This window comes from Mercenaria mercenaria, chromosome 5, assembly GCF_021730395.1.
Source record: "Mercenaria mercenaria strain notata chromosome 5, MADL_Memer_1, whole genome shotgun sequence".
Lineage (NCBI taxonomy): Eukaryota > Metazoa > Mollusca > Bivalvia > Venerida > Veneridae > Mercenaria > Mercenaria mercenaria.
Window position 1 is genome coordinate 89,879,036 of NC_069365.1, and position 144,179 is coordinate 90,023,214.

Genomic DNA, 144,179 nt, shown 5'->3' on the forward strand with positions numbered 1-144,179 from the left:
TAATGCTTGAAAGAAACAGTGGATGAATGTTTACAAGAAGGTGTTACGTTAACACATTCAACAGACTTTTCTTGCTCAATATTAAGTATCTGAATTTGATCATTATCAGATTCATCAGAGGAGCTTTTCTGGTCAGATGAGTTATGTTCTGTAACATTATGATCTATGTCATTTTTGTCAACATCGGTTACAGATTGTCTTGATTCAGTGTGTTTGGTACGGTTAGTCACATTGTCATCAGACTGATCGGAGTAGGGAATCCTAGATATTGCATCTGCATTTGCATTTTGCTTACCGGGCCTATGTATAATTTCATAATTATAACCTTCAAGAAACATACACCATCTTCCAAGTCTACCCCTTGGATCTTTCAGGCCATGTAAATAGGACAATGCTTTATGGTCACTAAACACTGTAAATTTCCTATGAGACAAATAATGCCGGTAAGCCTTAATGCCTTCAATTACACCTAAACATTCTTGATCAAAGACAGACCATTTTCTTTCCTCTTTCGATAGAGCCCTACCACCATATGCGACAACATGCTCTTTACCTTGTCCATCTTTTTGCCCTAAGATATAAGAAATGGCAGTGCCAGATGCATCCGTGGACAGAAAGAAGTCTTTGTTCATGTCCGGAAAGCAAAGAATTGGAGCTGAAGTTAACGCATCTTTCAGCTTTCGGAAAGCTGTTTGGCATTCATCAGTCCAATCACCCTTTTTGAATTTCCCCTTTTTGTTCCCTTTTAATAAATTATTTAGCGGAGTTGCAATTTTGGCAAAGCCATTAACAAAGCGCCTATAAAAATTGCACAAACCGAGAAAACTTTTCAATTCAGTCTGTGATTTGGGAACTGGGAATTTTCTTACTTTATCAGTTTTTGCAGGATCTACAGAAATCCCATCTTTTGACAAAATATGCCCCAAAAACATCACTTTATCAACTCCAAAACAACATTTGTCTGGTTTCAGTGTCAAATTTGCTTCTCTTAGTTTTGCAAAAACTTGCTCTAAGTGTTTAAGATGTTCATCAAAATTTTTGCTAAATATCAACAAGTCATCAATGTAACAAAGTACAAATTTCCAGTGCAGACCCCTGAGAACTTGAGACATAAGCATTTGGAACGACATAGGCGCGTTTTTTAATCCGAAAGGCATCCGATTAAAAACGTACACACCCTCATGCGTGATAAAGGCTGATTTATGCTTTGTTTCAGGGTCTAGTTCCATCTGGAAGTATGCAAAATTTAGATCTAGTGTCGAAAAAATTGTAGCTGAAGATTCTCCTAGACAGTCAAAAACATCCTCTAACCGAGGGAGAGGGTGTGAAATTGATTTAGTAATTTTATTTAAATTTCTATAATCAATAGCGAACCTGTATGTGTTATTTTTCTTTTTGACAAGCACAACTGGACTGTTCCAAACAGAATCAAATGGACTGACTATACCCTGATCAAGCATATCCTTTACCTGTCTCTCAATTTCGGCTTTTTGAGTCGGACCTTGTCTATAGTAGTTCATGTGAACAGGTTTAGCACCTGGTTCAGTCTCAATTCTATGAGTAAAAACATTTGTCCTACCAATAGTTTTTAATGAATTTGAGAAAACATCAGAATTTAGCTTCAAAAATTGTGCAAGTTTTGAACACTGCTCAGATGTCAAATTGGAGTTGGAGATATTGAATTCTATATCATTAGTTTCTTCAGTTTTAGCACTGTCAGATTCAGAAATAAGTTCTATATTAGCACTTTTGTCATTTTCAGAGTTGTCTGTATTAACATTTGTTTTAGCATCATCTGGCTTAGCACCACTTTCATCAAAAGTAAACACTTGGTCCTTCTCAATTCTACTAACTGAAGCAACCGTAAAATTTATAGGCAGATATATATCATCGTCAGTTGGATTTATAACTCTTACAACAGCACTTAAGTTCTTTGATTTAGAGTGTTTTGATCGCCTAGCTTTTACCAAACATCTTGCAGCTCTGATACCTTTATCAGTGGGAACCGGTTCTAACGGAACTATTTCATTTTTGAATGGCCTTGAAATTGACACAGTGAGTTGAGCTTCTCCCCGCGCAGGGATGCAAAAAGGATGAGTAGTTTTAGCACAACCAGACTGGACTGTCATTCTAGCACAAGTCAAACCTTCTTGAAGGAACAGTCTTCCATGACCTAAGTCAACAAAGCACTTATTGTCAAAGAGAAAATCAATACCTATGATAAGTTTATGTTTGAAACCATCTAATACATGAAATTTGTATGGAAAACATGCACCACCTACTACTAAGGGTATTTCAATTTGACCTAGCACAGAAACCTTATTGCCACTAATACCTTCAACATTTGTCAACACACAAGACTCAACAGCACTAATATTTAAACCACATTTTTCAAGTAATTCTTTTGAAATGCAAGATATTTTAGCACCAGTATCAATCAAAGCATTTGTTTTTTCATTTAAAATTTTGGCTTGCACAGTGTTTTTGTTAAGAGGGGCAATTACAAGAACATCTGCAGTCTTTCCATCATTAAGTGAGGTATTTTCATCATTATTGCACTTATGAAAATTTGAAGCTTGTTCAGCTTTTGATTTAAAACCTTTGGGAGATGATTTTTCATTGTTTTGCGAAGTATTTTGATTAGAATGCTTCCCTTTGTGCCCATTCACAGACGGCTGCCTATGAATAGGCGCGATTTCCTATTTATTTTCAGAATTTGGAACCCCAGAAGGAAACAGCTGATACAAATTTTCCCATTTCTTACAAGAATTAGTTTCATGGTCACTTGTTCTGCATAGTTTACAATAAGTATTTTGTTCCCCACTAGAAGGTTGAAAATTATTCCTACCTTGCCCTCGATTGAAATTGTTGCGGCGATTGTTCTGTCTCCTGTGCCACGGCTGCTGATGCCGAGGCTGGAGGTGTTGCTGCTGTGGTAGTTGCTGTTGGACGGATTGTTGTGGTAGGGATTGGTAGTGTTGCTGTGGCACTGGCTGTTGTGGTAGCGGTTGGTACTGTTGCTGCTGCTGTTGCTGCTGATAATTTTGTGTGTTTTTATCTGGTAGCAAATGAGTCATCATGTCATACAATTGATTAAGTTTAGAGTCCACTACAGAATCAGTTACGGCTGCAACCTCAACTGTATCGACAGATTGTTCAGCGCAAATAGCTGCTTTTCTTGAGGCGTCGAGTGATGAAAGTTCTTGTGGTTTTACGATTCTTCTTAAAACATTAGTTAGTCCATCAATGAATGTTGCTATAAGCCACTGCTCTGGCATGCCACGGTTGTTTGTTATTTCTAGAAACCTTGTGTAATAGTCACTAACACTTTCATTGGCACGCTGCCTAATAGAACCTAACCCAAAACCGGCATCACTTCCATCAAATCTTGCAAGGAATTGAGTTAGCACTGTGTCTTTATCACTGCGTACATCTCTAGGCAAAGAGTTCAACCAAGTCAATGCCTGGCCAGTTAAATAGAATGTGAATGTAGATTTCACCTTTTCCTCTGTGTAATTATATAAGTTTGTAAAAATGTCTGTATACCTTTGAAACCATGCATCAGCTTTTTCTCCAGGCTGCCCCGAAAATGATTGAATCTTGACCTGTGGTCCAGAGGTTGCCATGATAAGGTTGACAGCTGGATCTTCAGAGGCTGACGCGGGTGGATGCTCCTCAGTGGTTGTGGGTGCTGGAACTGGTGCAGTAACAGGAGGCACAAATTCTTCGACGGATGAGTTTAAGTCAGAAGATGCTGCTGCTGGAGCAGTGCTGTCTTCCTGTTCCTCGATGTTTAACTCAAGCAGAGGAGTTGTAGATATTTGTGTTATCAAGCCGCTTGCTCTTGTTCTTGGACGGCCCAGGCCCCTTGAAGTCAGACGCTTCAGTGATGCGAGAGGGGTTTTTCGTCCAGATTTACCACCTTGGCCTCTCAGGAATGTCCCGATAGCTGCGTTCTGCGGTGTTGACATGTAGGTTCGAGATCTTCTACTCCACCAGACTTTTATAGAGCGTTTGTCGCACACCTTCGAACAGACGGCGTTCGGAACTCGGCGTCTCCTATATCTCGAGACCGAGTGGGGTTTTTAGATTATTTAGAGAAATCTGTAAAAAAGCAGGCTTGTTGGTTTAACACTTATTTATTACATGTAATTCCAGTGTCCAAAATATGAATGATGATATAACAAGTATATACTAAGTAATGATTCTGTTTAACAATTATTAAAGTTGTACATATCAAATTAAACAATATTGGGGAATATCGCTTGGCATGAGAGGTACATAAATTTAAAAGTACAACCTAAAAATTATTCTACTAGAAAATAGTTGCCTTTAAGCAACTGTTACATTTAACTGGAATTAGCCGGACAACAGTATTTATTCAAAACAAAACTAACTAAAATCTGCATTAGGAACCTGAGCTTTTAAGTATTTAAAAATGAAAATATTTAATTTCTAACATTGAAGCATTGCTAAAATATGTACTCACTTAAAATCTTATAAATCACAAATTTAGAAATAACTAGAAATGAGCAGGAGCTATGACAGTCTTATTTGAACAAATTCTTAATTAATATTTTACAAGCAATTCTCAAAATTAAAATAGAATAAAATTAACTTTAATTTTATGCAACTTAGCAAATACAGTAACAGTCAAAATTATTTATTATTTAAGAACTTTAGATATTACACATACAAGATATAAAGGCATTATGCTAAGTTTCCAAAACTTTAATAAAGAAAATAAGTAAAATCACATACCTGTAAAAAGCAGGCTTGTTGGTTTAACACTTATTTATTACATGTAATTCCAGTGTCCAAAATATGAATGATGTCTGGACACTGGACCCTTTGCATTATATAAGGCATTACCAAACAAGCTGGAAGAGCTTAACTAAGGTGTCAAATTGATTTCATTTTACACATACATTTTTACATGCTGATGTTAAAACAGGTTTTTAAGACTTGCAAAGGATGTTGAACAATAAGTGCTAAAAACAAGCCATAAGGCATTTACTTAAGTCAGCTTGGGTTGATTTAGAATTTTGAGAAATTCCTGCTGTTGAAAAATATTACAAAAATTATTACAGAATCCCTGAATATTGAAAATAAATTAAAGATGTCCATTTAAAAACATTATATTCAAAATCTTCATTTTAAGACAAGAATTTTGATACCAAATATGTGTATGTTATTGAAAAAAAAAATAAAAAAGGAAGATTTTTAAGACTAATGATCCTTATATAACATTACATGATATTATGCAAAAATGCATAAGAAAAAGAAGGATCATAATATGTGCATTAAACGTAACGCTTATTACACTGTTTTTATCTTAAGAGATATCGAATGCTCAAAAACCAGTTTTCATTCTATATCATTTCATTAACGTTTCGGCCTCATGGCCTTTATCAAAATAATAAAATGTAAGGTAATACTTTCATGGCGTTACGCTTATCGTTATTGAATACGAGGAAGAAGTCATACACATGCGGAATAATTTATGCGCAGCGTCATAACCGATACGAATAGTTCATGGTTTTGCTATAACTATATTATATTATATCACATTATGAATATGGCTGTTATGAGAAAATGCTTACTGGTACATAATAAACAAGAGTATTCTTTTCCTGAAAGTGATTGTCATTAATGCGTCAGGTATGCAAAGCACTTCGGGTTTTTGGGGGCAATGCTCCCAGATTTAATAAACCGTCTTTCAATTTTCCTGTCGAGCTTATGACCAAACTGACAACACACAGAAAACAAGTTCCAAAGTATTTACCAAACATAACTTCCATATTGCATTTGCAATTATATTTTCGATCCAGATATGATTAAATAAATCTACACATTTTATATCAACAACAGTATGTGAAGAAAACTAAACTGCATTATAAATATAAATTATAATAGATCTTCTTTCAGCGTAAGAATAATAAAGACGCTTGATTTGATCACGTGATCGATTCTGAAACTGATACTTGTTTTGATCATGTGACCTATTCTGAAATCCAATAACTAGTTTCAGTACGCTCAAAAAATGTGTTCATGACATGATTCTGCGTGAAAATAGCAACTACTAAGGAATTGCAATGCCACTGATAAGCCGATAGATTATTGATTTTTTTTATCACCGTGCCTCGACACTGTTGTGGATGTGTATTACGGAGAAACTTTATCAGTTTGCGGCGATCGGTACCGTTTATCAGTAGGCGAATCTATAAATATGCGGCAACATCCTATAGATCCCGATTCTAGTCTGTTTCACTGATCTGTTAATATGTAGTATCTAACGCGTGGAAGAGTCTAATTCCGATTCGCAATCTGTTAAAATATCTTTTCTGTGAAGGTGTTATTTCTAAAATATTATTTCAGAAAATAGAGTGCTGAAATGAACTACTTTTCGCATGTCTAAGAAAATATTTTCAAGAGATATGTTATTTATAAAAATTAATACTATATAAAACATAGTAATGATAAAAAAAAACAATAAAAAGACAGTGGTTTACTTGAAATAGAATAGGTAGAAACAATTCATTACTTATTCGTCAGTTTGTATTTATGACTTATTTGGTTCGTGGGGGAGGGGGTGGGGGGATTATTTTGACAGTTTGATTTTTTGTAATTATTATCAAATCTAATAATCGTCAGTAGATTTTTTCTCTCATTGTTCGAATTTGTAAAATCAACTATGAACAGATTACTTCTGCTTTACACCAACTATTAAGAACATTTTAAAGCTTAAAGGCATATTTATGTACTTGGTCGGACCGTCCTTATTCGTGATTGTTTATTATGTATAATTATATATTTTGATATCGAAATCAGGTGTAAATCTTTAATCAAAATGTCTTGTCCACAGAAGTTGCATAAAAATTAATTAAATGAATTTCAAATAGTTACTAAAATTTAATACACAGTGGCACGGTGCATATCCATATTGGCGGACTCTTTGCGAAACATGCTTTATCGGCGGTTTCTTGCGTCGGCACCGGCAATTCTTTGCTATAAACAGGTTGGCAGTTATAAAAAGTCAGATAAACACACCAAATTAATATTAGTATAATGTTTCCAGATAGTCATTAGCCTAGAGCCTCTCTGTGCGTAATGCAGAGAGCCTGCCTGTGCATAAAACAAAAAAAAACAAAACAAAAAAAAAACTGGTATGCAGAGAGACCGCCGGTGCCACGACAAAACCGAAAGTAAGTGGTTTTGAAAAATTCCATTTACATTTCGGCCTATTTATCTTTATTATTTGGAAGAATATTGATAAATGAATACATATAGTGCGCTTGATATGTATGATATAAAAGCAAAAACTGGTTAAAGACTGTGGAAAAAGTCGGGCTTGTCAGTACACCATCAACAAATTTCATCGAGTTGCGAGCAAAATTGCTGATAATTAAAAAGTAAACACTATAAAATATAGAAAAGACAATCTTATGTTTCGTGCTCTACTTATTTTGAGCAGCATACCTATGATCATGGATGGCAGCTCGATTTTTCGCCTCCCATACCAACCTGGGCACTGTTTATAGCAAAAAATAGCCGGTGCCGACGCAAAGAAACCGCCGATATAGCAGATTTCGCAAAGAGTGCGTCGATATGGATATGTACTGTGAACTGGAGAGAGCATCCTGAATATACATGCCATCTAGGGAAGGTTTGAATCCATGGAGATGTTGTCAAAAGTTATGGCATCAGAATATCGCGGGCATGCAGTAATTTGAATTGGAACCACCACGCCACCGCAAATCAGGAGAGATATTTTTTTTAACTTTTTCCTGAAATCCGACCTCACAATAGGGTCAATAGAAACGCGTTTATTCTGGAAAAGTACAGCATTTCCCAAACTGAACATGTGCCCGATTCTTTAGTCTAAAGATCAGTACATTATGTATATGACGTGTTTAACATAATTATAATATTCGGGAAATCCTTGAAAAAGGACCGAAGAAAATTTTATTTAAAAAAAAAAACGCCATATACGTTGATCAAAATGGTATTTATCTGCAGGAAAATTATCGTTTAACGTTAAAAGTGCGCTAAATACTGTTATAATTGCGCGTACATATACGTATTTCATCATTTTTCAGACCGAGTAATTTTTGCTATGGGAGGTAATCCACCACTCCGCGATGATAACTTGCCACAGGTGCCCGTTATATTTTGGCCTCATTTTCTTGGTAATTATCCCTGCAGATATACATTTATGTTACCAGTTGAATGTATTTCATCTATCTGAGGATGCAAATGGTTTCTGATGGTGATATTCGAAGGCAGAACCACCAGAAATCTTGTTCTTTTTCCACGGGCGTTTCGTATCCTAATTTACTCGAACCTAACTGTATACGCCAGTTCGGTAGGTTCATTGATATGACGAATCACGCGGAATCATAGTGTTTAATGTATTTGGTTTAAACATATTTTATTCTGCAATATTTTGCAACATGATTATAAATATACAATAAAGGATTGGACAGGAAGCTTTATAAGCTTAAAGTTGTCCTCTCCCTTTTACAACAATGTGCATATATAGTTCATGGCAATAGAAACCTTCAAATGCATGGAAAAAATTACAAACGTTTACTAAAGAATATTACACAGGTGTAAAGTAACTATTTATAAAGTTATCCGTAGTAGGAGATACTGGTATAAAAAAGAAAGAAAGAAAAAGGAACAGAAATAGTAAGAAATTGACAACAAAACTAGAGGCAATTACATGATGGAGTCACTATCACTTAACACAGTTAAAAGGGTTTGATATGCTATTTTTCATGTAAGCTATTTCTGATATGTTTACTTCTTGTAGATCAAAATCGTTTGGATTTAACAATGTAACACTGAACAGCAGTAAATATTTCTACGTTGGAATCATCTGATAGGGCAGACTACCTTGTAAGATAACATTTAATGTTGGAGTACAAAACTGGGATATGATATTGAACAATTGTATTCTTAAGTGAGAATACCTCGGGCATATGAAAAAATAGTGATAAGGCGTTTCTACATCCCCGCAGTCACAATTTGGAGACTCAATAATGTTTTTAGCATAGAGCTCAGAAGATAGAGAGCTGCATTGCGTACGTAGCCTTGTATGAAGTATCTGAGATTTTCTTACTCCTGTCAGAAAGTACTTTGGAACAGTAGGAATGTCATTATTTAACATACGCTTAAAGGATGCTAGAGAACAAGCATTACGTATTTCGTCCGGAAGAGCGTTGAAGTCCCGTATGACTGATGGAAGGAAGGAATTGTAATAAAATGCAGTATGTGTGAATATAGTCTGAACATTTTCAGCATTTCTAAGAGGGTATCTGTGGTCTCTTCCTACATTAGATGGAACAAGGTCTGAAAGATAGGACGGTGTGAGGTTATTTTTCATTTTATAAAACAGCACGAACTTATGTTTTTTCCTTCTGTTTGCAAGGGTTTTCCAGCCAACTTCAGATAAAAGTTTGTCAATAGAAACGAGTTTCGTTGTTCCAGTTACTATTCTTGCTGCTTCATGCTGAATTTTTTGAAGTTCCTGTTTTTCATTTTGAGTGCAATTGTCAAAAAGTACGTCACCATATTCAAGAATAGGTCTAATGAATGATTTGTAGATTACCTCAAAAGAATTTCTGTCTAGCTGAAATTTTAACTTTTTCATGACATTTATTCGCAACCAGGCTTTCTTTGTTATGTACTCAATTTGTGTAGTCCACCTAAGATTATTTGATAGAAAAATACCTAAATGTTTATGATTATGGACTTCGTGTATTTGCTGACCCTGCATTAATAGTGGAGGATGATAGACTCTATTTTGGTTGCGGGATATCAATAACGACTCAGTTTTAGAAGGGTTAAAGTTCACTAGCCACCTTGATGCCCAGTTTGAGATTTTATTAAGATCTGAATTTAAGATAGCAGAAGCAGTATTTGGATTTTCAACTACAATTGAAAGGCTCGTATCATCTGCAAATAACCTTATATGAGCTTGAATATCTAGGACTATGTCATTGATGTAGATTAAAAATAAAAGGGGGCCAAGGATTGATCCTTGGGGAACCCCTGCAGTGATTACTTTTTGAGATGATTTACAGCCAGGAAGTATAACACTTTGTTTCCTATTATGCAGATATGAGGAATACCAGGATAATAAGGACCCAGAGATTCCAATAGACTTAAGTTTATAAATGAGACCCTTGTGCCAAACACGGTCGAATGCCTAACTTATGTCACAAAATATAGCCCTTATCTCTTTACCAGAATCAATAGCTTGTGAAAATAAATTGTGGATATATGTAAGTTGGTTTACTGTACAGTCACCCGGAACAAAACCAGACTGCAGGGGAGAGAGGATGTTATGTTCATGAAGAAAATTGAAAGTATGTTTGAACACGATTTTTTCAAACACTTTATTGACAGTACTTATGAGAGAAATAGGACGGTAGTTATTTACAAGAGAGGGGTCTCCAGACTTAAATATAGGTGTAACATTAGCGTTTTTCCAACTGTTTGGAACTGTAGAAATACGCAATGAGTAATTAATAAGGTCACACAAGGGGCCGGATAGTTCTAGAGAAAGCTCACGAAGGATACGATTATTTATACTATCAGGGCCTGCAGCTTTACCTAGTTGAAGAGATTGTAAAACAGATATTACTTCATCTGGGGAAATAGTAATACTAACAAGGAGGTCGTGATCAACAGCTTGTGGGTGTGGCAGCGGGGGTGCTGAGTTCTCATCTATACGTGTTTGACGTTAATGTATTTCTTATATCATGATATTGATAGTTTGAAATACAGGTGCATGTACATTAAATAACCTAAAATTGAAAAAGACAATGTTATTTTGAACAAACATAACAAACAATATGAATAATAATATCATCATATATCATGTATGTTGTTAAGAAAACAGTTACTGAATTTTAGCAATAGTTGGAATGGAAAAAATGTAGATCTATAAAAATATTTTTTACAGGTGTTTGTGTGTTAACTAATGACGACTCCTTATTAAAATGATGCATATTTGTAACAAAAAACATTCCTGACTTTTTTTAATTGATAAGTATTGTACACATTAGAAAAAATAGCCTAGATGTTTTCAGTGTCAGTTCAAGGAAATCATGTTCCTTTAAACTTTCACATACTGGAATATTTTGACTTTCTTTCCAAACTTTCATAAAGTGTTACAAAGTTTGCCTGTTTCTGTTAGACTGTCAAGAACACATGATGTCAGGACATAGAGTGCAAACAGAAGTATTGAAGACATTGAAATACATTGTATAGCTTTATCTTTTTCATTTTATCAAACCTGGCAATGAAAGGTTTTTGTTTGTCGATGAAAACTGCTATTGAACAAGACTAGATTTTTTATCTTTACCTTTTGAACAAAATATAGAAGTGTATTGAGCACAAAGTTAATAAATTTTATTGTTGTGCACTCTTAAAAGTGTGACCACTCCATTTCTTGCCACACACAAGTGCATTACATAATGCCTGCATGTACTTCCCTGACATGAATGGGTTACATCAAGTCTTGAAACTGCAAAGCATTGCCCCTATCAGTCCTCTCAGTACTTTGATTTAATGATATATTTACTGAATTTTGCAATGGAAGTATAAACAGGTAATTGATATCACAATAGGAACAAACTGAGCTCCACTTATTGCAAATTTATTTTTATACTTTTATGAACACAATTTCAAGCTTAGTTTGTCAACTCAGACCCTGTCTGACATTGTTGAAGCTTTCAATGAAACTTCAAAGAAGCTTGATGCTATTTTAGATATTATAATATTATTTTAGAAATTATATCGTTGAGCATCTGAAGAAAGATAATACTTCGGATAAAATGACCATCATTTTTGGACTTACATTTAAAAAATATCAAGGTTCATTTAAAGGTACATTACTAAGGGAAAGTGAGTTGGCAATTTTTTTCATAGCCAGTGCATAGACTTCTGCAAGACACTAAATAATGAAGATTGGCAGGTCAAAATTTACAGAAGGTCTTTGGAACTCAAAGAAATGTATGTGTATTATGTTGAAATTTCAATGAATCGACAGAATGACCCCCCAGGTCTTTTTAACTTTCTTCATACTTCATAGAAAAATAATTGTACATATACTGCGATTTATTTCGAATTTCTACATACCAACTTTCATTTTCCAATAAAATGAAATAGTTTCTGTGCTTTTTAAAAGAAATTAAAATGTTCACTTTCCTTAGTATTGGACCTTTAAAATTAAAAATATGTACATATATGGAATGTAAATTTTTTTCATATATTAATTCGAAATGTTTTTTATCTGACAAGCAAATTTTTCATAAGTGGAAATCTTGTAACTTTATTATTGGTAACATACCGACTCTGTCAGTTCATTCCTTTCATTTTCACAGACCTAACATCACACCTATTTTTTACTTAATGGTTCGTGTTTGATATGTTGTTCACTTAAAGTGTATTTTATTTAGTCTTAAAAGCTGCCCGTTTGTTGGTTATGTTACTAGCGGTTCCGCACGCACTGTTTTTCTTTATATATTTGTATTAGTTGTATTGTTTTTGTTGTCCATTTGTTTTACTTTATCTTGGTTTTAAGTGTGTATGTCTTTCATTTACGCATTCACCTAATAAGAAATGGTACTATGTAAGAAAATCTACATCTAGATATTAAGAATAACATATGTCATTTCAAGAATAGCATTCAAACAGAGCCAAACAATGTCGTTAAAACATTGTTTTTGTTATTTCGAAATCCTACTTTATTGAATAAATACACAGGTAAGATATTTATTTCTACAGAAGAACATCATTGTTTGACAAACAAAAACTGTGGAAGCCCATAGTATAGTTTATATAAAAAATATTTCGTTATTTATGGTACAAATTTTGAATTGTAGACTAGACAAGGATATGGAAAAGATTCGAAATTTCTGGAAACCAAGTATTATCATCTTAGTCTCCGCCAAATGAACATAAATTGTAATCATTAATTCAAAGGACGCCAAAAAATTTCTGATGTTTCCTTAATATGTAATTATCCTTTGTTTAGTTTGCCGTTCAGTCATTTAATTTTCAGTTAGCGTAAACAGAAATTCCATTTAAAATAGAACCTGCCAATTACCTAAGCTAAATGAAGTTTAACTACATTTTCTAAGAAAGCGTACTTAAAGTATTTATTGAGGCGTTTTTACAGATAAAACAAAGATAATCAGTACTGCTGTAATAGAAATAAAACCACAGTAGAGCTGATGTCTCCATCAGTTAACAGATCAGTCATTTTCTTGTGTGTGCAAATTGCAAGAATATTTCTCTGCTGATGCAGTAACATACATCGTTAATTATGTTATGTTACTGTTAAAGCCAGTAAATCCGTGACTGGGGGCTTTTGGTAAAAGTTGGACGTTATTCTGAAGGTTAATATGAAAAGTAATAGAAAACTTTTGAGTTTTAAAACATAACTATAATAACGCCAATAAATGGCCAAATACATTTTTCTTCCCCTGAAATTTTACGACATGAAACTGAAATTGAAATTGATTCAAGGCTTATTTCTATACAATGACATATTCCTTGCTTTCACCGGTAACCAAAGTAAGTCATACAATGCTTGTTTGGAACTGTCAGTTTCCCTCCTGTTAAGGACATCTTTTGCGCTTTTGTTTTGAATATGTTGCATCGTATACACCTCATCGTTAGATACACCATACAGTATGACATTGCAGTAATCCAGATGTGAAATAACTATAGACAAAACTGAAATGTCAGTGGCTGCTTTTGTTAAATATTTTCGGATGTTCTTAATTCGTAGGTAATTCAACATGGCTGTACGACATTTCCGATTTTCGATCTTTAAATTCAAGGTTTCGTCAATAAATGCACCAAGATATCTAATTGTGCTTTCATGTTTGATATCATCACAAGCAATGTTAATCGAATTTGTAAAACATCTGTTCAATTGAGATCCGCAAGTTCAGGTTTTGAAGTGTTCATTTTCAGTTTGTTTCTATTCATCTATTCATTATAACTGCGCACCGTTCGAGGTCTCCGATCACTTGTGATTCTACGTAAACAGATGATGGACGAAAGCTTCATTTGCTATATGATCATCAGGAAAACCGTAGACTGATATGGACTTAGGAATTACATCAAAAAGAGTTCTAGCATAGGTGAGGTATATTGATCATGAAGGCAGCCATTTTAGGGTTTTATGACGTCATTAAAACACTGCGGAATTCTTTATTTAGCAAATAACCTTTTGAACAGATTCATCTCAATATGTTTATTGAGTGTAAAATATAAAACATTGTAATCCCTTTCATTATAGCTGGAAAAGGTAGAGAAATTATTTTACAGACATTTATTGAAATACTGTTCAAATATGTATCTAGAAATTTAATAAATCTACCATTTTGTTTCTTGTTGCCATGGAAACAAATGACCATCATTTTGATCAAATATTCAAATGCTCATAGCTTTCTCATTTTTATACCGATTTCGAAAATTTGTTTCACTTCTTTAAATAGTTTAAGAGCCCCTAGCAGAAAAACAACATTGCCTTTTCCATTAAATATGAATGCTTTGAAGAAATATTAGTGAGATTATGTTTCGTAATACATGTTTCGTCTCTAAATATTCATATAAACATTCATATAAACAAATTGAGGAGTGGTTCCTGTTTCTTATGCTGTTGTAAACGACGTTGTCAGTTTTTTTTACCAGAAATATCAATATTCTCATGTCTGGATATGTGCCGCCATTCCTATAGAAAAAATGACTAACGTCTAAATTCACACGCAGTAATTCATTCATGTTTTAGTGTTTGACTTCTCTCTGAAGTATAAATGTATGTAAAATAAAGTCTGCGTTGCAAACAAAATACATAAGGACGTCAGAAAATGTTAGAGAATAACTAATTCACAATCAACTTTCAACTGAAAAACGTATGATACTAGGAAACATTAGTTGTTTGCGAACAGTAAAATGGAACCTCTCTAGATACTTTGACATTTTTTATTCCAGATGTTTACAGAATGCTGGCACACTACTTCTAAATAAATTTGAACTGGCTTGATATTTGACCATATATCAGTATAATGTAAATATATTTACATACTTGCATCCCTATAAATGTTGCTCGTTGAATGAAACAAAATATACCTTTATTTTGTGACTGATTTAGCTTGCATTTCCACCACCGTCCATGAACAGGCTCAATCTAAGCGAGCCTGCAACATTTTCACTTTTGTTGTGGAAATTCCAATTTTTTATTTTGAAATAGTAAAAGACCTTAAATACTATTTCTGCACATTTGAATTTTGTAATGTTCCTAACGACTCTGATTATCATCATTAATATCGAAGAAATTAATACATTATAAAGAGTATAAACTTTTTAATAATTAAACTTTACATTTTAAGCTGGGTGTCTCCGTTATTGTAGACAAGCCTTTTTGAGTATGCTTATAGAAGAATTTTGATCTTAGTTTTGGTTTGGTCTAGAGTCACACCTACACAGTTTAGGTAATTTGGCGTTTTTTCAAGCCTTTGACCATAATCACTCGGCCACGGAGCTCCTATGGAAGAATTAAATTAGTACAAATCATTATGGGGATAAAAGGCAACCTAGCTAGATCTACATTTGTATTTTAGAATGCGAGCATGTCGAAATACTACATCAAAATCAGTTGACATTTATTTAATTGTTTTAAATGGTCACTAAAACTACTGTCCTGACTATAACTTCCGATAATCAATAATGCTTAATTATAATATTTCACTGAGTATTGTTTATATTTAAAAGAGAAAAACTGCATTCCTAGTTTGAAACGCAGCAGACCCAGTCAAGTTTTCTGTGAATTTTGCTGAATACATGACAAGAAAAAAGTCTGTCTACTCAGCAAATTAAACCATTACAAAACGTACAATACGTGAATGTGTAAATGAATGTTAGAGTTGATGATTACACACATCCATGATAGACTATTTATTTTTACTAATTTACAAGATGAGTAGAACCATTTGTGTAGAAATACAAAGTCCCAGTGAATAGATTTTGTTACTGAAAAGCATGATATGTAATAGTTACGGTCATTTTCCTGTTATATTTTTTACGAATGGCTAGGGCTTACGTATCTACAATCCTGTTAATGCTCAATTTGATCGATTCAAGTTTTCTACTTCAGTTGCAAATTTATACAGCACTGCAGTGTACGATATTTTCCCCAATATCTTTACTCAATTGATAAAATATCTAAGCTTTGATCAAAGCTGCTTTGTCCTTTTATCAAGTCCATATCCAGCAACTCGGCTTTAGTTCCCAATGGATCTTCGTATTGTTGTCTGTTTTTATCATCGTGTCTAGATCATTGCTCTCTTTGGTGCTAATTCCCTCTCGAAAAAGGAACGTTGACCTGTGGTTAAAGAAAACATAAACATAGATGTGAGTCTTTATTACAAAAAAGGTGAGAATAAAATATTACCTGTCAACATCATAATATATTTCATAGTTAAGCGCATATCTGTGCGTGTGTATGCGTGTGTTGGACTTGTGCGAGTACATGTTGCTGTAGATTCGGCCCGACGTCATGTAACGTCGCTTTTGCGCGAAATACTCGTTAAGATTGTTAACGTAATGTCACATCCTATGTTTGTTTATTGATCAGTAGAAACAAAGAAAACAAACCGTACACAACGTATTGTTCATTCACGATTACCTCCTCACACATACTTATTCTGCTGTTTTTTTGCCGTCGAGAAAAACTGACGTTTTGGAATGTGATTTTCCATGTTGAATATTTATCCTTGCTTTTTCTGCTTCAACCAACACACCACTCATTTCTAAACCCATTATATGTCTTGCATATTTTTGAAGCAAAACTTGTGCTATATCTTTTCCATTACACTTTCTTTTTGCGGCGGGCCTACTTTGAGTTGTATGTCTGTGATTGTATTTGCTGTGATATATGCTTCGCAGGAAACTTACCCTCATATTTCAATTACTTTGATAAAATGCTATGTATACTAGCAGTGTCACTAAAAGTTTCTATCATTCAAAGTTTCTATAATTTTAGATGCGTGCATACAACTTTACTCATGTTATTTATATTAATTCAAAAGATTCAACGAAATGTGCATTTTCAATAAACGGTACAAAAATTACTTGGTCCAGTGTCGATTATGTTTTGATTAGAATGATGTAACCAAAAATATACCGGAGTAAAAATCTCTGAAAGATACAAGTAGTATAGAAGGCAATGTTTGTATTACTATGCAAATTCCGAAATCACTGTGTAAGGACAGGACAATAGGTCCAGATAAACAATACACAACTAAAATAGTGCTGTGATTTTTTAACTTTATAATTCTGAGTGCATTCATTAAGAAATATTGTAATGAACTTCTTGGAAACCGAGTTTACTCGTGTCGCAAAAGAAATTAAGCTTATATAATATAGAGTCCGGATCAATCTTCTGCCAGTTTGCTTTATCTACTATAAAGATCTTTTTATAGATTTTATCAATTATTGATCAGCAACTTCAAGTGTAGTGTAGTGGACTAAAATGTCACAAGTACCTGGATCATTATATTTTCTACTCATTTGGTATCTGAAATCCATTTAATAAGCATGATAGAACTTTGCTTAAAATCTTAGGATGTTTCACATTTCTTTACTTTTCATGAACAGACTCTTTCAAACCGAGTCTTCCGTTTGTTTGCTTGATTTTAATGGACATTTCAAAGTCTACAATTTAGACATTGGCTTCAGAACGCTTAACTCAATGTTTCGCAAGTTTGCTATCAAACTGTAATATTCAGACTGCAGAAAGTTTTCTGACGTAACTGAAGAACGAGCAGAAGATAATTACTTTGTACTTACCCGAAGTCTAGACGTTAGGTAAATACTGACCCATAGTTTGCAATTGACGTTAGACTTGTTTGAACGTCAATGCAAATATCAGTCAATGAAACGTTAAAACGTTTTTATAAAAAATGCCACGAATATTTATACATAACAAATTGCAAAGTAACAACTGACATGTCTTTTGCTGCTACATATTACATTCGTAAGAGAAGTTAATCAATCCGAACATAAAAGTAATAAATCGGGTATAATTGAAAACACGAAAAATGACAGTCTAACTACTTTTTCATTTACTCACGAGAAAGAAATAAATCAATAGCAATATCTAAAATCTTTAGAAGGTCCTAGCTGATTGAAGGAAATGAACAACAGGAACATTAATAATATTAGAAGGAAAGGAATACGAGCGTTATCATAAACTAAATTCGGGAAAGTATGAGTAGTTTACAGAAAGTACAACAGCTATACGAAACATTGTTTTAAATAGCAATGGAAGAAGAATGAGTAGAAGTTTGTTTAAACTTTGCAGTATTTCAACACTTTCTAATACAAATAACTTGACTGATTTTATAAAAGACGGGTATTTGGAATATATAATCGGTCTGTCATTGCAGATCATTTTACTATTTTGATTAGCCTGATTTGAGCAGAAACTTTTAGTTTAATAATAATGATAATAATAGTAAAAATAATAATAACGACTTTATTTATAGTTGATAACATATTTGGCTGAGCGAATTTACAATATTGTCCAAATATACATGGCTATATACAGAGACAATAAACATGAATTAAATTATGACAAAATAAAGCACATGTTATCAGAAATAAGTTGGAGAATAAAAGATTATATACAATAAAGGACACTTTATTTAATAATTGGATTATTTACAATGAAAACTGGAGAGAGATGGTAGAATATTTCCTGACATTTAATTGCAATTATGACTTACTGCACTGTCAGAGTATTGCCACTGAAGGTACGATCTTTTAAAATTTTCCAGGGTATCTGATAAACGTTTAGGTATGTGTTTAGGTATGTTATTCCAGATAACTGTTCCGGAAATGTGCAAAGATTTAAATTCCTTTTTTTGGCATATGTACTTCTAGTTCATCTTTTTTCTCTAGATCTAAGTTCACAATGAGATGTTGGCTTTTGAGAAAATTTTTTTATTATTTAATTCAGTCAGAAAAAGTGATCCATTTCAATTTTGTAACTTATTCAGCAGATGCGACATCGAGTTTTTTGTCAATAATGATTCTTGTAGCATGTTTTTGGAATTTCAAAACAGTTTCTAGAAGTTTGTTTCCTTACGCGGAAGTAACTAATAAAAATCTAAAAAAAAAAAAAAAAAATGCAAATAACTGAAGCTGAATATCTAATCATTCTGTTAGATTACGCCTCTTTCCGGGAATTTATTATAATAACAAAGTCAAATTGCATCAGAAAAAATAAATTGATAATGTTAGAAGATGATAACCCACTCTGGTAACAGAAATAAATGTGTGTGGGAGTAAGGAAATCAAATTGTTTAAGACTGCAGAGCAATCAGAAAGTCCATGTAAATCCTACAGAAAAGATTTGACTCGGATAAACTTTGTATTTTGTGTTGTTTTAGGTGACTTTGTAAATCTTTATAAATGGTAACAGAAATGTAGTTATGATATAAATATATCTCTTAATGCGTACTACATTTATTTGCATATTAATTAAATCTAAACAAGAACGTTTTAGTTGTCTACAAACTATTTGTTAGAATATGTGTAGTGAATATTTGTTTGTTTTTTGTAAAATCATTTACTTTCATAAGCATTACATTTCGTGGTTTTGTCCGACGACAATTTCGTAGGGACATGTATTCATGGATTTAAAATTTATATATGTCTATTTGTCGGGTTTAAGCTTGCTGATCGACGTAGTTCCCAATTCAAAGAACATAAGTCGCATGAATGTTAATGACATCAGAGTAATTGTCAATTTATCACAACATGTTTGGTCAATATAAGAAAAACAATCGCGATTAAAAGTAAACACTTTTAATACACAATATATCCCATTGAAACTTATCGAAGAAGCACGTGTCTAACACTGAATAATTGAGGTTTGACGACGCATCACGAAAACATAATGTCGTAAAACACTTTCAAAACTCTTCTTTCGACCTAAAGTCATTGATAGTGTTAAATCCTTAAGCAAGACACAGACAGAGAAACTGAGCAGAAACAAATAATAACTATTAGATAATCGCATTTTTAGATTTATAAATTTCATTTCGTCAGTAAAATAATAAAAAGCAAAAACAGAGGTATTCATTTTATAACTTGATACAAAATTGAAATTGAGACATTTTCTTATATTTAATTGTTCAATTTTACTAAGTATTTAAATCAAATTTCTTGGTATATTTTAAAAGTGTTACATCGACCTAATTTTACTTTATCATGCATTGATAATTACTGAATTAAATAAAACAGTAACTTTTCGTCTAAAATCTTTGAGAAAACTTTTAATCAGTTAATCTTATTTGTTCTAACAGAATATCTGTGCGAAACCTGTAAAGACAGTTTTAATTTTCTTTCATCAATTTAGTGAGAAGCGGCAAATTAGCTGCCAGATCACGAAAGCACCACGTAGAATGTCAATGTTTGGTTGATATCAATGGTTTTTAATCAGTGTTATCTTTTTTTTTGCTGCAAAACAATTCCGTCACAGTTATGAAATTCGAATCTTTGTTAGGAAAAACTTTTTTTACCTCCCTTGTGACAGAGGAATAGGAACATAATACCAAATTATAACATAAGGCAAAGCAATATGAAAAATAGACACATTAAGCAAATCAAATATGCCCAAAAGCCACATCCGTTGTTGGAGCTATTAACTTGCATGGTTGCATCCTATTCTTCCAAAGGATCTTTTTACAGATTTCATTAATGAACACGCCGTTCAAAAATGGACATAATTGTAGCTGTTGTAATGATTATAACATATGTCTTAACGAATTTTTGTACATGTACTGAACAACTAGATATAGCTGGACGTAATTAAAGTGTTCCTGTTATTTGAAAAGTAACAATGGCAAAGATGTAAACTCATTTCTGTCTGTACTGCATTTTATATTATAAAATCATTTAAGTATTTGAAATGTACTTAACCTATTTATACCATATATGATTAACAAAAATATTGTGCAGGGATTACAAGGGAAATGAAAGAAAATTTGACATTTTCTTTCATCAAATACCAGAATCTCAAGACGTAGCGACCCTGACAATTGGCTTATTTATCATTATTTGAAAATCTTGTTACTTTGTTATTGGTGATATGCCGGCCTGTACAGTTCATTCCTGTCATTTTCAGAGACGTTATGATCAGATGTTACCATCATACCTATCTTTATTTAATGGTTCGTAACTAATCTGTTGTTCGCAGAATTTCTCCTTATTGATTGAACCGTACGTATAAACACGCTCAAATGCTTTAGACGTTTATATAAGACACCGTCAACAAAGATCGAGTGCCCGTTTTATATTAAGCTATCGAATAAGAACAATGTGATACTATATAATTGTGTGCAATTATTTTCGCGGATTAAAAATAACATCGGGGTAACATTGCCAACATTATATAAATTCCGCTTTACAAATTCAATTGAGCACTGTGCTCATACAGAGACAAATTGTACCAGTGTGCGCATTTTTCATTGTGGTATCGTTTTTAGGTCTTAAAATAAAACATATAAATATTGGAAGTACTTGAATCAAATTCGTTAAGGATTGTCATTTTTGTTGACATTAGCAGGCGCCGAGAGGAAATATCAGTTTTCTATTTTCCCAGTGAATAATTTGACTGTTCGGTGTGGAGGATATGTATGGAATCATTTGCCATTGATTGCAGATCAGACAACGTCTGAGTCACCAAAATGAGGTTATTACTTATATTCAACTTTTTGAGGTACGAGATTTTCGTTTGTTTGTCTTTGTAATAATAGTACTTTAGTAGTGGATGTATCAAAGATAAATAAAGGGCATGCAATTTTTTATGGTTCTTTGGTGAAATTGAAACTAGAAATCTCTTTCTTGCGCACCGGACGTTTCCAGTGATTTTACCTCTGCCAGAAAAAAAAAAAAAAACATATTGCAACACATACTCTCGTGCTGCAGATGATTACTATCGATTCAAAATTTGATTACATATATTGTTTATGTAAACTTTTCTAGATTCAAAATAGGTTATTTTATGACAAAATATATGAAAACGTAACTTTACCCTGTATATGATACAACAAGCCCAAACTTTTACTACCCTGGCAGTAAATTTTGTAGGAGGAGTCTATCAAATAACAATGCTACTCTAGGCTGTCTGTCAGCTAAAAATAGCTTCCTTTCCATGATTCACAATGTAAGCATTGGGCAGTTGAAGATGAAATATGAACTTACATATTTTGATGGTTACAAGTTAATATTATCCATATTTTGTACATACATATTAGAATCAATCATGTAAAAAAATCAAAGCTGAGACTAACATTTCTGATATTTAAACTTCTTAATGTAAACTGACCAGTGAGACTTGAAAATCAAACATTCATTTAGCTTTTCTTGTAATTGCTGACACTGGCCCATTAATTGAGATAATCTAGCAATAAATGTAGAAATAATAATTTATTCAAGTTTGGGATGTAGAATAATACACTCAAATCAGCAAGTGCTGTGATAACGTCTTGAAAATGATAAGCTATTTGAAATAATTTATCACTGTATGTCTGTAGATTAGTTCTCTCTTCATCTTGATTTAAAACTTGATTTTTTTTAGATAACATGAAATATAACTGCAGAAATGAATATGAAATTCTATTCAGTTTAAAAATTCAAAATTACATTTCTGGCAAAGCATAACAATATGCTCTAGGTGTTAATTCCAATGATACATGAAGCCTTCTTCTTATCAGGCAGCCGTATGGGAATTGTTTAGCAGTTAGTTTAATTTTTTTTAAACTCTACCTCACTTTTTTGTTTTAAAAAATAATTACACCAATTGATAAAGAATGTTTCAATGTGTGGTTATGTATTTTTTTTTATAAATTTTTACTCAGTAGTATATTTAAATTTTTGAAAAAGGGCTCTCTGATGTGAAACATGTATAATCTACTTGGGGGTTAAATTGGGGGTTAAACCGGAACTTTGTTACTATGTATCTTTAAAATGTCATGATGTCAGTTCTTTGTACGGACATTATTTTTCATGCCTTGATCAAATACGCTGCTTTAGGAAAGTGCGCTAAAATGAAGGTATTTTGTCTCGCGTTATTGTAAATACGGTATGCACGAAAAATAATCTACCACTGGTTGTAGTTGCGGAAGGAAACATTCGGCTCTAGGTTAAAAATTTTGGCGGTGACTAGATTGCCAAAATAGAACCGGAGGTCGCTTTCTCCTGTGATGGATTTTACACATCTGTCTCGTATTGTTACATACCAAATTCTTTTTAATGGATCGGAATAACTATATGTTGATGTTTGTGACTGAAATGACTACTTTTCTCAGAAATATTTCTTCGCTACAGGACGACTCACAGCGTAGTCTGTTCAAGGTTGGTCGGAACAGAAATTTGACCTTTCTTTATTTATGCCATTTAGTGACAAAGTAACGTTCGGTATTTTGTGTTTTATTTCATTTGTTTTGGTTCGTTTGTTCCACCAGTTTTACGTATGTTTTTGTTTTGGTCTTGTAATCTTCTTACTGCCAATTGCTTACCATGCTCAGATGTAATCAAAAAGGTAATGTGCTACAACTCTTTCAAAGGATTGTTTGCAAATTCTTATCAACAGCCATTCTTTTATTACTTCTTCTTTGTTTATAAATGTGTCACCTTGTCTGTACACGTATATATTGAAATAAAAAATGTACCTCTAAAATATCATTGGTTACAAATTCTAGTGTTTCATTACATGTTTATCTGTTTATCAGAACTATTAAAATCAGTATATTTTTATCAATATCATTTTATTCCTTTTCGCATCACATTACACAACTGAGATGATTCATGAAAGATTTCAAGACATTGCAACAAAACCACATGTATTTAAGCGCTGAAACAGATAATTCTGTAGCAATTGTTTTGCGTTATCTGTGAAACATAGAAAAATGTTGGCTGTTACGGATGCAACAGCTTTTAACATCATTTAACAATTGTTCTTGGCAGGCAGGTCTACATTTATTTATTGCAGAATTAACTGTGTTAATATCATATCGCTATTGACCTAAATGCCTTTAAGAAAAAATGTAGTATTTTGGTAAATGTACGTTAATCTTGAATCACGGTTGTATATTAACGTCTTGGGCTAAAATGGAGACTTTAGAATGCTAACAAACCATATATTATTTTATATATGTGATACTTTTTATTCCAACAAAATAAGACATCAACCTATAGCAATATTAAAGCACAAATTTTAAACGAAAGATAAAAAGCGTTTTGAAATAGAACACATTGTTATTAGCATACAGTTCAACATTCCTGGCGGTATAATTAATCAACTAATTTAAAAATGACGAGTGTAACGAGCCGCTAGTGAAATAAAGGATCATTTGGAAGCATAGAAAACAACCCAATACAGTAATAGCAGAATCGGTTTGACTGAGTCTGAGTATGTTCATGAGATAGAATGAAAGGGGCAAACCTCTAGAGCCCCCTAGCATCGGCTTAAAGGAAACTATTTCATGGCGACAGAAGTTTGCGACAGTAGAAAGTCTTGTAATTATTTCTGATTCTCTTGGATCATGGAATCCAGTAAATGTTCTGTTAAATTTGGTTCCCTGTGTAAATATATTCTCTAGTATGACAGAACCATTTAAATGTTTATAAATGACAAACAGACGTATCGGCATTTATCCTACCATCTAGACGCAATAGATGAATATGTCCAAACTGAATGTAATTTTCTAAAACTGCAATGGAGCATTGGAACTTGTTATAATATATACATAAAACTGCATATACCCTTTTTCTCTATTCTTATAAAGTCAAAAATGTGTGTCACTTAAAATCATGTTTAACACTATCAGTATTTACATCTACATTTGAATAATAATAGTGTGTATATACAAATAGACACACTTTCAATGACTCGAAAACAGGTTTGAAATATTGAGCTAATGTGTCTAGATGGTAATAAAAAGATAAATGGTCACGTGTACCTTTGTGTTTTGTAAATATTCGAATAGTTCTGCTATACTTATACAACTTCATACGTGATACTAGGATGTTCACAAACAATTAACAAATAAATGCAAAGCACGTGATTCTTATTACATGTAAGTACATATACCAAAAACTAGATAAACAGAGGATATTTGTTTGTTTTAGTGTAAGATCGAAATAACTTTCACCGAGTGAACACCATAATGCAATATTTTCACGAGTGGCGCAGCCACGAGTGAAAATGTAAATTATGGTGTTCACGAGTGAAATATATTTCTATCTTACACTGAAACAAACAAATTTTCTATTTATTTTATGCATTTTTAATGGTTTTAACAAAATTATATTCAGTTTGCCCGCGCAACGTCGCATCATAACGTGATAATGTCGTTACGTCAGGATGTCTTTGCAGAAAAAACTATGAATAGTTCTATTACGTTTTCTGATTTCTTTGACATTTTATTATGATAAAATGTAAATATTTATGATCCTTTTATTATTTTTATACATCTTTACCTTAACTGAAGAATATTTTGCAAGGAATTTCGTATAATTTATAATTCATATCATTTCGCATTCAAATGTAGTGCTGTACCAGTGAAAAATAGAAATGATATTTTCACTGTTTGAAACAGTGAAAATATCAATTTTATTTCACTGATAAATTTCAGTATTTCACAGAAGAATATAAAATAAAAGTGTTTACAATTTAAGGTCATAGATATAGTGGCAGCGGCAGATTGATATGGTTCCAATACATTCAATACAATTAACTTTTCACTGCTGGTTTGTAGTATTAACATCAACAGGTTAATATAACTATACTATAGACTAAACGTTTTAATTTCAAATACATGTGGTTACATTTTTCAGCAAAGAGGAACAACAAAGGCTACTTTGTCTGGTCTGTAAAGGTTAATAACGTTCTTGAAGCTTCTTGCTAGGCTAACTGAGTTGAATCACAAATTGACTTGAGATTTTATTATCGCACTTTGCAGAAAGATTCTAAGTAACTTGATTGTGTTTGCATTAAACAATGTTCATACGTTTTGAAATCTACTATACTAGCATACAAGTATTCAACAGCATTGATAATTTTCAAAAGAAAAGAAGATAACTGATCTATTTGCTCTAGAGTTAAGAATGACAACTTTTATTTGACAGAGATAAAAAAACCTCAGCAAATTTCAATTTTCGAAAGTGTTTTAAAATTTATTTACGTTTTCCAGAAGCAGCCGTTTTAAACCTTTATTGATTTGAGTTTGATATCTAATATTTAACCAGATATCATTCGCGTAACGAAAAACTGCTTAGACATAAATATGTGAGAATGTGAAGAAATGTATTCAGTAACCACATCTGCTAGATATATAAATATATAGATATTTATATTTGCTGTATATGTATGTTTTTGCTGCAATATGTCCATATATATTCAACAAGTAAAATTGCATTAAAGCTTTACATACTTATTTATATGCAGTGATAGGCTTAACAAATAATAAAAAAATTAGCTTTCATGTAAAAAGGACACATAGATTGCCGGCAGTTTTACAAAACACGTTATACTAAGCTTGGTGCGGGTATGGGAACATTACCACAAACCAAAAAATTGCATAACACGTCATTTTTATTTCAATTGTCAGCCCGACTAAATAGATATTACAGCCTTATATTGATATTTATGTAGCAGAAGTCGACTATTTGACACAAATTCTAGTAACGATATATTGTTACACCTGTATGTATTTTGATATTCCCCTTTGGTTCTTGACAGACGAATACATTGTTATATTATAACTGGACGGTGGCAAAACAAATTAAAAGATCCTTCAGAAACTTGTATGCATCTTTATGAATTGAGGTTTTAAAAACCAGTTTATCAGATGTTTTTTCAAAGTTTACCAATGCAGCCTCTGTTTAAATTTATATTTACCTGTGAATCACACCCGACCTCTTTCGCGCAAACGAGACACTTTTGAGAACTGGATGTCGAAAGGAGAAGAATTGTAATCATTTACTGCGTCCAATTTATTTCCCCTAAAATTGAATCATTAGGGTAGTTGTAAAAAAAGACTTAATATTCTTTCTCCAGTTCAGTGACAGTCTTAATGAGAAGAGCTGAATAGCTGCCAAATCAAGAACAAATCACGTAGAATGTCAGTCGTTATGTAATATCAATTATTGTACTCAGTCTCTTTTATTTGCCTGAATACAATTCTGTCGAAGTTATAACATTATGTACTTCTTAAGGTGGCATTTTATACTTTTTTATTTTCTGGCAAGTTATAAAGGAATCATACAGAAGAAAATATTAGGGTTCAGCACACAAGCATCAATTCAGATTTAAAAGATGAAAAGTAGAGAATCAATGGAGATATATCTTATTAAACATAAAAACATTGTAAATGTTAAAAGTTAAAACAAGCCGGAATGTGGGTTTAAGAAATATTATTACGCATATACTTGTACAAAATAACAAAAGTTTCATATAAAAAGGTTACATACAAAAATAAGTTGAAAATACAGATTTTACAAATGTCATTATATGGGAATAGTAAATTGCATGTCCAATAAACTTCCTTTTGTTACCTTATTTGTGTGCCCTTGGATAATTAGGCCAGGGATACTTGGAAGTACTCTTATACCAATATCAGCGAAAAGACAGCTAAAAGAAATCTTCAATCACTTTTATTTGTACTGGTTTTTACATTTTTGTTAAATAATGTACTTGAAATATGCTTAAAGTCTTCTGAATAGAATGAATTTTTGTTTGTACTTGACAGTCTAGCATTAGCGGAAAATCTAATTTTATTAATCGTAATATGCCGACGCTGCGAGTGCATTCCTTTCATTTTCAGAAATATCTGTTACTTAATGGTGTGTATTTAATATGTTGTTCGCTGAAAGTGTCTTTTACTGAGTCTTAAATGTTTAAGCTGCGGTACCTCACTGTATTTCTTACTATGTTTGCTTGTCCTATTTGATTTCCTAGTTTAACATTATATCTTTCGTTTAGGGAAACTTGCACCATAAACCGGTTTAAGCTCCCCAGTGGTGTTTTTGCCACTGACCGTTCCAAGGCGGTGCCCCACTGTGTTCCTTTGTTTGTTCGTTTTGTCCTCTTGTGTGGGCTTTGTGTGTGTGCGCGCGTGTGTGTGTGTTCCTTTGTTTGTTCGTTTTGTCCTCGTGTGTTGGCTTTGTGTGTGTGCGCGCGTGTGTGTATGTGTGTGTGTGTGTTGTGTGGTGTGCGCGTCTGCGTGCTGTAGGTTTCGTTTTGGGGAGGCTGCGATTTTGGTACGTGGCATTCCCTGTTTGATATTTGTCTTTGTTTTTTTTTTGCAGTTGCTGCTTTTGGGTTTGGTTTTTAGGAGGCTGCGTTCGGGAACGTGGCTATTCTTACTCTATAAACTTGCTCAACTGATCCAGACATTTCACACATATGAGTACCACTGTATCAAGCGCTGTATTTATATAGCAACCGAATAAGTTATGCAACAATCTGCATGAATCACAATCACCAAGATGTAAGCATTTTGCTCGGACAGAGGCAAAACAGAAAACGTATACATTTTAGTTTCATTTTGCCATTGCGGACACGGCTTGAAAATAAACGTCAGATATACTTAAGCTAAAGCTAAGATTATCATTTTCTTTTCTGTTACGTAAGTAGGTGTCGGGTTTTCTAGTTCCTAATTAACTTTTTTGATTGCTTTTCATTTGATCGAGGTATGTGGCAATTTGTGTACAAAATTAACAGTGTTAAGTGGAATCAATATCCAAGAATTCCAGATCAGACAGCATCGGAGTTTTATTACTTATACTCAATAAATAGAGAAAAGTGGAAACTTCACTGGTCGCTCAACACGACAAAAACGAAAATGTTGCAGGCTCGGTTTGATTGAGCCTGTTCATGGACGGTAGTGTAAATGCAAGTCTTTTTTCATATGGGACTTTTTGTTAAACTAGCGAGAAACAAAATGTATGTGGTCAAAATTCAAAGTTTTTATTAATTAAAAAATAACGATTACGAAACCGAGTCATGGGCCTAAGAAACGCAAAATGATACTAGGTAAGACAAACTATATCTAGATATTAGGAATAGCATATGTAAATGCCAGAATAACATTCAAGGAGAGTCTAACATATGATGTGATTGATTAACTAACAAATAAATATATAAAACTTTTTTGTACAATCATGGTACACAGGTTTTTTTTTATTATAGACTAGGCAAGGATATGAAAATGAAGTATTATCATCTAGGTGTCCGTCAAGTGAACATGAATTGTAATCATTATTTAAAGTTATATATCCCATAGGACGCCGACGATTTTCTGTTGTTTCCTAATATGTCATTATGCTTTGTTTATTTTGTCTTTCAGTTATTTAATTTTCAGTAATAGTTAACAGAAATTCCATTTGAAATAGAACCTACCAATTACCTAAATTAAATGAAGTTTAGCTGTTTTTCCGAAACAGCTTACTTCAAGAATTTAATGATGAGTTTTAAAAGATAAAATAAAGATAATCAATAATGTTCTAGCAGAAATAAAATTACTTTGCAGTAACAGGGACAGCTTTTATATGTTACTTTTAAAGCCGTGACTGGGATTTGGTAAATAATGGCTTTTAGTAGAAGTTGAACCTTATTGTGAAGGTTACTATGAGTGCTAGTAGAAATCTTTCGAGTTTTAAAACGTACCTACAAAAATCTCATGCAAATGGCCAAAATGTATTTTTCTTCCAATGAAATTGTACGAAAAAAAAATAGCCTGCTGAGGTTGGGGTGGGTACGCAACTTAGACATATGCTTAAGTTGCTTGTGGCGATTTAGTATTACCCACCTATGTGTGGAGCTCTTATTGGTTTATCGGTTTTGTAACAGTATTAAACTTTTACTTTTGATGCTACCGCTATATAAAAAGATATGGTTGTTTTTTCGTCATTTAAAATAAAACGACATTTTCACAAAAGAAATGGTTCATGATTTTTATGTTATTGGTAGCTCACACATATTAACTGCAGCACCTAAGAAGTGTACAGTTCCTTAATTAGCCACTGCCTAAACTATTACCACATCAAACTCACATTGCCAGGTTTTACCTGTAGCTAACTGTTGTATTTGTGGAAAAGTGTGATGGAAGGAAGGATTCAAATTTTATTTAGCGAAGATAAATAATTTTGAATCTGCCCCTAAAACTATGTAATTAATACATTTGAGTAGTTCCTGATCAGTTCGATCGATTAGGTGACGTAGAATCTGCAACTGGTCACGTGGTTGAATTTTAGCGTGCCCAGAAAGAGCAGCCATTTTTATGTAAAAAAGGAAACGTTTTCTTCCCTCCATCCACCCCAACATACCTTCTATTTTTTATATGTAATTTGTGTTATGTTTCTTTATTCATATATCTTTTCGTTCATGTCTTGGCGATTTAGTATTACCCACCTATGTGTGGAGCTCTTATTGGTTTATCGGTTTTGTAACAGTATTAAACTTTTGCTTTTGATGCTACCGCTATATAAAAAGATATAGTTGTTTTTTCGTCATTTAAAATAAAATGACATTTTCACAAAAGAAATGGTTCATGATTTTTATGTTATTGGTAGCTCACACATATTGACTTCACCTCAGAAGTGTACAGTTCCTTAATTAGCCACTGCCTAAATTATTACCACATCAAATTCACATTGCCAGGTTATACCTGTAGCTAACTGTTGTATTTGTGGAAAAGTGTGATGGAAGGAAGGATTCAGATAATTTAATTTAATATTGCAACCTTTGAATATTACTTTGATGCCAACTACGATATCCTGAACAAATTTTAACAAAGAATATGTGAAGTCCCGAAATCAGGTGAAACATTGTCAGATCCATAATCCAATAATCTGAACATGAAACTCTTATAATCTTACCTTACCCATAGTAAAAGCAACTACAATAAAAAGTAAAGCGAAATATGACAATTTATAGCAATTCTTATGTGCTTTCCTAGCATGGCATATGTAGGCCAGGTAAACTAAATAATGAAAATTGCCCACATATGTTGTCGAAGTAAGAAATAATCGATCTATCTTAATCACGTAAGCATGTCAGTAAACTAATTAAGGAGAGGTTTCTGTTTATTTTGCACTACTATTTACTACGTTGTCATTTTTTTCTCGGAAATATTGATATTCTTATGTCTAGATACGTGCCGCCATTTGCATTCATAATGCAAGTGCAGTTGCTAGTAAACCTATAGAACAAATATCTAATCACGCGCAGTAATATATTCTTTATTTAGTGTGTGTCTTCTCTCTGAAGTGTAAATGTGTTATACTAAGAAATATAAAGAGCGTTATTTCTTCTATCATACAATATAGAGCAAGCAAGAATTCCATTGAAAAACATATGACACAACATCTTTGTTATAGATATTGTTATAGACAGTTTCTAAATTCGGTATTCATAGGCAAACCGTCACCAAATCATTTTAGAAGACATTTGTTGTTTGCGAATATGGAAATGAAACTTCTACGAACACTTACATTTTATTGTATTCTAGATGTTTGCAAAATGCTGTCCTTCTACTTCTAAATTAATTTGAACTGGCTTAATATTTGATCATATATCAGTATAAAGTCAATATTCACACATTTGCATCTCTGTGAATGTTACACGTTGAATAAAACAAAAACGTAACATTTTACGTTTGTTAGCTCCCATGAACAGACTCAATCAAACCGAATCTGCTTTTAGTTTGCTTAATTGCATTCTGTGCTTCCAAAGGATCTTCTTATAGATTTCATTTTCTTTATTTTTGTTACTGTTTTAAAGATAGTGAGAGGTCGTAAAATGAAAGAAATGGTGTGTCTGCACACTTGATATTGCGTTATGATAAATTGCATAAAACTAAAATAGTGCATGTTTTAGTACATGTTTCGCTGCAGTAAATTTGAACCGTGTTCTGAGTTCTATAACTTTGTGTGAGTGTGTGTGTGTTGGTCGTGGGCGCGTCGGCGTGCTGGTTTTAAGTTTGGGGGCTGCAATTCAGAACGTGGCTTTCCCTGTTGGATATTCATCTTTGTTTCAGACCGCTTAACACTCAATGTTTCACAAGTTTGTTTACAAATTGTAATATTTAGACTGAGGAAAATGTGCTGATTTAACTAAAGAATGAACAGAGAATAAATGTTTTGCACTTTGTCTTAGTCCAGAATTTATGTTTAGAATGTTGAGGAATACTGATCCATATCTTTGCAATTGACATTAGACTGCTGTGTTTGAATTTCAATGCAAATATCAGTATCGAAGAATGAGTCAATGAAACGTTAAAACGTTTTTTGTAAAGATTGCCACGAATATTTATTCATACAAATTGCAAAGCAACAACTGGCATGTCTTTTGCTGCTACATATTACATTCTAAGACAGTTAATCAATCCAAACATAAAAGTAATAAATCAGGTATAATTGAAAACACGAAAAGTGACAGTCTAACTACTTTTTCATTTACTCACGAGAAAGAAATAGATCAATAACAATATCTTAAATCTTTAGAAGGTCCTAGGTGATCGAAGGAGATGTACCACAAGAACATAAATAATATTAGGAAACGAATAAGACCGTTTTCATTAACTAAATTCAGAAAAGTACGAGTAGTTTACAGAAAGTACAACAGCTATATGAAACATTGTTTTTCAATTGCAATAAAAGAAGAATAGATAGAACTTTGTTTAAACTTTGCATTTTTTTCGACAATTTGAAGTTGAAAATAACTTAATTTATAAAATTGGACATATTAAATGCTTTGGAGAGAGAGAGAGAGAGAGAGAGAGGATATATATATATCGGCCTGTCATAAAACATTGCAGAACATTTTATTATTGTTGATTGATAACGTTTACTGAATTACGCTGTTTAGGACAAACGATTAGCCTGATTCCTATGAACAAAAACGGTTAGTTTGTTTCCAACTATGAAAATGAAAAGCTATTTAGATTACGTCTACTTCTGGCAATTTATTATAATTGCAATGCCAAACTGTATCTGAAAAATGTATTGATAATGTTAGAAGATAATGTTATAAGATGATATTCCACCTTGGTAACAGAAATAAATTTATGTTGGAGTAAGGGCATTAAATTGTTTAAAACTGCACAGTGATCTGAAAGTCCATGTAAATCCCACAGAAAGGATTTGATTTGAACAAACATTTGTGCTCCTTTAAATGACTTTGTAAGTCTCTACAAATGGAAGCAGAAATGTAGTTATTATGTCATTCTTAAAACTGCATTTAATTGCATAGATGAGCTTTATATTATTAAACAAACAACTGACGCGTAAACAAATTTTGGTTGTCTACAAACAATATTAGTCTGTCCATCTGGGAATTTGTTATCGATTCCTTGTCATAAATTACTGGCATTAATAATATATACGATGCAGTTATGGTGAGATTTGCAGACACTTTTTGGCGGATCAGACACAAAAATATCAACAAATCACTTTAAAACAACCTACTGGTGTTTTATGTTTGTATATTTGTTAGAATAGTATAGAGGGTATTTCTTTTTTTGTGTAAAATGTAATTCTTTTTCATCACGTGAGCTTCGAAAATAGTATTCTATAATGAGTAAACTACTTTCAAAGCTCACAAGTTGAAAAATATAACTGAGTTACGAAATTTTCTGTAAAATCATTTACTTTCGGTAACATCGAATTTACTGCGTGTCAAAGACGACTATTTTACACGTGGACATCAATTCGTGGATTTCAAATGTTAAAGATAAAATTAAGGGAAATTTGTCTATTTATCGGTATTTAATTTGCTGATTCAACGAACAATACTCCCATGAATATAATTTATTTCACAGAAATTGTTAATTTATCACAACATTTTTGGATACATTGTCTTGTATTATATAAAACACACAATATATTTTGAAATTAAGAACATTTCAAGGCTTTTAAGTGAAGTCTATGTCCATAGTAGAAATAAAATCGCTATTGACGGTAAGCATTTTTAATACGCAAAATATCTCAGTGAAATTAATTGAAGTAGAATTTGTCTGAAACAGAATATTTGAGATTTCACGGCGAATTACGTAAACACTTTAAAACTCTTATTTCGAGCTAAAAGCATTATCAGTGTTGAATACGTAAGCAAACATCAGGCAGAGAAAAAGAGTAGTAACAAAGAAATGACTATCAGATAATTTTACTATGTAAATTTCCTTGCATGTTTTAAAAGTGTTAAATCGACCTAACTCCACTTTGTCATGTATTGATAATTATTTAAAGAAATCAAACTGTAACGTTTCGTCGAAAAACTATGAGAAAACATGTAATCAGTAACTACATTCTGGTTTATTTGTTCTAAAGTACACCTGTGCGAAAACTGTAAAGACAGTTAATATTAACTGCCAGATCACGAAAACATCACGTAGAATGTCAAGCATTTGGTTAATATGAATGGTTTTAAATCAGTGTTTTTATTTGCTGAAAAACTATTATCCTTTTGTCTAATAGGGGAACAGGAACAGAGTACCTATTAATTACATAAAGATTGCCTGAAATTTCAAAACAATATGAAATAAAGATCCAATGAACTTATTAAACATGACAATGAACCATATACTGTAACTGGAGGTATTAATTTTCCTGGTTGCATTCTATACTTCCAAGGGATCTTTTTATAGATTTCTTTACTCAATACGGCATTCGAATACGAATATAATTGTAGCTGATGTAATAATTGTTACATAGGCATATACGTCTGATAATGGTAAATTGTAGTACTTGTACGTTTATTGAAAAGTCCACTATTTTCTGGGACAACTGGATGGAGTTAGACGTAATTAAAAGTTATCTAGTAATTGTATAAGTAACAACGACAATGATGTAAATTCATTTTATCTATACTCTTTCCACATTTCATATTATACATCATTTATGTATTTGAAATGTACTGAAAGTCTTTAAAGTAAGTATTCTATCACCAAATATGATTGACAAAAATATATGGCAAAGAGGACATGGGGCATGAAATAAAAATTGAAATCTTTATTCATCAAATACCATGGTCTGAAGACGTAGCGCACCGGACAATTACTTGTATCAAACTAGCCTGTTTATCATTATCGGAAAATCTTGTTACTTTATTATTGGTAATATGCCGACACTGCCAGTTCATTTCTTTCATTTTTGGAGACGTCATGATCAGATGTTACCATCACACCTATCTTTACTTAATGGTTTGTATCTAATCTGTAATTCGCAGAATGTCTCCTTATTGATCAAATCGTACGTATAAACACGCTCAAATGCTCTAGACGTTCATATAAGAACATCGTCAACAAAGAGTGCCAGTTTATATAGTGCGATGTTCGTACAGTGACCGAATAAGAACAATGTGTATAGTTTTATGCAATCGTTTTCGCGGATTTAAAATAATTTCGGGATAACATCGACCAATATTATATACATTTTGCTCCGCCAATTCAGTTTAGCACTGTGCTCATATAAAGGCAAATAGGACCAGTGTGCGCATTTTTATTTTCGTGTTAATGTTTTAAAATAGAACAAATATTGGAAGGAAGTACTAGAATCCAATTCGTGAAGGATTGTCATTTTTGGTGACATTAGCAAGCGGCGCCGAGAGGAAACATTAGCTTTCTGTTTTCTCAGTGAATGATTTGACTGTTCCCTCTGATGGAGATTTATGTAATCATTTGCCATTGATTGCAGATCAGACAACGTCTGAGTCATCAAAATGAGGTTATTACTTATATTCAACTTTTTCAGGTATGGGATTTTTGTTTGTTTGTTTGTTTGTGTGTTTATGTCATAATGGTATTTTAGTAGTGTGATATTTCAAAAAAGAAAAAGTGAAAACTCCAAAGGACGCTCAACACGACAGTTAAATAAAGAAAATTTAATTTTCCAGACTCTTTTGTTGTAATTGAAACTAGAAATCACTTTCTTGCATCCCGGACTAGCGTTTCGGTGATTATACCTCCGTCAGAAATGACAATCTGGCACTCCGTACTCTCGTGCTGTTAATCATAAGTAACGGTTCATAAATTATTTATTGATTGCAAAATTACCTTGATAGTTGGTTTGTTAGTATATTTCTAGGTTCAAACTACATTACTTTGCGACAACAAATGAAAAGAAAAACATAAAGTTACTTTACATATGATACAACTACATCGCAACTTTGTTGTTGTGGAAATTTGAAACGTCATGACGTAAATTCTTTGTACGGACGTCATTTCTCACGCGTTGTCCAAATACGCTACTATTAGTAAGTGTGCTACAAAGAAAGTGTTTCGTCTTGACTTACTGAAAATCATGTTAAGCAATCAAGATAATTTACGACTAGTTGAAAATGCAGCCGAAAATGTTTGGCTCTCTGGTAACATTTTTGGCGGCAGTGAAACTGCCAAAATAAAACCGGAATCACTTTCTTCTCTGATTAATTAATAACGAAAATCATAGATAGGGATTTTTACAACATCTGTCTTGTATTCTTACATACCTTAATCTTTTTTATGGATCGGAAGAACTATATTTTGATGTTACTGATTGAGATGACTCAGAAATATTTCCTCGCCACAGGACGATTCTAAATGTAATTGGCCTTTTTTTTTAATCTACGCTATATAGTGGTAATACAAGTTATTTTGTGTTTGGCTCTCTGGTAACATTTTTTGGCGGCAGTGAAACTGCCAAAATAAAACCGGAATCACTTTCTTCTCTGATTAATTAATAACACAAATCATGGATAGGGATTTTTACAACATCTGTCTTGTATTCTTACATGCCTTAATCTTTTTTATGGATCGGAAGAACTATATGTTGATGTTACTGATTGAGATGACTCAGAAATATTTCCTCGCCACAGGACGATTCTAAATGTAATTGGCCTTTTTTTTAAACGCTATATAGTGGTAATACAATATAAGTTATTTTGTGTTTATTTTATTCATCTATGTTTGTTTGTTTCACACGTTTCATTTTTTTTCGTCTGATATATTTTTATTGCCAATTGCTTTCTATGCTACCATACCAGCATAGCTGATTAAACACATAATGAGCTGCAAGTCCTAAAAATAATTTTCATTTTATATATCTTTATACTTCTTGTTTCTTTTTCTTCTCTCTCTTTGTGTGTGTATGAAATAAATTAATCATCTATTCCAAATTTTTTAAAAAGAGTGTCGGAAAATCTAAAGTCGATAAGATCATCAATAAAGATTTCCAAAACGGCGTGTATTTTAGAAATATTAAAGTGCTCAAACAGAGTCTTTATATAAATTTGTTGCGTACCAAAATGTCCGCTGTTGCTTTCATGATTATTGAACAATTTTTCTGGGCAGTTCCACATTTATTTATGGCGCCATAACCAATAAGTCAAAACAATATATATCCCGCTATTGGTTACAATGCTTTCACGAAAAACTATATATATATAAATGTACATATATTTTTATTTCCACTTATGTCAAGTCTTCATAATCAACGTCCTGAGACTAAAATGGAGACTTCATAATGCTGTAAGAAGATAATCCATATAATATTTTTGTAACGTTTTGTAAGTTACTTAAGCTTTGAAAAATAAAATGATATAATGTAACATTTTCATTGTTAAAACTGTATTAATTCAAATTATACACATGCTTACTAGTTTATCTTAAATCTTGATGAAAACGCGCTATGACAATCAAATCTGTAAAAAGATCCTTTGGAAGCAGAGAATGCAACCAAGAATAATAGCAGACTCGGTTTGATTGAGTCTGTTCATGGGAGGTAATGGAATTTGCAACACCTTTCACGCCCCTAGCACCGGCTTAAGCGGAACCCTATTACACATATGTAGAATGGTCTGCATGATCCCAAAGGACAGAAAATATAACAACACTGAATCCAAAATGTGTATGCTTGCTAACTATATACTTTAATTCGATGTTGGATTGTTCAGTCTGGAAATCGATTTTTCTGAGACATTATTTTCTATAACCCATTATCTAATCAGTTGTGAGAATTGAAAATGGATAATTACTGTATTTCTAGTATTTTTGCAGATCTGTTTTTTTTTTTTAACAGAACATGTTTTCGTTAACGAGCCGGCACAGTTTGACGAACACATTTTGAAGAGTTTTAAAGAGTAGCACTCAGGAAACTATACAGTATACTATTTGAAGGCATTTAACATGTTATCATCTGGGTACATGTGACGAGTTAAACGAAACTATCAGCATTAAAGACTTATTAGAATAGACCGCCTTTGAAACATCAATACATTTGACTTTAAAACAAATAATTCATTACTTTATAATTAGACAAGTACTTGCCATAATGCAAAAACGTCTATTCGCTGTTATTCTACAACTATAGAAATTGTCTCCGAAAAAACTGAATACAACGATACATAGACACGTGAATGCACGGATGGTCATAATTCCTTATTAACGACATAAAGTTTTATCTACTGAGGCTAAAAGTCTAGTTTATAATAAGATATGCAATGAATTCATTTCCTCGCAAAACAAAATATTTAATCTCAGTTTCCACTACAATGTATATGAACACACATATCAATATTCGAAATTATATATCCGCTATGACGCTAAGGAGTGTCTGAAGGTATCTAAATATGTATCTGTCTTTTTTTTTATATCATTTCAGTAATAGTTAATGGAATTTCTATTTAGGCTGAGACAGGTCTACCAATTATGGAAGATATAATATCTGATGTGAAAGCTTAAATTAATTTTGAGGTACATAAGATACAAAAAAGAAAGACAAAATATTAAGAGAATCTACGACGCCCTTGAGTGCGTGACAAGTGTGAGATAAGCGATATGAGATAAGATTATCTCAGACCTGTATTTCGTTCGCACTACTCTGACTCATAGACGAACTAAAACAAAAACAAAGCTTTAAAACGGTCCGTTAGAAAATCAGTCCGCTTTCATCCCGATTACAAATTACAGAAGATTTTAGCTGCATAACGGTGATAAGATTTAATAACCTCAAAAGAATCATATGCCTTGGCTTTTAAGGGGAATAAAAAGTGACGAATTTATTTGCAGTGTGTTTTTGGATGGTAAATCAAGTTCATTCCAAATAAGGAAGATTCAAACATTAACAGTAAATCTTCCAAACTAGAAAACTAAGTTTTATTAATTTGGTTGGAAGATATATAAGGAACGCCATTCTCTTATGCTTTAAAGTCTGTTCAAGATTTTATTGCCATTTGATGAAACAGTTGGCACACGGAAACCACATTCTAAATATACATTATATGATACGATTTATTCTAGGTCGAAGTGGTTGTAAGAGATAGCAGTAAATTAAATTCAGCTAGACGGCATTAACTTCGTGAAGAAAATTAGTTAAGACACTCGCCTTTTGTTTCAAGAAGGGAGCTTTCCATTCCAATAATTAATTTCTCAAGCTTATTTAAAACCGTATAGTCATGCAAATGTCGACAACAGTCTAAAATGATTGAACTTCAGTGTAGTCCTCAAATATATAGATGAATACTAAAAATATCTTTTTATTTGTTTTTTAGTAAATATATTTGTGTTTAAGCCACTTGCCAATTTCCATTGTCTGTAAGAACATTTCAAACACATTTTATATAGGGCATATGGTTAAACAACGTTTCATTAATTTTCACCTTGCAGAAATCACGATTTTAATAGACTCTTTCTCATATCAAAGTAGCACACAAAACTAAACAAGCCTCGACTCCTTTTTACAAAATTCTACTTTCTTTTCAAATACCGTTTACGAAATCCTACCTTAAGAGTTAACGCTGTATATACTAAATCAGGCTCTTAAATATGCAGGGGTGTTCATTTTTTCGAACTGAACAGAAGTTATCATATAAAGCTTAAGGTTGTTCTGCACGTTTGATAAACCGGAATAATGGCATAACGTCATTTATCTGGAAAACGTAGAATAAAACCTGGACTCAGCGTACGGAAATGAACATTATTTTTAGAATTAATGGCAACTGGTAAGTAAATTTATTACAACGACAACGTTACTATCTTTCTAAAGTTAAAACACAAAATTAAAACATTTGACATGCATGATAATTCCAAATACTGTATAATAAAATCAGCTTGAACACCACGGATTTCCTTAATCGAAGGCAGATATCTCAAAAATAGGCACATGGACTTATACATTTTACTTCACCATATTTTAGGCCATATGTTTATTTACAATTGCGAGAAAAAAAAATAAATCTACATTGTAGAAAAAATCTATTCGCAAAAATGTAATAAAAACTGTGATCTTCCCTTAGACTCCCATTATGAAAACCTGTGTGAGGTCATTTTTTTGCAGTTCAGTCTAGCAAAATATCGAGCACATGACCCTATCATTTTTATATTCCGAAATATCTAATTATCTTCTCAAGTGTTTAATCAAATTTTATATTGTACAAAACTACCATAAACATGTTAAGTATCTCTTTATTGGTTTCGTTTAGTCGCCAGGGACGTCACAGAATAATGAAAGTTAGCCTGTGTTACGCTGCTCATGAAACAGACGAATGGAGCCACGTTCTAAAAATCGGTCAAATAAAATAGAAAGACTGCAATAGCTAAGCAATAAGCAAAACATCGTTTACATTTCCTCTCAATGGAAAAAAAATGAGTACCTGGGACATCTCTAGAATCAGATGAAATGAATAAATTCACCAAAAGCTGTTACAGTATTGCTTTTGACCTTTTCAAGGACGTGCCCGAATGAGTTTCTTTATATCTTTCTTTCTTCTTTTTTTATCTTTTTGTTTTTGTTTGAAATATAATGCGTCTTTACATCTATATACTACTATTAAATGAACTTATCCATACATTCTTAGAACAGGAATTTCGGCTTTTCTCACGGTATATATATCTTTGTTTATTTCACGTATAAACTGCGGGCACTAAGTGCTCTCAATTTTGAAATAACATTTTACCATGTAATTAATTGGCTGGGGAAATAATGTCAAGTGTTTTTAGAACGACAAATGTTTGTGCCGAGCTGAACATGAATCATGTAAGTCGTCCAGTACATGTGAAATACATAGTATCTCGTTGTCGCGTTAATATACTTTAAGATAACGTTGCCTCATATGATCTTAATTACACCTATGAATCCTTTATGAAGTCCTCAACGTTAGTTCAAACATAGATTGGTAACAAATTTTCATGCACATGACAATATATCTGAGAGTTGGTGGCAGATATTAGAACTGTAGTAGGATAAAGCATATTATATATTGTTAAATGCACCATACGTTAATGTTGAATACAATAAAACGTTTATCTAGCTGCAAAATACAGACATATGTACCTAACAACTAGAATTATATGCATTCCATTACAATAATACAAACAACAATTTTAGGATCACCGCATTCCTGATGCATGATCCATAATAGCTGTTGCCATGTAGTCCACAAATCTACAGTTATTTTGTCAGTTCATTTTCCGTTATATAATGTAGATTGCGAATATGAATTTTGAGAGTATTATTGTTGTGCAGATAAATGTTTCTTATTTCGCAAGCTTCCGTAATTGTTTAAACGCCTAACTTTGATTTTTATTCGTAAGCATAATGCCTATGTAATATCAGTATGTGAAAAATTCATATTTGCACACAATGAAGCATATTTAATTAAAAACCCATATTTTAAACGAAAGATTAAATAGTTTGGATATAGAACACATTGTTATTAACATAAAACTCAACATCCCTGACAAAGGGATATGGCAGGTATTAGTAATCAACTTATTTTCTAACTTCGATTGTGTGCCAGCTCAGAGAAACATATTCTGTTCGACACCTGTTGCTGTTGCTACATACAACAAATGATCCTTTCTAAAACGGACGATTTCAGTTGTCGTTCTACAAGCCACTAGTGAAATAAAGTATCAGTTGGAAACATGCGCATGGGAAACAACCCAAAGCAGGTTTGATTTAGTCTAAGTCTGTTCATTAGGCGTAATGAAAGATGTTAAACCCTTAACAACCTCTGGCATCAACTAAAGTGGAACTAATTTATCACAACAGAAGTCAGCGGCCATGAAAAGTCACTCCGTCTTTTTTGATCATGGAATCTGGTAAATGTTTTGTTACATTTGATTCCCTGTGCACAAATCTTCTCTAGTATGTCAGAACCGTTTAAGTTTTTATAAATTACAAACAAACCATATCATACCATCGAGACACAATAACTGAATATTTCCGACCTGAATGTAATCTTCTAAAACTGCAAATTGAGCATTTGATCTTCTTGTGATATGAATAAAACTGCAATATCTTCTTTCTTAATTAAATTAATATTTTGATAAAATTGAAAAAAAGAGGAAACTTAAGATTTTGCTTAATACTGTTGATATGCACATCTACATTTGAATGATAAAGGTGTAAAAATAGACACTCTTGCCATGACTCGAAATCAGGTTGGAAATATACAGCTAATATGTCTAGATGGTAAGACAAAGATAAATGATCATGCGTCCCTTGGTGTTTTATAAATATTTAAATATTTCTGCTGTGCATCAGACAACATCATTAACAATAAATTGTTATACTAGGAAGTTCGCCAACACTGAACGAAAAGATGCAAAGAAACGAGATTTTTATTACATGTAAGTACAGATACAAATAAATAGATGAAAATGTTGTTACAAAATTAATTTTAGACCATAGATATAGTGGCAGCGGCAGATTGATTGTTCCACTATATATAATACAATTATTTTCTCACTGCTGGCTTGTAGCATAACCATCGAAATGCCATCAACATAACTATACTATGGACTAAACGAACTTATAACATCGAGATGTATTTACTGATTACATGTCATTTTGTCCGATACGTTTGTTTATGTTATTCATCAAGGAGGAACAACAAAAGTAATGTCTCTGGCATGTAAGAGTTAATAAGCTTTTTGAGGCTCATTGTTAGGCTAGCCAAACTGAATCATAAAATTGTCTCGATATTTCATTATCGCACTTTGCAGAATGATTCTTAGATAAAGTAATTTGATTATATTTGCTTCATACAATGTACATACGTTTTGAAATCTATAATACTACCATACCAGTATTCAATGCCATTGCTAATTTCCAAATGATATATATGATCTATATATATACGAAAAGTAAATTTGTATAAAAGTTGTACGGACATGGCTTTTTTATATTGCAGTGATAACTAGAAGCAACAAATTAGCTTTCAGATGAAAAAAAAAAGTATACAGATTGCCAGCTGTTCATCAGTTTTACAAAACACGTTATACTAAGCTTGGAGCGGGTATATAAATATCACCACAAACCAAGAAATTAAATAACACACCATTTTAATTGCAAAATTAACAGCCCGATGTCATAAATATTGCAGTCTTATATTGATACTTATGTAGTGAAAGTCTACTATTTGACACAAATCTATTAACGATGAATTGTTACACCTGTATTGATACAATATAATCCCCTTGGGCCCTTGACAGTTCAATAAATTGCTATATGATAACTGGACAGTTGCAAAACAAATCAAAAGGTACTTCAGAAACTGGTATGCATCTCAGTGAATTTCTGTTTTAAAAATCAGCTTTACAGATGCTATTTCAAAGTTTACCAACGCAGCCTCTGTAAAAATATAATATTTACCTTTGAAATACACCTGACCTCTTTCACGCAAAGGAGACACTTTTGAGAACTGGATGTCGGAATGATAAACAATGTAATCAGTTACTGCGTCTGATTTAAAAGACTTAAAAAAAGACTTAATATTCTTTCTCCAGTTCAGTGACAGGCTTAATGAGAAGTGCAGAATAGCTGCCAGATCAAGAACAAATCACGTAGAATGTCAGTCGTTCGGTAATATCAATTATTAAAGTCAGTCTTGTTTCTGCTTTGAAAAATTCTGTCGCAGTGATAGCATTTGCTTCTTTTTATGAAGGTCATTTTAACGTTTTTTATTGTCTGACAATTTACAAAATTCATAAAAAGGAAATACTATCAATTCACTACATCAGCACGAATCTAAAAAAGATGCAAAATAAGATCTATGGAAATATTTAGCATATTAATAACAAAACACCGTAAGTGGAGCCGCTTCCGGTTGATACTATAGTGGGTGTAGTTGCTCAACAAATGAATTTTCCTTATGTATCCAACAGCAAGATGAGATTTAAAAGAGATGCCTTATAAGAAGAGCGTAAGAATGATAAATTGTCAAATAACACTAAAAAAAAGGTTTCAACAAAATTGCGTAAAGAAGTAACTCAAAAAGTCCAAATATCATACATCAATAAATCGTTACTATATGGCCTTGAGAATAGGCGGCGAGAGTACTTTAAGTACTCCTGTAATTTATCAAATAACACAAAAGACACAAAAGAAGCAACGGATTTATTTGCTTATTTAATACAATGACTTCTGATAACGAAAGTCTGCAACGCATAGCAATGTTAAATCTTAGACATCTGTGCGAATTTTTTACATATCTAAGTCAAAATTAATCCAGATATAGATTCCGAAAATGTTGTATCTGACAAGCTAATTGTGTAGCCATAAATCTTGGACTTATATGCGTCATCTTATTATGACATATGATCAAAGCTACACCGCTCTGTTATTGATAGTTGTATTTACCAATAGACCATTGTCCTTGCTTACTTGCTCAATGCTCTGTATTCAAAATGTAACAGCATGTTGTTAAAAGAAATCAAGATTTTGAATAATGAGCATGGGCCTAAGAAACGTGAAATGAAAACTACATATAGATATTAGGAATAGCATGTCACTGAATAGCATTCAAATAGAGCCACTCAAGGTCGTTCAAACATCGTTTTAGGTATTTCCAAATCCTACTGTATCAAATAAATACACAGGTTAGAGAACCGGATGTCGGAATGACAAACAATGTAATCAGTTACTGCGTCTGATTTATTTTTCTGTAAAAATGAATAAGTTGGAGAGATGTAAAAGAAAGACTTAATATTCTTTCTCCAGTTCAGTGACAGGCTTAATGAGAAGTGCAGAATAACTGCCAGATCCAGAACAAAACACGTAGAATGTCAGTCATTGGGTAATGTCAATTATTGTAGTCAGTCTTGTTTTTGTTTTGATATTTATTTCTGCATAGGAATTTCACTTTTTGTCAATGTAAACGTTGGAAGCCCGTAGTATAGTTTATATATAACATTTCGTATATTCATGTTACAAAGTCTTTATTGTAGCTTAGACAAGGATATGAACATATTCAAACTTTCTGAAAACGAAGTATTATCATCTAGGTCTCCGCAAAGTGAACATAAATTGTAGTCATTATTTCAAAGTATATATCCTATAGGACGCCAACGAATGTCTGGTGTTTCCTTAATGTTTAATTATCCTGTGTTTATTTTGTCTTTCGGTCATTTAATTTTCAGTTAGAGTAAACAGAAGTTCCATATAAAATATAACCTTCCACCTATATAAGCTAAATGAAGTTTAACTGTATATTCTGAGAGAGCTTACTTCAAAATGTTTGAAGATGGTTTTAAAAGATAAATACTGTTTTAGTAGAAATGAAATCACAATAGAGCTGATGTCTCCATCAGTTAACCGATCAGTTATTTTCTTCTCTGTGCAAATTGTAAGAATATTCCCCTGCTGATGCAGTAACATAGACAGTTTATTAAGTTACTGTTTAATCCACTAAATCCACTGACGGCCTTTTGTAGAAGTTGAACATTATTCTGATGGTTAAAAGGAGAAGTAGCAGAAATCTTTTACAGTTTTACAACATACCTTTTATAATGTCAAACAGATGACCAAAATATATTCCCAATGAATGTTTACCCTTTAACTTTACAACATTTGAAAAGAGAAATATTACTTTGAGGCTTACTAAGATATCCTGAAAATATTATAACTAATGAAAACGAATAAGGAAAATCATTATGCGTATTGTTACATTATCTAACAGATATGTTTAATGGCATTTGAGATTGCAGTTTATTTAATTCAGTGTTGGTGTAGAAAAACGTAAGTGTTTTATTCAGTTACTCATAATTTTATGATATCCGTTTGACCATCCAATCATTTAAGCATGTTAAATCCTCAAGTTTATTTTGAGCTTAATATAACAATGATGTTCAGCAACATTTTAAAACAACCAGTAGAAACTGAAACTTTATTTTATCAAATGAATGAATTCCTTTATACCATATTGACAATATTATATTAGTATTTGAATAATAGGTCATAAATATACCTGTCAGCTTGATTTATTTCTGTACAATATCCGTGTCATTGATAGTTTCATTTAGTTGTGATGTAACATACGCTATACAGATTTTTCTAATTTCATAAATACTAGCCGAATTATCTTGTGAATATCACTAGCTCATATATACATTGTCTCATTTACTGACAGTAACTCGTGTTAGATAAACAAAAATTGAACGAGTCTTGAAACGTTCCCCAACTATTATTTAGACATATCTAATTTCCTTTCGTACAAAACAAAAATGTCTCCTATAGACATTAAAAGAGATAATCAGGTACTCAGCAAATTAAAGGAAACGGAAAGATGTTGATTTGTCGAATTAATATGACTATATGTGAAGTCGCGAAATCAGGTGAAAAATAGTCAGATTAATAATCTAAACATGAAACTCTATTTGTTTTTTATCTTGCCCAAAGTAAATAAAAATCAATGACATTCTAAACGTAAAGCGAAACAATTTATAGCAACTGTTATGTGTTTTCCAAACCTGGCATAAGTAGGCCAGGTTAACAAAATAATGAAATTGCGCACTTATGTGCTCAAAGTAAGAAATAATCAATCTATTTTAATTACGTAAGCATGTCAGTAAACGTTTTCGTGTCGAAAAAGGAATTGAAGTAAAGTAATTGTAGGTTTTAGGTTCCCTGTGTCCGGGTCAATCTGCTACAAGTTTGATTGATTTTCTGTAAAGATCCTATTATAGATTTTAACAGCTATTAAATCAGCAACTTCAAGTGCAGTGCAGTGGCCTTAAAATGTCCCATATATCTGGACTTTTCCTATAATTTGGTATATGTATCTTGGAATCCATTAAATGTGTATCATAGAATTCTGCTTTAAATCGTAGGGATGATTCACATTTCATTACTTTTCATGAACAAACTCATTCACACCATATCTGCTGTTTGTTTGCCTGGTTGCATTCTCTCTATTCTCAATGGACATATCAAAGTGTGAAATTCAGACTTAGACTTACTCCGCTTAACACCGAACGTTCCACAAGTTTGTTTACAAACTATAATATCTAGACAGCATAAAGTTTGCTGACTTAACTAAAGAAGGTGCAGATGATAATTATTTTGCACTTTGTCTAAGTCCATATTTTATGTTTAGAATGTTGATGAACACTGATCCATATCTTTGCAATTGACGGTAGACAGCTCTGTTTGAACGTCAATGTAAATAGCAGTATTCAAGACTGAGCCAATGAAACGTCAGAGCGTTTTTATCAAAAATTATACAAACAAAATTGCAAAGCAACCACTGACATGTCTTTTGCTGCTACATATTACATACGTAAGAAAAGTTAATCAATTCGAACATAAAAGTAATAAATCAGGTATAATTGAAAACATGAAAAGTGACAGTCTAACTACTTTTTCATTTACTTACGAGAAAGAAATAAATCAATAGCAATATCTAAAATCTTTAGAAGGTCCTAGGTGATTGAAGGAAATGAACAACAAGAACATTAATAATATTAGAAGGAAAGGAATACGAGCGTTATCATCAACTAAATTCGGGAAAGTATGAGTAGTTTACAGAAAGTACAACAGCTATACGAAACATTGTTTCAAATTATAGATAGATATTCTTTTAACATTTGCTGCAGTTTTTCAACAATTTTTAATTCAAATAACTTAATTTATTTATAAAATTCGACGTAAAGGTTTGGATATATATATTTATATATTTGTATTTGGATAGATAATCGGTCTGTTATAAAACATTGCAGAAGCGTTTACTAATGTTGATATATTTCTGGAGTACGCTGTTTGGGACAAATGATCAGTCTGATTCCTATGAACAGAAACGGTTTCCAACTAATAAAAATTAAAAACATAAATTACGTCTACTTCCGGCAATTTATTATAATTGCAATGTCAAATTGCAACTAAAAGGTATGTTGATAATGTTAGAAGATGATATCCCACTCTGTAACAGAAATAAATGTATGTAGGAGCAAATACATCAAATAGTTTAAGACTGCATAGTAATCTGAGATTCCATGTAAATCCCACAGAATGATTTGACTTGAACACACTTTTGTGCTCCTTTAGATGACTTTGTTAATCTGTACAAATGGAAGCAGAAATGCGGTTATTATGTAATTCTTAAGTGCGAGGTTGGCATGCCCTAAACGCATTTAACCCCCTCCCCCTCAACCAGTTTCCTTTTTATTGGTTACAGACCATTCCAAGGCGGTGCCCATATTTTTGTCCGTCTTGTAATTTGTGTTGTGTATGTTATCTTGTTTGTTGTTAGCGTTTATTTCCTCTTTCTCCTCAAAACCCTTATTACCTCTATCGCCCATCGCATCCCTTTCCCTTGCATTTACGCTTCCTTGCATTTGCTGCCTCTCTCCTTTTACCATGAGTAAGTTATCATGCCCACCATAATTGACCGCCGTCCGTCTGTAGGCGGTGCCCAACTGTTTCTTTTTCCTGCTTATGTGCGTGTGTATATCTGTCATGGGAGATGACCCACAGTGTTGTTTTTTCCTGCTTATGTGCGTGTGTATATCTGTCATGGGAGATGACCCACAGTGTTGCTTTTTCCTGCTTATGTGCGTGTGTATATCTGTCATGGGAGATGACCCACAGTGTTGCTTTTTCCTGCTTATGTGCGTGTGTATATCTGTTATGGGAGATGACCCACAGTGTTGCTTTTTCCTGCTTATGTGCGTGTGTATATCTGTCATGGGAGATGACCCACAGCGTTGATTTTTCCTGCTTATGTGCGTGTGTATATCTGTCATGGGAGATGACCCACAGTGTTGTTTTTTCTTGCTAGTTTGTTTATCTGTGTATGTTAGTTTTGTGTGCATGTTTGTCTTTTGTACGTGCGTGTCTGCGACGTTGTAGGAATGCTGCGTTTAAGGAACGTGGCTTTCCCTTGAATATTCCTCCTTCCTCCACCTTCCCCCAACATAGGACCCTTTTATCTATCTCTTACCACCCCACCCCCATTTTCCTACTTGTACTTGTTGGATTTTTGAAGCAACCCGTCTACTATATTTTTCCGTTACAGTTTCTTTTTGTTGTGGGCCTACTTTGCGATAATGGCTCAATGGCTGTGTTAGGGGATCTCTGTGCTTCCGGTAAATCTACACTTACCTTTTATCTTTTTTTTATTTTTTAATACTGCATTTAATTACATAGACGAGGTTTATATTATTTAACAAATGACTGATGCGTAAACAAATTTTACTTGTCTACAAATAATACTAGTCTGTCCATCTAGGAATTTGTTATCAATTCCTTGTCATAAATTACTGACATTGATAATATATACGATGCAGTTATGGAGGGATTTGCAGACAATTTTTGGCGGATCAGACACCAAAATGTCAATAAATCACGGTAAAACAATCTAGTTATGTTTTATGTTTGTATATTTGTGGATATTTCTTTTTTTTGTGTAAAATGTAATTCTATTTCATCACGTGGGCTTCGAAAATAGTATTCTGTAATTTTCAAAGCTCCCGAGATGAAATAAATTGAGTTACGAAAGTTTCTGTAAAATCATTTAGTTTCGTTAACATAAGGTTTCTTTGGTGTCAGTGACGAATATTGCATGTGGACGTAAATTCGAGGATTTCAAATATTTAATATAAAATCAATAGGAATTCTATTTCTCAGTATTTAATTTTGCTGATTCACGCAATCCCGAAATCACCGAACAATACGCGCCCATGAATACTACTTGTCAATTTATCACAACATTTTAAGATACGTTGTATTGTATTATATAAATACACACATATTTTGAAGTTCACAACATTTCAAGGCTTTTAAGTGACAATATATGTCCATATTAGAAATAAATTCACTATTGACGATAAACATGTTTAATACGCGAAGTATCTCAGTCAAATTAATTTAAGAAGAATGTGTCTAAAACTGAATATTTGAGAAATCCCGAAAGCAGAAAAGTTTTAAAACACTTTAAATTTCTATTTCGAGCTAAAAGCATGATCAGTGTTGAATACTTAAGCAAAACTCAGGCAGAGAAAAAGAGCAGTAACAAAGAAATGACTATTAGATATAATTCTTCTACGTAAATTTCCTGGCATGTTTTAAAAGTGTTAAATCGACCTAATTCAACTTTATCATGCATTGATAATTACTTGATAAATTGATGGAATCAAACTGTAACGGTTCGTTGAGAAAACATGTAATCAGTAACTACATCTGGATAGACTGCTTTAAAAATACATTTGTGTTAAAGCTGTAAAGTCAGTTTTAATCTTCTTTTCTCCAGTTTGGTGACAGGCTTAACGAGAAGCGACATATTAGCTGTCATCACTTAGAATATCAAGCTTTGGTTAATGCGAATGGTTTAAATCATTGTTTTTTATTTGCTTAGAAACTATTCTGTCGCAGTTATAAAAACATTCGGTATCCTTAGTTTACCTCGTTTGTGTCTGACAGAGGAACAGTAACATAATACCAGTTTATTACATAAGGATCGCTTGTTATTTCATAGTAATATGAAAAGTAGATCAAATGAGCGTGTTAAAAATGACAAGGACCCACATACTGGAGCTTTTCATTTGCATGATTGCATTCTATACTTCCAAAGGATAAAATTTAATAATTTTATTGATAAATACGGTATTCAAAAATGAATATATTATTGTAGCTGATGTAATAATTGTAACAAATACCCAAACTTCAGATAATGATGAATTGTTGTACATGTACGTATATTGTAAAGTCCATTATTTTCCGGGACAACTAGATGACTTTAGACGTAATCAAAAGTGTTCTTGTAATTTCATCAGTAACAACGGTGATGAATACAAAATTATTTACTATTTAAAATGTATTGAAAATCTTTACAGTAAGAATTCTATCACCAAATGTGATTGAAAAAATACATGGCAAAGAGGACATGGGGCATGACGTATTGCTCCGGACAATTACTTGTATCGAAGTAGCCTATTTATCATTATCGGAAAATCTTGTTACTTTATTATTGGTAATATGCCGACACTGCCAGTTCATTTCTTTCATTTTTGGAGATGTCATGATCAGATGTTACCATCACACCTATCTTTACTTAATGGTTTGTATCTAATCTGTAATTCGAGGATGTCTCCTTACTGATCAAATCGTACGTATAAACACGCTCAAATGCTCTAGACGTTCATATAAGAACATCGTCAACAAAGAGTGGCAGTTTATATAATGCGATGTTCGTACAGTGACCGAATAAGAACAATGTTTATAATGTTGTGGAACCATTTTCGCGCATTTAAAATAATATCGGGATAACATTATATGAATTCTGCTTTGCCAATTCAGTTTAGCACTGTGCTCATATAAAGGCAAATAGGACCATTGCGCGCATTTTTATTTTTGTGTTATCGTTTTGAGGTCTTAAAATAGAGTATATACAAACATTGGAAGTACTTGAATCCAATTCGTGAAGGATTGTCATTTTTTTGTGACATTAGCAGGCGCCGAGAGGAGAAATTAGCTTTTTCGTTTTCGCAGTGAATGATTTGATTTTTCGGTTTTGTGGATATGTAGGGAATCATTTGCCAGTGATTGCAGATCAGACAGCGTCTGAGTCATCAAAATGAGGTTATTACTTATATTCAACTTTTTCAGGTATGGGATTTTTATTTGTTTGTTTATGCAATAATAATACTTTAGTAGTGCGATATTTCAAAGTTAAATAAAGAACATTCAATTCTCGTGGCCCTTTTGGTGAAATTGAATCTGGAAATCACTTTCTTCCATTCCGGTGATTTTACCTCTACCAGAAAGAACAATCTGGCACTCCATACTCTTGTGCTATTAATAATAAGTAACGATTCATGAATTACTTATTGATTGTTTATGTACAGTAAACCTTGACAGTTGGTTTGTTATATATATTTGTTGGTTCAAAATACGTTATTTTGCGACAAAAATGTGAAAAAAACCCCTAAAACAATAAACAAACCAAAACAAAAACATAACCTTACTTTACATATGTCACAGTTAAACCGGAACTTTGTTGTTGTGCAACTTTGGAATGTCATGACGTCTATTCTTTGAACGGACGTTATTGCTAAGGCTTTGTCCAAATACGCTACTATAAGTATGTGTGTGATACATAGAAAGTGTTTCGTCTTGCCTTATTGAAAATCACAATACGCAAGGAAAATAATCTATAACATTTTTTGCGGCTCTAATGAAACAGCCAAACAAAACCAGAATCACTTTCTTCTCTGATTAATTAATAACGCAGATCAGAAACAGGGATTTTTACAACATCTGCCTTGTATTTGTTACTACCAAAATCTTTTTTATGGATCGAAAGAACTATATGTTGATGTTTATACTTGAGATGACTCAGAAATATTTTCTCGCCAAAGGGCGATTCACAGTATAATTGATCATTTTAAGTCTATGCTATTTAGTGATAATATAGTATTTGATATTTTTTATTGATCTATGTTTGTTTGTTTGCTTCACTGTTTTATTTCTGTATTTGTCTGATTATCTTTTAAAAGCCAGTTGTTTTCTATGCTCCAGGCCTATATCATCATATCTAATCAAGCACAAAATGAGCTACGAGCCATTGGATACAAATTCTAAAAATAAGTTTTAGTTTTTATTTATCTTTACTACTTGTTTGTTTTTTAATTCCTTGTGTGCGTATATATTGAAATAAATACTGTACTCCTTAAATATCATTATTTTCCCGTCACATAACACAAATGAGATCACCAATAAAAAGCTCCAAAACGAAGTTTATTTAGGTGCTCAGAGTCTTTAGAAATATTTGTTTGGTTTGTGTTACGTACCAAAATGTCCGCTGTTGAACAATTGTTCTAGGCAGTTCCCGTTTATCTATGGCGCTCTAACCAACAAGTCATAAACAATATAAAGTATTAACGTCGTTCCGCTATTGATCACAAAGCTTTCACGCAAAACTATATAGTATTTGTAAATGTACATATATCTTTATGTCCTTTATAATCAACGTTCTATAGGAAGATAAACCTTATAATATTTTTGTATCGTATTGTAAGTTACTTAAGCTTTGAAAAATAAAAAGATATAATGTACTATTTTCTCTATTTTAAATTAATCACATGCTTACTAATTCATTTTAAATCTTGCTGGAAAACAAACTATGACAAGACTAGCAATACTTGCTAACTATATATTTTAATTCTTTGGATTTTGGATTGTTCAGTCTGTAAACTGATTTTCTGAGACAGTATTTTCTTTGACCCATTATCTCAATTGTGAGAATTGAAAATGGATAATTTTTGTATTTCTAGTACTTTTGCAGATCTGTTTAACTTTTGACAGAACATGTTTTCGTTAAGGCACCGGCACAGTTAGACAAACAAATTTGAACAAATACAATATACTTTTAATAGCTTATATTTGAAGGCATGTATCATGATCATCTAGGTACATGTATTGAATTAAAAGTACACGATCAGCAGTTAAAGACCGCCTTTGAAACAACAATACATTTGATTTTGAAACAAAGAATTAATTACTTTATCATGATTAAAGTACTTGCTTATGGCCATAATGCACAAATGCTATTCGTTGTTATTGTACAATTGTGGAACTTTTTTTTCAAAAAAACTTAAGAATACAACTATATATAGACACACGGATGCACGGATGGTATGCCTTATTGTTATAATTTCTTATTTACGCCACACAGTTTTATGCACTGAGGCGAAAAGTCTAGTTTATACAAAAATATACAATGGGTTCATTTCCTCATAATATAAAATATTAAATCTCGGTTTCCACTACAGTCTGTATGAACACACATTGTTATCAATATTCCAAATTATATATCCACTATGACGCTAAGGCGTGTCTGACGTTTTCTTAATGTGTACATTTTTTTATCTTTTCAGTATCAGTTAATGGAATTTCTATTTAAGCTGAGACAGGTCTACCAATTATGGAAGATATACTATCTGATGTTAAGGCTAAAATTGATATTGAGGTACATGAGATACAAAAAATGGAAAGATAAAAGAGAAAGAGAATCAACGACGCTCTTTAGTTTTTTGATAAGGACATTCAAACCTAGGTCGAGAGTTTGGTAATTCCCTCACAATAAACTGACGCATACACTAACAAAAACAAAAACAAAGCTTTAGTCCGTTTGAAAAACAGTCCTCTTTCATCCCGATAACAAATTACAGAAGTTTTTTATGCGGATACATAGACCTGTAATTTCAGCTGGATAATGCTGATAAGATTTAATAACCTCAAAAGAGTCATGTGCATTGGCTGTGTAAGGGGATAAAATGTGACGCATTAATTTGCAGTGTGTTTTTGGAGCGGACAATCAAGTTCAATCCAAATTGGGAAGATTCAAACATTAACAAATCTTCCAAACTGGAGTACTAAGTTTTATTATCTTTGACATATAAGGAACAGCATCATTTTCTGTATGCAATTCATTTTTCTGTTTGATATTGTATTGCCATTTGATAGAACATTTGGCATACGGAAACTACATTATATGATACGATTTATTTCATGTTGAAGTGGCCGTAAGAGATAGCAGTTAATTAATTTCAGCAAGACCGCCTTATCTTCAGGAAGGAAATAAGTTAAGACACCTTTACACTTTGTTTCAGAGCGGGAGCTTTCCATTCCAATTATTAGTTTCTCAAGTATATTTAAAACCGTATACTCATGCAATGTCGACAACAGTCTTAAATGATTGAACAAAAGTGTAGGTCTTAAATATATAGATGAATACTAAAAGTATCTTTTTATTTGATTTTTAAATAAATCTATTTCTTTTAAAAGCCACTTGCCTATTTTCCTTCTCTGTATGAACTTATTAAACAAATTTTGTAAAAGGTAATATGGTTAAACAATTTTTGATTGATTTTCACCTGCTCAGAAATCACGACTTTAATAGACACTTTCGCAACTCAAAGTAACACACAAAATTAAACAAGCATCAACGCTGTACGTAAGAAATGATGCTTTTAATTCTGCGTAGGTGTACAAAGTGTGTGTTTAAATTTATGAGTAGATTCTATGTTCGTGGTTATAAAATATTACTTTGTTCAAGAGATTTACAATGACAAATGTTATCAGTTTAAACATGTTTCCATTTAGCTTGACTTTTGCCATAAATAGGAGTTTAATAGAAAATACAAATACCAAATACAACAATTCTGAATGTGCCCCCTAAGAGTGTCTGAAACGTTAGTCAGGCATAACACTTATCATATAATGCTAAAGGTAGTTCTGTACGCTTGATAAACTGAAGTAATCGCGTAACGTCCTGGACTCGGCGTACGGAAATGAAAATCATTTTGTGAATTAATGGCACTGGTATGTAAATTTCTTACTATTTTTCTAAAGTTAAAACATGACACGTATAATATTTCCAAAAAATATCATAAAATCAAAGCACGGATCTCTTTAATCTTGGGCAAATATCTTAAAAATGAGCATATGTTATGTTCATTTACAACTGTGAGAAATTACACTTAAATCTACATTGTACGAAAACTCTATTCGCGAAAATGTAATTAAAATGAAAAATCGAGCACATGACCCTGTCTTTTTTCTTTTCCGAAGTTTTTAGTTATGTTCTCAAGTTTAGAAAAACAGGGTTTAATAAAATTCTACATTGAAGAAAACATTTTGATCCGACCGTGCAGAACTGCCTTAAATATCTTTCCATTGGCTTCGTATAGTCGACAGGGACGTCACAGAATAATGTAAAGTAAGCCTGTATTACGCTGTGCATGCTATCGGAGCATGAAATAGGCTAATTCAGTCGCGTCTAAATGTGTCAAATAAAGCAGAAAGACTGCAATAGCTCAGCAGTAAGCAAAACTTCGTTTACATTTTCTCTCGATGGAAAATGAGTACCTGAGACAACTAAAGAACCAGAGGAAATGAATGAATTAACCAATAGCGATATTGCTACTGGCCATTTCAAGGACGTTTCTGAATAAGTTCTTTTATGTCTTTGTTTCTGTTTTGTTATCTTCTTGTGTTTCTTTAAAATACATGGTGTGAGTACATTAATTTACTACTGTTGAACACATTATTACATAATTACTTCAGGCTTTTGGTTTGAAAAGGCCGTGTTTTCGGCTTTTCTTGCTGGATATATATCTTTGTTTATTCACGTATAAACTGCGGGCACTAAGTGCTCTTAATTAAGACATAATATTTTAGCTTATAAAGTTGCTGGAGAAATAATGTTAACTGTCGTCGGAACGTTCTATTTTAGTGTCGAGCTGAATTTGAATCAAATAAATCGTCGAGTACATGTGAAATACATAGTCTGTCGGTGTCGCGCTAATATACTTTAAGACAACGTTGCCTCATGTGATCTTAATTATACCTATGTATACTTTATGCAGTCCTCAAAAATAGTTTAATAACAAATTTTCATGCACATGAAAATAGATCTGAGAGTTGGTGGCAGATATTACAGCTCTAGTAGGATGTAGAATCTCATCTATTGTTAAATGCACCGTACTTTAATATTAAATACAATTAAACGTTTCTGTAGCTGCAAAATACAGACATATGTACCAAACGACTAGAATTATATGCATTCCGTTACAACAATACAAACAACAGTTTTATGATCACTGCATTCCTGATTTTATTTACTGTATGCATGATTCATAATAGCTGTCCACAAATCTACTATTAATTTGACAGTTCATTATTCCATTATAAAATGTAGACTGTGATATGATGTTGAGAGATATCGAAGTATTATTGTTGATCAGATAAATGTTTCTTATTCGCCAAAATCTTCTGTAATTGTTTAAACGCCTTACTTTAATTTTTATTCATAAGCATAATGCCTATGTGATAATGTATTGTGAACATTTCCTATTTTTACGCTACGCTTTCATCAAGTGGAATTCAATGTTCTTTTCTTAATTTTAAACTCATATTTTAAACGAAAGATGGAAATAGTTTGAAAATAGAACACATTGTTATTAACATACAATTCAACATCTCTGAAAAAGGGTTAAGACAGGTATAAATTGATCAACTTAATTCCCGAGATTCGATTGTGTGGCCCGGCGTTAGAGAAACATATTGTCGCTGTTGCCACATAAACAAATGGTCTTTTCCAAAAGTGAGAAGTTCAGTTTTCGTTCAACAAGCTACCAGTGAAATAAAGGATCAGTTGGAAGCATGTGCCTGGAAAACAACCCAACGCCGGTGTGAGTGAGAGTGAGTCTGAGTCTGTTCGGAGGAGTAAAACACTTAACGCCCCCTGGCATCGGCTAACATTGAACTAATGTCAGCAGCCGTAAGAAGTTACTCCTTACTTGGCTTCAGTATTGTAATTATTTTTGATCCTTTTGGATCATGGAATCCGGTAAATGTTCTGTTAAATTTGTTTCCCTGTGTAAATTTATTCTTTAGTATGACAGAACCATTTAAATGTTTATAAATTACAAACAAACGTATGGTCATTTATCATACCATCCAGACGCAATAGATGAATATCTCCAAATCGAATGTAATTTTCTAAAACTGCAGTTAAGCATTTGAAGTTCTTATGATATATTTCTGCAATATCTTGTTTCCTAATACATATAGTACTTTGATAAAATTTGAAAAAGGGTGGATTTGAAGCTTATGCTTAATACTATTGATATGCACGTCTACATTTGAAATATAAAGGTGTATATATACAAAAAGATACACTTTCCATGACTTGAAGTAAGGTTATAAATGTACAGCTAATGTGTCTAGACGGTAAGATAAAGATTAATCATCACCCGTACCTTTGTGTTTTATAAATATTTAAATAGTTTTACTCAGTGTGGGGAATCACGTGACCCAAAATGGTACGGAACACGGAAATCAACATGGCGGATTTTTTAATTTTTTACCAATTTTCAAAGGTTAGTATAAATTACAAAATCTATTTCGTTCGTTTGATAGCGCAGTCTATGCGCATTTTAATGCTCTTTCCAGCGATGCATGTGTCTTGTCTACGTTCTCACCAGTTTCTGAGTTACCTTCGAGGTTTTGATCGAAGCGAGGATAATTTTCTTTAAAAACACAATGGTACGATACACGTAATTACTCTTTGCACACAAAAATCTATGTAATTTGCAGCTTTTCGAACTTGTTTAAATCTGTAACTGTTAGATCCTTATCATATAGTAACTATGCACAGTGCTTTGTCGATTTTTCGCAAGAATTTAATGATTTTTCGCAAATTCTTGCGAAAAATCGACAAACTATCGAAATGGTACGCGACATATGCTATGATACGCAACACGTACTAACTGTTGGCAGTCTGATACGCAACACGTGCATGTGTCACCAATGGCGATTTAACTTCAAATTTGTGTCATAATTAATTTACTTAACTATTTCAAACGTGGTTTCAGTTTTCAAGATCGTTCGGAAGCACTGCACTCATTATTTATGTTTAAAGAGGTCAGCACGCTAAGACTTTCATGTTTCAAAATTACATAAAATGCTTATTTTATTTCAGAATGGCGCAGTTTTCTAATCTTGTATACTTTTCTTTTACAGACATGGCCAAACCTAAGAAGAAATCGGGTCTGACACCTGGGAAAAAGAAATTGATAAAGAAGCAAAACAAGAATGTCAATATTAAAGTAAATTTCCAATTGCCGCAATCCGTCAAGAAATCACCAGCGAGAAAACAAACAAAAAGACTGCTTACGCCATCTAAATCCCCTCTGTACAACTCATCTCCAGCAAATAAAAAAATAAAGTGAATTTGGTCACCTGTCGTTTCCAAAAAACAATTTACAATAACTCCCGATAAAGGTCTTCAAGATCACTTTTTGGACATGTAGAGGAAAACAGTGATACCAGAGGCGATGTAGAACACTTCTTAAACACTGAATTACTATGTGAAGAAATGTGAAGAAATCACATGTTCAATACTGCAAGCAGAAAAAGACTTCCTGTGAAAAGAAAACAAGGAACTGTTAGTACATCAAGGACTGTCCTTGGCCAGACTCCCATATTAGCTACGCCCATATACAGTATTGTACATTCCGAGACATAAAACAATCGTACATAATATAAAAGCTCACCCAGTTCGCAAACATGGTGTGGCGGGTGAACTTTTTAAAACATGATCCGATGAAGACCATTTATTTTGTATGATTGTTTTATGTCTCGGGATGTACCATAACGTTAAAATATACTGTACAGGGGGTAGCAGATAATGTTGGCCTGGCCAAGGGGGATAGGTTTACCAGACCCCATATACAAACTGTAGCGTAGTATTTTTTTCAATGATACTGCAAAATAAAATGAAGAAACTATCGGAACTATCGACTAAAATGCGTCAGAAAGTTATATATATAACATTTATTTAGAGTTTAATGATTAGTTCAAATTTTAGATGATGTTATTTGTTACTAAATGTTATGAACACTAGCAAATCTGGTACGGCAAAGTTTATCAAAGATGTTTAGGGTGATGCCAGCCCTGGATCAGACATTCCCAATACGTTCTCTACCCGATTTTTGTATCCGCTCATAAAACGAATAAACAGTCCTCCAAATATTCTCCAGCCAAGTATCCAAACATCTTAGTTTTGTTCGAGTATCTCATTTGTGTTGTATTAGTGCACCCAAACCAACAAACAACCTCCATCCACAAAAAAAATGCTAAACTGTTCACTGGGATTTTTTATCTTCAGCCAATTTTAGAAATTTTATTATTACATCATCAAGTCCATCTTCCTCTTATAATACCGAGAAAACTTCTGACAATAAATTTTCAATGGAGACAACATTGTCTGTATTACGCAGCTCTTCACACTTGCAATCCAGTGTTTAAGAAGTGCTCTACATTGTCTTTACATACATAGCACTGTTTTCCTCTACAGGTTCAAAATGTGATCTTTAATCGAGAGTTATTATATGTTTGGTTTTTTTTGGAAGCGACAGGTGACCTAAATGCCTTTTTTTCTTCAGTTTGCTGGATATAAGTTGTAGAGGGGATTCAGATGGCGTAAGCAGTCTTTTTGTTTGTTTTCTCGCTGGTGATTTCCTGGCGCATTGCAGCAATTGGGAAAGTTACTTTGATATTGATATTCTTGTTTTGCTTCTTTATCCACTTCTTTTTCCCAAGTGTCAGATTGCAGTGCTTCTGAACGATCTTAAAAAAACTGAAAACCACGTTTGAAATAGTTCAATAGATTAATTGTGACGCAAATTTGAAGCTAGATCGCCGTTGGTGACACATGCACGTGTTGCGTATCAGACTGCCAACAGTTAGTACGTGATGCGTATCATAGCACGTGTCGCGTACCATTTCAATAGTTTGTCTTTTTTTTTTACAAGAATTCACGAAAAATCATAAAGAAACACTGTGCATGGTTACTATATGATAAAGATCTAACAGTTACAAATTGAAACAAGTACGTAAAGCTGCAAATTACATAGATTTTTGTGTGCAAAGAGTAATTACGTGTATCGTACCATTGTGTTTTTAAAGAAAATTATCATCGGTTCGGTCAAAACCTCGATGGTAACTCAGGAACTAGAAGAAACTTAGACAAGACACATACATTGCTGGAAAGAGCATTAAAATGCGCATAGACTGCGCTATAATAAGAGTAAAATAGATGCTGTAGTTTTTACTTTCCTTTGAAAATTGGTAAAAAATTAAAAAATCCGCCATGTTGATTTCCGTGTTCCGTACCATGTTGGGTCACGTGATTCCCCACACTGTTATTGTGCTTCAGACAACATTAACAATAAAATGTGATTCTAGGAATCCGCCAACACTGGAGAAATAAATGCAAAGAACGTGATTCTTATTACAGATAAATACAGATACAAATAAATAGATGAAAATGTTATTACAATTTTAAGATCATAGAAACAGTGACAGCGGCAGATTGATATTGTTCCAATACATTCAATACAATTAATTTCTTACTGCTGGTTTTTAGCAAAGCCGCCATCAAAAGGTCATAATCTTTACTATGGTATGGACTAAACGATCTAATATGATCGAGATGTATTTACTGATTACATGTCATTTTCTCCCATACATTTGGTTATGTTTTTCATCAAAGAGGAACAACAAAAGTAATGTCTCTGGCCTGTAAGAGTTTATAGCTTCTTGTTAGGCCAGCCAAGTTAAATCATAGCATTAGATATTCATTACCGCACTTAAGCAGAAGATTCTTAGATGAAGTAATTTGATTGTATTAGCTTTATGTACATACATTTTGAAATCTATCATACTACCATAAGTATTCAGCAGCATTGCTAATTTTCAAACGTGATTTGAAGTATCTGAGACCAGTTATTTACATTACGGTATTGTATAAAGCAAAGGTTCACATTGGACGTGAAATTACATTTTATATATTCCTTCATCTAAATCATGTTTTGAAGATTGCTTAAATTATAAACGTCTGAATTATTTGAACCACATTTCGTGAAGGATTGTCATTTTATTCTTTGTCATACCAGTATGGTCTGAAGGAATTTTCTAAGTGAATTTTGTTTTATTACTATCATTGTGGCGACATTTGGAGTTAACTGCAAGTGACTTCTTGAGATTTGTGAAATCAAATTCTTTAGTGTTCAGATCAGATTACGCCGCTGAAAATAATGAATATTAGTTATCATAAACTTTGTCAGTAGCAGGACTGTCTTCGATTTCTCAAAAGTAATAGTGTCAAAGATAAATTGGCTCTTAAATAAATATTCAAAATTCAGCAAAATATTTATAATGAATATGCCGGAAATTTAAGCCTAAACATATTTTAAGACAAAGACAATTTGTTTAATTAAATGATTTGACAGACCTAAACAAAATCAAGACTCGTATTTCAATATGATAATCCAACATTTATGCCTCAGATTGTACATAAATGATACATTAAAAGTGATTTAAAAATGAGAAACATTGCATCAAAGACTTGTACACATTTATTTGATAAAACAGAAACAATAATGCAACATAAACAAATATTACTTGGTCATATGACTGTTTTATTTGTTTGTTGCATCTAGGCAGTTTCAATGCTCGTGAAGGATCTACATTTAAGACTAAACAGACTTTGACTAAGGAAATACGAATAATAAATTGTTAAGAAAATATCATTTAGCTAAATGAAAATTTTAGGAGATTGTTAGATTATTTATTTAAATTGTAACATTGGCCTAAAACGAAAGTTGATATCCATTAAGGTAAAATACATCTACACCTGACAAAACATGTGTCATTTCAGGAATTGCATCTCAGTATAGCCAAACAACGTCTTTAAGACATTTGTAAGGTCCATTAAGATACTACTGTATTGAATTCATACGTTCTTTTCCACTCTACACCATTCTCCAACACAGCGTTACTTCCACTATTGGTACAGAAGACATTGCTATCACGTTTAAGCTAGATGCCTATTTATTTTTACTGTGCCGGTTGTGTTATCATGAGGCCATTGTTTATAGCATGCTCCTTTTAAACACAGTGATTTTAAGATAAATGTAACTGTTTTAAATATTTATCTTTATTTCTAATTATTTCTTTTGTCACTGACTTCAAATCACTTGCCTCTCATCGATGTGGGTGCGAGTCTCACTCAAGGCGTTGAATTCTTCATGTGAGGAAGCCATCCAGCTGGCTTACGGAAGGTCGGTGGTTCTACCCAGGTGCCCGCTCGTGATGAAATAATGCACGGAGGGGCACCTGGTGTCTTCCTCCACCATTAAAGCTGGAAAGTCGCCATATGACCTATCATGTGTCGGTGCGACGTTAAATCCAACCAAAAAAAAAAAATATTTCATGCTTATATTCACTACTGCTAAAAATGAATTTTGGTTCCGAATTCTGTTACTAGTCATTAAAGGATTTTACCACCTAGGTATTCAGTTGAAATAAAACATCAGCGGTAGAGACTTTTTAAACTTGTTAGATTATTTGAAATAGCGTAACTTTTGACTTGAAAGTAAATGAGCCATGCCATGAGAAAACCAACATAGTGGGTTTGCGACCAGCATGGATCCAGACCAGCCTGCGCATCCACGCAGTCTGGTCAGGATCCATGCTGTTCGCTTTTAAAGCCTATTGGAATTGGAGAAATTGTTAGCGCAGGCTGGTCTGGATCCATGCTGGTTGCAAACCCACTATGTTGGTTTTCTCATGGCGCGGCTCAATTAATTCATTACTTTATAAAAGACCTTGATTCCAAATAAGATATCGCTAATGACGCCAAGGAGTGTCTTGGTTTACTAAATATGTACTTATTGTGTACATATTTTGCATCTTTTTCCGTTTACAAGCATTTTTTGAGAAAAATAAAAATAAGCATTTTTGTCGGAAAGGTTGAGTTCATGTTTTATATAATTGTTAGAGCGATTAAGTTTAAAATATGTAAAAAGAAAAAATGATAAAGAAGCAGCGAAAGTAAAACAGGTAATGTCACTGGCTACCAGCATATCAACATTTTGTTAATTCATGCGGATGAAGAAACATTGATGATACGAAAATGGTTTTTCGTTTTTGGACTGCATCAGTCACAAGCATAACGAGTTATATAATGTTACCTGCTAATTAATGCTTTCATATTTCTCGGTTAAAATTGAGGATTTATAGATTAATTCAAATTGGTCATTTTTACATGATTTTGCCTAAGGTATGCCATTCAATATGTGACATAGAGGTATGCACAAATCGCTATGTATTTGAATTTTGAGACGGACCTGTATAATTTATGTGGATAACATTTTGCTGCAAATCTCATCGAAAAAGAAAGTATGCCTTCATTTTCTCACGAAAAAGAGCAGATAAATAGTATCAAGCACTAAACTAACAAGGTCCATTGAAAACAATCTGCGTGCTTTTTTTTGTTATGTTTTATATATGAGAAACAACGTTTGGTTAAGAACAAAGAGAATGTGCTAATAGACGACGGTTCAAGTATTGTTTTGTTTTCCTCAGTCGGTGTTCTTCATTTTGTACCCTAACTACTTGTTTGAGCGTTTCACTTTGCCATCGCTAATGTTTTCTTCGAAGGTAAATCTACAATATTTCGTTCATGAGTTACGTTTTTCAAAGCATGTCAGTAAGAAAGATTACTTGCATAAGCTTAACATAAAAGGTAAAACTAACAAAACGAATAGTTTATATTGTTATTGATGATAGTTATAACCAAAACCTTAGGAATATATGCAGTTTAGAAAATTAAGATCGTTTCTGTAATACGTTCGAATGATAAAAGTATCTAGCATATAACCCATCACTTTACTAATTTACAATCTTAGCTTATTGAAACTCTAGCAGGGATTGTATGTCAGACAAGAAATGTAGCTAGGACAAACAGAATTTTCCATCTAACAGTTGCTATCGCACAGAAAAATAATTTTACGCTTCACGACTTTAAAGACATTTTACAAAAGACAATTTCACGCTGCACTGTGTGAATAAATGCTATTACGGCATTCCTATTTAATATCAAGGATGCAAGTATATTCAGCCCTTGAAATTAAACATTTCCATTTGAAACTATATAAGTGATAAAACCACTCCAAGCATCCATCTGTTTGGCCAATAAAGACTATTAATTCAAAAACTGCATAGTAGTAGTAGTAGTAGTAGTAGTAGTAGTAGTAGAGAGAGAGAGAGAGAGATGGGGGTGGGGGGGGGGGGGGGGGGGGGGAGGGGAAGGGTTCTTTTCAAATGTCTCATTAACAGAAATAGAACTGTACATTGTATCATGTAAAAGACTAGATTTATAGACCTTTCTAGCTACTTTTCAAAGGAAAGTTAGTGGGAAATAACAGTACACACTTGTAAATTTATTATAGTATAGTGGGGCACTTCTTATCATGTGATTTCAACAGTTCGATACCTTACCCTATATTGTATCTTCTTCATTTATGTTTTGTGTCTATTTGTTGTTTCTTTGTTGTTTTTGCATTCGTTTGTGTTTTGTGCCAGTGGAAAAATCAACAGCAGTGTTTGACCTAATAATAAATATGTATATGTCTATCTGATAAATTTCGGCCCCATGTTTTCTAAATGATAACCCCGTACACACATTCCTTTGGAAATAATTCATGAGCAATGTTATATTCGGCATTGTCACAGTTACATAGCTACTTTATAAATACTACATTATTATACTGATATTAATATACTCCAGGGCCGGATCCAGAAATTTTTGACTGGAGGGGCACCAGTCTTGAACGAAGACATCAACGTCGAGGCGCAAGGTTTTCGAGGGGGCGCGTTTGCCCATGTTAAGTAGGGGTTCAGGGGTCAGGGGCGGATCAGATTGACTCCCCCTGAAATTTTTTGAAATACATGGAGGAGTACGATACTCCTCTCTTGATTGGGGGATCAGAGGGATCTCCCCCTGGAAAATTTTGAAATACAGGTATGAAATGGTGGCCTCTGGTGCATTTCAGGGTCTAAATTTTGAAGGGCATCTTTGATGAGTACATGTCACTTCTCGGCTAACTGGGGGGCGGGGGGGGGGGGGGGGGCACGGGCCCCCCCGGCCGGGCCCTGGATCCGGGCCTGATATACTCAATATTGGTCACATGACAAAAGGTCAAGGAAGGATAAATTGCATAGAAAAGCTGAAAGAAGCCATATAGGGATTTTAATCTGTGTTTTTTCTTCAATTACTAGTATTGAAAGAATACGTTCGACACTAATTATTCATTAGAAAGCTTAATATTCCATAAAGGAAGGACAAAGGCTTACATGTTTTTGCATATTCTCTCGTCAAATATCATTGTGCTCATGTTGTTTGCCTCGAATGATGCGTTATTTCTGACGAACCGATTTGTTACTAACTGGAAATCTTGTTACATTACTATAGGTTATATGCAAGAGCTGCCAGTATATTCTGTTCAATTTTGAGACATGATTATCATAGACTAACCTCACACTTACCTTACCTTTACTTCATGGTTTGTATATAATATGTTTGTTTTTCAAAGAAGTCCTCCTTTATTATTGACGCGTTTAAACACGCTCAAATGCACCCAGACCTTTATTCCAAAACTTTGGCAAAATCTAGTAAGAGCAAGTTTCATAAAGAGCTTCAGTCATACAATGAAACACATTCTCCACATCGAATGATTACCATGTTACCGATTTTATTAAGCATCTTGTTCGCAAGGAGGCGAAGTAGGCCAGTGTACGTTTTTTTTTCAAGGTGGCATCGTGTCAAAGGCTCAAAATGAAAATGTTTGAACAATTCAGCTAAAAGATGTTTTCCTGTCACGTTAATTGGCATCTTAAGGAAATATCAAGCTTTCTATATTCTGAGTGAGAGTGAATGATTTGAGTGTTATTCTAGTGACTATTCGTGGAATTAATATCAGTGATTTGTGGAGCTTTGTGGAATTAAATGTCAGGGATTACAATCATACACCGTCTGAATTGAGAAAATGAGGCTATTACTTATGTTCTATTACTTATATTCAACATTCTAAGGTACGGGACTGTTGCACATACTTAGATACATAGAGTTAAGTCGATCAGTGTGTGTCATTGCGGGCCAACAATACTAAAAGTATTTATTATAGTTCCAGAATGACTAACTTCTCGTAACATTTAATTTATTTTCTTTAAGTGTAAGACATTTTATAGTCTACGTGTTTAGGTAGTTCTGTGCGTTCAGAAAGAGTCTACAATATTGTATTTAATGAAAGTTGGATTTTTTGAAACTTAAGGACATTCAAAGAAGTTAGGGGGGAGAAACCCAAATACAACTTTAGCATAAACCACTTATTGGAGGTGTTGCCCATATTATCAACTTTCAGGAACAGACTATATTGAGTCTGTTTTTATTAATCTTGGTTGCCTCTCAATGATTTTCTTTCAGATTTTATTGTATCTTGCTCGTAAAAGTGTTTCTCCTGGTTGTGTCCTGAGTTCAATATAGTCACTGCGTTCCATGGCTTTTTATCAATGTATCTATAGATGAACATATTTGTGCTTTGCAATGTATTCCTGTAGAGACCGTACCATAGCTCTTCGCATACTTTGATTTTTCAAACTAAAGTGATTTTTACAAGTGCACCGGTTACGATAAAAATGTAAACAACGGACTCTGTCTATGAAACTTTGAAATGAATGAATGACAGTCGATCTTAGTCATAATACTGATTGACAGTGAATGCTAATGACTCCATGTGTTGCAGAAAGGTATTTAGTTTGTAACTGTAATTTCCCATTAATTGAAATTCTCTCAAAACTGGTAAAATAATTATTTATATTTGGACAAATCTTATCGTCTTTGCCGTTCGGCAGCTGCAAAAAGGGTAAATATAAAATATTCAGTGTAAGTAATATTTCACTGGTACTGCCAGTTAGTAAGTTCATACTCTGAACAACACGTCAGAGAAATTTGGGCAGATTTGACCAATTATTACGTTGGCAGCATTAGATTATATTTTTTCTTTACACAAAAAATGCCGTTAGGTAACAAAGCGAATACGCCGATAATCCGGAGTTCACCGATTATTGTTCCAGTTCACGCAATGTAATCCAGCAATTAAACTGCATAGCTATTAGCTACTGCTGTTATAGGGAAGTGGTAGAGTGTCTGCCTTAGGTGTGAGAGGTCCTGGGTTCGAGTCCCAGTTAGAGCTTAACTATTTAGATTCTGCTAAAGCATAGTTTTTCTGTTAATAGACTGTTCCAGATGTTCTAAATTTTTAGCACACAGTATCATGGATCAGTATTTAGCAATCCAGATCAAAGTTGAATGTTAAATCAAATGCACCCAATTAGAAAATATTGACTATATTATGTCCCTTTGATGTTTATGCTCTCCATGTTCAAGAAGAGTTACATGTCCTTGATCACAAAATTTTCGTTATCATGAAAATATTAAATGCTCATAACTCCGCACTTCTGGTTAAAATATTGTCTATATTTCTGTTTTTGAGAAATATATGGACATTTGTCTTCATTTCAAAGCTTTTTAACTTCAAACCTATGATTTGAAAAACTTAGGTACTATCTCTAATTCCTGTGGTTACTGTTGCGCGTGTAAGGGGTTTACCTAGGGTTGAGTCATTTTAATTATATTGCTTTGTAATATATTTTTACCGAATAAGGAATTGCATAAGTGCACTTGTTTAAAGTTCGCGACTGGTGGTTTTGCCACGGATTGTTCCAGTGCGGTGTCCCGCTGTGTTACCTCTGTATGTACGTGTGTTTGTGCTTTCGGTACGTAATGCTATAGCATAATGTCTGATATGCAATAAGACATTATCTAACTGAACGCTGTAATGACTAACCGTTGTCAATAATGCAAAAATACTTCAAGTTACTGTAGAACTCTTCGTATGACTTATATGCATAACAATTTCATAGAGACACATTTCGATGCAAATATAATACATGTATGTCTTCCCTTCACTATGCTTTGGTCGGGATACAAAGATTTATTAACTGATGTGAAATGTGCTGGCTAGACCAGAAAAAGCAATTATTTTCATGTCTCTGAAAATAAAGTATAACATCTTATTCTCCATCGTACGAAATCTTGTAAGTATCATTCCTCATTGTAGACCCCACATGAAAAGATAGAGATTCTCTCTTTTGTTTAATATGTTTTACTTTGTTCATTTTAATTAAATTATTTTCCAGCTAGAGATTTTAAAAATGTATCCTTGGTTGTAGAGGAGGATGGGATCTCCCGATCGAGGGCGCCTGTTTTGGCGGTATAGCTGAAGAATGACATTTGGATGCTGCTGAGTAGTGATATGTATACACATGGCATTTGTATGAAAATATTGTCCCACATTTTGGAGAGGGCATACACGTACATGCAAATAGAAATGTATAACGTATTTGGCCCAGACTAATACCATTAAAGTTTGCTCTTTAATATTTGTGATGAATTTCTCTGAATTATAATCGCACATCTGGATATCTTGAGAAGAATGACATTGGTTTAGAATCATTGATATAATTTCTGAGGTATAAAATGAAAATACTTCCGAAAGCAAATCGAAACTAAACATTTAGTATATACATGGAACCAAGACCCCAGAAGATAAACATTTCTTTTACTAAATATTTAAATTCAGAGCATTCAAACGTTAACAAATAATAAATCTTCCAAATTAGAATAACGAATTCAGCATCTTTGACACACAAAGGGAGAATAAATAAGGGAAAGTTTTATACGAGCTAATTTATGGCCATTTGATAGAACTTTGACAGTTTTTTTTATCCTAACAGGCATATAATACGATTTACTCTGCGTTGAAGCGGCCATAAGCTATAACACTCAATTTATTTTAATGTGGCTGTTCTGAATGACTGAAGAAAAAATGCATAAATACATTTTGACATTCGTAACTTGTTTACTGAAAATAGCGCTTTTACATAGTTATCTAGTTAATCAATTAAATTCTCAAGCTTATACTGACATGCGTAATAGAATCTTTTTTCAGCCCGGAGGTCACTATTGATATCATCTTTACTTTCTGTTTATATCTGGGGTGAAGGCCTTTTAACAGCTGATTAAAACTGTACATTTTGATTGGTGGATGAAAAATTCCACAGGTTTCCGAATGGAATAGGTAATATGTGCAAATGCTCTGAGCTGTATTTTTAGACAGTATAATCCGTTTGCAAGGGTCCTTGTAAATCGTCATTAACCTTAATCCCCTGCGACAGAGTTCGACTCTGCCACTCTGGTACGGAGTAATCTGCAATCAACTCGTCCCATGACGATTTCAAAAATGGTAATTTCGCTCCCCCCACACCCTACCACTTTTTGGCCCCTCCTTTTTAGTCTTTTTTTTTTTGGGTTAAAGTTTCCGAGAATATGATTTCTATCATTATGATGTAAAATGTGTGTTCTGTAAAATATGTTCTTCTTAAAAACATAAAAGTTTTACTTTAAAAACTACATTTGGTTTTGCTTTATGAATACCCGATCGTATGTAAAAGTGCAGAGTGCATGCATGTTTCATAGCTTAAAGTGTGCATTGACTAATGCGGCCGTGTATCTTCTTTAAAGATACTTGTTTAGAAATTCTTACCAATATCCATGAATATTAGACATTTACGAACATAATTTATGTAAGTGAAAAGTCCGAGTTGATTAATTATTTGTTTAAATCTTTATAGTTTTATCATTTCAAAACATTCGTTTAATCAGTTGAACTGTAGCATTCACTGGTATAAACTGTTTACTTAGATAAATACATGTACTAGCCATACTATCAGTGAACTATTACTAGCGTAAAGTTGTGACTGTCACGTCAAATCCAACGTAATATTGTACGATCGTAGAAAATTTCCACAACAGTTCTTAGACACATCACATCTCATTCTATAACAAACCAATGCTTCGTTCACATTCACTCGTTCTAAAAGAATATAGCATTTGAACGAAGTTGTATACAGATTGATTTTTGATGATATACTCAGTTATCAGCTCTTTGCAAGAAATTCTAACACGACCAGCAAATAACCTATATACATGTTGAGCAAAATCTATCTCTGGTTATTCTGCAATAAACCACTCGCGTGCAATGACGTCATCCGATCCAGGTGCGTAACACGGTCGTAAAAAGAAGTTACCATTTTTTCTAACACTTTTGATACTAGTATGTCGTGTTAGAATCGAAATTATAAGTTCCCAAGTGTGATTTATCGTGGAGTAACCCGAGTTTTTCGTTCTTATGCGAAACAGTATATCACTCAGGCCTACGGCCTCCGTGATATATTCTTACGCATAAGAACTCAAAACTCGGGTTATTCTACGACAAACCTCGTTTTGGAACTTATTATTTCTTAAATCAAACACATGAACATAAGTAAAATAATTTTATATTTGTTTGGTTATTCTTCACATTAAAATCATTCCCAACAGACGAATTTTATAATAATTTAAATATATGCCGCCATTTGTATTCATTATGTATATGCATTTGCTCGTAAGTTTATAGAACAAATTGATAAAGTCTTTGTTCCCTCGCAGTAATATAACCATTAATGGTTATGGCGACTCCAGTCTGAATTGTAAGTTTACGTACATGTCGGTATTGCATACCAAATACATTAGACGTCAATTTCTTCTTAAAATTTGGACGGTAACTATTTCACAATGAATGATAACACCAGCCACTGACAAAAGCGTATTGAATCAGTGCCATAATAATTTGCTGATGATGCTATATGTATTTTCTATGTCTATCATGCTGGCGCAAAACACTGAAATCAATTAGCCGCTTTACATTTTTGTTTTGTCCATATTTCAAACTATGGATTTCAGTTAACTTAAAAGCATCTTGAAGGAATATTTTAAATTCATTCTTTTCCAGATGTCCATAGAAATGTTTTCGAAAATATGTGTAATTAAATATGGACATCTTTCCTTATATTTCAAGATATATAATAAAGAAAATGTATTTCAAAACCTCGCAGGCTTGAATTGTTGCAATCGTAGCGATCAGGTCATAAAAGTTCGCATTAATGTTAGATATTACTGCTTCAGCAAGATAACATATGCCTGAAACATATCAAGAGGATATCCGTGAAAGCTACGCTTTTGTAGTTGTCCCTTGTATATATATCCAGCGGGGTGAACGCAGGGATATGGGAAAATAGAAATGTTCCACACGTTTTAGAGTAAATCTTATTCGTTTAGGCAACAATTTTGTGGCTGTTTATTCCAGAACGCCGTCAAAATAGAGGTGGCAGTTTTATATAAAGCTTTATGCGTGCAGTAACCGAGTAAAAACGAGGTATATTATTCTGGTGCAACCATCTCTGCGAATTAAAGTTAACATCGGAAGTGTTGTGTCAGCATTGAATACTTAAAGACAGACGGATTTTATTTAGCCATTTAGCACTTTGTATGTATGGAAACAAATTAGAAAGTGTGCACATTCATGTCAGTTTGCTAAACATTCAAAACATAAACGTCGGAAATACTTGAACTAAGTCTTTTTGTTTTCTGTCATTGAAAATATCTGAATAATAATAATAATAATAATAATAATTATTATCATTATTATTATTATTATTGTTGTTGCTGTTACTGTTATTATCATCATCATTTTTATTATGTCTCCCACCACACAGTGGTGTGGGAGACATATTGATTTACTCCAGTCTGTGTGTGTGTGTCTGTGTGTGTGTCTGTCACAAAGCTTGTCCGCACTCTAAGTCAAACATTTTTCATCCGATTTTCACCAAACTTTAATAAAATGTGTCTGACAATAAGTCCTCGGCCAAGTTCGATATCTAGTTAAATCGGTCCAGGCGTATTGGAGTTATGGCCCTTGAATTACAAAAAATCGGCTTTTTTACTCTTGTCCGCTCTCTAAGTCGAACATTTCTCATCCGATCTTCACCAAACTTGAACAAAATGTATTTGACCATAATATCTCGGCCAAGTTTGATAACTAGCCAAATCGGTCTAGGCATTTTGGAGTTAAGGCCCTTGAATTAAAGAAAAATCAATCTTTTTACTCTTGTCCGCTAAGTCGAATATTTCTCATCCGATCTTCACCAAACTTGAATAAAATGTGTTTGACCATAAGACCTCAGCCAAGTTCGATAACTAGCCAAATCCGCCCAGGCACTTTTGAATTATGGCCCTTGAACGACTGATTGGATCCACTCGCCCAGACCATCTAATTGGATCCACTCATCTAAACCATCTAGAGAAACTAGACATTTTTCATAGGGGCAGTTGTGGGAGACATGCGCTTTTCTGAAAAGCATCTCTAGTTGTCAGTGATTTGTGGAGAACTGTGTAATTAAATGCCAGAGAGTTCAGATCAGATAGCATCGTCAGTATGAGGTCATTGCTTATATTTAACCTTTTCAGGTATGGTTTATAGAAGTGTGTATATAACTTTGATATTACAAAATAACGGAGTAACAATTCTAAAAAAATAGCTAACTTACGATTCTTAATTCAAAATGCGGACAGCTTTTAATTGAAATTCCAAAACTTTGTTGAAACAATTTATTTAAGACAAGCCTACTTAAATCAAGCATTATATCCTAAAAAGACATTTCAAATATCTGATTTGTCATAATGTCCTAAAATAATACAATGAAATTGAGAAACATTACATCAAGTGCACATTCATTTAATAGAAAAAGAAACGATATGATGTTTTTAGAGTCCAAGGATTAATTTGTTGTCTGTTTGCATAATCTTGTGTAGAACCATTTTGACGTTATTTCTCTTCAAAGCCCAAAGCGTGTGCATATTTAAGACTAAAAAGGGCGTAAAGTACAAGTTTAATAAGATGTTATAAAGAAAACTTTACAGATCTTCCTGGTCATTTCAAGAGATTGCTGAATTCTTTATACAAATTAAACCCTGAAAACGGTAAATGACATCCAGTAAGGCTAATATGTAGAAAGCATATGTCGTAAGAATAAACCCTTACTACATTGATTAGATATATGCAAATATCACTGTATTGAATTCAAATGCTCTTCTTATTTTTAAAGGTAACATCTCTGCATTAGAACTTTATGATTTGACAAATTACTTGTAAACCCCAATCAAGTCTTTGTTTGTATAACACACTGGTAAAAACAAAGGAAGTATAAGAGCAGTATAATGAACTCAGTTGTGTATATACTTCTAGTATACAACAACATTTAACACTGTCTATAACAGACAATTTAAACACAACGAGCAGACAAGTTATAAAAATAAGCCATCCATCTATCATAACATAACATTTAATAAGAAATGCGGAATATTTTACGTTTTGTTTATAATATTCACTTTAAATTACTTATTTCTTAGTTTGGAGACAAATGCTTTCCTGCGATCGCCAATGAATAGGCTATTTCCTGGGCCCGGATACAACTAATAAAGAATTGGCAAGTCATTTTTGATAAGTTAATAATTTCTTATGCCTTCTCCAGTCAGTTTATCATAATGTTACACGTTCAAAGTTATCTTAAAGCTGCCTATGAGCAGATCAAAACTTATTAATATTGTTTAATTTATGCTTTCGGATGAATTACTGAGATATCTTGAAAATATATTTGATAATTTCACAGTGAAACGTATCAAATTGTTTTCACTGTTCTCCCATTGGGACTACATTAATCAATTTCCTTTTAGGATGCTTCAAATACTGTCAATCACTGAGACTTTTAGAGTAGTTTTAAGTGTCAAAATAAATTCTTATTGTAATCAAGGCTTGAATGAAACATTATCGCATCATTATGACAAGATATTTCTTTCACAAACTTATGCAAAATGAACGTTAGCACTTGCCATAAATTAAAATAAGTCCAGTATTTGTTTCCGAAATGAAACAAAAAATTCTTTCGTCGATTCGCATTTTTTTTCCAATATGGAGTTCATATCAATACTTGACAAATGGATCTTACTCCGCAGTTATCATACGTTGCGATCGTTCAGATTTTACATCTCCATTAACTGTCATATTACACATAAAAACGATTTAATTCCGATTATTGGTAAAAATACTTGTTGCAGATATATTTTCGACAGACTTTGTTTTGCACATTAGTATTTGATTACTTTTTGTTGCAGAAAAGTAATGATACATGTATTAATTGTATCTCGTGAACTTCGAAAATAGTATTCTTATACCATTTTTACTATTTTTGAAATGAAATTATATCTTACACAGAAACAAACAAATATCCTCTTTGTCTGAAACTGAAATCCCGCTTTGGAACAAGTAAATATATGTACATGAGTGAAGAGAAGCTTTTCTTATACAAGAAGATACCTGTGATGTTTTCAACATTCCATGGTTACTTGAATTAACTTAACAAATACGCTTTAACCATTTCGATATCGACATGACTAGCTTTGAATCTGTGTTGATGAAAGCTTTTAATGATTGAGAAATTTGGAACACATTCAATTCAACACTATAAAGTTAGACATGGCACACACTGCTACAAGTACACCGTTGTTTGTATGACTGAGAAAAATTGTTGAACAACATAACAACTTTTGGAGGTTAAAGATCGCCTCTGGGATATGCTTCAGTGTAGAAAAAATAAGTATTTGGCATTTAATCCATCACATGACTGATTTACGATGTAAGGATGTTGAGAACAAAGTCTTAAAGCAATTGTATGCCAGACAAGAACTTTTGCTTGGACAAAACCGAATTACCGTTTAATAGTAATCTCACAGAGAAATTATTTTGTTCTGGCGACCTCAAAAACATCTTACACAAAAGAAGTTTAATGCCTATCAATTCATCAACACTTATACATTTCTAATACATTCATTCATCTGTCAGTTTCATTTTAATAATGATTAACAATGATGACAGCCTCAAACGTATATTACTTTCTCGCACTCCACTTCAGTAAATAACATTGTGCTTCGCGCTATATTTTCCTTTTTCTTGTCTTACGACATTGCTTAGTGTATTTTGAGTGCATTTACAGGTAATTGTTCATTTCATTCATTGTGTTATTCATTGGTACTCATTTCATGTCATACATGCATTGTGTATTGCCTCCTCTCGGAAAAATGCACACTTCAGTAAATAGAGAATATTGTGGTTTACGCAATTTTCTTGTTCTTGCGACAATTTATAATTATTAGTGCATTCTAAGTGCCTTTACAGGCAGAAGACCCATATATATTTGTAGCCATCCAATCGAGGGCGTAAGAACTTATAGAGTCATCGACCTTCTAGAATTGTCTATGTTACTTTTGGCCTTAAATTTTATAGACAAGTGAACCACGTTTTTTTTTCTTCTGTAATAGAAAAAAAATTAGATGAACCTCAGTTTTTTTTATGATTATTTTTCTTTTTAATAGAAAATTATTAAGGAAGTTCAGTTTTTTTATTCGTATTAATTTTCCATTAAACTGACAATTATTAAAGCGACTTAATTGATTTTCAACTTTGGAAATGAAAACACGTGCCTTCATATTTCACATTCTCTACACGTACTCTTTCATAGTATCATTTGTCACAAATGGGCAGATCTATATACACACAAGCCAATAGTCAAAAGAAATCGAGCTTTCGCAGTTACCTTAGATATCAAATTATATACTAAATACAGGTGTGTTATGAATGTTTATCTGTTGTACATGATAAAATACATCAATTGAAAGATCTGCTTACAATCTTTGATGATATTATATACTATTCTGCTTAAACTCAAAACGGTTCAAAATACATTGCGTATTTTGAATATTCGTTTAACTTAAAATTAGAACCGCACAGTGCAACTGGAGCCACTTCCTATTAGTTACTGTGGTTGCTCATATAAAATGGTTCTATAATAATCCATTCTTGCATAAAAACTACTTTTTTCGCTGGATCCGCCCATGTATAAACGGGAGAAAAATCGTGTGCAAACTAAAGATAAAAATAAGATGCTCAAAAACCTTCAAATCACGCTTTTAGTAGTGTTGTTGTTATGTGTGCCCCGGTTATGGATATTTAAAACATGTTTACCGTTTCCAAGAACAACAAGAATGGTAAATAAAAATGTACCGGAACCGTCAAGTCATCACATATGAAAACAATGCATTTAGTCGTCGTGTAATGTTTTTTTCATGCAAGAATAGCGACAATACACGTTTGTTTTGTGTATTAATGCCTGCAGAAGCCCTGAGGATATGTTTGTGACCTCGACCTTTAGTCTCAGTCACAAACAATCCCGCGGGCTTCTGCAGACGTTAATACACAAAAAAACGTGTATTATCCCTACATTAATTAGACATATATGAAAAGCAAATGCAGTAGGGAAACAGGGGTTAAAAATGACATGTCTAACCTAAAAATCAACCAGACATAACGTAACTGGGTACAAAATTAACGTAACGAAGAACTTCATAAGAGAGATATTTCAAGAATGACAATAATAAATTGATAATACCAACGCCTTCTGTAACCTTATTTTAAACCATGGGAAAATAAAGAGGGTAGTAGTTAATTATAAATTATCTTGTAATTTTTAAATACAACAGAAAAAATACAGACAGAAAAAACCTAAAGTTTTAGTGTCTGTACTTTTTTCTATTGCTTTTGAAAAAAAATATGGATGAGACTTTGAAATCACAACAAAGTGCAATATTGCGTAATAACTAGGACAAAGGCGCACATGGGACATGACGTGAAGTCATGTTTTGCATATGTATTCATCAAGTGTCATCTTCTCAAAATGTAGCGTCTCAAAAATTTCTGATATCTCACCAGCTGATTTATCATTTATAATTTAGCGGAAATTACTGGTAATATGCCGAGATTAGAGACGGCATGATCAGAGGCTAACATTACACCTATTTTACTTAATGTTTTGTATCTGATCTGTTGTTCACAGAAAGTCTCCTTTATTGATTGAATCTTACTTATAAACACACTCAAGTGCTCTAGACGTTCATTTCAGAACTTCGTCAACACAGATTAGGTACAAAGTTTATAAAGAGCATGGCAATGAAATATATTCTCACCGATTTACCGATTTTATATCTTAGTGTGAACGTAAGGAAGCAAAAAAGGCTAATGTGCACTTGTTTTATGTATGGCGTAAAATAACAATAATATATATTTGAAATGCTTCTTTAAAATTTCGTGACTCTGTTACGTCAGATGGTACCTAAAGGAAGTGTCTAGCGTTTTCGTTTTTCGGAGTGATTAATGTGAGTGCTTTTGTGGCTCTTTCTGGAAATAATTAACAGTGACTGGTGGAATCAAATGCCAGGAATTACTACCACAGAGCGCCTGAATCGCCAAAATGAGGTTATTACTTATATTCAGCTTTTTAAGGTACGATACTTTCTTACTAATGATAATCAGTGTCAAATCGTGCAATCAGTTCACTACAAATAAATAAATAAATAAGATCGATTCAAAAATTCCTAAAGATGTTAACATAATATTCCTGTTATGTACGATAAGCAGCAAAAATATTTCAAAATTATTAAGTTAGCCTTTTTTTTTAAATGTCACATTATAAGACATTGGATTTGGTATTTTGAAATCTTAAAGTATCGTTTTCACATGTTCGGCTCATGACAAGTAAAATACATATCTCTGCACAAGACTTTCAGCTTTTGACAAATAATAAAATCAATACCAAGATTCTCAGAACGCATTCAAGCAATTAGCTATTCTGAAACCCAAAATTAAGTGTGTGTGTGCGTGTGCGCATGCGTTTGCGTGTGTGTGTGTATCGTGTGTTATTACGTTAGGAAGAAAATACGTTTAAACCGTGTTTTATCGTACTTTAAACCTGAGAATTCAAGTGCTTAAACAAGTATTCATGTGTTTCAAAGACGAATAAACAAATTTAGTTATCATTGGGCTTAAGATAAGGTTTTGTAAAATGAAAATATATACAAAATAAAAATCTTCAATATATTAAATTGATCAATTTCATAGAATTAATATATTTAATCAGAGCCAACATAAATATAGTTCTTTAGTAATACACGAAGCTGGTGGGAAGTAAGATGGGTTTTGGGTGTATGCCCAAATATGTTGTCAAACATATTGATACACAGTAGTTGAAATTAAATATTACACTAGCGAAAGAAAATCCGTTTTGAAACCCTTTTTATGCTGTACTTAAACCTTGAGAAATTAAAGTCTATAAACAGAATAACTTCATGGTGTTTCAATTACGCAATAAAACAAAGGTTTAGTTTAATCATTTGTGGCTTAAGATTAAGGTTTTATTCGTAAAATTTGAAAATATACTACAAGAAATTAAAAATAACTATCAATATATTAAATTTGTATCAAATTTCACATTCAGAAATATATATTTAATACACGAGCCTAAACATTAAATATAGTTCTTTAGTTAATACCACGAGAGTAATCTGGCATGGGGAAGTAAGATGGGTTTTGTGGTATGGCCAAAGTCATCCGTTGTGCAATACTATATTGTATACACAGTAGTTTAGAATTTCAAATATTACAGCTGCATACATAAATATTTCGATGCATGAATGATACGCCTTCTCTTAATTATTCCTAGGTCCGGTTACAGAGGTAAAATGTGCAGACTAGACAAGAATATGCAATAGAAGCAATATCTCTAAAAACGAAGTAATAGAGACGAAAAGAATAGATCTTGGTAATAATTATTCAAATTTATCTTATGTGACACCAAGTAGTTTCTTGTTTCCCTTACTCTATATTTATCTATTGTTTGTTCTGTCATTCAGTCAGTTAATTCACAGTAAAAGTTAATAGAAATTCCGTTTAGAATATGACTTACAAATTGTTGAAGAAAAAATTAATATTCTAAGAAAGTTAAAGTAAATCGTTTCAACGATTGATTTCGAATTACATAAGTGAAAGATAATAAATGAATTTGCCTTTGAACTGTAGAATAAATCTAATACGACCAAACATCTGTAATTGTGTTTTAACATACGCGTATAACAGGAAATATAATAAAACCTTCAGTTGTTCTGTAAACGGCAACTGACTCCAGTTAAAGAAATGAGCTAAACAAAATTATTGTGCTGCTTTGTGTAATGTTCATTGAAAGTTATTAAACTGGTAGGATAATCTTACTATTGTTATTTTTCGACTTTATTGTTTCAGTTTTTAATATAAATTTTTGTCCATTGGAAACCTACTTTACTACAAAACTAAACCAAAAACAAATCATAGTTAAAACACATAGAGGTACTAACAGCGGCAGATGTTGAACTTCGCGTGATCGCTGTGGAGCATGAAGACCTGTGAAGACAACTTTTGATGGAATGTTCATGTTATCACAGGAAAATAATCACATAAATGAAACTCAAATCACATAAACTTAAGCTCCAGTGTAAACAACACATTGTAGTGATGTAAATATTGACTTCATAGGGGATCAAAAGGGATCATAAAACGTTAAAACCAGTATCCGGGCAAATAATTTAACAATGATTTGCTAACAAGTTAATGTTTACGCATCATTTTATCATCAAACATAACAAAACATAGAGTTGTGGTGTAGCGCCCTTGAAGTATATATGAGGGTCGAACTCATACCAACACGGTCACAAAGGCAAACATCCTCAATAAACAGTTTGAATCTGTCTTTTCAAAGCCCCAACCCATAAGTCTGATGCAAATCAGCAAAACAGAAACAAACCCCAATCAGCACCTGAAATGCCAACGATCCTCATAACTAGTGAGGGCGTGGAATAGTTACTAATGGTGCTTAATCCAAATAAAGCATCTGGTCTTGATGAAAATTCCCTAAGGTCACTAAAAGAGCTTCACAAAGAAATAGCCCCAATCAATACAAAGATATTCCTACTATCTCTTGAAACAGGTCAAAAAGAATAGAAGAGAGCAATTGTTGCACCAGTATACAAGAAAGGTCCAAAATCCAAGGCATGTAACTATAGGCCCATATCCCTAACATGTGTTACCGCTAAATTAATGGAACATAATCGTGTCTCAAATATCATGTCCCACTTCGATAGAAACCTAAGCCAGTATCAACATGGCTTCAGGTAAATGCATAGCCGTGAAACACAACTGTTAAATTTCACACAAGAGGTATTTGACAATCTTGAGAATGACCAACAGACTGACGTCATCGCCATGGACTTCAGTAAAGCCTCAGACTTGACAAGGTTGACCATAAACTGATACATTAGCTCGATACCCTGGGAGTCCAACCATAAGCATCCCAGTGGATTAAGTCATTTCCCAAAGACCGACCGATCCCAAAGAGTAGTTGTGGATAAGTTGCAGAACCCGTCGAAACATATTGTGTTATATAGTGCCGACGTGAAAATGCTGAGCCCAATGCATTATCGTCTTGGAAACGTAATATCGTTAATACTGTCGATTCTCGTATTAGATTTCATAAATAAATGAGGACCTACTTCCACCTAAGCCCAAGTTCACTTGAAGACATCTGAAAAAAGAAATCCAAGAATTTCATTTTAAATATGTTTTAGTTCCAGCAGACAGGGCGGCTAACAATATTATCATCATTTGACGCCTACATTATATAAATGTTTTACGAAACGAACTAAATAGTACTAAAGCTTATACACTGAGTATTTCTGTAATCAACATTTGATCACTGATGACATCACTGAAGTTTCTAATTTGAAAGTTCATATTGATGACCAGCAAATTAAACTTCGTAGAATGTACTGGATTCCAAAATTACACAAACAACCATATAAAGCTCGTTTTATCACTAATTCAAGCTCTTGTACCACAACAAATATTTCCAAGTTATAAACATCATGCCTTACTGCTGTAACAGCCCACGTGAAAAGATATTGTGACAAAGTGTACGAAAAATCTGGTAAAAAACTTATTTTTGGTCGGTAAAAAATTCTGGCGAAATCCAGGATAAATTTAGAATTAATAATTACAAGGTGTCTTCAGTCAGTACATACGATTTTTATACTTTATATACGACTTTACTACATAACTTAATAAATGATAAACTAACTGTCCTAATTCAAAAGACTTCTGCCAGTGAAAATGTTACTTTTCTCGCTTGCAATTTCGATAAAGCGTTTTTACTAGCTGCATTGTAAAGAATTATACTCTGTGGACCTGTGACGAAGTTTGTAAAGCCCTTTCCTTTTTATTGAACAATATTTACCTCAAGTTTCAGACAAGTAATTGGTATTCCAAATGGGAACAAACCGTACACCCCTTGTCGCAGATTTGTTTTTATATTGTTATATAAGAGATTTTATGTTGGGTCTTTCTCCAGATACACAGGCAGACATTATTACTGCACTTAATAGTACATTACGCTATCTAGATGATATACTTAATATGGATAATCCGTTTTTTGCTCAGTTGGTGGATACTATTTATCCCCGGGAGCTCAGTTAAATAAAACTAACAACTCGGATATACTGCTTTATTTCTAGATTTACATATCTCTATTTACGGCAATTTTATACATACCAAAGTTTATGACAAGAGGGATTATTTTAATTTTAGTTTTGTAAATTTCCCCCATTTGGATGAGGATGTACCCCAGACTACATCTTATGGGATACATATTTCTCAGTTAATTCGGTTTGCAAAAGCGTGTAGTCATGTTGAGGATTTCAGTGAACGTAACCAAGATATTACAAATAAGCTTCTTCAACAGGGTTACCGTTATTATAAATTACGTAAATCCTTTGCTAAATTTTTCTATAGTATCGTAATTCAGATTTGGTTTTAAAATACAATAGCAATTTAAAGACACTTCTGCGAGAAGGTATATTTAAACCCGTTTTATATGGGTGTGTGGTTTACAAACTTCGTAAGATTTTAGGTCATGGCAATTTTCCAGTTGTATTTAGTTAAAGTCATTAAACTTTTATTCAAAGAGGTTATGACCCAACAGTTTTGAGACACACAGCATGTTTGGTGTTCAGCCCTTTTACAGTTGGACGCTACGCTTTCCTCTGATTGTGTCTGACGGAAAAGGTGGAGGACTCTATGATAAGTAGTTCTTTAATCCCACCAGGACTGAGCTATTTTGATTTCCGTCTTCTGGCCTGTTTCGACGGGCCCTTAAGGGTGTTTCCTTTGTTGCTCTGTCTTCTACAGAGGCATTTAGTACATGAGTTTTAGGTTCTTAAGAATTGCATTTATATATAAGAGCATTTGTATGTTTTACATTACATGCCTTTTGTTGCCTTTGCGTATGTTAGGGTTTCACCTTGCGGGGATACCTTTTATTTACACTGTCCTGTGAGTTTGGAATATGGTGGGGGTAAGAGTGAGGTTAGGCGCACAATAAACTCCCCAGTGGTGGTTTTGCCGCTGACCGTTCCAAGGCGGTGCCCCACTGTGTTCCTTTATTTGTTTGTTTTGTCCTTGTGTGTTTGCTTTGTGTGTGTGTGTGTGTGCTGATCGTGTGCACGTCCGCGTGCTGGGTTTGCGTTAGGGGAGGCTGCGTTTTTAGAACGTGGCTTTCCCTGTTGGATCTTCTTCCTTGTTTTTACCTCAAATGAACTTCGTGTTCTTTCTTGGGTTCCACAAGGATCAATCATTGGCCCTTGTCTCTTCATAGACTACAGAAATGACACCCCAGTATCCATCAAAAGTAATTCACGATTTTCTGTAATTGACAAATTTGTCTATCTGACGATCCTCCTTTGATTCCCAATCTGTACAAAATAATCTCCATTCCCTAGAAGCCTGGGAAAAGGACTGGTCAGTCCGGATAAGCGTGAGGCATTGAGAATTACTCGAAAGAAAAAACTTATCATCTACAATTATACACTTCATAATATAGCACTAAAAACTAAAAAAGCTGCTAAATAAAGATCTCATTTGGTCAAAACATTTTGATAACATCTCATCGAAAGCAAATAACTCACTTAGTTTCATCAAAAGTAATGTCAAAACAAACAACAGAAAAGTAAAAGAAATAGCTTACAACACCTTTGTCCGCCCACATCTTGAAAACAATTCACTCACATACAAAACTGAACGAGTACAACGATCTGCAGCTCGATACGAAGTACCAACTATGGTCAAGCAGTGCCACCCAAATGCTTAAAGATCTCAACTGGCAGCCGCATCAGATATTCCCAAAAATAAAGTACAGTCTTTTTGCAGTTGACCATAACCACCTCGCACCTACAAGGAACCTGAATTACTTGATCCCAAATCTCATACGCAATAACATTCTTATCCTTTTTCCGAGAACAATTCGATCCTGGAATGGTCTTCCTCTACAGTCCAGCCCCAGTTTGATTCTATTCACTTAGAGGCTGGAAACTGTAACCTTCTAATTTATATCTATGTTTTTAATCTTAGTAGTTTTTTTGTAGTTCTTTTTAACTTTTAGCTCTTTAGCTTACTCATCTTTTAACAGTCTGTCCCAGACAAGCGCCTCCAAGTTATAATCAGAATTGATAGATGGGCAGTACACCGTAGATTTAGATGTACATGTAAATCTTTCCAACAAAACTGGTTAGAATAACCTGAATCTAAAAAAAATTTTACTTGAAACCATTACTTAAATACTTCCGAGTAGTTTTAATTGCCAACCAGCCTTTGTAAGGGTTTTAAGTGTGGGCACATTTACTGGAAGCTTGGGAACTAAGCTTGATAGTGCATTTACTACATCTTGAAAATATTAAATAGATACTGGTGTTCAAATGTGTTACTGCACAAAATATTTAGAGAAAGATATTAATGCTGAGATTGTAAAAAATGTAATACATTTTCTAAGTTATAAAAAATAGCAAAAAAGAACATTCTTATACAAATAAGAAACGAAGATGAAATTTTTGCCCGAAACGTTCAATATTTCTTTCATCAAATATTCCTTTGGAAATATTAAGTCATTTAGAAATAATAAATCTTCCAAACTGGCGTAACAAATCTCATTATCTTTGACACACAACGGGAGAACAAATATAGAAAATCGTTCTCCGTACTCTTTCTTTTCTTTGCGAGATAAATGTATTGCCATTTGATAGAACGTTTAGCATTTGAAATCTTCATCCTAATTATACATTTAATGATACGATTTATTATTCGTTGAAGTGGTCTAAGAGCAGAAAATTGGTTTCAGAGAGACTGTATTAACTTGGAGATGAAAATTCTAGCAAACATTTGTTTTAAGAAGAAAACAAATTGGCTATTTAGTTAAATCCTTAAATTCATATATTAACGAAGTTCATAAACACTATAAAACATTCGTGTAGTCTTCAGATATACCGATGGAATCTTTAACTTTATTTTTATTTAATTTTTAAATGAAATAATTTATTCTTTAAAATTACTTCCTAATATCTATTGACCATAACTAACATTACGCATAAATATTGCATAAAAATGGGTTGTTGGACGATTTCTTCAATTATGTTCTGTGTTATGTTTTTTATATTATTTGTTTAGTAAAGAGTAGCATTCATAAGCCCCGAATTTCCACTTTAATGAATACTATTCGTCTATTCATGTGGATTATTTGACGTGCATTCATGTACAGAATTACCAATTCTTACGTAAATTGAATTAAATTGCATCATTTACCATTATAATTATCATTATTACTCAAATTATGATGTTGATGATTAATATTATACCAAGTAGACTTATGGTATATCCCCCTTCTCGAGTGTGGGAGGTCGTTGGTTCGCCTCCTGACCGCATCATACTAGTGACATGAACTATGAACTTTATCGCTTGGCGCTCAGTAATCATTAAAAGGCTAGTCATTGCATTGATTAGCTCGGGTTTAAGTATAATGCGACTGTGCCTGGATGAGGTATCATGTCAAGTGTCTATGGCGTGATATTTTCCAGGCAGTACTGTGGACATTGTGACCACTGCTACAGTAAACGTCGTCTTTTATAAGACTGAAAGAATTGTTGAAATTAGGCAGATCCCGACCACATAATCACGCACGCACGCATGTACATTTTACGACATACATATGGCACTAAAGATACTACCCATAAAAACACAAACTATATAGTTATTGAACATTTAGATAACTGTGTTAAGAAAATATTGTTTTAAACTTTGATACGAAGAAATTGTGAAGTGCTCTTAAAGGAAATGACTTTTAGTAAAATTTAAAAAGCAGCCAGCGTACAAACTACCTTAATTGTGTCTGAAAAAGAGTTCCATGGACTTGTATTTGTATAATTTTATAGTCGCAACAGCGGACATTTATTGCCGTTAGGTTGCTATAAAAGGTTACCACGTACTACGGTTCATTGGCATTATATATTTACTGATAAGCATTTGTATAATTCTAAGCAGAATACGAAACGTTCCGATTGCCTTACATTACGGTTTCTGTCTTTAGCACGACTAAAACCACAGTGTCTTGCAATCATAAATTTCTTACCAGTCCGTACAGTCTAACATGGCACAAATAAGCATTATGTAGCCTAATAAATATGGGTTAGAATTGTCTACTATACCCTATGTTTCACGGGTAGACCATGCTTCTTGTTTGATATGACTGTGACGGGACGTCTTAATGATATTGCGAACTGCTGTGTTCTGAACATGTTCATTTTGACTCATCAAGGCGTTAGAGAAGTCTAACCATGAATTATCAGAATACTGGCAGTCTCATGCCAAATTTAGCAGAAAATTATACGAGCATATATATTTTCCGAAACACTCTGGTAGACATAGTCAGTGGTATTTTATATACAATCAATGCTTCTTAATGAAACGTCATTGTCCTGTTTTAACCCTTATCCTGCTAAATTGTTAAAATAAACTGGTACATCATTCAATTTGGCAATACCATTTATTATTCGATAGGGTATTCACTGAAAATTGACTGACTGAAAAAAAAACAGTGCAGACCATGATCAACCTGCACGGATGTGATGTGCAGGCTGATCTTGGTCTGCACTGGACGCAAAGGCAGAATCATTTGCGCCAGCAGGCTAAAGGTTAAAAGCAAATGCCATTTAAAGAATAAGATTTTGTTACGATACCGTTTTTGTTCAGACCTAACGTTCTACGCAAGATTGAAAACAAAAAATAAGGAAAATTAAGTAATAGTAGTAAACATGCTTATTTACCACGCATATTGTTATAGAAAAATAAATATTTAAAGAGTGCACATATTAAGCAAACTGAGACGTGGTATCTGTTTGCTTTGTTACTGTTTACTTATTTCTCAAAATGTTCCGAAAAGATTAATGTTTCCATGTCTAGACATTTGCCGCCAGTTCTATTCACTATTCAAGTGCATTCGCTAGTAAATCTATAGAACAAATGTCTAATGTCTTGCTTCACGTGCAGTAATATATTCATTATTCGATAGTGTCTGACTTCTGTTTTGAAAGCGTAAATGCATCATGCAAGTCGATATTGCATAACAAATATACAAGAAGTTCTTTTCTGACAGAAAACTATGAAGATAAGTATTTCATAATCAGCTTCGAAAATCATTGAATAAATTCCAATGTGTGATAATATTGTGTATTTTGTTTTGATAAAATTTAAACTTGTTACGTTCCAAGGTTAGTAATCCGCCGAATGCGAAGTTGTAAAAATCTGATACAAAATGTTATAAATTGTTACTCGCATACAGAAAATAGTAATGGAAATATTTGGTACTGTCTAACCTCATCCAGCTGCGAACATTTAATCAGTCATGTTTTGAGACATTTTTTATGTGCATGTATTTTGTTAACTGCATTGTCAAAATGTCAAAGAATAATGCACATTATTACGTCAAGTCAAATGCCGTCATATTTTGTTATTACAGAAACTTCTTAAATGTTAATCTATAAAAAATTCTCTTGTATATTAACAGTGAACATTTTACCTAATATTTATCGGTTGTGCATATATGTTACAAGTCAAATGGTTTATCGCGGCCAGAAATTTGTACAAACCGGACAGAAATTGCTAAATTGTCATTTGTGCAGGAAAGAAGCGTTTACCATAATGTCCAGTACTGGACAGGTATAGTGACCATGCACGGACACAGCCAATTTTCTCAGAGGGGGTCCGATCCCCTGCCCCCGCCCCCCTTTGGAAATTTTGAAATTTAGCACTTCATTTTTTGCATTCTGGGACAGTTTTATGGACTAACCTGTTAAATTTGGGAAAATGATAAAATCAAGCTGATTTGAAGGTAAAATTCTTAGTTTCTTTTAGATAAATAATATGAATTATGTCGGGGTCGTATGTAGCAGCAGCCGCATATACTTTACATGCAGTCCTAATGTTGCCTTTTTCGAAAAACATTTTCTTTCCTTCTTGTCTTCTTTCCTTTTTTAAAGATTTTCCAGAGGGGGTCCGGACCCCCGGTCCCCCCCCCCCTTCTGGATCCGCGCATGGTGACATATCATGCTTTCTGTATATGCAGGTAAACTTGTGTTTGGTTAAATTTTAACAGAGCACAATTGTCTGAACAGTGTACAAACTCATTACTGTTTTTTCAGGCAAGGGTGGGAAAAAAGTGGTAGACAATGAAAGCAGTAACATTTTTATTAAAAAGAATAAACAATGAGACAAACATTTCCAACATCTTTGGACGGTTCAAAAATCCCATGTTAAACATACGATAAAGCCCGAAACGCGTGAAAATGTTCCGAATGTAAATCGGGTGAAGTAGGCGCTCTATGTATAGAGTTAGATTATACGTCTAGATTGATTAAACTGGGCGAGTCTACTTACTTATTACTTAAGGATGAAAAAAAAACAAGTTTTTTAAATGCTGCTCTTAAACAAGGGTGGCGGTTGAACTACTAAAAGTACAACAACAGTTAATTCACAACAAATCGTACGGTATGTTTTATAATCAACAGAAGCTAGTCGTATTTACGCTTATGAGACCTGTTTCACACATAAGTAAAGAATTCACAGGTCCATCATGAAATATTTTCCCCAGCGCGCATATACTTTACCTATTCAATATGATAGCGGCCTCATAATCAAATTGTGTAGTTAGAATGACAGACTAATTTCTTGTTAGTACAATCATTTCCTCTCATAAACAGGTAGTATAGAATCAAACTAAGACTACTATTATTTTCCTTGGTTACATTTTGACAGCGTTATCATCATATTTATGGGCAGTTTGATTGGGATGTGTTTCCTTTGAAAATAGCACCGATCAAAATTAATCAGCGGATAAAACTTAGCACTTAAAAAGTTAATGTAGGGCTTTTCGCACATTGAGTTATTGATCATTTATTCAGCAGTTGAGCAGTATCATTTTTCCACTGAAATTGGTACTAGACGTACCATCACGTGAGAATAAATATTTGAGACGAAAATCGAATAGCATTATTTGCTGACAGACTTATGTCTAATTAAGCATGAAATTATACACAGGCCTGGACATATCCAACAACCCTTTTGTTGGCATACAAAGAAATAAGAAAATAAACGAAAAAAAATCATGCTTATTATTATCATCAGTACATTTATACGGCAGTCTTTTCTTGCGTATTCACTTCTAAAGGCAGATGCATTGTAAATACCGCTGGGTTCCACGGGCATATTATTTTGATTGAAAATGTATTCAATTTGTTTATCAGGCTTATCGGTCGGAAAACTTTAACAAATTTTAGAAGTTCAAATCAGTGCTGCCATGAATAAAAATAATATGTTCTCCTTCTAATACATTATATTAGTTGGTATACGAACTTATAAAATAGAATGTTTTGTTTGTTTTGAAACTGTTAATCAATTTTGCAAAGTTGTTCTAGAGTTGTAGAGTTTTATCATGGCACTGGTTTAAGCTGGCAAATGATAATATAGAGCCTTATAGGTGTTGTACAGAATTTTGTACTGTACTTGAGATAAATCCCCATTCAAATAGGGTTATTTAAATTCCGTTAAATTAAAAATAATATATTTAGTTATAATTTTTTGTATTTGTAGTATTGTTATATATAAAGAATTATTCTAGATCCATAATGATGCAGCGCTGTTTGAATTTTCGGAGCTAACGGGAATATACTTTGTGAACCATGTGAGCAAGAACGGAATATTCATAAGAATATTATTCAGATAGAGTCATACGCTGTTTGATGAAACATTTACGTCCGCTTGCGTACCTGAATAGGCTCAATATACTCAAAATATCTCTTTCAGAAAAATATAAAAACTAATCTGTGACAAATGGCACACAATCAACCTTGCTTTGTTTGAAATACGATAATGCAAAAACCCGACGTAATCGTAAATATTGTTCAATAAAACTTCGTCAGATATCCACATGATATAATTTATACAATGCAACTCGACATTTAAAATAAGCCTCATTGCAATTTCATAAAAGAAATGTAGCACTCTCCCTGATAAACATGTTTTCAAACTTTCTTGATATTTTATTCCATGTATTAGACTAAATTACCAACAAATAATAAATCTTCTTGATTAAGGAGACCATACATTTTATCAGCAGAAGGAATAACATAGGATAATCATTTACCTTGTTTTAACGTCTACACGCAAGGAATTAAGTGTAAGCCTTCCGAATGTCTGGCATTTTGAAACTTTATTCTCTTTCTAATGCTTTCTATTCTTCCAAATAAATTCATTTAAAGTAACAATTTTAGGTAATGGAAATTAGATTAATCGATGGAGCATTTACTTGGCGGCGAGAGAGGCATAAGGATATATTTATATGTTAAAAATGTATATTACATTAGTGTTGTTTAATGTCTTTTTCTGGGATGATGTAGTCTAGTCGATGCTATTGTATAACATAGTTCTTCTACAACCGGTACCACAAGTTCGTAAGGAATTGTGTACATTTTTGAAATCTTTTCTTGTCACATAATGACTCAATCAAACTAAGATACATATATTCAAAATAGATCAGTAACACTCGTAACTAATATCTTAAAAGTTGCTCTAGCATATTCCCCTCACGGACGATAGTTTCAATTAAAATCAATGTTATTTAATATCTCATGTCAAAAACTGAACAAACAGAAAATCTTCGTAAACACATATCAGGTTCAAACAACCTCTTTCTTATAAAAATGGAATAATGTCTCGCCCTCATTTTAGAAATTACAACTGAGGTACGTTAAGCTATGTCTGGTATAAGTCACGTCCTAGTCAATACACACCACGTTTCCACATTTATAACAATTTCAATAAAAACGCTCAAAATGCGATCCATCGAGAAATCTAGTAAACGATATTGTTCCTAACTACAAACTGTAAGGATCATCTTCATTATGTTATAGCATTGCAGGTATATTGGTGTGCTTATTCCTTTCGAACGAGGAAAAGTGAGAAGTTTACAAATAAGTCATCATTACAGATTTCGGTTACTTTCTATTTCATGGGCGATACTATTACTTCAACGCTTGTTACAAATATTGTTGTTAAGATAATGTGTAAACACTCGATAAATTTATATGTCAGCCTCTACCACGCGCAGAGATTTTCTGCAGATTCGCATACAATGTCGTTTTTCTAAATAACGACCTCTCACTGGGAACGGTGCACACGATATATTTTGTGTCAGTTAGAAACAGGATTATGCATAGCTATACAAGTTGCTTGATTCATGTGCCAGGAAAGTGTTAATTTCTATGTCATAAACATGTTTGTCAATACTAATTCAGAGATTTATATTCTCATGTCCAGACATATGCTGTTAGTTCGATAATTGTCCGTCTGTAGTGCTATTTACTGTGTCGTAATGGCATAGAAAGTAGCTAGGGAGACATATGTCTAGCTTTTAAATGTTTAAATTGTACTGAGATCAACACAATAGCTTTTTTTAAGGTATAAAGCTGCAATGAGCTTTTAAGATAAATTTTCCAGCAAACAACAAACATATAATATTTAGATCAACAAATTAGCTGTTTTTGACGTATAAAGCTGCAATAAGCTTTTAAGATAAACTTTCCAGCAAACTTCACCAAATAATATTTAGATCAACACATAATTTTTTTTGACGTATAAAGCTGCAATGAGCTTTTAAGATAAATTTTCCAGCAAACTGCACACATAATAATTAAATGTGTCATACTTTTGGAAGTCATTTTATCTTAGACAACAGTTTAAGTAGATGTATTTTTGTATGTTTATAATTGAATTTGATACATGCAAACTATATACAAATAAATCTGAACAGTAGATCCCACGGAAGCACCGAGAACAAGGCAAACAGCGAAAATTACAGACTCGGTTTGATTGAGTCTGTTCATGAGCAGTAATGGAAAATGCAACACTGCCCACGCCCCCTAGCACCGGCTTAAGCAGTATTTAATCTTCAAATCTAAATGAGTTGAATTCAAATATCCCGAAGGACCAGAAAATATCATATTTTGTTGTCTGACGTTTAATTTAATAATTATTCATTGTTCAAATTTATCTTTGCTATTCAGCTGAGACACAACGTTTATGTGTACATTGTATACACTTTAACGAATATAAATCTTAGTTAGAAATATTTTTCATTATTTCTCGCAGACTTCGGTTAATTTAAGCGCAATATCTATATAGATATTCATGACGACACTCTGGTTGACAAATATAACTTAGATATATAAGAAAAGCATAGACTCTAATAAAAGTTGAAAGAAAGGTTGTTTGCACTTTCTTTTATCAGGGTCAAATTTCTTCCTAAATAATGTTGGCATATAAGTGTTTTGTAAAGAACAGCTTTTTATTCATTTATAAAAAATACTTTATAGAAAATCAGTCTGAACCTTCCGCAGAAAATTATGTCCGGGACTAGAATATTGCATTGTCTCTGCTTCTCGAAGGCAATATTTTAACGATTTTAATATTTCTAATTGTCATATCTTTGCCGCTTTCGTTTGACACAAATTAAGACATATGGAGTTTCATATTGAACATGTGCAAGCCAGCTGTTGCAATTATAAATGGAATGTTTATCTAAAAAATATGCTTTGTCTGAAAGATATTGCTACAGTAATAATTACAGTACTGAAAAGACAACACGAAATTAAATTATTATAATTTGATTTATAAGATATATTCTTTTGCAAATTAATGAATAATTAGATATTTCTTTTTATATTTCTATAAATTCTCTATATCATTTTATGAATATACGATATCATCTCTACCTAAAATTCTAGCACCATGACAAAGGTTTATGTCTCAGAAAACTATTAACAAAGTTCCATAGATACTTTTCTAAAATTATGATAATTAGGTAAAGTGTCATTTCTCCAGATGTAATTATGATGTTTGCTACGTCATAGACGTTACTTTCTGTTCTTAAATTGTGATGCTGTGATAACATGAGATGCTGCGATAACATTTGATGTATGATATGACGATATTATGATATTGTCACAATTTAGATACAGATAGCTAACTCTGTTACAGTATGTAGCAAACATCATTTATCAAAATAATTAAAGTTTATTTTGAATGATATAAAAAGTAAAGCTATAATGTTTATCCTTTGTATATTTTCATAAACTAGCATTACTGTGTGACTAACACCTCTGAAACTAAAAGCTTTTCTACATAACTAACATAATTCAGGCTTGATTTATGCATTTTTTCCCAGACTGCTCTATGGACTACGGTACTAGCAGTCACAGTCTAATATCTCTCCGCATACTACGACTCCCTGTCTGCAAATAATTCATACATGTATAATTAGTTTATTCTAGTTTCAGCCAACCACCTTTAATATTAATTGCAGATTCAAGAAAGCTACAAAAATAAATTCGTTTCAGTTTCATACTAAAAAATACTTTCATACCTTAAAAAGATATCTAGCGAAGGATCGAAGGTAAGATTATTGATAATAGGATGCTAAGATTTTATTTAATCTTGTCAGTTTCTTACTATAAGCAGTGGATTATCATCTTTCAAACAACGGAAGTAGGTCAAAGTGAACGCTTTAAGGGACACCTCCATGTCATCCGCCATTGTTTATCAATTACCACGATGACACACTTCCCAGTAATGCGGCTTTTTCGGTCATATATATCTCAAATTGTCATAGACTGCTTGATTATTTCATTCTAATCTCTTTTGATTTCGTAACTTGTTATATGTTTGTTGACATATGGTTTAGTACTGCTAAGGACGCACTTAATCAGTTTTATATACAAATACTAACAAATGAGTGGACCTTCTAAAATGCCTCAAATATAAGCATGTGAATACATAATATACTAACTACAACAGAACGCTTGCTGACTAGGGGTATATTATACGTGACTGCCATGCCGAAGACGGAGGGAGTTATTTTCTTTTTTCTGCATCCACCAGCTCTAATCAATATAACCGATGAAACAATAAATCTATATTTTAAATGCATTACTTTCCTTTTAAGTTGTTTTATCTTCGTAAGAGAGACATATGATTATGAAAAACAAGATCAGTGTTTGCTTCCTTGTAAGCTACAATTGCTATATGCTATTAAGTAACATGGCATATTCTGGAACTGAACGAACCATCAACTGTGCTAGTCTTACATAAGCTATCTTTTACCCAAAACAAGCAATCGTGTACTTTAATCAAAATATACATGTTAATATGTCCCTTTTACAGGACGTAAATAAGGCTTAAATCTTCCTAATCTATATAATTCCAAGACAATTATATAATTTTTATAATTTTCCTTCAACCAGATTTCCTGATAGGACATTATATATATTTTGGTAAGATATTAATACTGGATGGTATATCAATGTTGTACAATGGAGAGTGACATAAACTGTTGCTTAATATTTAATATCAAATATGTTATTTCTATTTATTCAAATGCCTCTGTTACTTAAACATTGTCAATAAAATAGACATAATATTCATTTAACATATCCATACAGCATACTTGAAGTAGTATTGACAAAGAAATCTAACCTACTTTTGAGTGTAAAATAAAAACATATGATAATATAATAATGTTATTGTTGCTGAGAGTAATTTTAATAGATTGTCTCGAGTGAAAACAAAGGTACAAGTATATCACATAAAATAGTCTATGTTTACATTTCGTTCTGAAACCTTAGACACATCTTGCTTTATAATCATATCAGTACATTTTCTGAATTTAGACTTGCTTTACTGTATAATTCATTAAATATCATTTATTCATGTATTGAATCTGTTTCTAAACAGAAAACAGAAAACTATTTAATAATATCTATATATGTGTACTTCATATTATTCCTTGATATTGGCACCGTTAATAAAATCGCGTTTCAAGCAGGGTCATTCATATGACTGGTCATAACCTTAAACTATATTTTGAAATCGTCCTTATTAAGACATGTTTTTCTGTTGCTAATCTGTCAATGCCATTGAAACCCTTAGAATTAATATCTCATTTCAGTTTGCTTGCTTCATTTCTTGTTTGGAAAAAATATCTTACTTTCTTTTATTTTGTGAACGTTTCCTCGGGTACGAATACTATCTTGCTACTGTATAAAAGGTATATGTGTAAAGCAAGTGACACAGGGATACAATGCCATTGTGGCAGCCTCCCGTAAGCTCTTGTCAATAGAATGTGTCCTTTTTAGTTTCTTATTATGAAAATTTGAATACTGTTTAACAAAGGATTCAATTGAAATATTTGTTATGTAAAGTTATTTTTAAATTATATACAACACGTGTTACGCCTACACCTAAAATGTTCCTTTAAATGTCTATGCATATATGTTTGCAGATACACATGGTCACAGTTCCCAACCTATGCAGAAAATACAACTGATGTGCTAGACAAGCTACTTACAGGGTATCGAAAGGAGATAAGACCTGGATTTGGAGGTATTCTCTTAAATCATTATTTGTCTTAAATATTTAGTATGAACGTAGAATTTATTATAAACAAAAATTTCCTATCAGCACATAACAGAAAATATCAAGTCTTTAAAAGAATAGTAAGAACAAGGAAAACGGTATGCAATTATCCGTGATTTACTTGTTTATTAAAAATTACTAGATAATATAGACATTATTTTCGGATGTGACTCACATGGCATAGATCTTTAATGCCACCATTTCCATACACACAAATTATATAAAACATGTAAAGGAAATGCATGACAATTACGAAAACAGATGTAACAATCTCCAAGAAAGGTCTATATTAACATTGAAAGACTACATTGTACCTAAGTATGATCATGTTTTGGATTTTATTACTGGATAAGTTCGAACGAATGAATTTCTTTCGGCGAAAATATGCCTTTGGTCATACATTGTTGACTAAAATTACATTTTCCACTAAATTTCATGGCAGGTATTCAATTTGCAGACGTAACATACAAATATATCGCGGGCTTAGCGCAAAACGGTTGTAACTTCTTCTTTATTTCATATAAGTTACAACCGTTTTGCGCTAAGCCCGTGATATTGTAATGTATAAAGGAGTCGTGTTTTATTTATATTATAGTCGTAAAGAATCTGACATAAAATATTTGTGTTATAATCAATGAAGATAAGTAACTTCTGTTCTTTTTTAGTTTAATCATATTTTATTGCAATTATCACACAAGACATGATGGTAAATGTACATCAAGACAGTAATATCATATAAATATGTAAATATATATACAACAGCAAACCATCATTACATCAAGACATATAATACTACAGTGCATTAAGATACTTTGCAAAGGTATGATAATACAAAAGGGTTGGACCACAAGTTTTACCAACATTAGAAATCGGTCCGTCCCTGTTAATTAACTTCTGTTAATTTAGTGAATAGAATAGTTTTGATTTCCCCCAATAAGGAAATCTGAAATTAACAGAATTTAAAACAGCAATATGTCAAGGTGTTTCACTTTCGTTTTGTTGCTATGCCTGTTTACGTTACTTCCCTTCTAACTTCGAGTTACTGTTTACTCGACGCGTGATGTCCATTACTTAGCTGCAACAATTTTTTCATGAAGGATTACATGTGTGAAAATGATACATGTGTAGCCTTTAAATTTATATCATCAATATTCTTAGAGTAGCACAAGAGTTAATTGCATTTTGTCCGGAACGAAAACAATTTTCAAAATCATTTTGTGCTATAGAGTATATAAGGCATTTTTATATGCAGCACAAGTTTCCAGTTGATTCCTTTTGTGACAAAATAAGGAGCGTAAAACTGACAAATTTCCGTGAATTGGTGTTCTCTGACAGCACAATAAAGTCAATGAATAAGAATTAAACCGTTAGCTGAATGACCGGAATAATAATTACCACATACTGCCTGGTCTGCTTCCCAATTACGTCCATGGGGAGATTTAGCGATATGTACATTCTGTTATTTGTTGAGACAAATAACGTACAAATAAAGAGATATTTCAGTGGGACAGGGTGAGTTTGGGGCCGGAGTGACTATTTAGAGTTACACAGACACAAATTGGGTCATGTGGCAACTTTTCCAGTGTTCCACGGCGAAGGAAGACCCCAGGTGCCCCTCTGTTCATTATTTCATCAAGGGTGTGCACCTAGGTAAAATCACCGACCTTCCATAAGGTGGCTGGATGGTTTCCTCACATAGAAAATTCTACACCCAAAGCGATGTTTCAAACACTTATTGGTGAGGGGCAAGTGAATCGAAGTTAGCAATCTTAACTACTCGGTCACGGAAGTCCTCTGTTTTAGTAAATCTTAATAATCATTTTCTTTTGTTAACTTAAAAATTATTGGGCTTATTCAGCAAAAATTCGTACATAACATATCCTTAGTCTTTGTTCTGATTGATGATTTTGCCCCGAACCTTTTTTACGTTACTGTTTTAGGTTTGCTAGTATTTGCGAAGTTCAAAACATGCTTGTTTTTTCTTCCTGCTGTTAAATATTGTTTACATGTCTAATCCTTTGATATCATTAAGTATCTTCCATGTTTTATAAAGTAGATCTACTTGCAGATTAGAATTTCCCTTAAGCCGGAAGGGAAGTTGCAAATTGTACAGCATCAGTCAAACTAAGTCTGCCATCATTTTTCTCAGTTGTTTCCCATTTAGTCTTAAAGTGCTTATTACACATGCAAACACTGGTATTCCAACAACGATATAAAACGTAAAAAAACTTACAAAAATTCCAATACAAGACACCTATTAAAAAATTTAATATAAACTTTAAATTGCAAGTTGATAATACAAGCTCAAAGATAGGCCCTAAAATTTGTAAGGATTACATACAGAACTGGCACTGATTAAGCAATAAACTTTAAATAAAAACGTACAATCCCTTAAAGCTTTCAAAGCATTAAAGACAATTAGAGCCAAACTGAACATGACAGAGTGATTTATTAACAGAGTAGCAATGCACATTATATATTTTTATTAAAACACTATCAACTGAGGCAGTAACATCTCTTGCATATATGCGTTTGGATGTTTTGAGACGGAAACTAGTGTCATCGGGACTCTTGTATACTTGGCTTATACGTTGGAATTGTCACTAATCTATATATCATATAACTTTATATATTGATTTTTATCTATTTTATATACTTTGTATATAAAAGAAATGTATAAAAGTGTCTATCACTGCTACTAATGGAAATCAAATTGCATAAATGTTCCGAGACCATATAAACAAGCAGGAATTTTGCAATAGCAACATCAGTATTGAACTGGCTAAACTGAAAGAAGCCATATAAGTTCAGATGTATCAGACAAGTATCATCGAAATAGCAATTGCTTACTGATCTGTAACTACTGTGAAATCATTAATATTCGTGGGGGACTAATTTTCGTGGATTTCGTGGTTGAGTCAATCCACGAAATTTAATCCCAACGAACAAGTTAAATTCCCATTCATCTTATGTTCAAAAGTTGAAATCCACGAATTCATAACCCCACGAAATTGCCGTTCTGACCAAAACCACGAAATTTCGTGCCCACGAAATTAAATGATTTCACAGTAATTTACGAATGTAGTCATTACTTTTATGGATTTCAAAACGTCGGATACACTTTTTTTATCAAAATGTACTTGTGAACGAATATATATTGTTCAGCAATTACAATTCATTTTTTTTTCATAAAAAACACGCATGGTTTCAGATTTTTACAAATATTGTTTTGGTAGCAAATCTTCTCAAGGCAGTCAAGCAGAAATGAATAGAAAGCTGGATTCTTTGTTATTTAACAAAGAAACCTGGCACGAATTGTTCGTACTGTTTGTGTTGATAAGCATTCCTCATCAATCAGCATTACCGTAACGGAAATAAATGCAAAATGATTTCTAGACAATTAACGTTACTCTTGTACACATGAGAAGTAAACGGGAATTAATTGCATTTATTTTACCTCCTACCAATGTCTCACCATACATTCGGTCAATTCTTGTCACGTGAAAACAGTTTATTTTTTTTCATGTAAGGTAGTCAGGATTAATTTTGCCTTCCATATTTGATTTCCGCAACAGTTCCTTCCCTTGTTGCTGTTTTTTTTGCACCTTGTAGACAAAATAGAGAATGAAATGCATTTCAGATGTTGTAAAATACATAACGTTATGCTATAGGATATTGAATAGATGATAAAGTTCAGCTGGAGCTCGACGTGAAACATCATGTCTTTCCTATTTATGGACGTTGATTTTCCGCGTTGCTGTAATTATTATTATTATTGTTATTTTACCAGAAGAACCGAGAAATATCATTGAAACATAGAAAACTTACTATAAATTATTTATTGCCATGCTTTCGCTACAAATGGAATTTACTGACAGTGTATATTCCATATTTGTTAATCTACACACCGTGTCAAAGTCACTGTCACTGATATGACATAGAATCACTTCATAAATGATTAATCTATAATTATTGTCAAACATTTCAGTAAGGCATTTTCAAAATTTAAAGCATTGATCTTTTTGGGTTGACACGGCTACCCACTTTGCGATGCATGGCTCTATGGTTGTGTTTGGGGTGATTTGTGCTTCCGGGAAATCGACCCTTACCTTTTAATTTTTTTAATCTTTGATTGTAAGCCTATTCTTATTATAATGCTGATATTTGCATGTTTGTGACATCTGTTTGCCTTGAACATTTGAGCCGTGCCATGAGAAAACCAACATAGTGGCTTTGCGTCCAGCATGGATCCAGACCAGCCTGCGCGGATCCAATTCCAATAGGCTTTAAAAGCGAACAGCATGGATCTTGACCAGACTGCGCGGATGCGCAGGCTGGTCTGGATCCATGCTGGTCGCAAAGCCACTATGTTGGTTTTCTCATGGCACGGCTCATTTACTTTTGCGGAATTAAACCGTACAAAGTGAACTGAAGTCGGTATTTTAATATTCAAAGGTATTAAATAGCATCAGTAAAGAAGTGAGAACATTTAGATGCATTTGGATAGAAAATACCTAGAACTTTGCTTGGTTGAATTCTAACAACAGTCGTCAAGTGCCGTCAGACGCCTCCCTGCATTTTGACTCAAGGTTAATATATTGTCTGTTGCTTCAGTTCAAATGGATTACATTCAGCGTTACTTTGTTAAAATATCCACTTAATTTGATGATATGGGTTGTGAAGAATATTTCACATTGCAGTACCCTTACAGAACGTGCAGTCATGATGACGAGTTTAGTAAACGTAATCAACATATTCAGTATATTACAATAAACATCTTTAACTGGGCTACCGTTATTATGCCAAATTTTATTGTTATAATTCAAATATAACGATGATTTAAAGCCACACTTCTGTGACAAGGTATAACAACGTACTTTATTAAAGATGTTGAATATTTCAAGTCATGCAGTTTTTAAAGTCCGCCAGGCTACTAAGCTGCTTTGATATATATCTTCTACCCTATTTCGTTGAGTAATTAATGTTGTTTTTTTTACTGCCGATGCTCTGTTTCCGTAAAATTATTTAGTTCATGCTTCTTTGGGCTTTTTTTAATCAGTTAACAAGAACATTTTTGTGTGTATCGTGCGTACTGTTACCGTTACACGTGTAGCTTATTTACCTAGCAGGGATAGCTTTTAACTAGTTAAAATCCGAGGACAAAAATCCAATAGGGGGAAAAACACTTTCAAAGAATGCAGCCACCCATACTGTATACAGTTTCAAAAAATGTACTTGTACATATCTACACGTACATAGCGACTGAGCAAATGTACACAGATTCAAACGAATGCAATAATAATACCATAGAAATAAAAAATAAAGTGGAAGTCTACAGGTCGCCCCAAAAGACAAATATAAAAATGTTGAGGCTCACTTTAACTGAGCATTGTCATGGACGCTACCGTCCTCGACCTCTAGCCCTGGTTTAGCAGAACACAACATTTGCACATGTTAAAAGTTCAAACAGTTAGGTCAATGTTCCTGTGTAACAGAATTCCGTTTAAGCCGATGCAAGGGGGCGTAAGGGTCGTTGCATATTAGATAATATATCATGAACAGACTTTATCAATCCGCGTCAGTTCTTAAGTTGCTTTGCTGCTTTCTACCCTTCAACGCATTTTCTTGTATTAACTGTAATATATGTGGTCTCTAAAGTATTAAGTGTTGGCGATAAAAAAGTCTTCCCTACTTTAACGCAGTGTTGTTGTATTTTCAAGTCCTTTGGAATCATGGAGTGGATGCAGTATTTCTGTATTATAGTATTCCAATTCGCTAAATGCACATTTCATAACCTCACTTGAACAGACTGAGTCAAAACCAGTCTGCTTTAATGTTGCTCGGTTGCATTCTATACTTCCATAGTATCTTTCTTATAGATTTAATTAACTATTACAACAGCAGTCTGTCTTTAGATGTTGTCATATTTTCTGGTCCTTTTAGACCATGGGTGACCCATTCAATGTTTCTGTATAATAGATTTGATTTCAAGCGGGCACTGGACCGTAGGTGTGTTACACATTTCATATCGGCTCATCATCAGACCAAGTCAAACCGTTTCTGCTATTATTTTGATTGGTTGCATTCTGTGTTTGCTAAAATAATCTTTCTTTAGGATTTTATTATAGACATTCATTTTCCATGTATACTTAGAAGGCCATATCACTGTTGTGATCTAGTACGGTTGATTAACTTACACCAGTGTTTTATTTGATGCGCCGAGAAGCTTATTTACCGAGACAATCCAAAGAGAAGGATTTTTATGTTTGATGTTTGTCCACATTTTCTATTTGATTAATTAAATCACTACCAACTACATGACTACATCTATAGGGAAGACTCCGATTCTACAACAGGCAGATGAAGGAAACTGCCTTTCTTTTAGCTATTTGTTTGACATTTGACGATTATGAAAACATGAAAACAGAAATATATATAAATAGTATCCAATCAACACGTTTGCTGTTGTCCCTTTAATGATTTATTCATTCATTTCATTCATGGATATAAATTTCGCTTTATCGCCTTGAATGTTATAAATAGTAAAAGAATATCAGTAAGTTTATATACCAGTTTTTGTATGCTTACGCATCAGTTCGTTCATGTTTATGGGTGTGTACGTAATATATTTCATTTCCTTACCTTGTGGTATTTCCATACATGCTTAGAAAACATCAACTGTTTTCATTCTATACGTACAATGATATCATTATGAATGAAAACTAGATAAATGCATCAATAGTTTGTATCTATGTCTTATTCATTCTAATGTTTCTACATTTGCTACAGTGTAAATACACTTCATTTTGTTTGCATTTATGGCAACACTTGAAATAATTGTTGCAAGCGGTGAAATATTAAGACAGAGATATTTGATAAGTATTTAACATAACTACCAATTCTATGTTGTAGGTCCACCTCTGGTTGTTGAAACAGATATTCTGATTAGAAGCATTGGGCAAATCTCTGAAAGCAATATGGTAAGACTTTCATTCATGGTTTTTGGATACATAAAACATAACACGACAAAACAATAGCAAAATCAGTTAGATTGAAATGTTCATGAACGACAATAAATGCGCAATGCCCCTCACGCTCTTAACACCAGCTTATCAAAAATGATATTGAATTGACTCAATGATTTTAAAGGACCAGAAATGAACATCAAATCCAAGTACGAAAATAATAGATGAGAGTAGAAGCTTCAAGTCCTCTACTCATATATTTTTACTTTGAAGATGGATCAAAGTGAAAAAAACTCTATGATTTCAAAGGGCCAGAAAAATGACAACTGTAAGTCGACAACGGGGCGACTGTTTTCATTATTTTTGGATTTCGTACAATATTTGCTTTTTTCACTTAAGGTTTGTAGAGGTAAATTGTCGTAAAATATTTACTACAATAAAATGAAATAGTTATGTTATAAATAACGTTTTAGAAATTGGCTTTTTATCTAATTACTACACTGTGAGGTGTGAATAATGACAAAATTGGCAATACCCATTGCAATGTTAGTAGATTTTGGTACGACAAGATATTTGGCATTTACAGTCTTGTTATTTGCGCTGTATCATTTGTTAGTGGTTTCTTCGGTTTAACGTATTATGTAGTTCAGTTTAATGGTGTTGTAATAAACATTTAGAAAGGTCTGTTTCTGAATTGTCAAATGTATTTCTCATCCAGAGAGAATGTGAAATGCAGATTTTAAATAAAAGTTCAAAGAAGCGTCTGCCTGATCACAATTTGTCAAAGCTTTTGATGTCAAAATCAACTTCTGTGCATGCACGCGTGCATCGCATTGATATTCGACAAATAATTAGCCAATAATTTGAAAAAAAAAATAATAAAAAAACGATAGAGGAATTTGCATGACTGCTGGCGAATTTTTTTGTCCCTTTTACTAGAATCTTTCAAATAATTCACTAATGTCAAAGATTTCATAAATAAGCTTGGCACGAACTTTCTCTAAGATTCTCCAAGCATTTATGTAAGGACTAATTTGTCCGATTTCATTCATGCGCAAATAATTATCTGATCTATATCTTGTCTGGGTCATATTGGATTAATATCAACTGTCTATACTTCTGATAGACTTTTCCCTTAGTTATCTAAGCAAGGAAAGTAGCATCACGACGGAACACATATTAAGTGAGAAAGATAATTCCTACTTTAATATACATGTATGTCATAACTAGAAACCGTTAAGGTTTTAATTTATATGTTGTAATAATGTCCTCATCTACTGAGAGGTCACTGTATGGTCTATTCATTAAATACTTTGAGTATTTAAGTACAAGCTGGGCACAATGGGACAAGATTTTAAGATTTTTTAAAATGTATTTCATACTATTGAAATGTTATTGAAAAGAGCAGAAGACAGAGTACTCCAAAGGAATTACTAAACATTTAGTTTTTTAAGTAAATGTTTGAAGATTTTTATCAGTTGAACATATTGTTAAAATGAACTGTGTGGACAGTGTAGTTTTTAAAAGTTGGCATACTTTGTCTCATTTTGCAAGTCATTGACTCAGATCGATTTGTTTTGCCCTAATTTACAATCTTTACTGGAAAACGTTTTATTAAACTAACAAACAACGGTATACTTATGATACGAAAACATATACATTGTACTTGTAAATAATGTACAGCGTCTACTGTATAGACGTTCCATTTTTCAGGATTACTCCTTTCAATGTTACTTTAGACAAAGATGGACAGATGAAAGGTTACAGTTTGACATCAGAAACATCACCGAAGTTACTCTAAATAATTTGTTCCTGGAAAATATTTGGAAACCAAACACTTACTTCCTAAACGGTCAGAAATCTCACCAGCATAATATTCCCAGACCAAATTTGTTTGTTCGCATCAGAAATGACGGACGAGTATATTTGTCTCGGAGGTTTGTATTATATATTTGTCACAGTGAAATAAATAACTAGTTTTCTGCTAAATGTACTGTATACTAGTACATTGCTCTTGCTTTCAAATATATGCATTTATATTGTCATTTGTCTCACAAGGAGTGTGGTTTAAGTTATGAAAACTACTGTGTATGTATTCACTACAATTACTGATTTTATAATGTTCGAAATGTTAAAGACTACGTTAAAATTTGAAAGTGCATTTGTGCCAAACGTAAAGCCGGTAAAAGCGGTACACAAACGCTGAGTTTAAAATATTTAGTTACAGAGTTTAATTAGGAATGATAGAATATCACTTGGCAAAATATTGTTCCTTTGTCAATAGTTTCGATTGTACTCACATTATTTTATTGCATTTTAGACTAACAGTAAAGGCAGCATGTCCAATGAAGCTAAATCTTTATCCCATGGACAGACCTATATGTTCTCTAGAATTGGGAAGTTGTAAGTATCGACAATGATGCCAGTAAATGTTTTCATTTATCTTCTTGATTCGATGAAAAAAATATTTAAATACTGTTGATATGAATTTAAATTCGGGTTAGTGCAAAAGTTTCACATCACAAAACTGCTTTGTCAGAGAAATTAAGAATATTCATTATCTATACTATCATCAGTTAATGGTATATACTACACAAAAATGCAGGGTCTTATGGTTATTTAGAATTTCAATAGGTCCTTTTGCCATATCATTGTGTTATAAACATGTTTCATTTAGTTCTCTTATAAAAAAAGGGCTAAACATTTTTAATCATGCAAGACAAAGTCATTTTCATGCTTTCTATATCTCTAGCAATTAAGCTATGTATCAAGCACTCAAATTTTCTATAGCGGCCTAAAATGTTTAAAATGTGAAATTAAAAGGGATACAATTTAAAAAAGACAAGATAGGATGATGTGCTTCTGAGCTTGGCACTTTTCCTCATTGCTATCTATCATTTTATGTCAAAAAGGGAATAGTTTTGACCAAGAGGTAGAGTTAGGAAACTGGTAATGTTAAATTGCGTTTTGATGAAAAGATTTGTGTGAAGTTTCAGTCAAATGCATGCATAAATTTCAGAACTACTAATAGAAATCTTTTCACACGCAAAAAGCGAAATGATAGATTATGGGACTTTATATGAGAACAAGTCTAATGCTTCGGAAAGTATGTTTTAAGTTTCTAGGTACTATCTATGTAGATTCCAGAGATGTTAAAGGGAAATAATGTGGGACATTTTTAATGAGCCAAAAGTAAGGTCGGGGTTATGGGATGTGGTACGCGAATTTGTTTTATGATCGTTAAAGCATGTCTCCAGTTTCAAAATATTATCTGTATAGTTTTAAAGATATCTAAGGACACAAGTACAGGACAAACGACATGGCACAATTTTGGAGTGCGAAGAGGGAAAAAAATGTCAAGTCACGGGACTTGTCACTTGATCCTTTAAGCATGTTCACTGTTAAAATAAAATCTGTATTCGTTTAGAGATACTCAAGGAAAATAATTCAGGATAGACGGGCTGGACCACTTGTGGTGTGCCAATACGGAAATACTTTTGTAAAAAAAGCTACGAAACCCTTATATGTGAATTGTCACATGATTCTCTAAGCCTGTTTTAAGTAACAAAATAATATTAGTGTCGGTTTAAGAGAAGTTGGAGAAAAACAGTTCAAAACAGGACGGGACAAGTTTCGATTGCATAAAGGGAAAAATTTAGTATAAAGAAAAATCATAGGTATGAGGCATGATCTCTTAAAAAATATATGTGTCACATTGATCCTTAAGGTATTTTTAAAAAAAGTTTCAAAAAAGTACATTATCATTTCCAGAGATATTTAAGAAAACCAATTCTTAACGGATCGAACGGGACAAAGTAATCATTTTGTACCGCCACTATTCTTAAACTTATTAAAATGAAAACTGTTCATAAGTTCTGACGGATTCACATCTTGTCAGGACGTTGAAAAGTTCGGTCCTGCTGTGTGTTGATTCACATCGATTTTTCAACATGCAAGTCCTAACAAAAACTATGAGACAGACACAAGTAACATCTAATATAATGAACTCTTGAAAATATCATATCAAATTTCTAAACGCAAACAAACATACACTTTTTCATATACGACTGATGGTGTTGATCATTTGCCCGAGTAATATTCAGCAAAAATTATTTCTAGATGTAAAAATGGAGTCATTTTAAAATCTAGCAGCTACAGATTTAATCACTTCTTATAAAACCATGTGTTAGATTATAAAAATATTTCACTGGCTGACGGTGCGGATAGAAATGTCTGGCTCTCGGGTAACTGTTTCGTGGTAATTCGGCACCTTCAACTAGTGACAGATTCTTTTTCTAGCAAACATGTTCTTCAACTTATAGAATAAATAAACTAAAAGAATTGCTTTCCTTTTAGGCCCTATTATATTATAGTACCATATAAATTTTCGCATTCATTCTTAAATTTCAGTACGTAAGTCATCTTTCACCCCGGGGTGCAAAATGTTTTCCTGCACCAGCCGAAACACGAGAAAATCATGTCTTGCATGCAAGAAAAAAAAGTTTTTATTGCAGATGGATATACAACAGACGATATAGTTTATTTATGGAAATATGGGAACAACATTTCTGTAGAGGTCAATAAAGATGTCCGACTTGCACAATTCGATCTCATCTCAGTGACGTCGAGTAATCATTCAGATAAAACCGTATTTGGTAATTTATCAAATTCAGTATTTCATGTATATATAACCTGAGATTTCAATGAATTTTAGAGAAAATATTTGTAAAAAATTAGTGTTTGTAAATTGCACTATATTATAGCGGTGCTTTCAACAATTGCTACATGTATTTTATTTTCGTGAACTATGAATAAAAAAATAATTTGATTGTTCGTTTTAGTGTTACCTGTGTTAATTGTTTTGAGTGGTTATACTTATTATGGTTTGTTTACAAGACGAGCTTCACTATTTAACCATACATTTTATGATAAAATAAAGCAATGTTTTCATGTTATAATATGTGAGAACTTAACATTTCGTTTCAGGAACATTCTCTGTTTTGAAAGTGTTTATCTACTTTGAACGTCATATTGGGTTTTTTGTTTTGCAAACATACCTTCCCTGTAGTATGATCACGTGCCTGTCATGGGTTTCGTTTTGGATAAACCGTGATGCAGCACCAGCTCGTGTTCTATTAGGTATGTTTTAACTATTGTAAATACATTTCGTCTTATTGAAAAAAGATCAGCTATCATTGGACCACTTTAGTAAACCTTCACCTTTATTCAGCTTTAGATGACGGAACCTTTATGACAGAAGTATTTAAGATTACTCACTTTGTGTCACTTTGCTTATAATTTACAAGTGAAGCCATTTTTCATAATACCAAAGCTTTTCTAACCTTCCCGTTTGCTGTACGATTAACCTTAATCAAGTCGACTTGATTTGAATACTAGTATGAAAATATGATTACAATTCGAAATTTCTAAAAGATGTTATCAAGTACACACAAGTGTGTGCCTGTCAAGTTCATTTTGAACCACACTTAATTAGTTGGAATTATTTGCAATAAATATTTATACTGAAAAGATTATATTGTGTGTGCTTCAAAAATGTATCCTTAAATTGTTTACCATTTTATATGATTCTGTTCATGAACCTTTCCCTATATTTCTGATTTTATTTTCGGCTATGTTTTATCTTTAATAGCTCGGTGTATTGTAGATTCATTCGATTTGGTGCTTTATCTGTCTGAACTAACTGTGTTTGATAGGTTTTATATACAAGATTAAAATTTAGTAATATCTTCTATTTTGAATTGAATATGTTAGGTCTGGATTTATGCTGAAGATATTTTGATAGAGTTTTAGAAATACAATATTTCTTAGATAATATAAATACTTGTAATGTTCAAACTCACTTTTTCGATAATCAAATACTAATTCTAAATAGATTATGTTTTTTTTCCTTTCTTTATAATAAAGCAATATGTCCCAGACCCTTATGTTAGAATTATACATTGAATACGTTATCTTTTCCGACTTAATTCGCTTGATTTGTCTTTGAGTGCATATAGCCTACATTGTTTTAGTATGGACTTTACACATTTTTAAATAATCGTAATGGATCTTTGTCTTTGTGAGATAACATGCTAATACGTTAATGACTATAATGATTTACTTTTATCTAAGGTGTGACAACGATATTAGCGACAGCGGGTATTGGAATGACGGTTAGAGAAGGCTTACCTCGGGTTTCCTACGCTACGGCGTTAGACACATATCTAAACGCATGTGTTATCTACGAGATGGCGGCCATGATTGAGTACGCTGCTGTTAATTATTTTACGAAAGTTTTACCTGTAGACGGTGGTGCTGAATCTGATGAAGACGAGGAAGAAATAGCTCCTCTAACAACTCCAGATCAGTCAGTGAGGGTATATCTTTATCAAGTAAGAATATATCTTCTACATTTCTTCTTATCTTACGAGTCTGCATAGAAATGCCTTTCAGCTAAGTCTCGGATGAGAACAAGCAGAGTTTTCAAGGATAGTTTCAACCATGTTAAAAAAACTAATTGTCATAATATTCAGCCAATCTCCCATTTCATGGGCTTATTTTCTTCGTCAACAGAATCAATTAAATGGATTTCTAAATCGTGGTTTGTTTAATCTGTAAAATGTACCTTATTGTTATACTAAGCGTATCAAACGATACATGTCAGTTTGTTTGCTTTGTCAGACTGTCATTGAGCTTCTTCCCTTTTTTTCACAGGACACGTTGAATGGTGAATCGGTCCCGTTATCTAACGTTCAATCTATGTCTGATACATTGGGTGGAACAACTGCACATCGTAAAAGTAGAAACCGACGGAAAGAGCAAAGGTCATTTCGTCATCTCTTTCTAAAATGTTTGACAGGAAATCCAAAATTTAGGTCAAAACTCCGAGAACGAGGCAATGCTGAAACCGGAAATGGTGTCAGTAGCATTGATGTTTGGTGTAGATATCTTTTTCCTGGAACATTTCTGGTTTTTAATATATCTTACTGGATTTGTTATCTAGTTATTTTGTAGTATACAAAATAAGACATGTTGTGATTTTTATATGCATTTCAAACAAATGTGAATAATTTATTAACAGTTGTGAAGAGATATATTGTTTATACAAAAAAGAGCTATATTATGTGATTATTTTGTGAACATATGCAAAATAAATCAGACAAATATAAAAAATATTATCAATATTGCTTTATTCCACCTGTACACTTTTCTTCCATCTCAGTACACAGAAATTGTGTCATGAAATGAAAAAGATATACCAGCACTCACAGCTGTAGAATATCTAAGTGTATATTAACATTGTTAGGTATAGTAGTACAACAGATTCCTCAGTGTGTTTCATTGTGACAGTCAATCAGTTAAGACTACTGCAATCAGTAATTACCACTAAGTTCAAACAACCCAGGGCATGAAGAAGATCGGCAAGGCTGTAAATGACATTTCTTTCGAGGTTAACTATATATACACCTTGGAGGGACATGTCAGACATTTCATTATAACCTTTCCACCTACTACTAATTATTTGCTGCCAACAAATCATGTAAACTGATATATTTCTGTAAAATAATTGTTAACGGCTTCGGCAAGAAGATGGTTTTTCTTGGAAAGCATTTGAAGACCAGATTTAAACTTCTAGTAACTTTAGAAAACACGTTTGGAATATCCATGACGTACTTGTTTATGTGCGATATAAACTACAATTAAAAGAACAAATTTAAGTTCCATATAATCGATAAACTTGATGACAAAATAAGAGAAACATTTATAAAAAAAACCCCTAAAACTGACTGAAATTTGGAATTTTAAGAAATATTTTGAATTCGGACAACGTTGTGATTTAGGAAGTATTTAAATCACTGATCCATAAAATTTTAGTGTGGGTTGCAAGATGAAGTGAATCGTCATGCTTTATAGACTATTTTGATCTAACCACCATACGAATCACAAGTATTTAAACAAGCTTGCTCGGAACGAAACATAGTAAAACAATAAAAGTGTCACTTTAAAAGTCACATTTAAACATTGTTTTATTGTCGTTTTAAATGAAACATAAATGAAACACACTACACAAAGAACATAAGGATGGTCAGCCAATCTGGATATGGAGGCACTTCTAGTCCCTCAAACCAAACCTGATAGACAGCATAGTGTACCTAATGAATATATTAGTCAATCCTTTGAAAGCACAAAATGAAACCAAGACTTGGTTGACTGAGTCCGTTCATGAGGAACTGGCTTGAGCGGAAAAATGTAGTAGCAAAGAATCCAAGAAAAATACAAAGAAAATACCGGAATGTGTAAAGTATTATACATAAAGATAGCAACAAATTAACTCAACTTCGCAATAGCATCTAAAGTCAAAAGCACAAACGCAATCCGAGAAATTACTGTTTGATCCGCATTTTTTCGTAACAGGGTATTTCCTGATTTAAAGGTAGTTCTGCATTTTGGGGTAAAAACATTTTCTGCAATTTGATTAAACCAGAATATACAAACTGTACTTAGTAAATTCAGCAAATAAAAAGATGGGGTCATGTGCTTAGTATTTTGAAATTACCAACCTGATTTGTTTCTCACGCAGGTTTTCGTTGTGGGGGTCTATGAGAAAATTACACCTGTGATAACATTTCGCGAATAGAAAATTTTCTACAGTTAAGATTTTTATGACACTTTCTTAATCGTAAATACATATATGAATTGTAATATGGTGAAATAAAATGTATAGGTTTGTGAGGTTGTTTTTGAGATATTTGTCCATGATAAAAGAGACTCGCAAACAAGCTAAAGACATATTTTTGAATAAATTTAATGTGTCGGTATTTTCACTATCAGATATATCACGTTGCTGTTTCAGTAAATACTCACGGGTTGCCAATAATTAATTAGATGATTTTCATGCCTGGATTCGGTCTTTATACTACGTTATCGGGAAAATGACGTTACGTCATTACTTCTGGTTTACCAAACGTGCGGAACTACCTTATAAACCAGTTCTACCGGTATTGCAAAGGTTTTTGAAAAACTCCAACGGGCTTTTTTACGTTTTGAAATATATTGATTACTTTTGAAAGAAAATTATGGTGGAGAATATTCAGCAAATTTAAAAAAGAAAGTCTTTAATTGTGAATTGATTGTTATGAAACTTTTAGAACATCTTAGTTAACATCAAAACAAATATTCAAATATTTCGGAGATGGAATATGTAAATCTGCATCACGTTTCGCTGAAATGTTGATTCTTAAACCTGTTCAAGATATATAATTCTTCAACAGTTTTCAAGCACACAATAAATTAACACATTAAGCAAATAATGGACCAATTATTTTGTAACAGAGAATTCAATGATCGAATCTGACGCACTTTTACACACTGTCTGGTTTTGCAGACCAACACAAGGTTGATATTAACCACATTTGCATAACTACAGACTATAACATTTCTTTTATACAAATTTCCTGACAAGTAAATTACTCTGTAAAGAGTTTTCTTTATTGTGTATACAGTAATAAATCTTTGATAACCATTCAAGTATATGTCCAAAAAAGCTTGGTATTCAACAAATTGCTCTAGAATTATATATTTGAAAGCGATTATTTCTTAGCCTTGATAAAAGAGATGCATTTCTAATTCATGCATTTACTAACAAACAAACAAACTGTATTTTTTTGTCTTGATTATTTGATAAACGATCTTTTTTGTATATAGAAAGTCTCACTTCAGTATAATCATTTCAGAAAAATGTTGACAAATGGATTTAATATACAAATATTCCAAGACCAATCCTTCAAACGTTGAATTACAAAACAAATAAACAAATTTCGTAATACTTTTACTTTATTCGAGGTTTTATAGAAACATTTTATAACATTAATTTGACAAACGATTGTAGGATAAAGGCTTACATATGGTTATGGGTATTATATTAAAACTTTGAAAGTTTAAACTTCCCTTCGAACAGTATGACAGAGATCTTTTCCTTAAAAACTTTGAATATTTATCAATTCATTAGTGGTCGTTGATTCATATATCAAGACAAATAAAAGACAAATAGCAAAAATCATTGTGTCTATAAATATTCTGTAATTCTAGAAATATTTCATTTATTCAACGTTGAATACAAGTCATGTATTATTACGCTATACATACTATCATAGACGAAGCATTTATTTATCAAACAGTACGCATTGATCGTGGATTCGAAGCTAAATTAGATATGTAAATTGTATTATCAAACTTGTTTATTGAGTTTATCGAAACAGCAAATGAAGTTATGCACCAAAATAAAATTATCTTATGATTGAGATTTGAATTGTGTACCTAAATATAGATATGTCTAGACATCTGATAATTTTTAATTAGTTTTAGAAGAATGACGGGAAATAAAATTTGCTCATTGACTTTGCATGTAACAAAAACAGAGTATAAAGTTTCTTTCATCTATTCCTCTGACAAAAAAGTGCATTTAGTTACTTCAAAATGTTTATTTAACGAAGTTACGTAAGATACTTATTTACCCTTACCCTGCTAAATTTATATAATGAACTTACCCATCTTTTAATTTGGACAGTACAATTAACTGTTTAAAGGGGTGCTTTACGAAAATTTACAGACAGAATGGCGAACAATGCAGATCCTAATCAGACTGCACAGATGTGCAAGCTGATAATGATCTACACTGGTCACAAAAGCAGAACCAATCGTGCCGAGCATGAAATGGGTTAACATACATCTTAAGCCAACATCGAGCTTCGTCTATATTGTCGTAAAACACAAATTAGTTCCAAAACATATTATTTATAATATAGTACACCATTCGTTTGCTTTTTTATTGTAATATGCAGAGAAAAATACAAAACAATGTCATTGTTTTGCGTTCTCTCTGAGAGCAGAATAAGGCTATGATTAAAACAGTTAATATATCAGAAAACTGTATCACTTTATAAATACATCTGTTAAACATTATTATAATTGCAAAGCTGTAGTATTTCGGAATAAACTGCACACCGCAATCATTTCTTAGGACCGATACTCCACAACGAGAAATAGTAAATGTTGAAATATAAGTGATACAAAATAAAAGCATGTGCCATATTTTACAATGATATACTGATAAGGCATTTACGCCGGTCAGAATGTTTTGGTTGTGCTTACCTAAAGTGAAATATGCCCTAGGTACGAGTCTAGTGGTAAATGCATGGCATGGGATACTGTTTTATCCACCGTACAATATCGGAATAAATAGCACACACACGCACACAAACCATTTTCTAAAAGCGATAGCATCACAGCTACAAGAGTTAAATGTTTAAAATAAGTTATTGCAACAATATTGGTACAATACAAAGGTATTTATCATCTCTTTATAAAAAGTTAAAACATTGTCATGACGTCACTCCTTTGTTCTCGCTGTACTGTATTTTTAATATTGGACTGCTTTCACTGGGACTTAGTACAGTATTTTCCACGTGGAATCCAATATTATTTTAATATTGGACTGTGTATTTAATATTGGACTGCACGAGGAAAACGATTTATATACAGAATCAATGTCTTTGTGTAGTCCAATATTTATCAATACATGTAGCGTAATTCCATAAAGAAATATTGTAATCAAATGAAAGCAGTCCAATAAAATAACACAGTACTGAAAATAAAAAGGAAAATTAATATCAAAACTAAATTTTATGTATAGATCTAGATGTATAATATATCTGGACAAAATCGCAAAATTTTAAAAATAACATTATACATACATGTATTCTGCATGCGTCAACGTAGTCTTACTCCCTAAACGACGACTTCATAGAGCAACAATTTCTTCAATATTGTTCACGTTTTCAAATTTAAAACTTCTGCAAGAATGTATTGCCCTCTGTTTAGAAAGCAGTTTTATAAGACCAATCATGATAGTTTTCTGAGGCCGTACTGTTAATGGCCTTTATGATTTTGTTAAGTTTAAATGAAGTGTCATTAATACTTTTCAAGTAATGCTCCGGACAAGCCTTATTTTGTATAATAAAGGGAGATAATCCAAAAGCTAGGTAAGGTAGAGTTATGGATCTTTGACACTGCTCTTTGATTGCTCTATGAGTATGTGAAATTTTAATAAAATGCTGTAAATACTTTTCAAGTTATACAACGGACGGACGGGCGGACGGACGGAAAGACGGACATAGTGTCAACCAAAGTGCTCGCCCTTCGGGAAGCATAAAATAATAGTAATAATAATTTACGATTAACGAAATTTAAGTGAAGCATTGCATCGTCGTATACATAGCTCATATTTTGTTATGTCACATTCCACATTTTCCGAATTTATCCGTTCTTCTGTACATAGAAAAAACTAAACAAATGCTTACATGTTAACTGGTTAATGTTCATGTAAACCCCTGAAAATGATATGAGCCGCGCCGTGGGAAAACCAACATAGTGCGTTTGCGACCAGCATGGATCAAGACCAGCCCGCGCATCCACGTAGTGTGCTCAGGATTCATACTGTTCGATAACAGTTTGTCTAATTGCAGTAGGCTTTGAAAGCGGACAGCATGACTGCGCAGGCTGGTCGCAAAACCAATATGTTGGTTTTCTCATTGTGCAGCTCATAGATCTGTTGTTGGTATTGACAGTTACAGTTTATGTTTATTTGAGTATTAGATCCGTACTGAAAAAAAAAACTGTAAAAAAAAAAAAAACAGGATGTAGAATAAATTGCCTTCGTTTCTTGTGTTTGAAGCCAGTGTGAAGCATTTGCTCACATTTGTTCAGTCTTTGAGACTGCTTATTGGAAAAGACAAACAATTGCAATTAAGGGACACATGTACTTGCATGAACCTTAGTTTTGTCGAAATATCTTTTAATTTTGTACTCGTATATTCTGTTTCATTTTATGCTATTTTTATGAAATACTGAGATTTTAGTGAAAATAAATCTAATAAATTCAAAGTGAATGATATCAAATATATATTTCAGTATTCCAGTTGGAACTACATTAAACATCCATTGTGATAATAACTTAAATAAGCGTAGGTTCGAGTGCATTAATAAAATTCATATTGAAAGCAAGTTTTCCTTAGTTTTCGGCTTCCGCCTCGCCACTATTTATTACCCAGTTAAAAGGAACGAAAATAATATCACAAGTTTAGTATGATTTAGACTTACCAGTAGCTGTATCCGATAATATATTAAAAATGTCTGTTCTGTAAGTCTTCCTGCACTAAATTTGAAGATGTTCGGGCAAATTCATGTACAACCCAACAAAAACTGTCATTGAACTAATAAATCACAACAGTATATTGCCAGGCGTGTAAACAAACAACCCATTTTCTCATTTAGTGCACATGCAGCATTCATTTTCTCCAGCTGTCCGATTCCAACTACGCTTTTATCAGGCTGGTAACATTGCCCGATCGGGCTTAAGACATAAAAAGTGATATTTCTTGAAAAATAATAAAGATATTTCTTTCAAATTTGGTCCATTTATTAAGCATAACATATGATGCTTATCAAGATAGAAGTAACTTTGTTGCCTTCAGTTTTGTTAGAATTACTCCCCTTTTTCAGATTTTTATAATGCATAATTTTTGAAGTCCAAAATAGTTATGTTTTAATGCAATGTTTAAAACAGAAAAGGTTCAATGGCTTTCTATTGCTCCAAACTTGTGCGCCAATAACTTTATTCTATATATTTAGGGCTAATACTTCGTTTCTAGTGCAGATGTATGAGCATTTTTTTAAAACTAACATTTCTCTATGATGTTGTAAGTGAAAGCAGAGTAAAATGTAAACATTCATGTACTAGCGCAATAATTTAGAGCATTAGAAAGCCATTGAACCCTTTTCTTGTTTAAACTTAGCATTAGAACATATTTTTTTGGACATCAAAGATTATGCCAAAATTCTACCAAAACTAAAGGCAACCAAGTTATTTTTATTCTAATTAGCTTAGCATTAGAACATATTTTTTTGGACTTCAAAGATTATGCCGAAATTCTACCAAAACTAAAGGCAACCAAGTTATTTTTATTCTAATTTGTATAATTTGTTATGCTTAATAAATGGACCAAGTTTGAGAAAAATAACTTCATTAGTTTTCAAGAAATATTACTTTTTATGTCGTAAGCCCGATCGGGCAATGTTACCAGCCTGTTTAGTGAAACATCCTAATCCGCCTTACCCTTGTGAATTTTAACACAAAGAACGTTTCCTTGTACACACTTAAATGAAAAGAGCATATTAATCACTTTACCCTTGCCATGAATTAAAATAAATCCATTTTTTTTTGTTTCTAAAATGTCACAAAATTTCTTTCCTCCCGCCGCCACTCATGAGAATAATACTGCTTATTCCGTACATCAGTGTACATGTGTAAACACAATAGCATCACGAGAATCCCGGGCTAACGAAAGTCCAATATTACGAAGGCGAGAAACCCGAAAAAAACGCAGTCGTGCATTATGAGAAAAACGTGCGTAAAATAGTCATGAGGATCTACAGAGTATTTTATAATCATATAGCAACTGTTATTAAATGCGGTAAAATGAATAAAAACCGAATTATTTTAAAAATATTTTACGTCAATGGTTTATACGTAATTTTTTGATTGGTTATGTCATTAAAACAATGTTTTAAGTAAGATATAAGCCTCAAACGATCCAATATGTAAAATACTGGACGGTCCTCAGCGCTAACGCGCTTCGGACAGTCCAGTATTTTACATATTGGATCGTTTGAGGCTTATATCCTATACATAAACAAATATGATATTAAGACCAGTTAAAATAGATAAAAGATAAAAAAAATATTTAACTTTACTTCACTGGTATACATATGTTTTACAAAATGTATATCCATAATTAATATTAACTAAAAGATTGAAACATGTTCGTATTTGATTCTTTTTTCCTGTTTATAAATAGTTATGACTGAATGCACGACTCATGTACCTGACTCATTTAAAAAAAACAAAAACATAGTATTTTGTAAGTGTGTAAATTAGTTTTATTTGAGCTCGATTATGATGAAAACTTTATTCCTATTTGAACCACTTTTGAGTCCGCTTCATGGTAAAACCAGACTCGAATCCACGACGACCCCCACCTGTTGAGCAGCCGACACTAATCACTAGACCATCGTTCCCCTTAAGAAGTGTATTGAACTAGCAGAGGCTTCACCGTCACATCGTCAGGTTATGAGACGTGAGACATTGAGACGTTCTAATAAACCAATTCAGTGGCAAGAGAATTCAATCTACAGATGGTCTCTGAGAGGCAGGTCCATTCAGTACTTATTCCGTACTAAAATTGTTTCACAGAGCTGGGTCTCGGTCTTTTGAATATTTAGGTATTACAATTGCATGGAATTGCATCCAGCAAACGAAATTCCACATTGCACTTAATTCTTCAAATAAAATCTCGAATATAAACACATTTTGAAATCACCGATTATTGTTGGATAATTTACAGATTTTAAGACAGAACAGATTATATAGACATGCAACATTTGCTATGATTGGTTGTACTGTAGCAAACTATGTGTTCTGTACGTTTTGCTGTACCAGGTAATGATTTTGCTCTATATATTGATTTGGGTTTACTGTCTAGAAATATCAAGCTTATTGTATGTAGCGTTTTATTATGCTATACGAAATTTAGATCTGTCAAAAACAGCTAATTATATCTGGTTTCCGTAAACGCGTAATTCAATCAGACGCCTTCTTACATTACGATAAAATTGTGTATTACGTGTAATTTGTTTTTCTTATGAACAATCTAACTGAGATATTAACTATTCTGCCCTTTTCAAGTATCATCATGAAATAAAACACTTACTGTATGATGGTTTCCGTGAATATCCAAGTCTATGGACATGGCCAATGTGAATATGTCAGGTCCATTAACTTGGATATTCACTGATACCATCATACAATAACTATTTTATATCAATAAAGCTGCAAGTGCTTCACAGTAAGCCATCTTCTTACTTCTCAGCTGGGATGCCAGTGTGACAAATAAATCATATTAAAATAAAATTAGAGGTACAATCTATATGTAACTAACAAAGTCTTAAGTATATTCTATGTGTACGTGCAATTTAACTTATTTGTTCATATTCAGAAAGTTTATTTGGTTAGATCTTAATATGATACTTCAATTCCCACGGCAAATACATAGACACCACTGTAATGTTCCAATGATATTTCCCATTTAATGGAACAAAAGATTAAATAACTTACACTTGTAGCTGTTATTTCGGAAAATTGTGCAACATCGTGTGTCAGATTACTTGATTAATTTTTGTCTTCAGTCTTGATTAACACCAAAACAGGATTGGCATTTGTGAGTCTGTATTGTTTAGGGAATAAAACTGTTTATACATATGGAAATTACTCTAAATGATTATTTGCTGTGTGGCTGAGAACAGTTATAATAAACAAAGAGCATGGAAAATGTTTTAAATTTTCGTAACGATGGAAAAACCGGAATGCTTTCTATTTCCGATTTACAGCAAGTTTTTATTCAAGCAATTGTGTAGGTCAATGCTACGTTTCAACGCCGCGATGTTGAAGGATTTGTCGCTGGAAAGGCGGATTTTGGCCAAATAACGGTATTTCCAAAGCTATCGGTATTTCACCTTCAAGGTATTTATTCGCTTTAAACTGAAAACAACAATTATGTATTTTATATGCCCGCAATGACAATTCAACGAGTCTTACTGTAAGGAATATCACACTTAAGATATATTCGAAAATCTATCATAATGGCATTCCCTCGCTAAACTTACAGTAATTAGTGCCTGGAAGAGAGCATACTTGCTGTTTCAAGTTGAAAGCGAAAAGATAAGGTAAACTCATATGTCAACGTTTCAGTGACAGCAGACATATCGTCATTTGGCTTCTTTTCCAACTTTGATATGACGAATCTTCCACGGTCGCTGCGTCGGAGCCATTACTCCTGTAAGAGCTATGACAGTTTGAACGTTAACGATATGTGAAACAATTGATGCACATTAGCCTTCAATCATCAAAGAATGTCTTAAGATTTTAGATTTACTATCGATCTATCCTTTTTCTTTTGTCAATGAAGAATAATTTTCCCGTACTTTTTATGTTTCCAAATATATCTGATTTATTAGTTATATATTATGTTGTATATACTCTAATACAATGTTCTTAAGAAAGTAAATGGGTTAATAGCGGCGACCAGTAAGCATTTCAGATAGCGGTTGCTATTTTGCAAGAAAAACTATATTGTTCAAACATAAACGACAAAGACCTATTAGTACATAGTTTGCGATTTAACAATCGTAAGAAACGTGGACATGTTTAAAACACCTTGGTGGCACGAGTTGATTGCAAATGTAAATTTATAAGCATGAATGCTATTACGTTGTACTTATGGTGTGCATGTCGATCATACGTACAACTGTATACACACTATGGTGTGTTTTATCAGTGAGAGCTGCGTTCACAGAATTTGACTTGGTTAATTGTCTTGTTGTTTCATTCCGTTCAACATTTAATAGTTCACCATTCTAACATACCATTATACTTTACACTTTCTAGGAAACAGGTTTAAGGGGTAAACACAAGCCAAAAGTATTTTAGTGACACACTTAAAGAAAGCAGCGATATCTTTGACATTCTAATGACAGACACATAAGTAGCTCCGTTAGCTTGCAAACTTAAATGTATATAAGACATATTTTAGCCATGCAATGTCTTATCGTTGTACACTATGCTTTATTCAGACATTTGCAGTAAATACGACACGTACAGGCTATATTATGTGGAAATGAACGAAAATTAACACAACAAGTGAGCACTGAGTGAGGCTAAATGACCCTTGATTAGTATCTGAAAAATGCAAAAAATTGACTGTAACAAAATGAACAGTGAACGCGGTAAGCGCATGCGGTTAATGCTTATATTTATACTTATGATTCTATCTATTTGCTCTCCACTGCATGACATAATGTTGGGTTTTCTTCTAAAATGAAAAGCTTAAATGCAGCCAAATTGTGTCGGTATGATGCTAAATCTTGTATTAAATATATATTACTTTTATTGGTATATACAGTAATTTCGCGCACCATGTTAAGGTCTAGTAGTATATCACCAAACCACAGACAAACGACATCTTTGCAAACAATCTACCAGTCCGATATATGTTTTACTGTATTGTCCGATACGACTGCATACTGACCTTCTTAATTCCTGTTTGTTTAGTTCTGCCCATTGTTTTCTCGTTTAGGGCAAACCCATTATTTTATCTGGACCATACGCCGCTTTTCATGGAATTACACGCTAATGTATCATTGAAGGTTCCATGTGCACCGCCTTATGAAACATCTGCGGATGTCTCGAAATTGTTTTTTTTTGTACTTTTAGCATGTGTAAATATTCAGTTCTGCTCAACCCGGGGCTAGTGGGCGTGGACGGTAGCATGCATTTCCACTACCGTCCATGAACAGGCTCAATCAAACCAAGCCTGCAGCATTTTTGTTTTTGATGTGTTGAGCGACCTGTGGACTTTCCACTTTTTCTATTGAAATAAACTGTGTGAACTGAGTGCAACAGGATATGATGATAACTGCCGTCGCCATTATCTATATATCTGTTTTACCCCATGATTATTGCCAAAACTGGATCTACGGTAATCAGTAGCCATTATGGTAGGTCTGTCGCCGAATTCCTAGTATGAAAATTAATGCATTGAAGAAGATTTTGTATCTTGATTGCTATAAAGGTGCAAACCGTTGTAATTCGTTGTAACTGTGTATTTGGTCCAGGAATATTATATCACGTCAAAATATTATTTTTATATTTCTTTAGACAAGTGACGCCACAATTACATAAGTAGTTATTTTGTAGAGCTGTGTTGGTGTAGGTAAGAATTTGTACTGTATTCAAGGTAGTCTACGGGGCTCTTTCTTAAGAGTTATGGAACGTCACATTAGAAAGTTGCAGCGTAATTTCATATTTGTTATCGTATGGCGATTACAACAGTCTGCATTTCATTTTGGAACAACTGATTAAGGAAATGTTTCCACAGACCCGCGATATTATTATTCATACTTGTATGAAGGCTCAGCAGTGCGAACGAAAATCATTTGCATATTAAGATTGAAAATATGGGTTGAAAAATAGAGGTTTGGCCGTCAGATAAATATTTATTTAGTATAGCAGAATGGTATCAAAAAATAAATTTTCTTATCAATTTTAACACATTTCGTGTTTACCAATAACAATATATCTTAGTGAAACGAATGATCAGCTTGAGTTTTCTAAGACAGAGTATATAATGATAACAAGGATGAATACCGATTTAGTCGTCCACATTACCAAACGACCCTTATTCAGTTTGTATACTGTGCATGTTGTGGTCATACCCATATCCTTTGAGACCAATAGCATAGTAATAAGTCTATAATCATGCTTGTAATTTGAAACACCTTTACAAAACATTGTGAGCTTATATATTTTCCAAAAAATAAGTTATATAAAATGACGCAAAGCTATGGAGACATTAGCGAATAAAAGCGCTATATAAGATCTTAAAGAAGTAAAATTGAAACAGGCGGCCATGCGAAGCTGCTAAGTAGCAAGCCTTTAGAATGAGTGTAAAAATAATCTCTAGTGCTATGAACCAAGACTGTGAAGAGATATAAAAGAAATAATGCAGGGTTACAAGCGAATTACGTGCATTAATACACAGATAAAGAATACCAAAACAGTAAATGAATTAAACGTCTATATGAACTTTGTAAGACTTAATAATGCAAGGTATATACTAGTATACAGTTGAACAACTGCTCTTGTGAGTGTTATAATTTTTTTTATCATACTACAGTATCAGACGTGTTAGCTGCTAGAAGTACTTTTGTTCGTAAATTTCCGGCAAACATTGAAAGAAAATGCATTTCAAGTTCATCATCATTGGAACAGCTTAATTGTCTTTTTAGAACTTTTAGTCTTCTGCTTGAGTGAAACCTTGAACGAATTGTTGCTTTATTAGCTGTCTTTTGTTGCATTTTCCCGCAAAACTTCCAAATAATGCAAATATTTTAAGTAAAAACAATGAAAATACGCCTTGCTCGTGCAGATTGCCTTAACATCAAAGATCTCTCCATTAAAATTTTACCTTGTTCAAATGCATTTGATAATCTTCTCCTCATTCGATGTATGCCATATTGTAAATCCAGTCAAACTATCCTTTCATCCTTGAACCTGTATGTAAAAATATGTTTCTGTGCTACAATACGTTAAATTTACGCATCAATGTCTTTTTTGTTTGATGCTCCACCAGACGGATTCATAATAAAAGGCTTTCGTTGTTCAGCTTTGATTAATCAAATCACATCGCCACCAAATTCAGGGCTTTATTCTAAGTGTATTGCCGGTAATTATATTTTGGTTGATGCACATTAAATACAGAAACGTGGCAGAAGAAAAGCTTACCAGGATTTTGTAGAATTATGGCATTTTTAATGGTTAGACGATAAGACAGCAGACGACACGTTTTTCATCGGTTCTTTTCATTATTTCTTAGTACAAACAACATATTTATTTATTACAGATATAGTAAAACATTAACAGAACACGATGAATGTTAGCTAGGTTTTGGTAGAAATATTAATACAACATAACTTCATAATAAATGTAAATAGTGGAGTGACTTTATATTCATACTGATAAATACGTATGATTCGGTGAATTAAATTAGGTCAATACTGAACTGATGAAGTAGGACAAAATCTTTGGTCTGGAAGATAATTAGTTTTCTCGCTGAGCAATGTAATTTTCAAAGCTGTGAAACCCAGGCAGACAATAATATTCCTAATTATTTAGCATTTAATTTTCTTCTCAAAAGCAGCCAGTTTTTACAAACACATATTAACGTCTGAGACAGTCTTTTAACACTTCCGTTTTCTCAGCTATATTAAAACCTGTCTCATTGTGTCTGAAGTGTCCAAGAAATATCTACAACAGTCTTATACAATACATTAATCCTGTGACAGCGTCCATAGTGGACAGATAATTATTGCAAAGTGATATTGGCATAGTGTGTTACGTTTCAGCTGTCTCATATAACATAACACTTCTATATATTGCGCAGTAAAATTTTGTATTACATTTTCTTACACAAGTCAATCTCAGATAAAACAAAATTGGGTTAGATTTTACTTCATCTTCAGTGCAGTGTCTTTAAGATGGACATATATTTCTTCTGGTCTTTATTTGTATTTCCAGTTCCAAGTATGTATTAGCTTTAGATATAGTACTTCACTACGGCAAACAGAACTAAAGTTTTATAGAATTGCGGAAATGGTGGACAAAACGAAGGATTTTAGGGTGAATTTAAAAAATAATTACAGATCTTGATATTTTGTTGAAATAATAAAAACAAAAACAATTATAACAAAATACATGCATTTTATTTATCATTCTTCTCTCTCTATCATTAATATAGTTTCCTTAATTTGTAACTTATTTCGATTTTCATTCAATAACATTTGTGAAAAAGATTTTTTATTGTAATTGAGTATACTTTGGTACGAAGTTTTGCAAAATAACCCCGCCCATGACAAATGCTGAAAGGAAAAATGAAAAGTGAGCTACATATATTAACGAATACTTTGCTATGTCATATCTTGAATTTTCTCAATAACATATTTAAGTGTTTTCTTGTGTTTTTTTTGGATAATGTATTATACGCTGCTCATAACATTTTTAGTTCAACTTACACAGTGATTTTGAATTTATGTTATTATACTTTAATTATGTTCTAAAGCGGTACAACATTGATGTATTTGACAACTACTTCACAATAATATGATTTTTTGCGCAGTCATCAAATTATTTATGTGTATTAGAAAACTTTAAATGGCTTGGTATCAACGGCATGCCTCCAAACGCATTTAAATCCCTACTTTGCTTATATAGTTACGAACCGTTCCAAGGCGGTACCCCATACTTCAATTTATGGCATAATTAACATTGTGGGAGTGAAATAAAGTAACTCCATCGTATCATGTCGGTATAACACTAGTGTAAAACATTTTGACTTGACGTTGTTTTAAGCAAAGAAGGGGTTGGTCAATCTTACTTTGACTATAAAAAAAAGAAGGGAATTTCGATGTTGATCGGATTTCATGATCCCAAGGTCCAGAAAATAAAACGATAATACCAACTACGGGAATGCCTTTTACAGCTGCTATATGGCATCGTAAGACTTCTGTTGTGATAGTTAATTAAATAAATGAAGCAGAGAATTCAACCAAGCAAGATTATAGCAGACTCGGTTGACTTAGTATGTACATTATAAGTAATGATATATGAAACAGCTCTTACGTACCTTGCTCCGGCGTAAGCGGAAAATAATACAGCCATCATACAGCACTAAAACACTGCTGTTTTGAAAGAAAACAATCCCATAGGAACATACAAAGCAATTTGCCACACTCGTTTGCGAGGTATTGTAATTTTGCTCTAAAGCCCTCAAACAAGCTGCAATTGATATTATTAAATAGCGTTTTACTGAAAAAAAATCACTTGACAATGTACAGTTTTGTCAGCCTTAAAAACTCATGTTCAGATAACAATAGTAGTAGTAATGATAATAATACTGAATGCGGCTTTTTATCTGCGTTGTTCATGGGTATTTATCGTTGCATCAGTGAAGACATTGTATTTTTAAAAATTTTCATGATAAATTTATCATTCTCAATCCAATTCATTTTTGCAAAATTCCTTTCTTCTTACAATATTTTGTATTGTTTTCTTAGGTTATCATTGATTAAGTCTTTCTCGTAAGTAAATGAAGAAGTTGTTAGCCTGCCGCCCTTTGTGTGTCCAGTCGCAGCTGATTTATTACTTTTCAGCTCAGATTGACTGACTTGCGTTCAAAATGTAATAAGTGGAACCAATAGACATGTCAATTTTCGGTTTGCAATTTTGTGAAAGAGACAATATTCTTGTCACAGATGAACTCGTTGTGACGCTTCAGTGCGAGCTATTTACAGCAATACATATGGAATAAAATCTATAAGAAGATCATTTGGAAGCAGAATGTGCATCCAAGCAAAATAATTGCAGATTCGGTTTGGGTGGGTCTATGGAACGAAAGGTAATGAAATGTTTAATATCTCGCACATCACCACCCCATCCCGGATAAATCAAGCGGAGGTTTATTGTAGTAAAATCTAATGAATTTGATACTAAAGGGCCAAAAAATATAACACCGGTAAATTTGAGACAAACTTTGTCTAGTTAGGAAATTAAAAAGCGTTTGTAACGATGAAATACGCATGAATTTCTCTTGACAAAGACAAGATTGTCGTATCTAAAATTAATGATGTTTCATGTTTCAAAAAGTATCTACTTTACTTTTTATGCGATTCAAATTTACAAGGTTTTAAGAGTTATATACCAAATAAAATGTAAAAACTATCCCTTTGATTAAGAAACTTTAATCAATGTAAATTCAGAAGGAACCCTGAGATAATATAGTAAGGTCGGTTTATAACATGATATCACAAATTAATTTTATCTTTTTCTTTTTGAATTTTTGACTATTAGCCTAGTAACCTGTTTTAAATATATACCGGCTAAGTAGCACTAACTATAGACCGGCAATTTTTATAAGGAGTCATATGATAATTTGCTATAACTTATACAATAGTTGACATGTTTACACAGGCTCATGCAATACGTGCCATGTTCACAAACACGCATAAAAATGTGACATGGTAACACTGGCGCACACGATATGTGCCAAATTCACAAAGACGCAAAACAATATAGGCCATATTTGTTTACACAGACACATATCATATGTGCCATGTTTTCACAGACACATAAAACATGTGTTATGTTTGCACAGACACATACAATATGTGCCATGTTAACCGCACGCCAAAACAATATGCACCACGTTTGCACAGGCACATGCAATACGTTCAGTGTTAACACATTAAAATACAATATGTACCATGTTTAAACAATCAGGCACATTCAATATGTGCTGTGTTTATACAGGCGCAAACAATATTTGCAATTTATTCACGGGCACACAAAGTATGTGCCATGTTTACACAGACACAAATAATATATGCCATGTTTACACAGACACATACAATATGTGCCGTGTTTACAAGGATAAATACAATATGTTGCATTTTTTCACAGTCTGGCAAATAACATATTTGCAATATTTTAACATACGCAAACAGTAAATGCCATGTTTACACGGACACATACAATACGTGCCGTGTTTACATAGACAAATACAATATGTGCCATGTTGACACAGGAACATACAATACGTTCCATGTTTACACAGATGTTAACAATATGTGCCATATTTACAAAGGCGCCAACAGTACATGCCATGTTTACACAAATATAAAATATGTGCCATGTTTACACAGGCGCATACAATATCTGGCATATCTACACAGGCACATAGAACACGGTCAATGTTTACACAGACGCAGACAATATGTGCCATGTTTACAAAGGTATATACATTACATTCTACATTCTAACATCCGTGCTAAAGCTTCTTGTTACCAAAAGTTTAAAATTTGTTCGACGGACATAAGGTTTATGTTGGCCTCATTTGCAAAATATTGAGGCCGTTATATAATTTTCTCTGAAACTCAACTATCTGAAAAATCTATTACTCCGCTAAGTTTCATTAATATGTATACAGGGATACTATTCTGTTAATTTCAATTTTCATAGATTAGGTCTCGGAGGCTGAATTTTAAACATATAATATTAATGTAAAAAGTAACTCCCACTTAAAGCTTCCTATCAACGCTATATTCAAGTTATGTATGTTTGTTTGTTGTTTTGTTTTGTTTTAACGCAGATTTCCAACAATATTTCAGTTATGTAACGACGGACAGTTAACTTAACCAATGTTCCTGGATTCTGTTCCAGTATAAACCTGTTCTCCGCAAGTAACTGCCAACTTCTTCACTTAAATCAGAGGTGGAAGACAACTGATTTCATACACGATGTATTTTATCAAATCGTCACGGAGAACATACGCTCCACCCGGGGATCGAATTCACGACCCCATGATCCGTAGATAATCGCACTCCCTATTGAGCTAATCACACGGGCTGTATATTCATGCTATTGCTTATACCTTAGTTTACATTTAGGAAATCTACATTTGTAAGTTTTTTACATCTATCAAATATCAATCATTCTACTTTAAACTCTACTAACTTTGACCTCTATGTTTGAGCTCGGCTTTTTAGCTAAAAGCTTGGGTCTTGCATCCGACATGTCGTTTGATTATGAGGAACATTTGTGCCAAGTGATATCGATGACAGTGTTATGGAACGGTCACAAAACAGACCCTGTTAATGTTTAATCTGTGATATTGACATTGAAGCTAGTGGTCTGGGTTTTGCGCGGGACACATTCAGTGATGCCAAGTAATTTCAAGTTCATTTGCGTTGTGATATTACTTTTAGCAAGATCGTGGTTAGAACTTTTGTTATAAAAATGTGAAATCTAGATATGTACCAAGGTGATGTCTCTTGTTATTTATCATTTTATTTCTTCATAAACTGTTTCATCACTTGTTTTTACAATAAAATATTGACATCTGAGATAATATAAAATATTTGGTATCATTTTACCAGTAACTGAAATTGTCACGGTTTGTCCGAAGTGAGCAAAACATGTCTTCATCTGTCGTATACAATAAAATAATTCTGTGACAAGTGTTTCTTCCTCATTTCCCAGGCGGACAGACCATTGTTGTTGATACATTTTAGCTGTCTCGTCGAACAAAACCCTTCTATATCAAATGCTAATATAATTCACATTTCAACCATTTCTAGTCTTTAGCCGCCACTGAACATAAAAAAGTATTACGAAATATTATTTGTGAATTATACTGGGAACACGTAAAACCGTGGTATTAAGGTATCATATGATCACATACTTTAAACAAAAGCATCAATTTTGAATAGAACTTGTCTGGTAAATATCAGTGAACTAACATTTAGTGAACTAACATATAAGTTGCAAACATAATAAAATTGCAAAAGAACTATACAATTTTGCCGATCAACACAGTCGATTAAAATATATTTAATAAGAAACAGTTTTTAACATGGTCAACATTTAGTCTGATCTTCTTTGTTCATAAGAAAAGAGTGAGTCAAACGAGTATAACCTATTCGGCAGCGAAAAAGTACAACATCTTCCCTGCAAACAGTTCTGTTCACTTAGCGCAATTCACCTAAAGTAGGTTTTATATCATGAAGCATGACCATGTTCCATGACGATAATTGCCATTTAGATCAAATTTAGTTTTAAATCAGTATATGTTAAATTCAAATTAGGTTGTGATAATCAAAGTGATTTCCTTGCTTTTGTGTCAGCATCCTCGTTTCCATTAATGCCAACATGACTTGGAATCCAACAAAATATGATCGACATTTTGAAAGATAGCGCATATACCATTGGAAGAATATTTTGCACGAAGGGATTTTCCATATTTAGGTCACGAATAGACTGTAAAACAAAAAAAATATTGTTGCGTAATTTGGCAACAATGAAGGTGGCTGACGGTGACACAGCCTACCTTTAAAGATGAACGATGCACAGTGCATGAATCAAGTCAGTAGGCCGAAGGTAACACAAATGGAGCTCAAATGTCAGATTGATCGTATTTGGTGTACAGAGTCTAACTTAATAACTATTCAAGGTATTGAGTTTAAAATAGGAATATAGGCAGGTATTAACACGACAATGGGCAGGGCGTATGAACCAGGTCTGAACTCTTCGGGCATATAATGCCAAGCTTTGCGAAGCTCTTCTTTCTTTTCTTTTAATCTAAATTAGAAAACATTTCAAAGTTAATTAACAAAGGATATAATTAAGTATTACCATGTTAATTGCTTTACCTAGTTTATAGGTTACCTCTCCATACTGTAGATTTAGCAATTGCCGCGACACATTTATTCCGCTATTTCCTTTGCAAATGGTACCCAATCTACAATTTTTGTAGAAGGGAGACGATGTCAAAATGCAATATAGTTCAAACATACAAATATAAACAGAAGCAATGTCTCTAGTGCGTTTCCGGATGCCAACACACTGATTCATATGTACTCATTAAATGAAGGTATCAGTGTTCTACATCCTACAGCCTTTTTGTCATCTCTTTTACTGCCATCGTAGCTTATCTTTTAGATATAAAAAGATAATAATTAGACTTTTGACTCATCAACATCTTGTATTCGAAAATGTCTTTAGTATAATAATACATTAACATATCGAGATGCATGGCTTTTTTCAATATTGCGTCTGTGACCTTAAAGCTTGCCTACGCGACAACTTACCTAGCAATAATAGAAATAATACTAAATGTATCTAAACGTCTTCTTTTTCAGAATTATTTTGCAGTGTGTAATTTAGAAAACATCGAACAGAGAACGTTTGACATCTTGAACATCCATACCGCTACTTTAAATATTTGTCTGGCATTCTACGATTTCTGGTGAATTGGCGACAATATATTGCCTGCGAATGCAACGTTTGTCCAGTTCTTTTAGAAAATGATTCCCTATACACATACCCCAGATGTGCTTTGGGAGACAACATTTGTCTTAAGATGGTTTAGTGGATATATAATTTACTAGTAGTCAAAAGTGGTTAAGTGTTCTAGTATTTATTTATGAATTAAAAAAAGAAAAATACTCATGTCAAACTTGAATGACCTGTGACGCGTCAGTGCGAATTCTGTAAAGTAACTAAAAGGTTGTTGTTAGAAAAGAACTTATCCACTCGTGTTCTACAATTACACGTATTTTATAACTATCACGAGTGGTATCGTTTTTTTCAAAAGTATATATCATTAATATGTTTCGTGACTAATGACTGCACGGTATGAATGATATACAAAAAATAACTATTCCTTTAAGTTGCAACGAAAACATGTTCCAGTCAGTTTCATGTAAGAAGCAATCCATGAGATCATATGGGAACAGCGGATAATATTTTTGTACTACATGGTTTAGTAAGCCATTTAATTAACAAAAGTAAGCAATTTCAATGTGCTTTTATTGATTTCAGTAAGGCATTTGATTATGTTACTCATGAAAATCTTTGGTTTAAACTTATAAAATTAGGTCTCAGAGGAAAAATACTAGATGTTAATAAGTCAATGTATAGCAATGTAAAATCAAGAGTTAAGTACATGAATCAGTTAAGTGATAGTTTTGAATGTCACCTTGGCGTTAGACAAGGTGAATCTTTGTCGCATTTTCTTCTTTTTTCTATGTTTGTTAATGATATTGAAGATATGTATATTGAAGACGGTATGGATGGTATAGATACTTACTTGTTTAAAATGTTTTTAATCCTCTATGATGATGATATTGTTATCTTTGCAATCAATAGTGAAGAGTTACAGCTAAACTTAAATCTGTTATATGACTATTGTCAAAGATGGAAATTGTCAGTTAATTCTTCAAAAACAAAAATCATGATTTTTAGAAAAGGTGGAAGAATACCAAATGGTTAACAATTTAGATATGGAAATCAAGTTCTTGAAATAGTTAACAAGTTTGTATATCTTGGAATTGTATTTACTACGGGTGGATCATTTTCTGAAGCCCAGAAAACACTAGCTGGTCAGTCTCTAAAAGCTATCTTTAAGTTAGAAAAATATTTACGTAAGTTTACCTTTATTACAGTTAAACATAAGTTAGATTTATTTGATAAATTAGTTTTACCTATACTTAATTATGGATGTGAAGTCTGTGGTTTTCATCACGGTAACGCACTTGAAAGAGTTCATATGCAATTTTGTAAACGTTTATTAGCAGTAGAAAAAGGCACACAGAATGACTTCATATATGGAGAACTTGGGAGAATGCCCCTCCAAACTTATAGATATTATGTAATAGTTAAATTTTGGCTAAAGATTTTACAGTCAGATAGCAAAAAGTACATAAAAATTATATATAATATGTTGTACCAAGATCTGTTAGATAGGCCTTATACGAAAAACTGGTGTTCTCTACTAAGAGACTTGTTATTCTCGCTAGGTTTTAATGATGTATGGTATTTTCAAACAGCTGGAAATTTTGAATTATTTCTTATAACTGTAAAACAACGAATCGGTGATCAGTTTCTTCAAAACTGGAATGGTAGACTTTTAAACTCTAGTAGAGCAATTTTCTACAGACATATTGCAAATTTTAGTTTTCAGCCATATTTAAACTTGCTTGATATTCCCAAAGTTAGAATTAGTTTAACAAAACTTCGTGTATCATCTCACAGATTATGTATAGAAACTGGTAGATGGAACAAACCAGTTAGTACACCGTTAATTGAGAGAAAATGTACATTTTGTGACAAACTTGAAGACGAGTATCATTTTGTTTTAGAGTGTGTACTGTATGCTAAACTAAGAAAACAATTTATACCATCATACTTTTGGAAACGCCAAAACATGTTTAAATTTTTAGAGCTAATGAAATCTGAAAACAAACGTTTATTAAAAAACTTAGCAGCTTATGTTAATAAATCATTTTCCATTAGAAACGACTTATTATATAGAGAACAAAATTAGGTTTATATGCTCGGTTATATGTTAAATAGTGTTTAAGTTGAGTTTACCGCCACGCACTAGTAACCCATAAAAGATCTGAATTTTTATGTGAGTTATTAACTATGTTGGTGTCTTTGTTACGTTTCGGAAGATATCAACATAATGTATATCTATTGTATATTTTATGTATATTTAATATTTAAATTATAATTGATTAATATATATTTAGATAACGTATTTCGGGCATGGGTGTCTTTTCATATTGTGTTTGTTAAACGGGTTGAATAAGATAATAAAACGCGAGGCTCTGCCGAGCATTTTGTTAATTTTATTCAGGAAATTTGATGGAGTCAATGTGGAAGGTCACGGATGTAATATTCTTGCTATCGAAACATCAAAAATTCTACTTTCTTTTACTATATAATCAAGCTAATTTGACTAACGTCTCCTTTACTATAAAGGACGTCGACGTCAAGGCTTTATTACACTAGTGTTTTATCATTTTTAAATAATGGCTCTATTACACTTCCGCGACGTCAAACATGTGATTAAAAGATTAAAAGGTGTTACATAATGATGCTAGTCTCTGTCTGTTTTCATTGTTAAACAATCATTATGTATCAATATATAAATATATATTAAAAAAAGGGTTTTTAAGGAAATAGCCATATCCTTTTGAGCTTGTATATTTGATTTATCCTCAATCGGTTTCAAAAAATATCATCAGGAGGGTTACAAACTATATGGCGTCCTTTGACGTCGTCAATAGAAACAAGGGACGTCACTGTTAAATAAATGACGTCTAAATCAAATATACAAGCTCAAAAGGATTTGGCTATTTCCTTAAAACCCTTTTTTAATATTTCCACCCGTATCGTGGTCTTTTTCATGAATTAATATAAATATATATATTTATAATATCAACTACCCATTACTGTCGCCATATATGTATATATATGTGTTTGCCACATGGGTCGATGACCTACTGGTGTTTATAAAATAAATCTAAATCTAAAATCTATATTTGTAATAAATATAATTAGTTATAGAATAATACATTGATACTCTTTGATTACCTTCTATTGTATATTGATTGATTTAATTCAGTATATAAAATACATGGTATATTACAACACAAGTTAAAACAAATTTCAAATATCGCATATACAATGACTAGGAATTAAAACATATTGACAATTAAGAATCATTACTAACATAAAATACCAATAACTTTAGAAACAAATGTACCAGGACATGTATTCATATACCCAGGATGACACAAAAAGGGGAATGTGAAACCCCTTATTTCCATTGTGATACAACAAGAAATAGGAAGTTTTTCTCATATGTGCGTGATTGAATGCACTTTAGTTTGTACTGTAGTAGAAAATACTACTCTCTTTTACAGGGGATTTTAAAGTAGTTATACAAAATATGGCGACGCCCATAGAATTTTCTCGATAGCTGTTATACTTCTGGCGTTTGAAACGGTCATAATACCGTCCAGACACAATTTTCAAAAACCTTGACTTAAAACTAAATTTTATATAGCAATTAAGAACCACAAATGCAAATAAAACACTGATAACGATTTGATTCCATAGGCCGACATTACAACATTTTTCTAACTTTTCTCCCCCATTTTGAAACTACAAAGACCACGTCCCAACGCGTACAGGAGTGGAACTGTAGTAAAAAAAATCAGGTTATATCCATTTACTTGAGGCAAACTGAAGCTACAGTTAAAATAGCAGGTGATCAAACTATACCAATATGTGCAATGTTCAATAAAATTCACAAAATTTACAGGTTGCCGATAATTCTATATAAGGGCTACAGACTATATAACAGTAAGGCAATTTGTTGTTTTTCTAACGCAGTTTAGTTTATTCAAGACCATTCTGATATTATTCTTTCTAGATTTTCACTCAGCCATAAATCTATTTTCCATAAAACACCATTACTTTTAGAATCCTTCAACTCAGCAACTGTTCATTTATCTTTTTAGGAGAAATACATCATTAAATGCAAGCATGTAAAACAAGAAACTACATAAGCATATAACAAAAACAAAGTAGACGACGTGGTAAAATTGAATGACATAAATGCACAAACAGCACTATCGGTTTAATTGAGTCTGTAAGTGAGAGCATCCTATGCTAACTCAAGCGAATCACTATTATAAAAGACTGTTTGATGATCTTTGTGATAATAACAAAGGACCAGATAATATATTAACAACAAGTCAAGATACGGGGATGCTTTTCATGATAATGCTTTTTCGTTCAAATTTGTCAAGCAAAAGAATGGTAACGTTTGAATACTCCGTTCGAAGGGGGGGTCCCAGTTAGGTGTCTGCGCAAAATGTTTTTTGATTTTATTTATACTTTGTGGTAATATACCTACATGTATTAAGTTTAAAGGGTTCAAACTTTTTACCTGAAACTTTTTAAAAAAATAACAGAAATTGTGTTCCTGGCTGGTCACATATCAGATTACCCCACCCACTTTAAATGTGAATATCTATAAAAGTAAGTCAAAACTGGTAACAGTAACACTTGTTAATGAAACTTAATACATGTAGGTATATTACCACAAAGTATAAATAAAATCAAAAAACATTTTGCGCAGACACCTAACTGGGACCCCCCCCCCCCTTTACTATTATAGTGAAACATAAGCTGACTTTAACAGTGTATTTTCACAGCTAATTTTGACCCAATTTCCTATCCTTGGTCAATGTTACGGGATACTTTACATAGTGATATAAAACTTTCTTATAAATTTATCTATTAATAAAAATGCTTATTTCGGTAAGTCTTTAAATAAAATTATATAAAAAGGTGATGAGCATTAACTTCATGAGCGTTTTATTTGATCTGGCGGGGCGGAATTTATTTCTGGCTTATGCAAATAATGGTAATCTCAAAAACGAGCAAAATAGGTAGAGCTACAGTAGTTAGATGGCTAGTGAATAAAAAAAAACAGGTTGCCGAATATAATACATATCCTGCACAATAATGCAGCGGACCGTCAAGAAACCCCACCCCGCCAGGTCGATTAAAATGCACTATAGTACGGTTCAACCAAAACTGGCAAACATGGTCAAAATCTGTTTACTTTGCATCCCGTACCTTTTTCAGTAGTAAAATAGACTAAAAATTCAATGGGAAATAAAGATTCATTTGTTAATAGACTGAAAGCGATATTGTTAAAGTCTAGACTATAACGGTTATTAATATACCTAAGCCTCCAATTAGTCTTCACAAATCATCAGAAGAAATACATAGGAGACACGAGTGACTTTATTTAAGGCTTTTAAAATAGAACAGGAAATTTCAAATTTGTCTTTATGAGCAGGCAGTCCTACTTATCATGTAAATGTTGTTAGTCTATTTCGGAGATGTGCATTGTATGTAAGAAAATCTGACACACTCAAACATTAATTGAGAAAATACAACTGAGCCTCGTTTGTCAGACGTAAATAAGGTCTTTACTGACACGATTTGTATAATTGTTAGACTGTTGCATTATTTTCTTTGGGACCAATTTGGTTCTATATAAAGCAGTATTGACAGTACATTACTCTTTCAACATTCTTTTCAATATATACAAACAACATTCGGTATTATAAATTTGATAAAAGTACTAGGTGCTATAATGAGGATACTTAAAAAGACAGATTTACACAATTAAGTACGTGCCATTTTGATTTTAGTATATTTTTGACAATCGCAACATAACTATAAGCACTTGATTTGCATTAAACACTTATACATAAAAAGGTTCTGTCATGCTGACTGGCCTCTATATTTTTTGGTACCTAGTGGGAAAATATCACGAGTCTTGGGAATGCCTGTGTTTCTAGGGTAAAATATTGTATAAATCAGATCGCATTTAACCCTTTCTTACACAGACAGGCCTAAGATTGGTTTACTCTACCTCGCAGAGAAATCTTCAACATTTTCTAAAAGGCTAGACTACCGTACTGTGGAATGTATTTGAAAATTCAAATTAACACAGGTGAGCTTATAGGGATATTCAGGTGCAGTAATTTATGAATGAATGCGTAAATTCGTACGCTATAATAATAAAATATTAAAAAAAAAACATACATTCGTTTTATTTTATTTCTTCTATCATTTGAAGAATACGGTATACAAAAAATCTGTCAATGCTGGAATGTGCTGACAGATAAAATATCTGGTTCTCGGGTAACTGGTTAGTAGCTACCCTCGAGCCAGTTATTTCAATCAGCACCTTCAACCATCGAAACATTCATATAGTCTTGTAAATGTTTTTTGAAATTGTCTAATATTTATGAACGATACATTAATCAGCCATTTACTCACATACTCATTGTTATTGCAGGCGGCAGGGTAGCTATTTAAAACCTGTTAAAGAGGCCAACGAAGCAAGGCAGAACACAAAAATCCGCTTAGACACTGTTGTCTGAATAGTTTATTCGTTACATATGCTAATCATTTGTCTTTACAAACAATCTACCAGTCCAATATAGGTTTTACTGTACTGTCAGATACGACTGCATACTGAAAACTTTTCAAAAAGTTGTCCCCCAATTAAGGCATCGCCCACAGTGGCAGCCATTTGACTCAAAAGTTTACATGCAAATTTTCATAAAATAAAAGATGACTAAGTGGTAACAATAAAGTCAGTAATTTTGTCATAATAATGTTTTAAATATCTATGTGAACATCTGCAAGTAAAAGGATGTGAATTTCACTACCTGTATTATGCCTTTATTCGATATTTTTCTCCTGCCAAAATGACAAAATTTTGCAATTTTATGTGCAGTCAAACTCAATGTATATTCAATACATTTAAAAGATAATTACAGCCAATTGTAAAGCAGACTGTGAAGAATAAAGTCTAAAGAAATTATTTTGAAATTTTACCTGATTACTGAATTATACACAAAAATCCCAACACCATCAATTTGTCCAATTTGTGTTATCTGTTCACACATAATTTACATGTATATAAACAGGTGATATTATAGGATTATGTACAGGTTTACCTGGCTACCTGTGGTCAATAATGCATGTACAAACAACATTTTAAATTAAATTTACATGGGGTTGTCTTTTTGTGTCTTATGCAATAACCAGGAACAATTTTGACAAAAATCCGTAAGAGTTTGCAGTATACATATTGTACTTTGAAACGAACTAAATTTTGTCTTTGTAATATTTTTTTATTGGAGTTTGATTGCACGTAAGATTTCAATATTAAGGGTAAACTTTCGGTCTAAACGAGACTTAAACATTTTACAAGTGGCATATGTACTATAAAATCATCATATGCTTCTTATGTTGATGATAATTTGACCGGCTGTTACGGCTTTAGTGCAATTTTCAAGAGAAAAATACTTGGCCTGAAAATATGAACTGATACTGATTTGTGACTGTGGCGATGCCTTAAAATGAATCCCATTTGTAAACCAATTGCTGAAAACTATATTAAGTCTTCAGCACTAGGACATTATTGAAAATTCATCAAAACGTGTAACAGTTCTTTGAAGATGGTGAGTTTTGAAAGACGTTGAACTTTGTCTTAAAGTGAGCCCTTTTATGCAGTCCTTTTCTGGAATTAAATGCAATTATCAGTAAACTGGCAACTGATTTGCAGAGAAATATACGACGTTTACATATTTTTTAATTTTCATGCAAAATACTTCTTTCTTCCTATGATTTAGTGTTGTTTCAATTTTGTTAAAATATGGATGTAGCCGTTGATGTCTAATATTCTGTTAAAGGATATTGTTGTACACTCACACAATCGCCGGAAAATACAATTGTGGTTTTCTTTCTCAGATGATTAAAAGCTTGATGTTGACCTGACTTGCATAATTGACCATTGTATTGTTCTTTTAAGATAAACTGTAAGGGCCTCCTGGCAGTACAATACTTTTTTCTCATATTATTGTTTGTTCCAGTGGCAGACAGCTATCTAAACAATCAATGAACTTCCGATTAAACCGCGTAGGGACTTTATGTTAAACTATAAAATTTCATGTCAGCAGAGAATGGATTGTAACCACTTTACCAACTTGAACAATGTGTATTGTATGCAGGATATGATGATAACTGCCGTCGCCATTATTTATTTATCTGTTCGTTCATCCTTTGATTATTGCCAAAACTGGATCTACGGTAGTCAGTAGTCATTATGGTAGGACTTCCCTGAATTACTAGTATGAAAATTAATGCTTTGAAGAAGATTTTGCATTTTGCTTGGCATAAAATAGAAAAAGTGGAAACTCCACAGGTCGTTCAACACGACAAAATGAAAATATTGCAGGCTCGGTTTGATTTAGCCTGTTCGTGGACGGAAGTGGAAATGCATGCTAACCATTCGCAGCATCTGCGTCCAATTGATATGGAAATTGGAAACATGTATAATATGAATATGATATGTATATATATATATAGCATTAATGCAGCGCAATTCCATGTTTGTTATCGTATGGAGATTACAACAGTCTATATTGCATTTTGGAACAAGTAATTATTAATAAGGGAATGTTTCCACAGCCCGCGATATTATTATTCATACTTGTATGAAGGCTCAGCAGTGCAAACGAAAATCATTTGCATATTAAGATTGGAAATATGGATAGAAGTCTGGCCGTCAGATACATATTCATTGAGTCTGGCAGAATGGCATCAAAAATAAATTTTCTTATCAATTTTAACACATTTCGTGTTTACCAATAACAATATATCTTAGTGAAAAGAATGATCAGCGTGAGTTTTCTAAGACAGATAATATAATGATAACATGCATAAATACCGATTTAGTCGTCCACATTACCAAACGTCCCTTATCCAGATTGTAACTTTTACAAAACATTGTAAGCTTATATATTTTCCTAAAAATATATAATTACACAAAGCTATGGAGACTTTAGCGAATAAAAGCGCTACACACGATCTTAAAGAAGTAAAATGGAAACAGGTCATGCGAAGCTGTTAAGTCGCAAACCTTAAAGATTAGTGTAAATAAAATCTCTAGTGATATGATCCAAGACTGTGAGGAGATATAAAGAAATTTTCTAGGGTAACAAGCGAATTACGGGCATTAATATAGAGATAAAAATACAAAAACAGTGAAAGAATTAAACTTCTAATAAAGGAATATATGTAGGCGAAATCTTCGATTCATTTGTGCCAACTGGCGACTGGCGCCTGTCATAACTGCACATTTAACATTATCTATAATTATGTTTGAGCATAAGTCCGCACACCCCGCATCAAGCATATAAGCTTTGTAAGACTTAATAATGCACGGTTGAACAATTGCTCTTGCGAATGTTATATTGTTATTTTCTTTTATCGTATTGCATTTTCAGCTGTGCTAGCTAATAGAAGTATCTGCGTACGTACATTTCCGGCAAAAATATTGAAAGAAAATTCATTTCAGGTTCATCATCACTGGAACAGCATCATTTTCGTTTTAGAAATTTTAGTCTTCTGCTTGAGTGAAACCTTTAACGATATTTTGCTTTATTAGCTGTCTTTTGTTATATTCTCCCGAAAAATTGTGATATATGCAAATATTTTAAGTATAAATGTATTTAATGGAATAAAAATAACAGATGTAATTAAAGCAATGAAACTACGCCTCGTTCGTGCAGATCTCTCCGTTATTCTTCCTTTTGATTAAAATTTTAACCTTATTAAAATCACTTAATCATCTTCTCCACATTTGATGTATTTCATATTGTCGATCCAGTCACACTATCCTTTCATCCTTGAACCTGCATGTAAAGATATTTTGCTGTGCTACAATACGTTAAATTTACGCATCAATGTTTGTCTGTTTGATGCTCTACCAGACGGACTCATAATAAAAGGCTTTCGTTGTTCAGCTTTGATTAATCAAATCACATCGCCACCAAATTCGGGGCTTTATTCTAAGTGTGTTGCCGGTAATTATATTTTGATTGATGCACATTAAATACAGAAACTTGGCAGGAGAAAAGCTTACCATGATTTTGTAGAATTATGGCAGTTTTTATGGATAGACGATAAGACAGCAGACGGCACGCTTATCAAAATAACTGTATTTCGGTTTTTTTGATTATTCATAGTAAATACAGTGATGACCGCTTAGCTTTAGGTCGTATGCATATCCTACACATATATAGGCAAAGGCAACAAGAATTGTTTAATGTATATTTTATCTATTCCATTTTGAAGACTGAGAAGTAATATTAGTCCTTTTTACAAGCAACTGCATCGGTTAACTGAGGTAGGTTATATAATTTATGGCAAAAAAGTTTACATTTACTCTGACGTTTATATTTGTATTACTACCGAATATCTGACAAAAGTATATCACTTTATTTGTCTTGTTCTTTCTGCTCTATACATGCTTATTAAACGTTTCTGTAACCGTTCAGAAATAAACATCACATACAAGGAATAAAGCACCATTAAGCCCTTAAACTGAACCCCTATCTAGTGTGTGAATAGATGGGCTCACAAAACAACATATTCATGTATCACAGATAAAGTAAAACAATTACGGAATACGATGACTGTTAGCAAAGGTTTAGGTAGAAATATACATAAAACATGACGGCATAATAAATGTAAATGATAAATAAGTATGATTTGGTGAATTAAATCAGGTCAGTACTGTACTGATGAAATGAGACAAAATCTTTTGTCCGGAAGATGTTTTGTTTTCTCGCTGTGCAAAGTATTTGTCAAAGTTGTGAAACCCAGACATTTACTTACACTTTGACAATGATATTCCTAATTATTTAGCGTTGAGTTTAGCCAGTTTTTACAAACACATATTGACGTCTGAGACAGTCTTTTAACACGTCCGTTTTCTCAGCTCAATTGTCTCATTCTGTCTGAAATATCCAAGAAATATCTACACCCGTCTAATACAATACAATAATCCTCTGACAGCGTCCCATGTGGACAGATAATTAATGCAAAATGATATTGATATAGTGTTTTATGTAACAGCTGTCTCGTATAACATAACACTTCTATATATTGTGCAGTAAAATGATGTGATACATTTTCTTACACAAGACATTCTCGGATAAAACAAAAATTGGGTTAGATCTCAAATAAAAATTACAGATCTTAATAAGTTGTTGAAATAGTAAAACAAAAACAATTATAACAAAATACATGCATTTCATTCTCTTTTTTTTCTCGCTCTATTATCAAGATATATTTTCCTAAATTTGTAACTTCATACAAGAATAATTGTGAAAAGATATATTGTTATTGTAATTAAGTATACTTTTGTACGAAGATTTGCAAAACAGCCCTGTGCATGACAACTGTAGAAAGGAGCTACATATATTATTAAATACTTTGCTTTGCCATATCTTTTAAACTTAAATTTTCTTTTATGTGTTTTATGTATAATGTATTATATGCTGCACATAACACAAGAGTTTATTTTTTGCTCACAAAGTGCTTTTGAAGTTATGTTATTAGATTTTAATTATGTTCTAAAACGGTACAATATTCATGTTTTTGACAATTACTTCACATTCATATGGTTATTTCTTTGCGCAATCATCGCATTATGTTTGTGTATTAGAAAACTTATGAGTTAATCAAAGGAACTATACGTAATGAATCAATTCGTTTCTCAACACGCCTGAAAAAGTCAAAAAATGAAAATGAAACCAAAGTTCGAAATAATATAGAATATCTGGAAAAACAACTAACTTTAAACCCAAACAATACACAAATAAAAGAACAATTAAACACAGAAAAAGAAACACTAGATGAACTTATTGAAGATCAAATAAAAGGTTACAGCTGTTACATAAAACACTATATCAATATCATTTTGCATTAATTATCTGTCCACATGGGACGCTGTCAGAGGATTATTGTATTGTATTGGACGGGTGTAGATATTATTTTATTGAGATCACAAGCTGACATCGAAGGTGCTGAAAAAAACATTAAATTCTTTGCAAACCCTGAACAGAAAAAGGCAGAAAGCAGGACAATACATCAATTAAAAATTAACGAAAATAAGACAACAAATGACAATAAAGCCATTCTTAAATACATAAAAGATTTCTATGGTGAGCTTTACAAAAGAAATGATAGTTTGGAAACCAATCATCACTTTTTAGAAACTAATCACAGCACGCTATCTGAAGAGCAGAGTCGGCTAACTAGTGGTCATGTAACAGAATATGAGTGCGCATTAGCTTTAAAAGAAATGAAGAATAACAAAAGCCTGGATTAGATGGTATATCAGTAGAGTTTTTTAAAACTTTTTTGGACAGACATAAAATCGTAACTAATTGATTCTTTTAACTATTCTTATATTAATGGTCATCTAACCGAACTGCAAACGCAAAGTATTATTACCCTGTTACCAAAAAAGGATAAAGACCTTCTTTCAATAAATAATTGGAGACCAATATCGTTACTTAGTGTAGACTATAAAATTCCGGCAAAAGTAATTGCTAACAGAATTAAAAAAGTACTTCACGATATAGTAAATAGACAACAAACTGGATTCATAAAAGGAAGGCACATTGGTGAAATTATTAGAATTTTGATTGAAGCAATCAACAATGTTAACGAAAAAGATGATCCTAGTCTCATCTTTTTGGCAGATTTTCAAAAGCCGTTTGACAGCCTAGACCATAACTTCATGTTTGAATGTTTGAGAAATTATTTTACAGTGAAGCCAAAGGATGTGTATTAAATAATGGTTACTACTCGGATTTTTATGACATTAAACCTGGTGTCCGCCAAGGATGTCCATTGTCACCTTATTTATTTATTTTATGTATAGAGTACCTTTCAAATGATATAGAAAGAAATCCAAACATTAAGGGAATAAATGTAAACAATAAGTCAATTAAACAGACATTATTTGCAGATGATGCAAGTTTTGTGCTAGACGGCAGTAATAAATCACTCGAAACACTAGTACAAACTCTTGACAAATTTGGAAAAGTCTCCGGACAAAAGTAAATAAAGACAAATGCACTGTGTTGCGCATTGGCTCATTAAAAGATACAAATACAATTTTCAAAAATTTTGAAACATTCAAGTGGACTTCAACTCAGGCTACAACATTAGGTATAACATTTTGCAATAATTCTAAAGAATTGCATAATCTTAATACATTGTCAAAGTTGCTAGAATTTAAAAAAAGCCTTGAAAGGTTAGAAAAAATGGAATTTATCACTTATTGGAAAAGTCACAGTACTCAAAACATAAGTTGGGTTAAAAGAATACTTAATGATAATAGCAACTTGAATTTAATCTATGAACATGAACTAAAGAAATACGGGAACAATCTATTATTTAACTGCAATATTAACGAACTCGATGCTAAAAAACTTAAAATAAAATCAACCTTCCTAAAGCAAATCATTATAGCTTGGTCAAAAATGAACTATAAAGAAGTAAAGGATAATATTTCTAAGGAGTTGATATGGAATAATTCAAAAATAAAAGGCAGTGATGGTAAAACTCTATTTTATGCTAAATGGTTTGAGAAAGGGATACAGTTTGTAGAATATTTATATGATTTTAGAAATAGAAAGTTTCACGCTTTCAATGAATTAAAATTTTTGTTTAACCTTGATAATAGTGTTTACTTCAAATACTTCCAATTAGTTAAAAGTATATCAGGAGAATGGAAATCTCTTCTTAAAAATGAAAACATAGTATATGAAAGGACTACATATTTTGTAGAAAATATCAAGGAAAATACCAAACTGTAAACTTGCGTACAACATATTAATTAAATAGAAGAAACCATCTACATTCAAATACCAAACAAAATGGGGTCAGATTATACCAAATAGTATACATAATTGGAAAAATATTAACAGCAGTACATTCACTATTACTATTGATACAAAACTCCGTGCTTATCAGTACAAATACATTATGCACATCTTACCGGATAATTCATTTTTGTTCAAATGCAATATTATAACATCTAGTCTATGCGACTTTTGCAATATGAATACTGATTCGTTAAAACATATGTTTTGGGATTGCCAAATTATTCAAAGCTTCTGGACAGATGTTAAGAATTATATGCAGTCTAAACTGTCACGCAATATACAGCTTAAT

The 144,179-nt window shown here is 32.8% G+C and overlaps 1 protein-coding gene across 5 annotated transcripts; it reads left to right on the top strand.

The window, feature by feature from the left end:
* The first annotated feature begins 21,460 nt into the window (after window positions 1-21,460).
* On the top strand, window positions 21,461-109,633 carry LOC123557907 (gamma-aminobutyric acid receptor subunit alpha-6-like). 5 transcript variants are annotated; one of them, XM_053544263.1, is made up of 9 exons: window positions 21,461-21,811; window positions 95,377-95,477; window positions 102,423-102,490; window positions 104,189-104,412; window positions 104,796-104,878; window positions 106,990-107,130; window positions 107,462-107,614; window positions 108,608-108,867; window positions 109,190-109,633. In XM_053544263.1, exons 1-9 carry the CDS (start codon window positions 21,780-21,782, stop codon window positions 109,487-109,489), a joined length of 1,362 nt encoding a protein of 453 aa, XP_053400238.1. In that variant the 5' UTR covers window positions 21,461-21,779; the 3' UTR covers window positions 109,490-109,633. The 5 variants fall into 5 exon arrangements, with proteins under 5 accessions (XP_053400238.1, XP_045205623.2, XP_053400236.1 ...); XM_045349688.2 differs by lacking the exon at window positions 21,461-21,811 and adding an exon at window positions 35,258-35,847; XM_053544261.1 differs by lacking the exon at window positions 21,461-21,811 and adding an exon at window positions 51,552-51,954.
* Window positions 109,634-144,179: the final 34,546 nt, after the last annotated feature.

What these genes read in the sequence shown, in the direction of transcription:
- LOC123557907 (XM_053544263.1), top strand. Translation starts at nt 21,780, where the DNA reads ATGAGGTTATTACTTATATTCAACTTTTTGAG. An exon ending in ACCAGCTCGTGTTCTATTAG is followed by an intron (nt 107,615 to 108,607) that starts GTATGTTTTAAC and finishes CTTTTATCTAAG; the next exon opens with GTGTGACAACGATATTAGCG. An exon ending in TGAGGGTATATCTTTATCAA is followed by an intron (nt 108,868 to 109,189) that starts GTAAGAATATAT and finishes TTTTTTTCACAG; the next exon opens with GACACGTTGAATGGTGAATC.